General features: G+C 37.9%; 1 protein-coding gene and 1 long non-coding RNA gene across 7 annotated transcripts; both read right to left on the minus strand.

Moving 5' to 3' along the window:
* Positions 1–18,951: 18,951 nt before the first annotated feature.
* IL6ST (interleukin 6 cytokine family signal transducer) lies at positions 18,952–66,079 on the minus strand. Of its 6 annotated transcripts, none has more exons than XM_019743225.3 (18): positions 65,835–66,038; positions 54,469–54,556; positions 50,887–50,997; positions 47,663–47,741; positions 42,560–42,865; positions 41,549–41,669; positions 38,353–38,519; positions 37,688–37,842; positions 36,032–36,191; positions 33,859–33,941; positions 32,987–33,197; positions 32,029–32,211; positions 29,886–29,987; positions 29,572–29,718; positions 29,150–29,290; positions 25,399–25,495; positions 21,493–21,574; positions 18,952–20,675 (listed from the first exon to the last, which is right to left on the minus strand). In XM_019743225.3, exons 3-18 carry the CDS (start codon positions 50,905–50,907, stop codon positions 19,935–19,937), a joined length of 2,796 nt encoding a protein of 931 aa, XP_019598784.1. In that variant the 5' UTR covers positions 50,908–50,997; positions 54,469–54,556; positions 65,835–66,038; the 3' UTR covers positions 18,952–19,934. The 6 variants fall into 6 exon arrangements, with proteins under 6 accessions (XP_019598784.1, XP_074185038.1, XP_019598793.1 ...); XM_074328937.2 differs by having other exon boundaries at positions 42,770–42,865; positions 65,835–65,973; XM_019743234.3 differs by lacking the exon at positions 50,887–50,997 and having other exon boundaries at positions 65,835–66,062.
* Positions 66,080–80,698: 14,619 nt separating this feature from the next.
* On the minus strand, positions 80,699–107,923 carry LOC109453493 (uncharacterized). The gene is made up of 3 exons (XR_016020621.1): positions 107,188–107,923; positions 88,324–88,475; positions 80,699–82,653 (listed from the first exon to the last, which is right to left on the minus strand). It is a non-coding gene; the product is annotated as an uncharacterized LOC109453493 (long non-coding RNA).
* Positions 107,924–108,255: the final 332 nt, after the last annotated feature.

A 108,255-nucleotide genomic window follows, 5' to 3' on the forward strand; every position in this document is an offset into this window, starting at 1 on the left:
ATCTGTGATGCTTAAATCATTGCGAAGCTAATCATTGTGTATTTTTCTCTCTGAATGTCTGCCTGTTGACATTACAGAATCTTTTACCTCTAAGCTCCCGGGGGCATTAAGAGACCCCCTGCTAGAAGTTAGAGGCACTCAGCAGGGTTTTAGAACAATTGGTGAACTCATTTGGTTGACTGTTTAAAATATGTGGGTTTTGCAGGGCAGTTTAAAAGAAAAATATCACACGGATGTACTTTGTTAATTATTTTATGTAAATATTAATTAGCGACAAGACCTCTTTGTAATCAAAGTGTGTGGTGTTCTGGGTCTTGCACAGAACGGGGGCAGGAAGAACAGAGTATGACAAAGGTGTGACAAAAGGTCATCAGCAGTCCTTGCTCCCTCTGCAGCTTTTACCAGACACTGGGGTCAGGAGGGAGTTTTCTCAGAAGCACAAACAGCCCCTCATTATGTTTGCAAAAGCCTTGAGGCCACCTTTACCCTCAGCACTGAGCTCCGTCCTGTCCCAGATGCCTGCCTGTGCTGGTGAGAAGAGTGTGGGAGGCGAGGGGAGTAGCTGCATGAGAGCACAGAGCCAGCAGTCAGCAAGCCTCAGGTGGTTGATCCTGGGAGTGAACCTAGATGCATGTCCTGCTGACTGCACATGAAGGTATGGAATTCTCTGTCCTGCCCAACTTCACTCTATGTGTGAGGTGAAATGCCAGGAATGTATCCTGAGACCTGGACTTTGAAATACAAATCAAAATGTGCAAACCAGAGTGGACATGCAGGATATTCCGAATGGTTATCACAGTGAGGAGGAGAACCCAGGGAACCATCTCTGTAGGTCGAGCATGTTACCTTTTCCGTATATTGTTCAAACACATCATGCAATATGGAATGCCTGTGCATGAAAGTTCTGTACTCTAAAGTAGAATATGGAAATATAGTTATTGTAATGGGAATTGCCTTTAAAACACTTTATTATAAAGGCATTTGTATTTTGACCTTTTGAATAATAAAGCAATAATACCATTTTTATGTAATTCTGTGCTTCCCTTTTAAAGCTGTACCTGCTTAGATGTTAAAAATGAAACTTCGAAATGTAACTGTCCACTCTGTTAGAGATCAGGGAGTCTCGTGACTGTGGAAAACCCAGAAGAGCTGCGCATGACCAGGAACCAGATGTAGGGAATCCTGCCACACACCTCCCACCAAGGATGCACTTGGGACTCACCCCTGAGCTCTCACTGTCTTCCTATTTCATTCCTCAGGGCAGCATTTTCAAATTCCTTCCAGCTCTTCAAGTTCCTTTGGCGTACCCCCTGACTGGCTGTCAGCAGATGACGTGGTCCCCACTTCATGGAGGCTGTACCACCAGTTGGTCTCTCTTCTCGTGTTCCGGCCAGACTTCTACAGAGTCTCAGAGGTGGAGACAGCCCTGCTCGTGTCCATCCAGCTGCTGCCTCTCCTGTACTTTCAGCTTTTCCCTCTCGAGCGATTCCTTCCCCTCCGCTTCTAGACATGCTCAGGTCACTTTCATCTTAGAAGAGAACAAAAGGTGCTCCTCGATTTCCATCTCTGTCTGGCAGCCCGCTGACTCCACAGACCAGCCTGTGAGTGCTGAGTGTTACGCATTCTGTGTAGCAGCTTCTCCAGGGAGCTGAACTTTTCCTTCTTTCATTTTTACTTTTTTGGTAGTGAGACAGTTTCATTGCTAGCACTTTCTAGAGGTATAGAAAGCAAGCACTTCAGAGAAGACAGATTTGGGAGGAGGGCAAGGACACCAGACTAGCCTCTTAAGTACCCAACTATGTCTCCCTGCTCACTGGGGCGAAGCTCAGTCTGAAACCTGAAGCACATCATTAAGGCCTCAATCTAAGCCTTGCTCTCCATCTGTTAACTTTCTCCAGAGATGCCAGTGTTTGTCTACTTCTCACTGTTTCTGGACCATGGACTAGCCTCGTCTGAGACCAGAGTCCAGTGGGAGCCAGATAGTAACCAAGCCCACGCCGAGATCAAGCTGTCCTCTTATTGCTAACGAAGCTGCCTGGCAGTCCTGGTCCGATGTGTGGCCCAGTGGGCTTGCTAATGGTCACCCCAGAATTAGACACACTAGGTCATAGGCCCGGTTGGACTCCCACGGGCCTTGCTCTGCAGGGATAGGCCCCCTCTCCTATGGGGCAGAGAGCTGACCAGGGCACACCATCCTCCAGACAGGCTGGTTCCCAGACAGAAGCCTCAGAGAGCAGACATGGGGCCTGCCCTCCTGTGCCTGTGCCTGTGAGAGCGCTGGTCCATCAAAACCACAAAAGCAAGGCCCAGTGAAAGGAGCAAGGACATGTGGGGCCAGGTCCAAATGAACTTCCGTCTCAGTTCATAATTCCAAAGTGATAACATGACATTTAGGACAGTGCAGGCTCAGCATTCTATAAAAGCACACCCCGGTTTGTGGGTGCCAGGGTGCTGGGCGCTCAAAACCACGACTTAATACTTACACACCTCCGAGCTTCTTTGCTCCAAATCTTTTTTCCTAAGAAACAATCCAAAGGATGGAAAACACTTCCAGTGGTCTTTCCAAATAAATAAATATTTACTTAGATGTCGAGCTGAATGTTTTTTTCTGTAAAAGTCAGCATGTAAGTCCAGCCCCGCCCAATACATGACTTATTAGTCAGCCTTTCTTTTCTTCCAGGAAAAAAAGTATGAGTTCTAGGAAAAAGGGCAGGCTTGCTGGTATTGATTTCCTGATGATATGATAACAACAGCCTCCTAGGCTGACAATTCCAATCTCATGGGTTGGTTTCCAAGAACATTTTATACTTTTAACCAAAAGGAGGGTGCTTCATCCAAAGGCAGTGTCTCTTGAACTCAAAGAAATATTTTCCATTATAGTTCACACTTCTCTCTCTCCCCCAGATAGCAGTCCCTTTGCTATATGCCCCCTGCCAAAAAACAAAACACAAGGAAAAAAACACGCCCCTCCAAAAACAAAAATTTCTAAAGAGAGCAACTCCAAAACAACAAAACGAAAGGCTCCTACTGTCCAAATATCATCTTTGAGTCCCCCTGCCCCTTCTTGGTCCCCGAAAAACTCACTGGCTTGGATACTGTATCTCTTATGCCAGGTTATAGAATATCTCTGGCTGATTGCATAACTGAAAACCCCTGCTGGCATCTAATTGGGAACCATTGTGAAGGCCAATATCTTTAAAAGGGAACATGGAGCAAAATAAGGCAGTGCTGTTTTCTCAGAGGCAGGGTGGTTCCAGGTGGAAGGCTCAGGAGAGTCAGATCCCATTGAGGGCAGAGAAGCAGGGCAGTACTCGCAGGGCTGACAGGACCCAGCCCACAGTCCAGTGGAGCCTGGCTGTTAAGTGGGATACACAGACAGGGAATCTCCGTGGGTCTTTGCTGAGTTTGGTAAATGGGGTCCAGGGGAGTGAGTCTGACCCTTTAAGTGAGTCTGCCTCCGACATCACTTGGGCCCCTCCTTGCAGACCTCCCACTCTTACCACAGGCCCATAAGGTCAGAGTACTGAAGGCTGCGTCTGTGCAGGCGGTGGAGGGATGGTGTCTGAGGTTAGTTTCCCAAAACCTAAGACACAAATTCAGGCGTTAACTAATTTATTATGGACGTGTTCCCAGGAGAATCGGGTAAAGGAGTGAAGGAAGCAGAAGCCAAATCGGGTGGGATTTTAGACCAAGTCCTTGGAGAGCAGCCCAGCCTGATTCAGCCGGGGATGCTGAAGGTAAGTGACTGGGGCCCCAGAGTGTGTCCCAGCCAAGGTAAGGGGCCTGGGCCCTCAGTCATTGTTAAGTGCTTCCCTCCCAGGCATTTAACTTCCAGGCACTTTTGACTCTGTGTGTGGAGGCCTAGGAAACCTGCCACTCCCCCCCCCCCCCCCCCCCCCCCACCGCAGCAGGAAACAAAACTCCAGATGCTGGAAGGATGGGGAGGTACTCTGGGAGGGCTGCCAAATTTAGCAACTAAAAATGCAGAGCACGTGTTTATTTAACATGCACCAGGTACTATGCTTTGTGTGTTTTCAAACATTATGTTATTTAATATTCCCCTGGTGGCCCTCTGAGGGGCAGGCTCCCGTTTTTTAGGGTAGAGCTGGGTGGTTTGGAGCCTGAGCATTGCAGTGGGACCTGCTTCCAGTGCTAGCTTTGCTGCGTGCACACCTGTGGCCTTGCATGGGCTCCTCCGCCTCCCTAAGCTTCGGTTTCTTCGTCTATAAAAAGGGGAGAAATGGTACCGCGTTTCCCCGAAAATAAGACCTACCCTGAAAATAAGCCCAGTTAAGATTGTCAGCCAGATGGACTCATTTAGTACGTTATGACAATGTTCCAGAAGAAGATGACGTGACTGTATTTGAATAAATGTAGATTGTTGTACATGAAAAAATAAGACATCCCCTGAAAACACGCCCTAATGCATCTTTTGGAGCAAAAATTAATATGAGACCTGGTCTTATTTTCAGGGAAACACAGTAGAGTCACGGCACACGCTGAAGGGGAGAGTAAATGAAGTAATGACTGTTCTGAGCTGAACACAGTGCTTGGCACAGAGCCAGTGCCCAGGGAATAACAGATCTGCTTATTGTTTTTAAAAATTGTTATAGTATTTTGAATGGGAGGCAGGCTCATCCTACAAGGGAATAAATGGCAAAGGATGTTTTGAGAAGTGAAGGAAATTGAAACAACAGTTCTTGCAGTGATGAAAGAGTCGTTTTACATTCGAGGTTGATCAGCCACCAGGCGGGTCTGCCCGGAAACATTCGGTGTGGAGGAGAGGCAGGCGATGAGGTTTATCCAGGGTATGGACTTGCAGATGCTTATGACAGAGGGGAGGACGGCCACTTGCAGAGTTTTGGTGAGGGTGAAGGCAGACCACACTGAGAAGCGGGGAGGTGTTGGTTATTGAAATAGAGGCCTTAATGAAGGCAAGGTTTTCCAGTGAGACTATCAGAGAGAGTTGTGGGGAGGAGGCGTTTGGAGAGTGCGCTGCAGCCTCAGTGACTTGGAGGTGCTAGGGTGTGGAGAGTCAAATTCAGGGTGTGAGGAAGGCTTGTGGGGCTGAGGGGACTCAGAGGAGAGGAAGTTCTCTGGAAATTTTGAGGTCCGGGAACTCAGAGGCCACGTGGGTTGTTTGCTTCAGGCCTGAGGGCCCTGCCTCAGCATATCTTACGGTTTTTCCTCTCACTCGGTATTCTTCAGATCTTGGAAAACAATTACTGATACCTTCTTTGTAAGAAAACTGAAAAAAACGGTACCACCTGTACTTGTGATTCTGAAGCGTTTGCCTCTAGCCCAACTATCGTTTCAGTTCTGGACTCGTCTGTTCACGTGCGACACACACATTTCTGAAGCCAACATAACGTGGACGCCTGCAGTAGTCTCTTCCTGCTTCGGCTTCCTTTCCTCTTCCACTCGGTAAAGCAACTGGAATAGCTGCTTTCCTTTACCTACGATATCTAGTCAGTGGATCATGGACTGATGACCCTACCTCGTTACCACCCTTTGCTGTCCATTCCTTTCTCTTTGTCTTCCTGACATAGTTCCAGCCTTTATATCTCTCCCTGCCCTACAGCAACAGCCTCCCCACTGCTCTCCTGGCCTCTGCTTCACACCCAAGTATTTCTCCCCCTTGAAGACAAAGTGGTCTTTTAATGGTTTAAGGTATATTCCTGCTTAGTTGACTTAAGTGGCACTGACTTTCCGTTAGTGTCTCCAGCCCAGGTTTCTGCCGTGGCCCTCACTGCCTGGATGTACTGGAATTGCATTCTTAAGGCAACCTGGGGGAGCTTGTGCACAGGCAGGAGATACTCCCTTGTCCTTCTCTGCCTGTTGAACTCCTTTTAAGATAACATTTGGTACAACCATGGTGGAATCTTTCCTACCTCCCGATAATCAAAACTCCCATCTATTGTGTGTTCTTCAACTGGTGTTCAGTCTTCCTGAGATATATTAAGGAAAAAACTTAGAAATCCAGGTTCTGTGTTCTTTCTTCCTACTTTCCATATAATTTTATTAACATTAAATGACATTTACTGAGTACTTGACTATGGACCAGTCACTATGCTAAAAGTTTTATGCATCTTATTTCATTTAAGCCTCACAGCAACTCTGGGAGGTAGGTTCAACTATTACTCTCATTACAAAAAAAAAAAAAAAGTAGAATTAATAAGAAGACATTGCCCAACATCATAACATGTGAAAGTGATGGAACCCGGGTTCAATAAAATTCAGGGCTCTCTGAGAAAGCCGTGTTTTTAATAGACTTAATGCCTCTCTCTATCTTCACAATTAATTTCAGTGTTTTGCAGAGTGATCAGGAGCTTACATGAATTTAGTTTAGGAGTTTAATAGTTTCAGGTCTTATGTTCAGACTTTAATCCATTTTTGAGTTTATTTTTCTGTATGGTGTAAAATAATGGCCCAGTTTCATTCTTTTGCATTTGGCTGTCCAGTTTTGCCAAAACCATTTATTGAAGAAACTGGCATTTCCCCATTGCATATTCTTGGATTCTTTGTCATAAATTAATTGACCATATATGTGTGGGTTTATTTCTGGCCTCTCTATTCTGTTCCATCGATCTGTGTGTTTATCTTTATGCCAATAACATACAGTTTTGATCACCACAGCTTTGTAATAAATCAGGGGTTGATGCCTCTAGTTTTGTTCTTTCTAATGATTACTTTGGCTATTTGGGGTATTTTGTGGTTCTATAGAAATTTGTTCTATTTCTATGAAAAATGCCATTGGAATTTGACAGAGATTGCATTGAATATGTAGATTGCTTTGGGTAGTTATGGACATTTTAACAATGTGAATCCTATCTATTGATGAGCATGAAATATCTTTCCATTTATTTGTGTCTCCAACTTCTTTCATTAATGTCTTATAGTTTTTCAGTGTACAGGTCTTTCACCTCCTTAACTAAATTATTTCTAAGTATTTTATTCTTTTTTGATGCAATTGTAAATGAGATCGTTTTCTTCTCTTTCTGATAGTTTGTTGTTAGTGTATAGAAACACTACAGGTTTTGTAAATTGATTTTGAATCCAGCAACTTTACTGAATTCATTGATTAGTTCTAACAGTTTTGTGTGTGTGTGTGTGTGTGTGTGTGTGTGTGTGTGTGTGTGTGTAATCTTTAGGCTAGTCTATATATAATATCATGTCATCTGCAACTAGTGACAGTTTCATTTCTTGCTTTCTGATTTGATGACTTTTTCTTGTCAACTGCTCTGGCTGGAACTTCCAATGCTATGTTGAATAAAAGTGGCAAGAGGGGGCCTCCTTATTTTGTTTCTGATCTTGGAGAAAAAGCTTTTAGCTTTTCACCATTGAGTGTGATGTTTGCTGTGGGTTTGTCATATATGGCCTTTATTATCTTGAGGTATGATCCCTCTATACCCACTTTGAGAGTTTTTATCATAAAAGGATGTTGAATTTTGTCAAATAATTTTTCTGCATCTGTTGAGATGCTCATATGATTTTTATCTTTCATTTGTTAATGTGGTGTATCATATTGATTTGTATATGTTGAACCACACATGCATCTCTGGACTAAATCCCACTTCCCACTTGATCATGGTATATGATCCTTTTAATGTATTGTTGAAGTCAGTGAGCTAATAATTTGTTGAGAATTTTTGTATCTCTCTTCATCAGGGATAATGGCCTGTAATTTTCTTCTAGCGTCCTTGTCTGATTTTGGTTTCAGGGTTATGCTGGCCTCGTAAAATTAGTTTAGGGGTGTTCTAGCCTCTTTAATTTTGTGGAAGAGTTTGCAAAGAATTGGTATTAATTCTTTGAATGTTTGATAGAATTCCCTAGTGAAGCCATCTGGTTCTGGATTTTTGTTTGTTGAGAGGTTTTTGATTACTGGTTCCATCTCCATACTAGTAATTGTCCAGATTTTCTATTTCTTTATGATTCAGTCTTAGTAGGTTGTATGTTTTTAGGAATTTATCCTTTTCCTCTAGGTTGTCCAAGTTGTTGGTGTATGATTATTGTTGTTGTTGTTGTTATTACAGGTGAGGTAAATGAGAGTCCCAGAAGGTGGGCCAGGTTTGTCTGCCTCCGAAGCCCATACTTTTCCTAATGGGTAACCTTGCATTGTTTGTTAATTTCTGTGTGTGTCTATCTGTGTAATTGGGGAGGATTGAACTTATGTGGTGTGTGAACCGAGCTGTTACTGAGAACCTGGGGAGTGTCTGTGGCCGGAGTCCCACATTTTCCTACCTCCTCTCAGTGCCATCTTCCTTGATGCTGTCCACAAACAGAAGCTCAGATGAGGCCTGGTCGTGGGATGGCAGTGTTCTGGGGGGGTGCAAGCAGTTGACGCTGGAATACAGGAAGGAGGGATGAAGGCAGATATTGACTGGGCAGGGGTATTGACTTATTGTCTTAAAAGAGGAACAGCTATTTCTCAGCTCTTTGTCATCAGTGGTTGCCTGTAGACACCCTTGTGAAGTTCCCTTTATCGTCACACCCTGGAAACCCTCCCTTGATGTGGCCACATGCTCCCTAGCTTGTAGGCTCAGGCAGAGGCGTGGCATGGGCATGAGCCCCTGAAATCAATAAACTGACATCCCCAGGATTGAAACTTGCCAGTGCTAAAGAGGAGAGATGGGACCTGGTGTGATAGGCCAGGGACCTAGAGCCTCAGGCTTCCCTCATTGTCGGGAGTCTGTGCCTCCTTGGACATGTTATCCGTGCTAGCATCAAAAGTAGGGTCACCTCTCATTTGCGTCCCTGACTTATCTACCCAGATGCACCTCCTTTCCCTCTTTCCTGATTGGCAAGGTGGCTTGTGAAATATCTCATGAGCTGTCTTTACCTTCCTATTTTCCCTTGGTCTAAACTCCCTTCAGTTTTATCAGCATCAGAGACACTCTCCATATCAGTTTGCCATCCCAGGCTTTATTCTCTTTAATCCTCACTCAAGTGCTAGAATAATTTTCTCAGAGTCATCGCATTTGCCAAGCTGGAGAACCCACATGCTCCTAGTCTCATGTGATGACAGAAAGCCCAGGCCCGAGTCAGCCACTCCGTCGCCAAGCAGGGCAGGGACTAGGGAAGCAGCTGCTCACCCCAGGGTCACACGTGCACACTCAGTGCCTCCTTCAGTGCTGTGCTCTGTGCACCTTGCTGGCCTCATCCTCATCCCAGTCTTGTCACCAAGCTCCTGTCTGTCCTACCCGCTTCACTCTGTGCTATGGGAGGCCCTGGGGGAGCCCTGTGACATCATCAAATCAGGACACTTCAGTTATCATGGGATCAGGAGAGAATCTGATACCTGCAGAATTATTTGCACAAAGCCTGCTTGTCTGGAAATGGGACTGGCTTGCTTTTCATGATTCTATTGGAGACAAGAGAAACCTGCTCCCTGTTGCCTAAAATTGAGTAAAAATGTTGCTATTGCATGTGTGCATTGAACTTTCCTCAACTGAGGTCAGAGGACTAGGATTAGATGTCACCTCAGGCATTCCTGTTTCTGTCCTGAGAGTAAAAAAAAGTGCAGGACTATCTCCCTTCCTGCCCCTCCTTCTGCCCCTCAGCACTTGAATATGGATTGCAGATTAATCTGACTGTGGTCATGCAGAGAGTAATGGAAATATGACAGCTGGGGGATGGATCCGCGATTACTCAAGGAAATCACACTTTTGGGCAAGGCTAGAAGCAGGGCAGGTAATGTCTGGGTGTTGCTCAGAGAGGTCCACAAAAATTATTTTGCTCAATTCTGAAATTTAAATCTCATGACAAAAGTGTCTATAGTTTAATCTGATCCAGAAAACCGAGGCAACATTAATTTGAGAACAGTTATCACACACGGGTCCCTCTTCTTTTCACCAGATCATGCCCATCACTTCTTCAAAATTCCACAGAAAATTATTTTCTTCCAGGAAGGCATGCCTGATGAATATAAAATGAGTATTTTCCCCAAAATCATTTCCCTGAAAAGTCCCCTAATTGTAATTCCTTACAAAGTTTCTCATATTACATGTTCTCACTTGATTACTTTGAAAATAAAAAGAAAAATGTTTGGGAAGGACGCACTCGCCAAAAAGACCTCATTCATGCTAGTTTGGGAGGCATGTGGCAATCACCAGAAGAATTGCCGAAAAAGGAGCCAAGGCAAAAAACAAAGATTTAGTAATTCCTTCTCTGGTATCATCTCAATATTAAATATATTAGATTTCATAGTATACGACTTTTTAAAGACCCATTTAAAAAGGACAATGGTAAGAAATTACGTTACAAAGATGATACACACTTCTAAGATAATCGGGGAAAAACTGTTAATATTATACAAGTGGACACTTAGGGCTTGGAATACTGTTTCTAATGACAGCATCATCACTCTGTGTCTCAAACAACTAGATGGGAGTGACAGGGACGAGCTCTGGAAAACTGTGCCGATTCAAAATGGGGATCTGGTGATAACCAGGAGAAACCCTGTTGTCCAAGGGCATATGAAGATTTGAATAGAATTATTTCATAAGGTCAGAGTGAAAAAACATCAATATTCTATGTTCCTGGATTCTATATAGTCTGACTTAGAATATGTACTACAGGTAGACATCTGACTATTTAATCAATGTCTCTAAAGTTTATACACTCAAGTTGTCCAAAAATTTTTCTTTAGGGTTTTCTTGTTGAAAAATTGGGGGATCCGTATATTTGGGGCTGCCTTATATTTAAGCCCAGAAGTAACTCTGGTTTGCATGGCCTGCATCTATTTGCCTTTTCTGACGTGTTCTTTTTAAGGCTAAGCCTGATTCTAAGAGTTTATTTCATCTTCCTTTCCAGACAATAGCTTCTGAGGGCAGGACTGTCTCCTTTTTCTATTGTAACCTCCTCCTGCCCAATCGAGTTTTTTTCCTCTGGTGGTGTTGGAAAGTTCACTGTCTGCTCATTTTCTTGTCTGCAGCATGAGATTGAACAGAATGATCTTAGGGTCAATCCTGGCTTTAATTTTTTTTTGAATTATTGTTTCTTGACTCACTGAGTGTATATGTTGCTTTAAAAAAGCTTTTGCCCTTTGTGAGGGTGGATGTGGGGTGGGGATGGGAATCAGGAAATCCTTTCATGTTGGAAGTAGAGAAGAGGGCAAATTTCTGACTGTCCATGGTGCTATGTGACTCTGGGTAAAATGAAACCTGAGACACATGCTAAAAATCAAAGAATTTATTAAAAAATTAAAAAATCTGTTCTGTCTATGAGGTCTGATAATTAAGTTCAAGAACTCATCCTAGAAAAAGTGCTACACACCTCATTGCTGAATATCACTACAGTCACCTTTGAAATACTCCCCTTGGGAAGCTATGCACCGACCGACACCAGTGCCTAGTCCATCCTTCAAAGCCACTTTGGAACTCTTTTTCTGGAATGGCCATCAGAGCTGTCCTCATATTACCCTTGATGTCCTGAATGTCATCAAAATGTCTTCTTTTCAATATTTCCTTTATCTTCGGGTAAAGAAAGAAGTCACTGGGGGCCAGATCAGGTGAGTAGGGAGGGTGTTCCAATACAGTTATTTGTTTACTGGCTAAAAACTCCTTCACAGACAGTGCCTTGTGAGCTGGTGCATTGTCGTGATGCAAGAGGCATGAATGGTTGGGAAAAAGTTCAGGTCCTCTAACTTTTTCATACAGCCTTTACAGCGCTTCCAAATAGTAAATCTGGTTAACTGTTTGTCCAGTTGATACAAACTCATAATGAATAATCCCTCTGATATCAAAAAAGATTAGCAACATCGTCGCGACAAGTTCGTGAACTTAATTGGTAGACCTGATGTTCAGCCATACATCTCTTCCTATAAGATTTCACACACACACACACACACACACACACACACACACACACACACACACACACACGGGCATGCACACACCAAGCACTGTGCTAGGTGCCAGGGACTCGGAAATGAATAAGATGGGGAACCTGCTTCCAGGGGGTTCAGCTCCTAGGCAGCGAGAGACAGACACTGGCCATTTGTTTGGTTTCAGGATACAGAAGGCCCTTAACTCTTAATAAAGGGGGGTGGGGAGGGGAGGTGAATGGAAGGTGTCACCCAGGACGATCGGTTTGAATCTATTCTTGGTGAGTAGGTGAGAATTTTCCAGCTAAACAAGGAATTTTGCCAGGAGAATATTTTAGGAGAGGAAATAGTATGTGTAAGGCTGGGAGGTAAGAAGAAACATAGTAGGTTCCAGGGACTAAAGAGTCTATATCTGGAGAGGAGGCTATGAGGCTGGAAAGAGAGGCACAGCAGGGCCAGGAAAGAGGATGGAGCTGGAAAAAGTAATGTGGGCAGTACAGCCAGAGTAGCTGGACACCAGCAGGCCCTTTATGTTGCCAGTGCTGCCCCCTAGTGGATGGGCAGGAGCAGGGCCGGAGCTGCTGGAAGCCACATTGAGGGAGCAGCCCCTGGGGTAAACAGGCGGAGATGGGTACGTGCACTTGGCAGCCAACTGGGGACGTGTGGCAGAACCACCTGGGCAGGAGTGTGATGTGAGTACTTAGGAAAGGTGTCCTGCCCCTAGATCCTTTTGTCACCGGCTGCAATGGGCCAGATTCCACCACTAGTGGATCTTTTCTTTGGTCAAAGAATGAGACTGTAGGCGTTGTTTAAATGCATTCTGCTCAGGAAAGGACATATTTGCCTCCCTTTTAGGTGTTGCTATATTTGGTTAGAGCAAATGGATGTGCTGCGGGGGTGGGGGGTGGAGGGAAGGCTTCACAGCTAATTCAGATGAGGGCATAACCAGGGATCCAGATTAAGACACACTGATCTGGGCTCAAGGCTCAGGACACTTTGAAGGGTGTCGTTTGGGAAGGGAAGCTTGATGAGACTAGTGGTGGTGTGGAGGCAGGGACGATGAGGGGGAGAGAAACTTGGGACGTTAGCAAAGTCGGGGAAACAGAAGCGCATTCCTGTACAAGCTGGTCTCGGGAATGCCAATCATCCAGGTTTTTGTTACAAGTAGTTGGGTACAGTTGGTACACGCAGCATGGGCACACATGGGCTTTGGAGTCAGGTTCGAGTTGGAACCTCATTATGCTATTCGTCAACCATCATGATCCAGGTGGTTCAAGCTCTCTGAGCCTCAGTATGTAAATGGTTCTGGTATTGGCCACATAAGCGTTTTCAAGGATTTAATGACTCAAAGGAAGCATTTCGTAGATGGTCCTTGTTTACCCTTATACACCCAGCACCAACATGTGGCCCCCAGTAGGTGCTCAGAAACATCTTGGGCATGCAGGGAACAACCCCTCACCCCAGAAACATGAACATTTCTACTCACAATTTAAAAAATAGATTTCTCAGAGGTCCTTTCCTAGGCTCTGATGCCGGCTGGGTAACCCAGTATTCGTAAGTCTAGATTGAACAACAGGCAAAATCCACTTTGACCTGGAGCTATGAGTGGTTGCCCTTTCCTTCTTTGAATGCTTGTGCAGAATTGTTTTGTCAGAATCTCAGTGTCTTTGAGTATCTTTTTACCTATTCTCTCTTAGGCCATTCATTTAAAAGCATGATCCCTTTCCTGGAAGCATATAGAACCAATTCCAGAGAAATTTATAATTCACTTTAAAGCGATCACTAGTTAGTCCAGGCTTTTTCTGGCTATTGCCAAAACTGAAAACAACTTCCTGCAGGGACAGAACGCAGATGTGTACTTACGAGTTGTATCTCGGACCCATCATTAGTTGTTCTAGCAAAGGGGGCCTTCACTGAGTTAAAAGGTGTTTGAGCAAGTGTTGTGGGAGACAAAATATTTCTGACCGCTTGTTATTACTCGGGCTACTCTGGCTTGAAAGGACTGCCCATGGCCGTGATGATGAGGCAGCTGGAGTCAGAAACCTTTGATCTGAATTTGGTTTCCCCCTCACTTTTATTTCTGTGTGAGAATGCCCACTATATATCTCACCATGTTATCCCAGTAAGATTCCAATTTCATAAGATGCATAAATAAGAACCATGTAAGTGGGGTATAATTCTTACTAAAAAATGTTCAAGAATGATAAAAGACAGTTCTTCTTATACTTTCCTACATGCAAAATGACATACCATAGTCAAGGAAATGGAAAAGAATCAGGTTTTGAATATCCAGATTTCTAAAACTAAGCTATGCCTTCCCATCTCTTTAAAACCTTTAGCAGTTGGGAGATAAATTACTATAAAAATATATGAACATTGAATTTAAAGGTAGGTTTTTTCTTCCTCCTGGGAGATAGAAGTGTTCTAAGCCGTTGAGGAACCAAGTAGCCTAAGGTCTTTTTAGGTAAGCCTCTCGACCTAAGTGAGCGGCAACAGGAACGTGAGCTACTTACCTGGAACAGTGGTCTGCGCTTCCCTCTGCTTCTCTACACTTCTTTTTCTACCCCACTTCTCCTTTCCTCTTACTCTTCTATTTACTAGCCAAAGCATCAGACTTAAACACGTACATAAGAGCAGTTTGTTGTACTGTACTAAGTTTTATGTTTGTATTTTGAAAGGATGGAAGGAATCTTTTCTATTACTCTAAAAAGAAGTTTCAACTGAAAGTTAAAACTTTCTCTGCCTCTGGGCGAGGGAAACAGAATGTTCTGAGGGAGCTCTGTAATCTTTTCGGAAAAGGGATGGACTGAATCCATAATATAAATTTGGGTAAAACAAGAGGGACCACAAAGATGTCAGGCAGAGCCTAAGAGCCATAGCCAAATAGATTTCACAGGAACACATAGCCCAAAGCCAAGGTATTATTTCTATAACCTTTAGCTTATGTGAAGGGAAGGTTAACTTGTCTGGTTTGTGGATTCATTTTTGACTCCCTGCATATTTTTGATAAAATCACAATGTGAAGATGAGCAGATCTAGTAGTTCAGATTTCTTCCAGGTGGAATTGTTTAGTTTCATACACTCAGCAACCTCAGGGGTATAAGTGAGGTGCTGTGTATCAATGGGTTTCATGCCTCACTGTGACAAAGATGAGACTCTAGGGTGTGGGCACACACAGGCCACAAGATGGCATAGCACTTCTGTACTTGGTTGGTCCCTTGTCAACACAGTAGGAAAAAATCCATTGGGACGTACAACGCTAGGATTCCAGAACTCATCTTAGTAAATAAATCTGGAACACAAATACATGAATTTGCCATCTCCAAGTCCATTCTATGTTAAGGTGAAGACAGTGTTATCAATGTTCTTCTAAATCCTATTCCATTATGCTTGATGAGCATTTGAAAAGCCATGGAACCCTCATAATGTATGTAGTTTCAATAAAGGCCCAAGACCAGTAGCAATACTGTTACCTCAACTATTATATGTAATGAAAGCAAATAGTAATAACACAAAAAAAATCTGAACAAGAATTTATTTCTTAAACTTAAAGGATTAGAGCTGATATGTAGGAGAACATTTACGATAACATTTAGAGTTATGTCAACATAAAAACAATAGTTGTGGTTACAATTAGCACATGCAATTCACTACAAAGATAAAAATACGTACAATACTCTCTCTACACAAGTGAAGTCTTCTATATGAAGTTAGATTAGGTGGGGGTAAAACAGTAAGTGAACTTGAAAGGATTACACTTACAAGTAAATGGGACATAGCTGGGATACAAAGAGGAGACATACCTACTGCTAATTACTGTATTGCAGTACTAGCAAATTGCACACTTATTTTTAGAGTATATTATTCAACATATACATTAAGACTAAAGAATTTTCAAACATCTACCTTTTAAAATATCCCTTTACTTCTGACACATCACATTTTGATATTCATGTAACAGCATTTGAAACATGTAGTTACCATTCAGACAAAGCCTGTGTTTAAGGGATAAAAAGATCTGGAACATCTTACCACCACTGGCCTTAAATGCATTTTCATCATGACCTATCAACTTTAAACAACTGGTTAATGAAGTTAAACTAACCTGAAGGACCTAATGACTACAAAAAGCTCTTAGAAATTTAGGAACAAAAGGATAACAGAAGAGCTCACCCAGCACTGCCTTTTTATTTTTAATGCAATATATACTAGATTATCATTATGCTAATACACATACTAGTAGCATATGATGAAAAAATATATTAGTCCAAAAGATACTATATTTGGCTTTGAAAATTTTTATTTTGACCTATATCTGAATAGTTTATAATTAGTCTAAAAAGGAACTGCTGTCAAGGACCAGTCCAAAGAAGAATTAAGCTGTAAGTCTGCTAGTTTATACCTTCTTTGAAATAAATGACAATGCCCGATTTTAGGCTAAAACTAAATACCTTGCCATTTTATGGCTCCATATTCTCTTAATTTACAGAAAAGTGCAAAAAAAAAAAATTAAGTAATCTTACCTAGGCAATAGAATCAACATGACCTACAATAGAAAGCTACCCCAATAATTTTTAACAATTGAACTTTAAGTTTTATGTGGCTTATTATTTTAACATTTCAACATTATTGAAACAGAACTGTATGGTTTAGAAATTTCTTAAAAACCAGAGAATAATGTGGAATACAGACATACCTCGTTTTATTGCGCTTCACTTTACGGCGCCCCACAGATACTGCATCTCAATACCCAGGCAAGACCCTCCACTAGCACAAAGATTACAACTCACTACGGCTCAGATGACGGTTAGCATTGTTAAAATTAAGGTACATACATTTTTTTTTTTAGACATAATGCTACTGCAGTTAATGGACTACAGTATAGTGTAAACAAAAATTACATTGGGAAATCCAAGAATTCGTGTGATTTGCTTTATTGCGTTATTTGCTTTATTGCCATGGTCTAGAACCTAACCTGCAATATCTCTGAGGTACGCCAGTGTGACAATGAAAGAGCTCTCCTACTTGATTTATATTTGGTCAATATAAGCCAGTTAACAGAAATATTTTAGGGAATGCTATATAATTATTCTACCTCTACATTTATGTTATGATTTAACTAGTTAACTGTGTTGATTAAAAAAAAGACATCTTCCAAAATTTGTTTGCTTCTCTTTATAAAGCTATTTTAGATGTTCCACTTTAAATAGGACCTATCATAAATGAACATTTTAAAAGTATAATTCAACTTCATTGACCTTTAACTTCACTGAGCTAGGGTTACTGGTGAATTATTGTGTAAAATCTCTTACCAAGGAATATGGTTGAAATTAAATGAATCACTAGGTAGAGAACAGATAGGAAACCAGAACGTGTTAATGATTTTGCTTTTTCCCCTGCTTCTACTTACACACTGGTATGTTCCTGAGTGCTGACTGATCCACGTTTAAAACAAAAAACAAAAAACAAAGGACTTAATTTTGATTTTAATGGGTTTGAGGCTAGTTTTCCAATAGTTATTCAGAATCATGCTTTGATGAGGGATAGTAGGATACCAAAGACACTGGTGACTAATAGTCATATTACAATAGCAATCCATATCATTATATGCTTATCATTTTTTTAGTCCTACAAGAGGGCAACTGTACCAGAAGCTGTGAATTAGGTTTGTCCACAAAGAGGCTTTCTGATGTGCTAGCATTACTTTAAACTCCACTTTGGATACTAAAGATTTAATGAGTGATAAATTCACTAACTTTCAGGTGGACTAAATATCACATAAAAAACCAGGATTTGTTTCTCTGCCCACCTAAAATACAATTTAAATTTACATGCATCAAAACTGATTATTCAAGACATGCCTTAGCAAAGTTATTTTGTACTTAAAAACAAATTCATTTCTTTTCTTTTTTGGGGCAAAAATGTGTATTACATATTAGTGATGAAATTATGTTTATCTCCTGAATAGAGTTTTGCACAGTAACCATATTCATTTGTCTGAAGTGATCGTGTGGTAGGGAGGCATTCACTCACAGCACCGTGTTCTGTTCAAGTTTCAACAGAGAAATGTGCTTATACTATATCCTTTCTTACATGACTTTTCATTCTCATTCCCTTACAACACGAGTCCACATTTTCTAACTGACTCCCTCCATGTACAAACTTCACAATAGAATGTTCCTTTATCACTGCTGTTTGTTATGAGAAAGTTCTCAACTAAACATGATTGCAATAACGTGACTACTTATTTTGAGGAAATGAAACATAAATTTCTTGACAGACATTTAACAAGATAAATCTAATGCTGCTTTGGACCAGCCTTTGATGACTAACTTAAATGGTGGTGATGCCATTATTCTGTAGTGTGAGTCTGGGGTCTCTCTGTCCCTACTTGACTTTTCTGTGCCTAATTTTCCTCATATACTTCTAATTCTGTCATTTTATCAATCTCACGTTGGTCTCACCTAAAATACCACTGGATATATAAAAATAAAGCATCTGCTCTGTCTCACAAAGACCATACATGTGTAAGAACTCTGAAAAGTATTAGGCAAGAATACGAAGGATGAAGTGTAACAAAAAGTCTAATGTGAACAAAATTCTGATAATGAGTAGAATTCTATTTCAACTGTGAATGTAAACCAATTTTTCTTAGTCTTTTATTCTTCACTAACCTCTACAAACTATTGTAAGTTGGCCTGATTTCTGTAACCTAAATGACAGAAAAACAAAACCTGTTTCTCCAAACTTACTTGATAGCAGTACTCAGCAACTAATGATTTATGACAATTTTTTCTTACGTACTCAGCTCCTACCCTTAGCCCCTACCTCCTCATCAAATGTTGGGGCTGGGAGAAGGCATCAACGCAAAAGTGGGTTGAGCACTAAACACTGGAGGCCTGGCTCACTTATTCCCCGAAGAACAGAACATGTGGGAAGAGGTTTAGAATATTCCTAAATCACAATGCAGAACTAAGTTCCACCTACCTCAGACTGGCAAATATTAAAATAGTAACTGTGATATTTACTAAGATCAGTATGCAGATTTTTGAGATTGTGTGTTGTTTTGGTGAAAACTGCCCAAGTCCTCTAACTTAATTTGCTTCAAACATCTACTAGAAAAAAAGAATTTTCAATCTTGGCCTACATAAAAATAAAAATTAAACATATTAAAACACATTTCAAGCTGAAAACATTGTATAAAGTGCTTCATCAACTAAATTCTCTGAACTCTTAACAAGAAGGGTCAATGTTTATATAAAAAAATGTTAACAATTTAAGCCTTTATAAATGGCAAAGAATTTTTTAAATGTTTTAGTTTGGCTTTCATTCCTAGCTCTTATCTGGGAACTTGGCTGAATTTGTAAAATAGACCTTCAAAGAGATTGTTAATAATGATAGCAAATTATTGGAAATTTAGATTACTGATTATATTAAAAAATTTATTAATTTACCAAGTTAAAACTCCAGAGTTCCTCTTCTCCAGTAACTGGCAGCATCATTACCAATGAAAGAAAACTAATATTTTATGTGTTGGTATGAGTACAAATGAGCGTAATTTTTTTTTTTTTTTGGAGGGGGGTCAGGCAACAAAAGTTAGGCTCATACATAATAGTTAGGCTGCCTGGACCTCCTTTAAAATTGTTGTCAGCTGATATAGCATAAATTAGCAAGGTCTAGACCTTGCTCCTTTAATTCTTTATATTATCTCTCCCCAGGGCCACTTTATTTGATGACTATTTGCATTAAAATCAGTATAGCTGTGCTAAGTTTATCACTGCTTATTATTTAAATACACTTTGTTTTTTAGGTAACCGTTTCACTTTATAAATTTCAGAGAAGCTTTCTGTTTTTCTTCAGTGCAAACATCCTGAAACAGCACAAAGTCATTCAGCTATTCAGAGGAGGAAGTCAGTTTCTGTAGTGCTTAAAGTAGAATCCCACGTTTTCTGGGATAGAAATAGCCCATGTGGGAGGACAGTACATTCTTGTCCTTAAGGGCAAATGATCATCTTCAGTGAGTGAAGATTACTTTTATCTGAAATTACAGATAAAATATTTTTAGCTTTACTTTACAGGTACTGCTGAAATTGTAACAAGAACTAGTCTTTCACTGAGGCATGTAGCCACCTCGTCTTACAGTCTGTGGTAAGTAACTTTTTGGCATTCCTTCATCAATCACAGCCTCCATCCCAACTGTTTCAAATCTCTCGACTTGTCCCTCAGTACCTGGACCAAAAGCATCTGCTGCAGAAACTTCCTGAAACATTTTCATTTGCCCAGATCCATAGGACTGTGAAATATGATCTGAAATCTGCTGCTGTTTAAGTCTAACAAAATCTTCGTCATTGACTGATGAAACTTGCTTTGACCTTTCAAATTGTGAAACATCTGGACTGGTTTCATGCTGACTGCAGTTTTGTTTGAAATACTGTTGCCTGGGCAAAATGACGTCACTGCCATCTACATTATCTACCAGCTGTAGCTCTTCTGGCCGTTCTTCGGAATCCAACAAGGGTTGGGTAGATTCGGATCTTGAGAACACTTGGACTGATGGAACTTGGTGTCTGTAGCCACTATGAACCACAGTGGAGTACTGGACAGTGCTTGAAGTGTTTTGTGCAGATTCATTTTCATCACTGCTAGAAATGCTTGGCCTAGAAGATGACATGCATGAAGACCCTCCGATGCCACTGCTGTGTCCTTCAGTACTAATTTTCTCCTTCTTGAATAGGTCCAATGATTTCGGATCTTCTGGAAAAGGCTTTTTGTCATTAGCTTCTATTTCCACAACACTTACATCAGTGAAATTGCCATCTGAATATATTTGATCTTTTGAATTAAAATTATGCTAAGAAAGAAAGAAAATGGATTATTACCTATGGCATACGTTTATTTAGAAACTCTGAAATATATATGGCAAATGTTAAAGCCAACAGAGCTAATGCATCTCTGAAACTTCTCAATAACTTTTAATGGTGCAGAGATAATCTATATTACCAAATCAGTCAACTACTTGAATCATAGATATTGTGAAATGATTCTAAGTAGTATGAATGAATCAGGCTGTATTTCCTCAGAATTCTAAATCATACTCTTGATGTGCCATTTTGATAAGCTAATGGTCTATGAATAGTATTTCTTATTTCATGCTTAGACAAGGTAGCATAGAATTAACTGGACAGGAAAACTAGAAAACATTAAGAAAAAACAAACTCAAATGACTCAAGTTTCATAGAATATACAATATGTAACACATTTTAGTCTGTTAATATAAAATTCAAAGATTAGGAGATAATACATACAAATCATTTCATCAGTGTTAAAATGCAGTATGAGACTATGAATTTAATATATCCAATCCAAAATGCATGCCTTACAGAGTTATCACATAGCAGTATTAACACTTTTCTTTTTTTAACACTAAGTTTTCAATTATGTAGTATCAAGATACTAATAAATGATATTAGTAATATCAAAATAAATATGCTATAATGATGAGCTAGAAAATGTATAGGTATTATTTTAAATTTTGATTAAAATTCTCATTTATGTGCTATTTTGTTTTCATTTACTTTTCGACTCAGTCTGATTATCTTTTGGTTGAACGCTACAAATGTATACAAATAGGCATGTGTATTATAAACAAGTCAGAAACATTGTCTTACCCTAGGAGGTGTGTGAGGTGACCACTGGGCAATATGACTCTTTGAAGGATCTGGAACATTAGGCCAGATGTGTTTTTTAATTCTGGAGAGGAAAAGAAATATGGCATATGTAGAACTAACCACATGTAATAAACAATGAATAGTCCCTATTTCTAAACATGTTCATCTAAGAATCAAACCAATTAAGTAAAAACAAAAAACCAATTAAGTAAAAAAACAATACCTACTGTATCTCAAAGCCAATAAAAAATTACTTTCCTTGTAATCGGTAGAAAAATACTATTTAAAATGCTTAAGGATCTTAATCCTAGTCAAAATGAAAAATTGTTAACAAGGCTAAAACTAGTAATCAATGTTCAATTAGAAAAATAAATTAAATTCTGCAATAAAAACCACTTAAAAACTTTAGCTAGGTCACACCCCTAAATGTTGTGGCACACCCCTTTCCAACAAAAAAAGCAAAAATGTTCAATTTCCAACTAAAGGAGTCTAGATAACAAATAAAATTTCACAATGGTACCACATAAAATATGGTAAATTTGATTTTTCAAAACAAAGACTAACAATATTGAAAGCACCCAATTAATACAGAATATTCTCATCATAAAAAAAAAACTTATTTATGTATGTTTTACTTTACTATAATTTGTAGCCCAAAGTTAGAGAGGTATTAGTGTACTTAAGTATACAGGAAGTGAGTCATCTTGAGAATAAGTTCAAATATAAAAATGAAAATGAGTAATAAGATTCTACCAGACTGACTCTCCAGTGGGAACAAGTATAAAATCTGGACATAATATAAAAAGCAGTCAAGTTAACAACCTAGATGAACAGACCAACCAATCAATGGATGAATTCATTGAAAGACACACATTACCAAATCAGACTAAAATAACTTCAACATTATTTATAAAGAAATTAAACTTTATATTTATATAAAGTTTTTATAAAGAAATTAAACTTGTAATTAAAAATCTTCCCACCAAGAAAACCTCAGGCCCAGATGGCTTCATTTGTGAATTCTATTAAATATTAAGAGGAAGTAATACTAATCCTACACAAAAACTCTCAGAAAATTGAGGAGGTAACATGTCCCCATTAATTTCACAAAGCCATTTTATGGAGCTAATCAGTATTACCTTGATTAAAAACTAGACAAAAACATCACAGGAAAAGGACAGAGCTCATGATGTATCACCCATGAACACAGATGCAAAAATGATTAATGCAATGAATCCAGAAAACTCCAATGAATGCAAGGATGGTTTACCATCTGAAAAATCAATGAATAAAATCTACCATATTCATGGAAGAAAGAAAAAAAATCACATGATCACCTGAATAGATGCAGAAAAGGCATCTGACAATGTTCAACACCCATTCATGACAAAAACTTTCAGCAAAATAGAAATAAATATAACTTTTTCAACTTGCAACTAACATCACATGCAATGGTGAAAAACAATACTTTCTCCCCTAAAATCAGGAATAATGAAAAGATGTTGGCCCTCACCACTTCTATTCAACACTGCACTGGAGGTCTTAGACAGTACAGTAAGAAAAAAAAACTAAAGCACAAAGACTGAAACAACCATCTTTACATGCAGGCAGCATGATTATGTATCTAAAAAATCCTAAGGAATCCAAAAAGCTATTAGAGTAAATGAATTTATCAAGGTCTCAGTATACAAGATCAATATATTTTTAAAAAATCAATGGCCCTTCTACATATTAGCAATGAGCTAGAAAATAAAAAAAAATTACATCCATTTACAGTAGTATAAAAAATACTTAGAAATAAGTTTAACATTAAGATGTGCAAGACCTCTCCACTGAAAACTACAAAACATTGCAAAAGGAAATCAAAACCCAGATAAGTAAAGAGATTTACTATGTTCATGGCCAAAAGACTCATGAACATGTGAACTCTGTTTCAGATTGCATTTTCCCCTAAATTAATCTATAGATTCAATAGAGTCCCAATCAAAATTCTAGCAGGATTAAAAAAAAAAGATATTGGTAAACTGGTATTAAAATTTACACAAAAAGGCAAAGAACTTAGCCAAAATAATTTTGAAAAAGAACATACTGGAGGAATTCCACTACTTGCTCTCAAAACTTACTAGAGAGCCACAATAATCAAGAGTACTGTTGACATAAATAGACATATAGATCAACGGAACAAAATTGAGAGTCCATAAATAGATCCAAACCTATATGGACAATTGATTGTGACAAAGCACAATCAAGGCAATTCAGTGAAAAAAAGATAGTCTTCCCAATAAATGATGCTAGAGGGGCGGCCGGGTGGCTCAGGCTGTCAGAACTCTGTATGCCTAACGCCAAGGTTGCCGGTTCGATTCCCACACGGACCAGTGAGCTGTGCCCTCTATAGCTAAGATACTGAACAACGGCTCGACCTGGAGCTGGGCTGCCATGAGTGGCTGGCGGCCAACATGAGTAGACGGCAGCCTCTGAGAGCTGCCATGAGCGGCTGTAGTTGACCAACAGTCAGCGACCGACTGCCTCGGCTGGTGGGGGGGGGGGGGGGCTGTGGGGACGCACAATGCTCATACCAGTAATACCAACATGGGCCAGGGAGCTGTGTCCCCCACAACTAGACTGAGAACAACAGCTTGAATCGGAGTTGGGCGGGGGGGGGGGGGGGGGGATGGAGAAAGGGGGGAGGAGGAGGAAGGAAAATAAATAAATGATGCTTAATGACAAGACATCTATGGGAAAAAAATGAACTTTGCCCCTGACCTCATGCCATGCACAAAAATTAATTCTAAAGAGCTCATCGACATAGAGCTAAAATGATTAAACTTCTAGAGGAAAACGTAGAACCTATTTGTGACAAATGGGCTAGGCAAACATTTCTCAAACAGGACATAAACCACAAGAACTATTAAAAAAAACCTGATAAAATGAACTTCATCAAAATTAAAAACTTTTCCTTTTCTAAAGTCATAGTTAAGACAACAAAAAGGTAAGCCACAGACCAGAATTTGCAAAACATATACATGACAAAAATTTTGTAACCAGAATACATATATAAATAAGAACTCTTACAGCTCATTATTAACAAGACACACAATCCAATCTAAAAATCACTAGAAGATTTCAAAAGATACACCTCAGAAGAAGATATATAAGAGGGCCATGAAAAGATCCACTACTAGTTCTCAGGGAAATGGAAATTAAAACCACAATGAGAGCACTACACACCCATGAGAAACAATGGCTAAAATGAAAAACCTTGACAGTACCAAGGGCTGGCGGTGATATGGAACAACTGAGACGCTTACATTGCTGGCGGGAATACAAGGTAGTACAGCCACATTGGAAAACAGTTTAACCGGTTCTTATAAAGTTAAATATGTACTTACCATATGACCCAAGAATCCCACTAGTAGGTACTCAAAAAAAATGATAACATATGACCACACAAAGATTTGTATGTGAATGTTCATAACAATATCATTCATAATAGCCAAAATCAAACAAACAACATGAACTTCCATACACAGATGTATGGAGGAACAAATTTTGAAATATCTATACTAGAGAATACTATTCAGCAATAAAAAGAAAAAAATCAGTATATGCAACAACATGGATGAATCTCAAACATGCTAAGGGAAGGATGTCATACACAAAAGCACAGTCACAGAGCAGGTATGATTGCCAGGGGTTAAGGGAGAGGATAGACTACAAAACAGAAGTGAGGAAACTTTTTAGGGTGATAAAAATGTTCTCTATCTTGATTGTGATGGTAGTAATACATCTGTATAGAGTTACAAAATTCATCAAACTGTACACTTAAAATGTATGAATTTTACTGCATGTAAATTATAGCTCAATAAAGCTGGGTAAAAATGCAAAAATATGAATAAGGGTACTTACAGATCTCGTTTATTAAAGCAGAACAATACTCCCAAAAGGGTTGTCAGTAGGAATGCCAAGCAAACAGGCACAACTATGGCTTCAATCTCTCCTTGAGCTAAATTAAAAAACAAGATAGGGGTAAGTAGGCAAATAACTATTCACATATATGCTAAAGAAAAACAATGCAGCTTCCCAACCTGATTACAGGCATATCTCATTTTATTGTGCTTCACTTTATTGCTCTTTGCAGATACATTTTTTTTTGAAGACCCTCCACCAACAAAAAATTATGACTCACTGAAGGCTCAGATGATTGTTAGCATTTTTTAGCAATACATTTTTTTGATTAAGATATGTGCAGTTTTTTTAGGCCAAATGCGATTGTGCACTTAAAAGACTACAGGAGAAACATAACTTTCAATATACACTGGAAAACCAAACAAATAGTGGGACTTCCTTTATTGCGATATTCACTTTCCTGCGGTGGAACTGAACCTGTAATTTCTGAGGTATGCCTGTACTATTAAAAAAGATGAAATACCATCCTATTTCTTTTTACAGCCTTTTCAGACTTACAGGCTATTTTTCTTTGGTAAATCATATCCCAGCCACTTATGCCTTTACTCAGTAACCTGGCCACATAGTAAGCATAAAATACATATACGTATGTTGGTTGGGGGAATAAGATGATTAGTTCAGTTTATTGGATAATCTACCCAGTAAATTAGAGCTTTCATACTTAACCATTTATTACATTTATGATCTGCACTCAGCAGAATATTAGCAAAAAGTTATCTTTGAGTTTTATGAGTACTGGGTAGAACTGGAAAAGCGGTAAAATAATAATAATTGAACTTCAAATGTAACTTTCTACAGGGAATAAAAATGCAAACTTCAGATAATTTTCGAGAGTTATTTACTATTTTCAAGAAGATGATATCTCTCCTATACGGCTAAGAATTTTAAGAGAATCTTAATAGGCACAGGAATGGCAAAGGAGGAATATTATCATCTAAAAAACAATAAGCCTAAGATTCCTAAATACCACATGAATCCCCTATCTGCATTTAATGGAGGGCTTATTACTAATTGGCATAATTTATATTGGAGATATTTTTTAATAATTTGCCTTATGGTTGCTTCTGGTTAACTCCTCCAGTCCCCTTTTTAATTAGTATTTTACAGGAAAAATGTATGAAAGTAACATTGCAGTCACATGCTATTTACTTAATCTTTCCACCACACATATCTCTTTGTGAGTGACTTTCTATCCTATGAAACCTAACAGAAATCAAGAAATCAGATCAATGCTCAGGAATAAACTATAGGATGGCAAATATTAACTCTTGAATGCTAACGTTCTCACATATACGCCGAAATTCAGGCAGAACCTTCCCTTTATTCCTGCTAAACTTCTGCTTATTTTCATGCCTTGGACCTTTGTGCATGCTGCTCCAAGATGCCTTCTTCCTCCTCTTTCCACATCCTAACTTCAAGACTCAAGTACAGTCTCCTCCACAAAATCTTCTTTGAAAGTGAAACTCCACACCGTACTGATATCTTTAAACTCCCACTCTATTTACTGTCTATATGGCCCAAATGACTCTCCATTTTTTTGTTTACTTAAGTCATATTTTCAACTAAGCTGTCAGGTCCTTGGGAGCAAAGTCAATGCTATGTGAAGAAGCCATAATAGATCCATAAAACAATAGAGAAGTCAAGTGAAAAAAGCAGATAATGAAGTAATACTGATAATTATTATCTAATTTTGGAAAAAATGTATGCATAAAAAGACTAGGATATACAAATTATGTTAAGAGATGATTTGGATGAGGGATTTAGGAGTGACTTTTCTTCCTCTTTGTATTTTACTATATAGTCTAATTTCCCTATGTTGAACATTACTTTTATAAACAGGATAATATTTTAAAAGGTTATTATTTTTATTTTTCTGAAGATCATGGCACAAAGTTTTATTTCAAATATTTATTACATATATATTCTATTAACATGTCACTACAAATCTTATCCCAGAAACTATATTCATTATTGGCCATCACAGCAAAATTCTGGATCTTTTATTGTCTATTTCATGTAGTTGCTCATCCATTTACATATTCTCATTTAACAATCATTTAACCAACAAGTAATATAGAGCTATCACTGAGTGTGTTGGTATTTGGCACTGGGGGTTACAAATATAATTGTAATAAAATAAGGTAATTTCTATAATGATTCAAAATGTACTACGAACAAGAAAGAATGCTGCTTAAGTCTGCTTAAGGAGGGCCAAAGGAAAAGCTAAAACAAACGAAGCTGAGGACCTAACACAGGGCAAAGCACCGGGAAAGACAGAAAAAGATGAGAAGCTTAGGGTGAATGAAAGAGATTATGAAAGGGCATGCACAAGCAATAATTAGAATGTATGACCAACAGGACTTGATACTCAGCTTATGTGAGCCAAAAAAAAAAAGCTAAAAATCGACTAAAATTGCATCCAAATTTCTGGCTTTGGCCAGAGTTGGATAGTTGTGGCATGGAACAAAGAAAGATAAGTATATATGGGAAAGAACGAGAGGATGGCTCAAGTCGTGAACAGGGAGTAGACAGACTGAATTGGCAGATAAGAAAATAGAGTCAAGAACAGGGCTCTGGAGAATACAAACCATTAAAAACAGAACAGAAAAGCAGACCAAAAAGGAACTAGCCGAGAGGAAGAGACTCAAGAGAGTGCCATTTGAAATACAAAAAAAAAAAAAAAAAGGAAAAAAGGTTAGAAGAACCAAGGGAAAAGGCAGTTCCAAGGGTGGAGAGGCCAACAGAGTCAAATGCTAAGAAGTGCAGGAAAAAAAATATGAAGACTAAAAAGCATCCATTGGATATGACAACTAAGAGGTCTTCTATAAATGACATCAGAGAGGTTTCAGTGGAATGGTGGATTGGGAGCCTGGTTTCAGCAGGTTAAAGAGTGAGCTGGAGGGGGCGGCCAGATGGCTCAGTTGGTTAGAGCGCGAGCCCTGAATACCAGGGTTGCTGGTTCGATTTCCCCAGTGGGCCAGTGAGCTATGCCCTCCTCAACTAGATTGAAGACAATGAGCTGCCGCTGAGCTACTGGAGGGGTGGCCGGATGGCTCAGCGCAAGCTCTCAACAAGGTTGCCAGTTCAATTCCCTTATGGGATGGTGGGCTGTACCCCTTGCCACTGAAGACTGAAAACGGCAACAGGACTTGGAGCTGAGCTGCGCCCTCCACAACTAGACTGAAGGACAGCGACTTGGAGCTGATGGGCCCTGGAGAAACACACTGTTCCCCAATATTCCCCAATAAAAATTTATTAAAAAAAGAGACTGAGCTCGAGGTATGCAGGTAGGGAGTGCAAGGGTAGACTAGTCTTTCCAGTAACCTGCCTATAAAAGGAAGGAACAAGAAGGAAAGAGACCACACCCAAGTTTTGCCAGTGGAAAAAATGAACCCATATAGAAAGATACACAAATTCTTTTGGGATTTATTAGGGTATAGGTAGAATCATGACTGAAACAGTTAAAGAAACCAACAAAAAAGGTGAGGAAAACTATTTTCTATAGTTTAAAGAAAACAATTAAAACCAGATAAACAACACATAAATGTCATAATTTCTGAACACTTCATTTCTATTAATCCAAAGATGTACTTTTAACAAAATTTTAGCATATAAACTAAGTCCATTTTTAGTCTGATTAAATTTTAAGAAGAAAAAGAGAAAAGGAAGACTAACTGTCATTATTTCTTACCAAACTTTGGTGTAGTAAAAGTGAATTCTGGACCATCCATTCCACCTTCGTCTGTGTATGCTGCCATTCGTACCATATACAAAGTGTCACTAGTTAAAGAGGACAGTGTATATTCTGTGTGGGAAGAATCCACATTCACAGCTGGAAAAAATCAATAATTATGCTTTATTCGACTATTCAATGTTTTTGCTTCATATATTTGACATTGTGAAAGTACTAAAAAGAAATAAAAATATATTTTACCAGAAAACAACTTTCATAACTCTGACATAATATCCTTCTTTTATAAGCACAACATAATATTTAATAGAACCATAAATGCAACCATAAGGCATATTCTTAGGTATCTCTTTTCTGAGGTGAGACAATATTTGAAAGCTTAAGAAAAAAACAGTCTGATTCTTATTAACTGATAGTTTTACCGGTTTCATTTCCAATGTTGGTTTTATAAAATATTGTGTAATTTCTGATAAATCCATTTTGAACATCAACAGGAAGCTGGTCCCACTCTAAGACTGCTTCATTTTTCCCCACTTTTTTTGTCCGAACAGTAGGTCCTTTGGAAGGTGCTGGAATAGAATAAAGGTATTTGCTAACTGAAAATCATTAGAATTAAGTAAAATTTCATTATCATAAAGTTATTTGAACATAATGAGACATATCCTTATTTAAAAGGAATAACGTCTTTTTTAATACAAAGGTCAACATTTTTCAAAGAAAGTGAGTTTGGACTTACGAGCTTGTTTAAGGTACGCCTTTATAGACTGCGGGCTTCCTGGTCCACTGTCATACACTGGAGTAACTGTTATCAAATAACATTTGCTCTCTGCTAGGTTCCCTAAGGTAAGAATAGTAGATTAAGCATTGTTTTTTTCTATAACGAAAAAGCCTAATTCCATTATTTATTTTTACATTATAATTTCATGATCAATAAACTTTCTTTTAAAACTGCAGCTTTTTAAGTAAGCATTGCCTTTTGTGTACTGGATTTAAGCTTAGTAAAGTAAGACTGTTTGTGAAAGTAAAAGGTTACTCTTATTGCCAATACAGTGGATAAAAATTTATAGTCAGTAAAAGTAATGATTGCATTTATATTCAGGATTTATAAAACACTGATCTCAAATTATCCTGGGTCTTACTTCTAGTTTGACAATTTTTGTAAATCTTACCTAATTCTCTGGTATCTGCCTAATGATCAAGATTCCACTAAGTAAGAGCTAGAGAAAATACAAATGGCCCTGGTTTGTCAGGTAACTGGGAGAAAAAGAATTAGTGTTATTTCCCCAGAAAGTAACACAACTTTAAAAGAAAAAATAATCTTGAATACTTATTTATAATCTCTCCAAATTAACAAACTTTTCTATTCCTTTAGCATACAATAGTAAATGTTTTCTTTTTATAAAGCATTTTATCTGTCCACATCAGAAAATAAGGTGTTATACTGAAGTTTATACCTTCAACCGTAATTTGTATTTCCTTAAGTATTATTCATGAAGTAATATATGCTCTGTTGCTATCCTTTTTTTTTTTAATTAAAGTTTATTGGGGTGACAAGTGTTAGTAGTTACATAAGTTTCAGGTGTACAATTCTGTAATACATCATCTATATATCACATTGTGTGTTCACCACCCAGAGCCAGTTCTCCTTCCATCACCATATATTTGATCCCATTTTCCCTCATTTACCACCCTCCTCCCTTACCCTCTGGTAACCATTAAACTATTATTGTCTGTGTCTATGAGTTTTTGTTTCTTCATTTGTTTGTTTTGTTCCTTTGTTGTTTTCAGTTTTATATACCACATATCAGTGCAATCATAGGGTTCTCGACTTTTTCTCCATTGCCATCTTAAACAGAGTAATTTCACCTTTTCTTGATAACTCAATATTATTAATTAATGATTTTTTTATATTCTGCTGTAATACAGTGACGTTATCAGAGCTACTGATCCCTGTGCAACATGAAGGTCTCCAGAGCCTATGCTGGGTTTTGTTAAAAAGCTGCTACTGTCTAGTTATTACCAATCTGTCTCCTCTCTAGCTTCACCATGCTCTTAATTTGATAAGGCTGATAAACTAGACAGCTGAGTTTATTATTTAATTATAAAATTTATTATAAAATTGTAGTAAATAGTAGGTTAATGAGGGCCAAACACTCTATTTTATGAATAAAGCTTACAAACTTTACTTTGTTGGTATGGCATGTATGTCTGCTTAGAGCTTTTCTCTGATTAATCACATTATTCATAGCTGAATTCTATTTATCCTTCTTTACTGAAAAAACATATATAAGCTGAGTGTTTTTGTTTTCTCTTTAAAACTGTTATAACACTTTAAAGCCACCTAACAAGTAGTACCTTAAAACACAGAGCAATCCATTTTGGAGTTCTATGATATCATTACTTCCTGTCCTTAATTAGTATTTCCAGTGAAAATACACAAGGAAATCTGAGTTCTAGGTATGTTTCCCCCATTTGACAGCTGTAAGAAGTTAGCAAGTCATCCAGATGCTGTAGGAAAAATATTTTCTCACTGAAGGATAAGGCAGTTAAATCAGGTACAGAGACCATACAACTAGTTAGCAGGAAAGGTTATATTTCTCTCATAGTTTACAGTTTTGTGATCAAAACAATACTGGAGTATACAGAGAAGATAGTAATACCCTACTTTGTCCATAAACAGATCCTGCAGTTCATAGAGGTTAAGTGTGACTTGTTGAGAGTCACATATCTAGTAAACTAGATGTACTAGTAACTATGATAAACTGGAAGTCTTTTCAATGGACCATAATGCCTATAAAGCAGGAGAGAGTATATAAAAGAAGACTCTATCTAAAGAGTTAAAAAAAGTGTTTCAATTTAAATATTTAAGTTAGGTATACCTCTTAAATAGGTGCGATGTACATTACCATCTTCTTGTTGCCAGTCTGGGACGCAGGGTGATTTATCTGATAACACACACCACTCAAGTATGTATTTGTTTATGGATTCATTTGGAGCAGTCCATTCTACCCAAAGCATGTTATCTTTGGGAAATGCTTTAAGATCCGTTACGGGGCGAGCAGCTTTAAAACAAAGTTTGAATATCAATATGAAAAATATCATTTAAAAATTTGAAATTGTGGTATTTTAGATTCATTTTCATAACCAAGTGATCTATCTTGCTATCAGTTTTTGTAGCATATACCGGGGGAGCAAAAAAAATGTACACACATTTTAAGAGATGTTATCTATGCTCAAGCAGTAGTTCGCCATAATCAGAAGTGTCTGGATGCTGATGGTAACCACTTTGAGCACCTCTTGTAATTGCAGAAGTCAAACGTGACTTGTATTCATCTTTTGTTATCGGTATATATTGAGTATTGTAATTTTAATCCAGTTTTCCTTTCTAAAACGTGTATACCTTTTTTTGGCACCCTCTGTATTAACATGTATAAAAAAAAGCACTTTATTAAAATTTATAGGTAATCAATGTATTTAAAACTTAAATTCTTCCTTTTCCAAAATTCTTCAAATGCTCTGTGTATGTAAATTGCAATTGTTCTTCTTTGAAAGCGACAGATAATATATTTAAATCATAAAGTTCCCAAATCTTACAACAGTATTTTAAAGAAACAGATAAATAATCAGAAAATGCTTATTAAGGAGCTTATAACAAAGTTTAAGACAGCCATGTAAGGATGGAACAGATTATTTGGCTGCAGGCTGATTTGTAAAACTATGTTCATCACTGATACTGAGCAGACGGTCTTAGAATATTTATGTTTTTTACAGGTGCCCTGTCCATACCTAACTACCTTTTCCAACCCATCAATCAGCCCCCATCTCACAGACACAAACCTTGAAAGTCATAGGCAGGGATAGTTAAAACAGATGCATCTGATTTGCCAACCAGATTTCTTGCTGTCAGAGTTGCTATGTAGCGATCATTTGTGAGATTTACAGTCAGTTTTGTGTCATTAACTGTGTAATTTTGTAAAGGTGATTTCCATCTTTTGAGAGTCACTTCATAATCCAAAATTTTTCCATTGGCTTCAAAACGAGGCAATGTCTGTAATAAAATATTTTAAAAACGTATTTCATAAATCTTGAATAATCATTTCTTCATGTTCATGAATTCTATTAGGTCAAATCTCTAAATATTTATTGAAAGGGATTGGCAATCTCATTTTACTCACTACTAAAGTAAAACTATTACTGAATTAAGAGTAAAAGCATGACTTCAACTAAGAGGAAAAGTAGCATCATTTTGTTAGCTTTTAATTCTGTATACAATTCTGCACTGTAGCTATTTGGGCCTAAATTATTTTATGCCTGAGTATTTTTCTTTACCTGTTTTCAGAATGATTCAGTCATGGACATTTATGGAGGGCACAATAATTTTTATTTCCTGTTAACAGCATACATTTTGATTAACCCAAATTATTATTTCTTGAGGCACTCAGAAAAGTTCAACAGAAAACAAGGGCCGCTTCTTACAGAACTTTCACAGAACTGTGCTCAAGTATCTATGAGGTATTACCTGCAGTTTATGAACCTGACTTCTGGATAGTATATACAAAGTTTTGTATTTCTATTTATTAAAAATAGTTATCAAATGCTTTGCAGGTATTAATATGAATAAAAATTTAAGTTAAAAGAACTCCACTCATACCATATAAAATGTATTTACGTAAGAGATAAAAGAATCATACATTATGTGATTTTTTTACCTTCCATATGAGTTGTACAGGTCTACAGCCATGAGTATGGGATGGCTCCATCTTATACCAGAAACTTGGTGCCTTGGATGGTCCTAAAGAAATGACATAAACTCTTTAAAATAAAAGTGTTCATTATAACAGTAAAATAAAATTCTGGAAATTATTCTCTTACTTTGTTTTTAATATTCTTGCTCTCCAATCACATGGTGTCTTTCTTTATACCAGCATTTTTCCAACCCAGCATGATATGTCTGGGTCTTCCTTTAGCCGGGGTGATAGCGTGATGATTTAGATTGTATCAGACTCTTATGTAATCTTAAAATTGTAAAGCTACAAATATGTCCTAAGATGCTATCACTATTTTTTTAAATTAGTTTCAGGTATACAAAACAACCTAATGATTAGACATTTACACCCTTCACAAAGTGTTAACTCCCCCAATCTGCTACCCCTCTGACATGTATATAACTGTTACTATACCACTGACTATATTCCCTGTGCTGTACTTTACATCCCATGACTATATATGCATCACTATTTCTTATTGCTAAAAATAAAATTGAATAATCTTAAATATATGCTTAAAACCCCTATATGTATAAATATAAGAATATAAAACAAACTTAAACAAATGGAGTAAATATAGTATAAGTTTATTACCTTATGTTGGGATGATTCAGTATAACAAGATATAATACAAATTAATTCACAAGACTGTTGTGATAATCACCAACCATGTGAAAAAAAGCACTTTATAAACAAAGTATCAAATGCTAGTAATTAGGTTTTTAAAATTCCTGTAGGATCAACTGATTTAAAAAAAGTTATAAGTATAATTGCAAAATATGTTATTCAATAGAATTTAAAAAGGGATCTGAATAAAATCTAAGCAATGATGTGCTGATCATGAAGAGAAGAGGTAATTATAGCTGATAAAACAGAGGAAAGAGCAACAGCAAACTAGCAGGCGGGGATAAGGCTACCGATGCAGGGGGTTCAAATAGATAAATTCGTAAGTACAAAAATATCCGAGTAAAGAATATGAAATTATAAAGAAAATTTTATGGGCTAGAAATATTTCCTAACATCAAGTGAACCAACCTAGAGGCTTCATTCACTAAGTTAATGGTTCATAACTTTTTGGGATCCAGTCGCTCTCTTTCATTTGACAAAGGTTATGTACCATCTCCCCAGAAAATGCAGAGGCGCTAACCAGCATATTTTGTCTACATTTTAAAGCAATTCAGGAACTGGCCCAGACTGACCCAAATACTTTTAAAAAGGCCTCAAGAATCCAGTTTAAGTATTCCTGGCCAAGACAAAGGAATCCAGTTGAGGACCCCCAAACCAGCAACAGCAGGATTCCTTTCTTTCCTGGTATTTATGAGTATGAGAAAAAATTCCTAGTGGAGAAGAGTACTTTACTTTTCGCCTCTGACATTCTCAATTCACTACCTATTTAAACCTCTAGTAGAGCTGGAAGTGAAGGGATATAGTCAGTTAGGGGAAGTTTTAAAACCATGATTGCTGCCACTGACTCCTAAAGGGTGAAGATTATGACAGGAAAATGTTCAAAAAGAAAAATCTACATGCTATAGGACCACTAGTTCTTGATGGCTACAGAAGAAATTAGTAATGTTAGCTGCTTTGGAGAGGGAATCTTTCTTGAAACTGTACACCATTTTATCTATATGTTTTTAAATTGCATTATCATGGGGAAAAAATGAAAATGAAAATCAACCAACCAACCAAAACTTAAGGATCTTTTTCCAGGGGTTTATCAAGTGCTGTTAGAAAAAAATGAATAAAAAACATAGCACAAATGTCTTTTTTGATGTAAGGGTTTGAGGTGTATTTTGCTAGCTAGTGTGATTTTAATGATTCAGGATATGATTATCTAATTAGGAATAGCTATGGACCACTCTTCTTTAATAAAATGTCCTGGACCTATCAACTATTAAGTCATCATTCCAGGAAATTTTAATTAATTAGGTATCAAATACATTCATACCATCAACAATGCACACTAAATTTGGTATCTTAATGTTCTTAAAAATAAAAGTCCTAGTTTGAATAAAATTATCACAATATAAGCAATAAATAAGGTCTATATTATTAAAAGCAGACAGAATTTAAGCCAGAATTCCAATACCTTCATTTCTTTATATACTTATTTACTTACTATCTTCGTATGTAATCCCACTTTCTTCTGCACTCCAGTCACTCCAGAATCCTTTACCATCTTCCTTCATACAGCGAATCCTAAAGACATATTCTGTAAAAGGTTTAAGGTCCTGGACAGTGAATGAAGATCGGGTGGATGCTGTATCTTCAGGGGGAATCTGAAAACAAAGCAAATCAACCAATAAAAAAACCCAATGGTATTTATCATAGGTCTTCCAAATTACATAAGATTTAGAAATGAATTTAATGAAACAACACTAATAAATTAACTCAAGCTCTGGAGAGAAATAAATGCAAGTCAAAAATCAGTCAAAATCAAAGTTAATAGATTTGGGAAGTATGAAAACATCTTCTATTTAATTCTTTCTTCCTTTTCTTTATTTTCACTTCTTGCTTCCATCGGGCCTATAACACTAGGTCTCAGCAGGAAAAAAAAAAGGCACGTTCCAATTAGAACTTAATTCAAGGAGGGTTTACTAAAGGGAATATGGGTAGAGTATAGTGCAACCTTAGATAGTGCAGTCAGTACTCTGGAGTTTACAGCTGTTACCACCCCTCAGCCCAAAAGGATGAGGGAAGGTACCAGAACCTAGAAGAAAAGGGTTAGAGAGGGTTAACTTGAGAGGAGTAGTGACCTTAGGTTGAGAGACACTGGAAGCTCCAGGGAGGAAACAGGGAAAATAAATATGCTGATCTCACTTCTATCTTTCCGCTCTCTTGCCAGGCCCCTTCCTTACATTAACCAAACTCAATAGGAAACTCGAGAAAATGGGAAACTACAGATGAAATCCATACAGGTCAGTATACCAAGACAAGGAGTAGGGTGGAGAAGGATCTGGACAGGCAAACAGAAGACACACGCACCCAATCAAGAAAAAGAAAAGCTATCACTATAGATAAGCTTGGTTTTCAGGAAAAAAGAGACTACATATAGACAAATAACTACTTTCTTTCTACTACTCTGAGACTTTAATACTGGATACAAAATAGGTGTCAATCTTTTTTGTACCAATGAATTAAAACTCTGTCTCAAAAGATATTCTGAAGAATTTCAGGTATGTATCCTCTCTTTACAACATGAAGCATTAATCCATTTTGGTTTACTGCTTTTTTTAATTGTATTCTGAGCCCTTTAGATAAGTGGAATGGAGGACAGAAATAGTAAGGTCATGGGCTCAATTTCCTTATGAGCTCATTATTGCAAACAGAGAAACAAAACAAAAGCATACCATTAGTGATAAATAGAGTTATAACAAAGAATAGTATCAGGATCTCAAAGCTATGGTGAGAAGACTTTTTAAAAAAGCTCCAAGTATTTTTCCTGACAGCATTATCTTTGGGTCACTGTCCCTTTCCTTTTCAGTCTTACAAGATCCTTCACTTAATTTGCTTCTTATTGTGTTACTTTCACTTCCCATCAAAAATGCTATTCCCTATCACCCTGCATCACTTCCATATTTCACTTAAAAGCTACTATATTTAGCAAAACTTTTTTTTTCTACCTAGAAGTCTTCCTATTTGCCCTTGCTTGAAATTGATCGGGAAGAGGTATCAAGCAAAATATTTCACTTAAAACATTCAGGAAATGATTAAGACTTTTAGGTTAGAAGGTTACAAGAAAAACTATTTGAACAAACAGTAACTTTGAATTTACCTGGCTCCAAGTGGAAGCATCTTTGGTCCTATACTGAATGTCGTATTTCAGTTTCATAAAACTCTTAATACTTGAGTTGATCCACGTCAGTTTTAAGATACTAGACAGTTCCTCTGAGTTGCTGACTGATAAATTATGTGGTGGAAAGGGCTTCACTAAAGAATAAAATAAATCCTAATGTTTATCAACTTCTTACACAAACTCAAATATACTCTTTATATCTTCTTTCTTTCACAATGTTCATTTATTCTCACTAAATGAACTAATATCTCTGAAACCAATGCTATGCCATATTATTATAATGGAAAGAAAAAGCCAGTTTATTACATTTGTTAATCTTTTTAGGTTCAGATATCAAAACACAATTAAATATTTATAATATATAAAATTTTTAAAAAGCAATAAAAATGGAACTTGTATACTATGATTACAATCCTGTAAAATGTTTGATAACTGAACAAATACCTGAAGACAACATTCAAAGTAAAAATAGCTGTTACTACTGTGGTTGGATTATGGATATTTTTCTTTTTGCCAAATTTAATTTAATGTATTGATAAAATAAATTTGTAAAAGTCACTAAGATAATAAAAATGCTTATTTTTACATTAATTAAAATCTTAAAAACTACTTTAATAAATTCTCAAATTCAGGTTTATAACTACCTTTATCTATAGGATCAAAATTGATATGATCTGATGCAACTTTCCCAAGTGCATTTTCTGCTTCTACCCAGACTTCAATGTTGACAAAATATACAGGAGAATAATCAACAGTGCATGAGGTAGGGTTGTCACGTTTTGTTTTACAATCATCAAACTTCTCTGTTGCCCTAAATACAAAAATGGAAGAATCGGTCATTAAAAATAGATTTGAAAAAATTAAGAGTGAAAAAGGTTACCTGACAAGACTTTGATGAAACCCAGATTGTTACAATTTAGAATAAATAAGTTGATTCCCATAAGTTTGGAATAAACTGTTGATAACTAAAAACAAAATTCTTAAAAACCTGCTTTTCTGTAAAACTGAGTTTAATTTGTATATTAAACACAAAAGTATTTTCAAATTTTACTCCAAGAATATTACATTTAGAATGTTATGCTCTATCCCTGTTGACCCTTCTACAAAAATTATCTATTTCCTGTGGTCTGTATTTTGTCTATTTACTGTTTCTTTCCTTTTTTGAAACAGAATCCTTACTGCACCAGCAATGTTTTTAAGCACTATATGCTTTTCTAAGCACAATATGCTTGGAGAAGATAGGATGGGGATAAAAATTTCATCCCAGAAAGTTCTCTTAGCCTCTTTCCAGCTGAATCCAGGCAACCACTTTCTGATTTCTACCACTACAGAAAAGTTTCAAATGATGCTATTGCATTTACTTACATATGTTTTTTCCCCCCTCATTAGTTTGCTCATTTATTCTACTTTTTAAATTCCACATATAAATGAGATCATATGGCATTTGTCTTTCTCTGTCTGACTTAGTTCACTTAGCATAAAGTAAGTCTCTAGGACTTACATATGTTTAAATTATGTATTAATTAAGAATACCTATACATACACATTATTTTTTTAAATAGAAATGATAAATCAAAACCAAACCAAACCAAAATAGTTATAGAGGGAGGGAGGAAATAAGGTACAAGAGACAGGGAACTGAGACTTCTGTTAATATACCTTATTTTATAAATCTGACCTTTTGGATTAACTAGTTTATAATTTTAAGAAAATTCCTAAAAATAAGAGCAAAACGAAACATGAACTCTTGTACTGAGTTGGCGGGATAACACATAGAACTATTTCAAGTATCTTCAATATAGTAATTTAACTATATCTTTAGTGAAAGAAAAACAATCTTAAAATTATTTTTAGGATTTCACTGAAAAGGCCTATAAAACAATGACAAACCAGTAGCAACAAGTTTCCCTACCACCCAAACTGTAGTCTGTAAATAATATTTCACACTAAATGGAACCATGGCTAGCTACTAGGGAAGAGATTAGTTTTAGGTCTGGGGCAAGAAATATATCAAGATGAACCTGGAAAACCACGTCATATCAGAAACCAAGGAAGCTGATCATCAAAGACTAATGAAGCTGTGTCAAAAGGATGAGCCAATCTAAATAAGTTTCCACTAACCAAAGGTGGGACAATTTAAGTATCAAGAAGAATGATAACCATAATGTATTGAAACACATGAAATATTTTAAAATATGAATTCATAATGAGGGGAAAACCTCTTCATTATCTACCTTTGTAAGATACCAGGGAACCAATTCATTATAAAACTGGTTAAAAAAGGGGAATATTAACACCATTTTGTTTCTCTTATATGAACTGTACCTCAAAGTAACCAATAGTTGATAAAAGAAAGTTTTAAGTATTTCAGGTTAAAAACAAAAAGAATACCACTACTGTGCACCTCACATACAAATAGTGATCACTGATAACTGCTGAAACCTTTAAGTAAAAAAGCTATTTGGAAGTAACATGGTTAAATCTCTAAAACATTCAGCTGAGTCATAAAAACCTTTCACAAAAGAGCAAATACTGTCTGATTCCATTTATAGGACATTCTGGAACAGGCAAAAATCTATAGTGAAGAAAAGCAGACAAGGAATTGCCTGGAGGGACAGGGTGGTGGCTGGGATTGACTAGAAAGGGGCATGCGTGAACTTTCTGAGAGTGTTAGTAATGTCCTGTATCTTGACGGGTTTGTTACACAGGTGTATGCACTAGTCAAAACTCACTGAATGACACATTTAAGATATGTAAGTACATTTTAAGATATACATAAATTTTACCTAAAAACAAAAACATACCTAGTTAATTATATCTAATTAATGCTGTATATGCTAAAATTTTAAGGGTGAGATACAAATGTCTGCAACTCACTTTGGAATGCATAAAAGAGATGGATTGATGGATGGAGAGGACGCATAAACAGATACGTGATAAAGCAAATATAGTAAAATGTTAATTGTAGAATCTAGGTGATGGGTGTATATAAGCCTTCACTGTAAAATTCTTTCGCTGTTTATGTTTGAAAAAACTAATGGGGAATTTTATAATGAATGAATCAGGCTGACAACACCTGAAATCACTGCTCAATCTTGGTACTGGAAAAACAATCAAACATTATGTGGTGGCTCCAGATATAAGTACACATCACTCCTATTTACTATTTTTCAAAAAAATAAAATAAAAGTAAAAGCTGAATTTGATCTCAAGTGTCTAGATCTAATAGCAATTTTTAGAAAATAAAGGGACAGAGGAATATGTTAAACAGTAAATAACTTATTTTTAACAACTGTATTGCAAAGAGAGAAGTAGATGGAACCTATGGTTAAGATAGATTTACAAGACATATCAATCTGCAATGTATGGAGATAATTTAGATCTTGATTTGAACAAATGTAAAAAACACATATATATTCAAGAGACATCTGGGAAAATCTGACTACTAAGTGAAAATGTGACAATGTTAAAGTATTTTCAATTATATTTGGGTGTAATAGTGGTATGTAGCTACATTTCTTTTTTTAAAGTGTCCTTATCTTTTAGAGATATGTATTAAAATATTTATGGATGAGATGACTGAAGTTTTCTTTAAGACAATCTGGGGTGGAGTACATATAAAATAAGACTGGTCAAGAGCTGGTTATTATTGAAGCTGGAAGATGGGCACATGGGGATTTATTATACAATTCTTTCTATTTTTATGTTTCAGATGTTGTAAAATAAAAGATTAAATAAAACGTTTAACAATTTGCATTTAATATTATTGTATGACAAAATAAAAATTCCAGCACAAATGACTAACTTAATTGAATATATGACAAACTTGAAATAACTTGCCACTCAGATTTTAAAGTGAAGTTTGTTTCCAGGTATGTTTCCCTTCCAGGATCCCACTGACATGTCATTTTCTCTCCTTCCTTCACAATGCAACTCAAATTCTTGGGTTTTTCTGGAGGCACTAAAAAAGAACAATGAGCAATTTTCAAAAAGCTTTATATATCCACAAATAACATGCAACTTAATACCCCAAGACATTTACAACCTAAATTAGAAAAAAGAAACTCAAGCCAAAAGTATGGATATAATGAAAGAATGGTACCTAAAAAATTAATTTATTTAAACTCAAACTCCTTTTTAGACATTAATATACATTTTCTATCATAACTATCACTAACTAGTACGGTTCAAATTAATTTTCTACATAAAGTCAATTTTCATTTATAACTGGGTAACAATATTAACTGATTTCTCCATTAAGTGTATTTTAAAAAGTAACATTTGCATGTTAGTAAGAGGCAACTAAATATAAGCAAAAATGATTCATTTATATGTCTCTTTCTATTGCTTTCCCAAACTCTCCTAAAATAAAAGCAAATGGAAAAATTATAATTTTGGGTTATCCACAAATTTGGTAATCCACTCTCAGATCATATTAAATTCACTTATTTACTTTGACAAGAAGACTTTCTCCAGTACTTATTTGCCTTCTTCAGGTGGCTGCTTAATGTACATTCTCTCAGCAATTAAGGAGTATCCAAAGTTATTATGAATAAATGCACAGATTTCAATTCAACAATACTCTTTCAGGGGTTTGTCGAAAGATTTTTCTAGAAAACTGACAGATACTTGGCTTTCAGGAAGTATAAAACTTGCGTTACTCTTTATGTTTTTTTGTATATTAGTAATGAAACTGTAGTTCCACTTCTAAGCTTATTTTTTAAAAAATAAATATTTCCAAAAGTCACTGAGCCAACAAGTCACTGCATTTCATAAAGACCAACATACAACATTAAAAATGTAATTCAACAGTCATGACAAAGTCTGAAATAAGACAAAAACAAAACTTACGGCCTGAAATTATTCTGATTCCATAAACGTTCTGATCAATCTGTCCAAATGTACGAATGTTGCATGTGAGTTGAATATTTAATAAAGATATATCTCTAAAAGTGACACTAGATGCTGTTCTGTTTATGACAGTATATTGTTCATGAGGAATAGTAACATGGTTTGTTTTCCAGAAAATGTAATTAGCATTTACATGAAAATAATCCATACATTTTTCCTTTAGCACACAAACTGCAGTGAAATTAGAACCAAGTTGTACAACTGGAGATTCAGGGTTGATATAACCACATGGATCTAGAAGTTCACCTGAAAAGGAATAATAATAGAAAATATAAAAATGAACTGAATTTTTCTGGTACAAAATAATAGTTTGTATCAATGCAGTCCCTCAATCTTCTCTAAAATATCTCTAAAGACACAGAAAAAGAAAAGAAAATATGGTCAGAATTCAAAGCCAAAATTTGTAAAGAAATACTCAAATTATAAGGAAGATGGAGCTGGATTAAAAAGATAATAATAAAAGAAAAACCTATGCAAGCTTCAGCCCTTTTTATAATATTCTGCTTTAGGAAACACAGGCTGTCTGCAGCATGGTTCATTTGCTCCACCACCAATCCTGTTCCTCCATTCAGACCCAGGGTCTAAATAAACCCCCCAGAAAAGACATTGGTAGTCTCTACTCCTCTCCAGTCCTCAATGCTGCTGGGGGTGTGACTGGGGCCTGGAGGGAGAGTATACATTGTTCAAATATAAAAATTCAGACAAAAAAGGAAATAGCAAAGGAACAAAAACCAGAATGAATAGAACAAGATGACCAAATATATTAGTTTTAACAGTAAGTGTATAGAATAAAATCCCATATTAAAAAATAAAAAATCACACTGTATAAAAAAATTAAACACAACTATATGTTTTAACTGTCCCCTACTCCATATTATGGCATCTAAACCCCTATCCCTAGCTCTTTGTTTTCAACAGCTACAAGACATATCTACCTGAGATAGTCCAATAGGTATTTAAAATGAGCATTTCTAAAACGATATGCATCACAGCCCCTTTCAAACTTATTTTTATTTCTCTATCTCTGCTAGTAGCACCATTCCCATCCAGTCATCCAGGCCAGATACACTGCAGTCACTTTCAACATCTCTAATTAGGCTCCTCCAACTTAACGATATTGCACTGAATCTTGTTGGTTCTACACTCGTAATATGTATACCAACCCTATTTTGATTGCTAAAGCTCAGACCATCAGATTATATGACAGTCTGACTACCTTCCAGTTTATCCTACATACTTCTGCTAGAGTTACTATTCAAAAATTATTATGCCATTTCCCTATTGTAAATTATTTAATGGCTACCTATACTCATCAAGGTAAAATTCCCAACTAATTAACAAGATTCTATTCTCTTTCTCTAGCCTCACTGTCCAGAGTTTTAAGGTAGCTTTCCTTAGTGAATCCCATTTGCCAATGGGTTCTTGGGTAGTTGGTTACCCACCCTACTTAAGCTTGTTTTCTCACTTGGAAAATAAAGTTAATAATGGCTATCTTAAAGAGTTTTTTGAGATTAGAAATTACTTATGTAAAACACCTCCTGCAATGCCTGGTACTCAATAGGCCTCCAATAAATGGTAGTATTATTATCATTATTAGTCTCCAGACAAAAGTAATCTAGCCACACTGATAGGATTTGAAAGGTTCCCTTGCGGGGGGGGGGGGGGGGTTCTAGCAGTTAAGGTAAAACACACAGAACGACAAATTATGAATCTGAGAAGAAACTTGGAGATCATTTACTTCAACTCCTTAATTTATAAAGAAACCTGAGATATTTTCATAGTCAACCTAAATTATCAACCAAACTCTTCCAAATCCCAACTTGGTTTCAAGCTAGATCACACAGAGGATTAAAATACCTTAAAAAGCTAAACAGCTTTTCTTATTCTGTATCTCTCAAAGTAAGCAGGAAGAATTAAAAACAGATTTTGCAGCCAAAATTGTATTGCTAAATGGAATCCTGGCACCTCTCATAAAGGCTACAGGGCCCAGAGTCGGAATGTGTATTTCTTTATTTCAAAACTTATAATGTGGCCTGTTTACATGACCTTGCCTTTGTTTATACATGTCCCAGTGCACGTCTAACTCTAAATTTCCAAGTGCATAAAACTTCATCTTGTAGGGAACTAATAAGTTACTCTGTGATGCTGGGCCAGTTCTTCCAACTCCCTAGACCTCACTTTATTCCTTGGTAAAATCACTTCTGTTTCACTTTCTCTAAAGTAATTACTGGAAACAGTAAATATGAAATATAACTTAGAATATTATAAACAGAAGACATAACCAGAGACTCAATATTAATAATTTTTAATCACATAGTATAACAGAAATACTAGAAATGGGCAAGTGAAGTGAAACACAAGCTCATGTTAAAACCATCCCATGCCAAAGTAATCCCATTTTTATAGAGCTACCAGGCTACTGGAGATTAAATTATAGCTTTTTTTAATTTAAAAAAAGGTATTTGATAAAATTAGTTGGGGTATTCATATGTACAAGATGAAATGTGGATTAAAATATACTATAACAAATATTAGAATGAACACTGAAAACTGATATTTAGCTGTTGTTGACCTACAAAAACAGAAATTTCATAGGTTCAAACTAATAAATTTTTAATTGATGACATATATATGTATATATGTGTGTATATATACACAAAATATATATATAATATATAAAAATATAAAACATGTTTATAATATATATTTACATGTTTACATGTATAAAAATATATATAAAATACTAAGAAAAAAGTCAATGAGAAGGAGGTCTTGAGTAGAATATATAGAAGTGCCCTTAGTCCTTGGGGCAGATTGTATTTTCCAAAGATGGTCACCCTTATATACCTATTTATCCCATCCCACGTGCTCTTCTTACGATGTGACTGACATTCTGCCCACAAAGAAGTGGGGTCTGTATTCTCCTCCCGCCCTCAGATCTGTGTGGCTGCTTATGTCTGCCTCAGCCAACAGAGTAAGCAATGTGACTTCCAAGGCTAGACCATTAATAGGATACAACTTCCGACTAGCTCTCTGTTCTCTTGGGTCATTTGCCCTGGAAAGCCAGCCAGAAGTTGTAAGGAAGCCAAGACCACATGTGGTGTTCTGGCCAACAGTCCCAGCAAAGCCCTCAGCCTACAGCTGGGGTTAATACCAGACATGTAAAGGAATGAGCCTTTGGATGACTCCAGCCCCCAATCTGAATAGTCCAGCTGAGGTCCCAGAAATCATGGAGCAAAGATGAATCAGTCTGGCTGTGTCTATCTGTATTCCTGATCCACATAAACCATGAGAAATAATAATTACTGTCATTTTTAAGCCATGGAGTGTTGGAGTAATTTGAGGAAGCAATAGATAATGTAATCCTGTTATTTTCAACACTACTCAACAACTCAGGGGAAAACAGAGAGACAGTGAGACATAAACACTTAGCAAATTAGAAAAACAAGACTATGAAGGACTGCCAACACGTTGGATGATAATGTTAGGATTCAAAATTATGTTGAAAGATTAGACCAATAGGCTAAAACTAATATAACGTACTTTGCAAAAGAGGAAAATATCTCCTATTTAGGTTGGTAAGAAATAAATATAGGGTAAGGGAGAAATGGCTTAATTCATGTGAAAACAATCTAAGAATTTTCACTGCCAAGTTAAGTAGCCTGACATGAAACTATAGTGTATATTAGCTGGCAAAAAAAGCAACCAACCAAACAAACAAACAAACAAAACTATGTTGTTTTAATAAAAATGATGTTCAGATCCAAGTAATAAAGTCACCATATTCAGATCATGTCTAGCACTGTATTATATTTATTTTTCTTAAGTGCATTTTATTCAAATCTTAATAATATATAACTATCCTTTTTATAATGCTTATTATAAAGGTGTTGCCCAAATGCCTTCTGTATATTAACTCATTTAATCCTCCCAATAACCCTAGGAGGTAGGAACCATTATTAACTCCATCTTACAGACCAGGAAACTGAAGCACAGATTAAGTAACTGGCCAAAGGCTTAAAGCTGATACGTGGGAGAGATAAATGTGATATGGGCAACCAAGAGGAAAATCAGGAGGGTAATCAGCACACACAGTGTTGGAAGCCAAGTGCTATACAGAATGACTGTAAGTTTAGTTTGGGGAAGAGAAGGCTTATAGACACATGAAAGCAGTCCTTCAATACTTGAAGAGTTGAACAGTGGGAAGGGAAAGTGGTTCAACTCTAGAACTTGGATTAATAGAAAAAAGTTACAAGGAGGAGAATTGGGATTCAAGAATAAGGAAAGACTTTCTAAATAAGAAAGATTTTCAACATAAACTTTGTGTCGCTTGGTGTTCAAAAGGAAGCTGCATTCCTGGATTTGGAGAGGCGTTGATTCAGAGCAGTGCTTCTCAAACTACGTGTGAAGGACCCGTTTGGTTTCCCCCACCAATGTTTCACAAATTTATACTTTTGTTCTATACTAAGTTCCATGAGACAAGTCCACTGATTACATTCGTGGATGTCACAGCTATGTGAAATTGTTAAAAGAGTTTCTAAACATTTATTCTTCATTTCTGTACTTAGCTCCTTGTGGACCACTGACAACCAGTTCTCAGACAGGCACCAGGCTGTGAGCCAGCCTGAGCAGCACTGTGGTAGGTCAGTGACCTCTTTATTCTGATCACAATAACACTGCGGCTCAGCGACACCTTTGGCCATTAAGGAGTGAAGTGCTAAAAGTTAACAGATTTCCTCCTATTTCTTTATTTAAAAAAAAGAAAAAAAAAACAAAAAACAAAAAAACCAAACAGCATCTTTTCCTTCTCCACCTTAAAGTTATTGTTAGTACTGCTAAACAACATTTAGGATTACTGAGTGACTGTTTCAACTCAAATTACACAAATTATAATTTATCAAGAGTATTTTTACTTTTTAAAATCATAAGACAGTAGACTCTTAATAATGACCTTAGAAAGAATATGTAAGTTTAATTACATAATTATATAATTAATAAATCTAACTTGTGGGGTTGGAAGGTAGGGCATTTCATGAAGCTTACCTAAAGATTCAGTGCTGAGAAAAACAAACAAGGCTTGCACTGTCCAAGTTTGCAGTGTCAACATCTTGCATGGATACTTCTGTAAAACACACACATAATATTTTTCTCTTATTACACATATATTAGGGCACAATTTCTAAAGTTCTTTTGTTCTCATTGTAGAGCTGTTTTCTAAAAGTTGGTAAAATTCTTGTAAGAATGTAGAAAACAAATTCAAGTTTTCAGAACATTTTTCTTTATTCCCATTGAAGTTATGGCTATGTAAAATACTGCTGGAAAACAATTTATACTTTACGGCGAATTCAAAGAACAATTCTGCACTATTAGTAAATACTCTGAGATTGAGAACTTCAGAGAGACAAATTTCTGCATGGCAAAACCCACCATAAAAAACCTCAAAAGTTACTTGACAAAATGGAAAAAAAAAAGTTTGTAACTCATGGCATGACCAAAAATAATACCCTGATATATGAAGAATGCCTACAAATCACTAAAAAATTCCAACACCTTATTGAAAAACAGGCAAGATGAGTTGAATAGGCAATTTTTAGAAAAGGAAATACAAGTAACTCAAATGTATGAAATGATACTTTCAACTTCACTCATAATGAAAGATGAAAACTAAAACTACTCAGATAGGACAAAGAAATGGGAAGACAGTTCCAAGTTCATGGATTGGAAGACTCAACATAGTTAAAATGGCCATATTACCCAAAGCAATACACAGATTTAATGCAATCCCCATCAAAATCCAATGGCATTTTTAAAAGAAATAGAACAAACAATCATCAGATTTGTTTGGAACCACAAAAGACCCTGAATAGCCAAAGCAATCTTAAGAAAAAAGAACAATACTGGAGATATCACACTCCCTGACTTTAGCTTATATTACAGGGCAACAATAATCAAAACAGCATGGTACTGGCAGAAAAACAGACACAAAGACCAATGGAATAGAACTGAGAACCCAGAAATGAAACCACATAAATATGGACAGATAATTTTTGACACAGAAGCATAAAATATACAATGGAGAAAAGACAGCCTCTTCAATAAATGGTGTTGGGAGAATTGGAAAGCCACGTGCAAAAGAATAAAACTGGGTTGCTATCTGTCACCATGTACCAAAATTAATTCAAAATGGATCAAAGACCTAAGCATAAGACCTGAAACAATAAACTGCATAGAAGAAAACATAGGTTCTAAACTTATGGATGTTGGGTTCAAAGAGCATTTTATGAATTTGACTCCAAAGGCAAGGGAAGTAAAAGCTAAAATAAATGAGTGGGACTATATCAAACTGAAAAGCTTCTGCTTCAGCAAAAGAAACCATGGACAAAATAAAGAGGCCACCAACTGAATGAGAGATTTTTGCAAACAGCGCCTCCGATAAGGGGCTAATATCTAAAATATACAAGGAACTCATACAATTCAACAACAAAAGAACAAACAACCCAATTGAAAAATGGGCAGAGGACCTGAAGAGACATTTCTCCAAAGAGGACATACAAACGGCAAATAGACATATGAAAAAATGCTCAACATCACTAATCATCAGAGAAATGCAAATCAAAACCACAATGAGATATCACCTCACCCCAGTCAGAATGGCTATCATCAACAAGACAAATAGTAACAAGTGTTGGAGAGACTGTGGAGAAAAAGGAACCCTCATACACTGTTGGTGGGAATGCAGACTGGTGCAGCCATTATGGAAGGCAGTGTGGAGGTTCCTCAAAAAATAACGAATAGAATTAGCATATGACCCAGCAATCCCTCTCCTGGGTAATCTACCCAAAAAATCTGAAAACATTTATCCATAAAGACACGTGTGCTCCAATGTTCACTACAGCTTTGTTTACGGCGGCCAAGACATGGAAACAACCAAAATGTCCTTCGATAGATAACTGGATAAAGAAGTTGTGGTATATATACACAATGGAAAACTATTTGGCGGTAAGAAAAGATGAAATAGGACCATTTGTGACAACATGGATGGATCTTGAGATTATAATGCTAAGTGAAATAAGAGAGAAAAAGTCAAGAACCATATGATCTCACTGATATGTGGTATATAAAACTGAAAACAGCAAAAGAACAAGACAAACAAATGAAGGAACAAAAACTCATAGACATAGACAGACAATAGTTTAGGGGTTATCAGAGGGTAAGGAGGGAGGGGGTTATAGAAGAGGGTAAACGGGGTCTAATATATGGTGATGGAAAGAGAACTGACTCTGGGTGGTGAACACACAATGTCAGATACAGATAATGTATTACAGAATTGTACACCTGAAATCTTTGTAACTTTACTAACAATTGTCAACCCAATAAACTTTAATTAAAAAAACAAAAAACAAACGAAACTACTCAGATAGGAATGCAAGATGTTACACACTCTGGAAAATAATTTGGCAATTCTTTACCAAGTTAAAAGCACACCATAGGACTTCGCATTTCCACTCCTACGAATGTACCCAAGAGAAGTAAAAATATACAACCACACAAAGACTTATACTCAAATGCTCACAGCAGGTTTATTCATAACAGTCCCAAACTGGAAAGAACCCAAAAGTCCATCAACTGGTGAATGGATAAACAACTACCCAAGCAAAAGAATACCACTCCTCAATAAAAGGAAATGAGCTAGTGATAGATACAATAGTATGAATGAATCTCAGGAACACTATGCTGAATGAAAGGAGCCAGATGCAAGAGACCATATACTGTATAATTCTATTATAGGAAATTCAACAAATGGCAAAACTGGTGATAGAAAGCAGAACAGGGGTTGGATGAGGTGGGGAAATGGGATAAATGTAAAGGGGAACAAAGGAAGTTTTGAGGGAGATAGAAATGTTGTCTGACCTGATTGTGGTGTGACAATAAGTATCTACGTTTGTCAAAATACACTCAATTGTGTCAAGAATGGTGAAGGCTGCGATTTTTACCCCACTTACAGGCTAATGAGTTAGCCTGCCGGTGCCTTGGATACCAGCAGAAGACATGAGACTCTTGAGTCAGGGAGGAAGGACTTATTACTCATACCAGGAGCAGTAGTCAGAGTAGTATCAGCATCTTCTTGTGCCGATTGCCTGAGCCCCAATTCCCACATAGTGTTGTGAAGTCAGGTAACACCTGTACGCACAGTGGGTTGCATTACAGGAACAGAAGACCAAGCTTAGGAAACATGATTCTTTTAAAATGGCAGGAAGTATGCCTACCTTTTTCTCGGGAGGGGGCATTATCTCTGATTCCCAAGGCTGTGAGCAAACCTGTCCTTTGCTCTATGAAGAGACACTACTTCTATCTTCCAACATCCTTGAAAAGATTATCTAGAAAAAAGGCAATCAGGGCTGTACTCGTAAGATTTGCAGAAATGCAGGAGACCAATGGGGAATTGTTTCCTAACAAACTCTATACTAAAAACTGGTGAATTTTATTGTTTATAAATTAGACCTCAATTAAAAACAAACAACACGTACCCAAACAAGGTGTACATACAGCCAAAAGAAAGGAGTGCTTAATTTCCCCAAAAGATATATACAAGAGTGTTCACAAAAGTTTTATTCATAAAAGCTAAAAAGTAGAAGTAAGCAAAAATCCACAAACAGTAGAACAGATAAATTGTTGTACATTCAAATAACTGAACCACAGAAATGAAAAAGAATTACAGGTACTCACAACAACATGACTGAATCTCACATATAACAAAGAAGAAAGAAACCAGACCAAAAAAAAGTACACACTACATGATTTCCTTTACATGAAGTTCAAAATCAGGGCAAACACTCTGCGGTGATAGAGATAAAAAAAGTGGTTATCTTTTGGGAGTGCGTGGGGGGAAGAGGGCAGACGGGATGCTGCAAATGTCCTGTATCTTGACCTGGACGGTGGTTAAGAATTCATCGAACTGTACACTTAGGATTTGTGGACTTGTATGTAAGCTGTACTTAGTAAAAATAGTAAACAAACAAACAAAAACTATCCCGATATCATTCTCACCTCCAGTATTGGAAAAAACATAAAAACGAACGTTATCAACACAGTGCTGGGAGACTATAACTTAAAGGGATTCTCACACACTGCAGGTTCAAGTGTAACTAGCATAACCTTCCAAATAAGTTGTACAACTAAAACTGAATTTTATGGTTTGTGAATTACGCCTCAATTAAAAACAAATAAAACGTATCCAGACAAGTTGTATGGCCAGGTTAGCACTATTGACCAAAAATGAAATACAAATATGTTTAAATCTAATGATTCTACTTCTAGTATTTTAGCCTACAGATGTAAGCAAAACAACACATGTACAAGGTTACTCACTACAGCAGTTTTTAACTTGTAAAAGCTTGAAACCACCTAAATGTTCATGAATAGGGGACTAAATTATGGCCTATCCAAACATACATGTAACCATAAAAATAAGAAAGCTCTGTATGTACAAATGTGTAATATCTAAATTGTAAGGTACAGAACTGTATATTTGTGGGCAAAACCAACAAGATAAAACACACATTCATTTACTTATATATGCATAAAATATGTCTAGAAGAATAAAAATTCAAATCCTGGATCCCACTGGGTGTGAGACAGCAGGGCAGAAGGAAGACCATACTCTGCTGCATATGCTTTGCACCTTTCCAATGCTGTACCATGTGACTTTAGCACTTAGTCAAAAAATAAATACAATTTAAATTTAAAAATAGTTGTGTAAACTTTTTCTCCCAAATAAAACTATTAACTTCGTGATGAGGACTTCATAGTACTATATTTGGAAATCAGTGTTCTTTTATTAAATCTAAATACTAACTTGACTTTTTGTACTCTCTAACCATGTAACGGGCACTCTGTAACAAACTTATTTGATAATGAACTGTTAGACTATCTCAGGTAAAAGTATAAAAGAAGTTGCAGAAACCATTTTCTTCCACTTTGTTTCATTCCTTACTTCCCAACTTTAAATAGTCCCATATTAGAAAAGTCCACCACATCACATAACTTCGTAACTGTTCATGAAAACAACAAACAAAACAAAAATATCTGAGCACGTTGGTAGAGTAGCCTGTGGTCATGCCATCCTGACCATCCACCGTGTTAAATACCTTGTTCACACTGTAGAGCGGTTTTTCTATAGTTCCTGAAAACTGGCAATCTTTCTATTGATGTACTATATTCTTAAAACAAAACTCTGAAACAAGAGGTCCCACAAAGGTATTTATGATCACATCAAAGCAATCAGATTTATCTGAAACACAGATGCCATGAAACACAACTAAAAGGGAAACAGACAAGGGTAGATTTCGCATTTTAACAGCTAGAAAGTAATGTTTCCTAATTTTTAAAGGATTATCATTGAGATGTGACGAAGGAACATCTATTAACAAACTTGATTTCATATTTGAAACCTAAGAGTTGGAGATACAATTAGCACCTTCTAAAATATTATATTACATACAATATAGTCAACTTCATATGGGGGCTCATCTTGTTTCAAAATTGACAGTATTCTGCTTATTTTCCCCCTCCTATCATTCTGTTGACAGCAAATAGTCAATTTAAAAGTCTCTCCTCATCTCTTGCAGAATTTTCTATGTATACATTACAACCCCATATTGCATATACTGATTTTCCTTGAAATCTGCATGTTATCTTGGAAGCTTCTATGAAGCCAAAACATGGCACTAACTATAGATATAGGAAAAGTTTATTCCAAGAACTGAATGGTTCTTCTACAGCAACAATTCTTTAACTATGATAGTTCAACACAATGTGTTGAAACGAGCTATAAGATGCACCGTAAGTAATTCACTACCATTAATGTTAAAGTAACAAAGTTTATGAATGCTTTACTTAAAAAATTAGAACAAATTCAAGATCATACCTATAGTTGTTCATCCTCATTCACTTTCATTCCCATGGATTTTTCTCAAATGGGAGAAAAAGTAGTGGAGTTATAACTGATAAATATTTAACAGTATTGCCTTTTAAAAGTTATTTTTATTACCTACGGATTGTGATTTTTGAGTTTCATTTTTCTTTTTAATTTGCCCCGAGGACAAATAATACACTCAGATTTACACTGCATGTGAGGAAGAATGCCAATATAAACTTTACTGTAGTAACATTACTACTCTAATTGTAGAATAGTACCTAATAAATGAACTACAATTATAAAATAGAAGGCAAAGTAATGTTTACTGAATGAATAAGCTGAGCAGGGATCAGGATGGGAAAAATTTCAATACAGTATCTTTTATATCATGTCAGACACAGTACAGTGCTACTTTGAATAAATTTGCAAAAAATTGGTTGTGCCTACTATTACGTTATTTAAAAAAGTATGCAACTCTGCTCTATTCCACTAGTGTTAATTATGAATTAATAATATCTAACAAGCACCTGCGTATACTATTTTATATTAGTATATTAGAAGTGCTTTCATTTAAATTATTTCACTTGAGTCTCCTAAAATCCTAGGGAAGCATGTGGATAGGGCAGGGATTATTTTAAGACTTTGTTTTAGAGCAATTTTAGGTTTACAACAAAATTGAGAGGAAGGTACAGAGATTTCCCACATACTCTCTGACCCCACGAACGCATAGTCGGCCCCATTATCAACATCAAACACCAGAGTGGCACCTTTTACTGATGAACGTACACTGGCCTAATATAATCACCCCAAATCAGTAGTTCACCTTAGGGTTCACTCTTGATATTGTACATTCTATCAGATTGGAATGGCAGGGATTAATTATTGGAACTTTACAAAAAAAACCAAAAATCCAGATTGATAAGTTACTTACCCAAATCATAAAATTAGTAAGTGAAGAAGCAGGGGTTTGAAACTGAGCTTTTCGCCTCCAAATGTCATGCTCTTTTCATTGGGTTTCACTGTAAAAAGAGAGCCTTGTTCAGAAAACCAACTTTGGTAATATTTATTATATGTGTACTTCTTAAATTCCTGCCTGCTATTAGGTTTTCAGGTCTTCAGAACATATCCTATTTTAGATACCTTCTGAGCTTCAGCAGAAAACAATCCCATAAACACTTGTATGAGTATTCAAACATCCTACTGTCGTTTGCATACATACTTGGAACATTATCGGCTCCCGCATGCCTAATCCCAACTTCCTTGATGTCTGTATAATGTCACAGAGATGTGAAAGGGAAATTTTGTTGAATTTAACAAAACCAGTTAAAGCAAATCTTTAACAGGATCATACCTTTTGTCTTCCACTAGTATAAGATAAGGATACTGACTCTTCAACTGTCAAACTATTTATGCACAGAGGTGTAAAAATTAATTTTAAGATTTGCTCAGTATCAGTTAAATTCTAGCATTAAGTAGTGGTGGATCCTCTTTGAAATGTAACAAGGTAACTTCAAACTTAGGCAAGAAGTTGAATTCTTTATTACTGTGTCACACATATTAAGCCTCTGATATAATAACATACAAGAAATTAAATTTATAGCACTGATATTTTAAAATGCAAATAATTACTTTTAAATTTTCAAATAAGAATTGAATATATGTCATGTGCAAGTCCTCTATAATCTCACCAATAACAACTATTATTATTTTTTTTGTTTTTGTTTTAGTTCAGCATGGTTGTCATTATTTGAACCTTGAAAAACAACACAACTTTTTAAAAATTCCATCTCCCCACCCCCTCTGCTTTGGCAACCATCAGCTTTTTCTCTACCTCTGTGTGTCTGTTTGTTTATTTATTTATTATATATTCCACATAGTATTAGTGAGATCATATTACATTTCTCGTTCTCTGATTTATTTCACTTAGCATAATGCACTCAAGGTTCATCCATGTTGTAACAAATGGCAAGATTTCATTCTTTTTTACTGCTGAATATTCACCCTTTTCATCCAGCCCTCGAACCGCCCTTCCATTGTTTATATACACGTCTTCTTTATCCATTCATCTGTTGATGGACATCTAGGTTGCTTCCATATCTTGGCTATTACTAGTAATGCTGCAGTGAGCAGAGGGGTGCATATATCTTGCAAAATTTTCTCTGTGTGTATTATAACTATATTGTACCAATATATACTTTCTTATTTTATAAAAATGTGATCACAATAATGTTCTGTAACTTGCTTTTTCCACTTAACACTATATATTGGGCATCTTTTTAAGTCAGTATGTAAAGATTAATTCCTTGCAGCCTTGCTCAAATTTGCCTTCTCACACAGGTCTTCCCTGACCACCCTGAATTGCTTATCCTCTTTCCTGTTTTTCCCTCAATAGCACTTAGCACCTTCTAAAATAGGTTGGCAAACACTTCTCGTAAAGGGCCAGATAATAAAAATTAGGTGGGTACAAAAGTAACTGTGGTTTAAAAGGTTAAAAATAATTGCAAAAACCGCAATTACTTTTGCACTAACCTAATAATTTAGCCTTTGTCGGCCTTAAGGTCTCTTGCAACTAGTCAACTGTTATTGGAGTGCTAAAGCAGCCAAAGACAATATGTAAATTAACGGGCATAGCTGAGTTCCAATAAAACTTTATCTACAAAAATTAATTTGAAATAGTTCACAGACCCAAATGTAAAACCTAAAACTTGCAACTAGAAAACACAGGAGAAAACCTTTGAGAATTTGGATTAGGCAAAGACTTCTTAGATACAACACTGATTGGTAAACTAGACTTCATTAAAATGAAAGTTTCTGCTCTGTAAAAACCACTGTAAGAGAATAAAAAGACAAGCCAGACTGAGAGACAAATTATAGTTTAAAATTTTCAAAACATGAGAAAACAAACCCAATAAAAAAGTGAGCAAAATACCTGAATAGACACATCACCAAAGAAGACTATAGCTAAATATACAGCTACCATATACTTAGCTATTCCACCCCTACTTTCCCAAGGGGCATGAAAGCTTATGTCCATGCAAAAAGTTGGGACTGGTTAGATTACAGTATATTTATACACTACTATACACCTGCCCATAACAAGGAAGTCAATTCATTCGTCCAACAAATATATTAAGTGCTTTCCATGCTGGGTATGTTTCTAGATGCTAGGAACACAGCAGGGAACAAAAGAAACATCTTAACTAATTACATCCCAACAGCCCGATTTCCAAACAGGGTCACCTTTAGAGGTACTGGAGGCTTAGAACTTCAACATTTCAACCCATAACAGACAATAAGCAACATAAGCAAATTAAATAGTGTTTTAGAACAGAGGTTGGCAAACTATGGTCCACAGATTAAATCCAGCATGCATCCTAATTTTCTGATTCACGTTGGTTTAGTTTTCATCATAGTTCTTGGGCTTCAGAGTTTGTTGAGCTTCCTGAGTCTATTGGTTTATAGTGTTTATCAAATCTGGAAAAATTTCTGGCCATTATTTCTTTAACTATATTTCTGTCTCTGCCCCTCTTTGAGAACTCTAACAACATGTATCTCAGGATGCTTGAAGTAGTCCCATTGGTCACTAATGCTGTTCATTTTTTTCTTTTTTTTCTGTGTTTTATTTATGATAATTTCTACTGTTGTGTCTTTAAGTTTACTAATCTTTTCCTCTGCAATGTCTAATATATCATTAATCCTATCTAGTGCATTTTTTCATCTCACACATTGCATTTCTCATCTCTAGAAGTTCATTTTGGGTCTTTTTCATATCTTCTATAACTCAACTTCTTGAACATACAGAAGACAGATATAACACTTATTTTAATGTCTTTGTCTGGCAATCCTAACATCTGTGTCAGCTCTGGGTTAATTCTGATTGACTGTTCTCATAATACACTGTATCTTCATGCTTCTTTACATGCCTGATAATTTTCACTGGATGTCATACATTGTGAATTTTATGTTGTTGGGTGTCAGATCTTTTTTATATTGCCATAAATACTCTTAAACTTTGTTCCAAGACACCGTTAAAGTTACTTGGAAACGGTCTGACCCTTTCAGGTCTTGCTTTTAAGATACACTGGGTAGGACGTTGAGCAGTGCCTATTTAGGGCTAAGCATTCCCTACACTGAGGCAACACACTTCTGTGTACTCTATACAATGTCTCATGAATCAAGATGTTTTCCAATGTGGCTGGTGAGGACAGGTACCATTCCTGACCCTGAGGAAGCACCAAGCACTGCTACCTCTAATTCCTTCACGAGGTTCTCTCCCAGGCCTTCGGTAGTTTCTTCACATGCAGGCACTGGTCAGTACTCAGATGCGAGTTAAAGGGGACCTCTGCAGCTTTCAAGAATTCTTGTTTCAAGAGTTCTCCAGTACAGGTTTCCCCCGCTGTCTGAAAGTAGAGCATTCCTATAAAGTTTTTGTAAGCCCAAATGGTGTAAAGTGAAAAAGCAATTCCCATAGTACACATCTTGGTAGTGGGTGCACAAAACAGGGATAAAACACACACTCAAGACACAGTTCAAAGCTACGGTGCTTGATGCTGAGATGCTGAGTGTAGTTCCTGAGGAAGGAGCCTGGCAGTGCCACTGCTGCTGCCTCTAGAAGGGCTCCTTGCAAGACAAACCCTGAACACTAGTTTTGCTTTTTGCCTTTTTTTGAAAAGCAAAAATCCTCTTTGGATTTCTTTCAGAGAGCGAAAACATGTCCTAATGTAGGTCTTTCGTAAAAGTGAAGTGGCATAAAGCAAATTTTCGAAAAGCAGGGGATACCTGTATTCTCTTCTGTGAACTCAAGCCACTTTGGTGTCCCCGCCATCTCTTCTGCTCAGAGTGTCCCCTGGGCTTGGCATGGATTCCCCCTGCCTGGGCCATGGTCTGGAAACGTTCTCAAGGTAGTAGGCTGGTGCCATTACAGGGTTCACCTCATTTGTTTCCCATCTCTCAAGATCATTGCCTTTCATCATCTAGTGTCCAGTTTCTTGGTTATTGCTGTTTCACATATTTTTTTCTGTTTTATGGCTGTTTCAGGTAGGATGGTAAATCTTATCCCTGTTACCCCATTTTTGCCAGAAGTGCAAGTGCAAGTCCAAATCAAACAAGAATTACACAATAATACTGTTGTCAAACTATTATAAATACTGGTGTGGAAAAGCCTAATTAAAGTACTTGCAAATTTATGTTAGCAATGCATTTGAAAACAAAACAAACCCATAAATACCAACAAGTATTTAGCTAAAAATACAAGTATGGTTCAACATAAGAAAAGCTACCAATGTTACCCATTATATTTATTGATATATTAAAGAAGAAAACTATACAATCATAAAGTTCTTGAAAAGCATCTAATAATCAACTGTTCACTCAAAATTTAAAAATAACAACAAAATGTCAGAAAACTAAGACTGAAAGAGATCCTTCTTATCTTGATGAAGTATAACAAAGAAGGTAAGAGGATGGACTCTGGAATTAGACTGCCTGTGTTGAAATCCCAGCTTCTCTATTTTTTGTAAAACACCTTAGGCAAGTTATTTAATATCCCTTACTTTTAAAATTTAATTTAATTTTATTATTGGCTTCAGGAAATACCCTGTCATGCGGGATCTCTGGTCCCGCTCCCCACATAAGAATGCAGGACATGGTGAGGCCAAAAAGGAACACCCACGGAGCCATAGATATGGGAGTCATACCACTATAGTCTCGCTGGCGGCTGGGTTGGAGACACAGGAAGCAGGAACCACACGACCCGCAATCTGCTGTCCGTTTCTCTGCCAACCAACCAACCAACCAACATATCTACAGCAGTTACATCAGTGGCCAATGCCTGACCGGTAACAGCTGATGGCCATCCAATCACAGTTGATGACCATCTACTACCCGAGCCAGCACCTTTCCACGTGAGGCCGAGAGCCTGGAAACTGCTGTCTGGGACTGTCCCCACAATTCCTTACTTCCAATTTTCTTATGTGTAAAAATGAAGATAAGACCAACACCTACCCACATACCACCTACTAGCACTTTTGTGAAGATTAAATAAGTCAATACATAAAGTGCTTAGAATCTAACTGGCTCATAGTATAGACTCAAAAATTGGTAACAACTGTTCTCATCAGTGCAGCTCCTGCTGTTGCTGCCACAGTACTTTATCAGAAACCTCTAGTAAACATCTTATTTAAAGATAAAAATTATAAACATTCCTATTAAAGTTAGGATTCAAAAGAGATGTTTGGGAGTCATCATTTATTCAACACAGTTCTAGAGGGCTTAACTGAAAATATAATAAACAAATAGATAAGATATAAAAGTGGAAAAAGAAAAACCTGTACATAATATGATGATCTATCAAGAAAAAGAATGAGAATTAAGTGCCAAACTATTAGGTATATTGAAGAGTTTAACATAATAGTTGAACAAAAGATAAAAAAATATAGCTCTCCTATACACCAGTAATAAGCAATAAGCTATTCACAGTAGCATCAAAAACTATAATGTATCTAGGAAAAAAATCTAATCAGAACTATGCAAGAACTTGATGGAGAAAACTATAAAACCTTACATTAAAAGGTTCATTAGTAAAACCTGATTATCATGGAATGAAAACAAAAGAGACATCAGTTCTTCACAAGTTAATATATTAATTCAATATAACTTTAATCTAAATTACAAAGTGGTTTATTAAGGAATTTCACAAACCAACTTAAAATTTCATATAAAATAACAGAGAAAAATAGTCAAAAGCCAATTTTCAAAAAGAATAAACACAATACTTGCCATACCATCTGCTAAGACACACTATAAAGTTATAGTATTTAAAACATGGCATTGGCATAAGAACAATTAAATCAACAGTATAAAACAAAAAGTCCAGAAATAGATGTAGGGTTCAGAACAGGCCTCCCCAAAAATGTGCCACTGTGGCACGTGAATTATTTTGAGCTGAATGTAATCAAGACCGCGTGGGGTCATGAGAAACTTTCAGCTCTCTCTTAAAGAATTTAAATTTGGGGCTTTGCCCATAATAAGAGTTATCACCAGAAATAACTTTTTATGACGAGTTATAGGACAGGACAAACTTCTGATTACTCAACATCGCTCTTCGTATAGTCTTGCAATGGCCTTCCTCCTCTCTGAAACCCCAAGTGATCCTTAGCTTAGAATGGCACATATACCTCATTTTCCCTTTGTCTTTGAACCTCTCGTTTAGGTGGGGTTTCTGACTCTCTCAAGTATGTGGGTTCTTACATGCACGTATGTATTTAAATTTGGTTATTTTTCTCTTGTTAATTTTTCTCATGTAGATTTAATTACTAGACCAGATGAAAGAACCTTGTGGGTAGAGGAAAGTTTCTTCCTCCCCCACATAGATTCAAGTATATATAAGACTATATGATTTTAAAAAAAGCATTTGATATCACTGGGGAAACAAAGAACTATTCAATAAATAGTACTGGGACAACTGACTTCATAAGAAAGAAATAAAGAGCCCTACTTTATCACAGATACATACACACCTGATTAAGAATCAAAATGCAAAAGCAAAATTGTAAGAGCATTAGACAGAATATGTTTATGACCTTAAGAGTTAAGAGAAGAAGGCCTTTTACAAATTATCATTGACTGTTTTAGACTCATGAAAAGGTTTAAAGAGTAGTTTGATGACCATCTCTGTTCTCACCATAGCTTGACAAACAAAACATTACAAACACTACAGTTGATGCCAAATAAACAGTTCTTGCCCTTAAGAAGTTCAAAGTATAGAGGGGTACAATATGCAGAGTGCTACAGGAACACAGAGAATACCCAGTGCCAATAGGGCCCAGGAAAGCCCAGCTATGAAATAAGAGTAAAGGTTTTCTAGACAGAGAAAATAGCATACACATGAGCTATACATCATCATGGACTCTAATTGTCAAGTGAAGATTACCGGTGGCAAAATCCGAGAGCATGCCAGTGTATAATCCAGAGCTGTGTTAACTGAAGCAGTTCTGATGAGTTTACCTTGGGTGGGGGGTGGGCGTGGGGAATACACACAACAGTATATGCAAACACAACAGACTATGAAGAAAACCAATATGAAATGAACTCTTCAGAAGTCATGAGGAAACCCATCTACCTTAGAGCAAAGGATGAAACTCATTAGTTTGACTAAAGGGAAAATGATACTTTGGAGGCAGAATATTCAAATATTAACAGAGCAACAGGTTTATTGTGCTGAAAGGAATGAAGCTCTTGTTCTGGATATGTATACATGCAGCTTTAAAACAATAATTTATACTATAACCATATTTCATGATCAGTTAGCTAACTTAATTCTCATTAAATCTCACTAAAATATACTAGATAGACACAAAATTAAAAAAAAAAATGTAGCCAATGTGACACTATCACAAGAGTTTCTGAAGCATTTCACATTGTTGGCCATCTATGCTGCTTGAATTTCTCCCATCTCCTGGTTTCTATGTAACCATATCATGCAGCTGAATTCTTCCCTTTGTCTACTGTCTTCTTTACTGAATTCTCTGCTAGGTTTCATTTGCTGGCTATGATAAACAGAAAAGTATTTGGCATCTACTACTATTTTAAAATACCAACTTCTTTGAAGACTTAAGACTTCAACTATTACCTTCAAACAAAATAATTCCAAGAATTCTGGCTGGGACCTTACATTTATCATCGTCTTGAATATTCTGCCTCTGACACAAATAAATTTAACAGGTCTAAAAACAATATACACATGTATACACATGCTCACGCACACATATATACATAAAAATGACGCCACCCCCCCTTTTTTTTAAATCACAGTACTTATCTTTCCTCCATCTAAAAACACTCACCCTTCTTGAATTTCCTGTCAATTGGGGTCCATGTTGTCTCACCTATTCATTACATTCTAGCTTTTCTCAATTACAAATCATCCAGCCTTCTTTCAAATTGTATCTTTCCATTTGTCTCTTCTTTTTTACCCTCTATTATGACCAACCTAATTTAGGCACTAATCACCTTAATATTTATAACTACCTTCTTGCTTCATCTCTTTGCTCCCTCCAAATAATTCTGAACATTATTGGTGGGTGAATCTCTAAAACAAAACTTTAAACTTGTCACTTTTTTTCCTAAAAAGCTTTTTAAAGGGTGGATAACAATGCCAAATATTTCAGCTATTTAAGAACCCAAAAAATTGGCTTCAGCGCGCCTGTCCAATCTATCTTCTCCAAGGTTAAGGTCTATTCTAAAAAAAAAACTACCCTCTACTCAGACTTTTCCCTCAAGCTGCCCCACCACTAACTATACTTCTAGAGAATAGCAAGCAATCTCGTTTCTACTCGTCATGCTGAAATTATTTTTGTGTTTCCCAAATGCAAAGCAAACATTTAAGCTCCTCGTTTTACTTGACCTCACCACCGCCATTCACGCCTTGGTATTACCTTGTATCATTCCCTATGAGTCACTCCTAGAGTCTAAGCACAAGCCACAGCCAACTACTTTCTCTAATAACCTTTGTTATTTCAGAGTTTCTGCTTCTACAAAATGCTATTCCCTGTCTCTAGAATCTTTTACCTGGGCTATGCCTTGCACTGTTTGTAACTCAGATGAAACATCTTTTCTGTGAAATTTCCTCCCAGTCACAAACGTCTTTGCTCCCAATGTACTTGTATATAGTTCCCTAATAGGATTTATAATGCTGAACTGTGACTCGTTTCTATGTCTTGATATCCTTAGAATCTAACATACTTTGAGGCACATAATGGACAATTAAGAGTGGGTTTTTTAACAGACCTTCTGGTACAGCCATATCTAGTCACTGTCACTCAAGTTTACTATATGAAGAGGCAGTATATGTATCGTGGTTAGGAGCTGAGTCTGAAGCTAGGCTGTCTAGGTATGAATTTGGGATCTACCATCTATTAGTGGTGCAGCACGAGGCAAGCTATTTGTGCCTCAGTTTGCCTCTTTGTAAGAGGAGGATAAGCTCTACCTCATAAAGTTATAAGGATTAAATGAATTAATATGGGCAAAATGCTCAGAACAGTGATGCACAAAACAAGCACTGCGTATGCACTGGCTATTATAATTAATATACCATGGTTATTTCTGGCTCTCTCCACATAGACTTCTATTTGGAATGGGCTCCCTTCATTTTTCCCTTTATCCAAATCTTACCCACATTTTCAACACTGACCTTTGTCAGCGTAAATCCGTTGATCAATCCAAGGCTTAAATGATCACTCTGCATTTAATTAAAACTGCCCTGCATCCTTGTAATTTTTCACGTTTGTCAACTGAATTTCTGTAAACTCTTTGAAAATCCTGATGACATCTCTTGCACGTTTGTGAGTTCCTATAGCCAGTAGTAACTGCTTAGTATTTGCTGCGTAAATTAATAAAGGTCAGTAGAAACTTCAATTTTGATCATACTGCCTTTGCAATTAAAGAAATGGAGAAGGCAGTGAAAACATTCCATGCTTCTCTAGCCCAGATGCAAATGTATTAGGGCCAGGGAATACTGCCTCCCATTAAAATGGAAGCTCTGAAATAGCTTCTGGGGGAAAAAAAATCCTCACTGCAGAGGAGTTATGGGGAGTCAATGAGCTCCCAAACCAAACTGCAGCAGTACGTCCTCTATGAGAAATGTGTCTGTATGACAAAATGACAGAGTACAGGATTTGGAATTACGCAGATCTAGGTTTCACAGGGACACTGAGCCTCCTTTTCACAAGGACGCTGAGTTTCCTTTTTTTTTCTTTTTAAATAAGATAAGTATCTTAACTCGTACTTTCCAGGTATATAATAACTGACATTCACCTTAGCATGTAACTGAACAGCAATGCCCTTGGGAAAAAGTTTAAACAAACTGAAAACACTGCAATATGTAAGTAAAAAATGAGAACACTGAGCATTTTTCATTGCATAAGAAAATGTATTAAATTAGCTGGCAGCATTATTTATAATATTCTAAATTACTTATGAAAAAATTAAACATGTACAGTATTGTCAACACAGACTTGATGAAGGGAAAATTCCACTACAAACTTGACCCTACTTTTCTGATACTTTCTCCATCCTGTAATTTTCTTCCACTTGTGATTAAAAACAAGTGTTCAAAATTATCCCAAAAGAGAAAAACAGTTGGAAAGCACAGTTTAACTTAGTATCAAGTTGGTTCTATAAATGTAGTATTTCCCTTACAGTTCCAAAACACTTCCAAGTAGGAATTAACCTGAATTTAAGAAATCAAGATAATGGTAAACAGTTCAGATGATCCGAGTCAATAATTTCAAATTAAGAGTTGTCCCAACTCGAAGCTGGCAGTCACAGTCTAAAGGGTTTGTTTACTGCACTGACTAAATCAAACACTCCAATTTTTAGAAGATTCATCCTGACATTCTAATAATTACTTTACAGCAGTATAATTGCTGAAATGCCCAATACTACATACACTGAAATGGGTTTCCTTCCGAAGAAAAAAAGAACAAAAGTGGCATATCTTATTTTTAACCTGTGTTTTCTGTTGTTGTTGTTTAGATTTATAAATAAAATGCTGTTCATCTACCGCAAAACAGAACCTTGCTGCTTGGAACAACCTTTAAGCTTGGGGTGGGGGTGTGTGAAATTTTAAAGACAGACATTTGGTGACTTTAGGATACAGTGGTATATGGGATTGATTAGGACCCATACAAATAAGAAAGGAAAAAGAAAAAGAAAAAGAGAGAGAGAGAGAGAGAGAGAGAGAGATTAGTTAAGAATATAAGTATGGTGAACTTTCAGCAGTGTAGAAACGTTACAATTTAAGGATTAAAAGATAGCTTTGGGGAAGAGAAATAAACCTCCGGGTAGAAAACTGAAGAATCCAGTGCGTGGTTAATGTAATTTAAAGGGAGATGAAAAGAGAATTGGGAAGAAAAAAATGGGGATTTGATAACCAAAAAGCGGTATAATCCAGAGGGGAGTTGGGAGGAGAGAGCTTACGGAGAGAGGGAGGCAGGGGGGAGTGTGTGAGTGTGTGTGTGTGTGTGTGTGTGTGTGTGTGTTGTTTGTACTTTTTTGTGCGTTGAGAAATCTAGGTGACAACGTTGTAGGAATCAAATTCGGAGGTGTGGGACGAGGGAGAAGGAATGTGGGGATTTCCAGGCTGGGGCTAACAAGTTTGGGGCGTGCGCGCTATCGGGACGCCTCTCTCTCCCAGGGAAGGGTGGCTCCCACGAGTGCCAAGTCGCCTGGCCAACAGCCTCGAGTGAGCCCTCACCCTCCCGCAACACGGCCCTTCTCTTCGCTACGGCTCCTCCTCACCTCAGGCCGCGGCGCCTCGATCCTCCGCGTCTCCAGAGCGCACGTCCTTCTCCTTCTCCGCGCTAGGCCCTATCCGGGCTGTCCGCCCGGCGACCGCGGCTCCCGCTCAGTTGCGCCCGGGGGTTCCCCGCGCGACTCCGCGGGCCTCTGGGCCTCTTGCCCCAGCTCCCACTCGCTCCCTACTCCTTCCCGCAGACACCGCACGCTGCCCTCCTCCCGCAGCGGGGCAATGCGCCCTCTCGACTCCACCCCGAGACGCCCCCACCGCGCCCCGCCCCCGAACTTGGGGTCTGTAAGCTGATTGGCCCCCGAGAGACCCGGCGCGCCCGGGCATTGGCCCAGCGGCCTCCCGACAGCGAGGGGGCGGGACGCCAGGCGTGAGCGATTCCCGTAACGCGGCTCCCAGCGTCCCGGATTTCGGTGGCTGCATCCGCGTCGCCTCTCCCAGACTAGATCGAAGGGTTCCCCCACCTCCCCTCTGCGGGCGGAAGGAGCGGAATGTTCCATTTTTCCGTGGAATAATAGGGTCGTCAACGGAAGCCCGGGTGCTACTTGTGCCTGCCACTCTCCTTTCTCGCCGAGGCTCTTTCGGCCTCCTTTCGCATCCTTCCAGGAGGGAATCAGAGCCGCGAGAAACCACCGGGCTCCCTTGGGGACAGGAGAGGCGTGGGAAATCCTCAGGGAAAGTGAAGGGCTTGGTGACCGCGACTCCACACACAAGATTACCGCAGATTGGCCGCGGCGGCTTCGGTCCAAGTCTTATGTAAATGAACCTTAAGTTAGTAAATGAGTTTGGGTGTGATTGATCAGTGAACCCCAGATCTGGTGACGCGCCAAGAAACTAGTTTTTCTTTGCGGTTTGTACCTCCCAGTCAGTGATAAAAATACCGAGTGAAAACCAATTCCATTACACGCGTCCCCCAAGCCTGGTAAATGGCCCGTCAGACTCACGTTGATATGTTTTTTTCCAAAGCAAAATGAGAAGTTTGAAAAATAAAGCCGTGTGTGTGTGTGTGTGTGTGTGTGTGTGTGTGTGTGTGTGTGTGTGAGAGAGAGAGAGAGAGAGAGAGAGAGAGAGAGAGAGAGAGAGAGCGCCATAGGAGGGCAATATGGTTTGTTTAACGGAATTGAACAAATTATACCCATATAGTGACACAATTATATGGTTCTTCATTATATTGAGGATTCAGACGGAGTACAACAAATTATGACCTCTCAGTTGTGAGCATATAATTTTTAAACGACAGAAAAGTGGGTCTGCTATGTGTCTACTGCTAAAGGAGACCCAGGCAAGCATGCGGATGGTGCTGCAGGAGAGACAAAGCACCCCTGTGTTTAGCTGTTGCTACTGTTATCCTATATTTAACCTAGGGAGTGTGACTGGATTGTATTCTAGTTTTGCCATTTATAGGGGTGTTTGTTTTAAAACAAACTTCTATTAAAAACTTTTTTAAGCTAAAAAATTTATTTAGAGCTAGCAAACATTGATTTAGGGACAATGTATACTGGTTAAGTGTACCTTCTGGTTCCAAATTACCTGGGTTTAAATTCCAGTACTGCTACGTGCCATGACTATGACCTTGAGATCTTCTCAGTTTTTTCATCTACAAAATGAGAGTAACAGTACCGACCTAATAGGATTGTTGCAAGGGTTAAATTAGTTAAAATACGTGAAATGCTTGGCACATAGTAGATGCTCAATAAATGTCAGCTGTTTACAGTATTGAATGTCTACTATATCAATGCTTCTGAAACCTTTTTGCATCACAGCGCATATTGAAAATGGTGATATTCTCTGGCACAGGGAGTAGACAGAGGGATTCAATAACTTACAGCCTGCCTTGCACAATAGTCAGAAAAACAAAGGACTGAGTTAGTTCTTTTGTGGATATCCCTGTATTGGCTCAGCCCAACCCTAACCTCCAAGAAACTCACATTTTGTGGGAATGGATAAAATCTTAGGCTAAAAGAATGAATCGATATTGGAGAAAGATTTTCAGAGCAAGAGTACTTCTCCCTTCAGCTGGAATTTAAAAACTTTGCAGACACCTCTGTAGGTATTGGCCCTAAAGGACTACTTTCAGGGTAAGGATTTGCCATTAGAAAGCCCTGTCAAAATACAAAGATTAGTGGGGAGAAGTGTCATATAAATAAGTAACTTTCCATTTATACCTTACGACCATTTGGGATTTTAGATAGTCAAAAGCAGAGAGTGGGGAACAGATGCAGAGAGAGGGCTACAAGAGGACACTGAGGTCATTTGAGAGTAGGTGAACAAAGCTAGGAAAAGATGCTACAGAACAAAGGTGATAAATGTCGAAGATAAACTTTGCCTTGCTATTTGCTTAAACTGGGCCCTGACCAGGATATCATTTACTTCCTTGCCTGTGCCCAGTTGTGCTTCGGAAACTGTGTCCTCTTTGGAACTATCCCCATGTCCTGCCTACATCAACCTAATGATTTCAGTATCCATGACAATGATTCAGTTAGCACGCTGACCTCACAATTTCTCATCCTTCTCTCTTCCAATGATCTTCAACTTCACTCTATCAGAAACCCACAGATGTAGCCACACCTTGAATCCAGTCATCAAATGCCACCCGCAAAATTTTGACTTGTGAGTTACCCTTTCCACCCACAGCCACCTATCCTTCTATCTCTTACTCCCATTGAGCCTGCAATTTCTCCTCAATGACCTCTAGTCTTTGTTCTCATAGTTTACCAGTTATTTCTTACCTCCTCTTCCCAAGCTGTGAAAATTCTTACCAGCCATTTTAACTGCACTCTCATTAGTATCTTCAATTCCCTTCACCTTCAGCCATGTTTACCTTGTCAATGTTACTTCCTATCTCCCTTTTCCTTGAACAACCAGCCCCGCCCCAACATTTGTTCTTAGTACAGACCATTGTTTCATTACACCTTGGAAAAACAAAGACTATCATTTGTGAGCATCCTTACTTTTTCTCCATTTTAGCAGGAAACTATATATCCTTTCCTACTGCCTAAGAGGAAGGACCCTTATTCTTTTAAAATTTTTCCTTCTTCTGTGTTCTTGGTCCTACTCCTACCAAATTTAGTCCCCTAGTTTTATGTTTTTCATTATTAGCATAAAATACCTTAGAAACACTTTAAAAACTATCAACTCAATGGTGAGTTGGGGATAGCTTTTCTGTATGTGTTAAAAAAATCTTTCTAACCTAATGGCATCTAATTCAGCAAACAATTAAAAGTGTATAATTCAATATGTGTCTCACAATGAAGCAGTTTCATAATTCACTTAGTAAAATAAGTTTGAGATGAAATATGATCTTAAGTTGCAACTAAATTTCCAAGCTAGAAAACAGGAAAAATTAATTTCATAGCAACAAAACTAAGCAACATTTTGATTCCACTTCACAAATTTTACTAAAGAATAATATATATTCAGAAAAATGAGCAGACCATAAGAGTACAACTTGAAAAATATTCATAAACTGAACACAGCCATGCAACTTGCACCTACGCGTAGATCAAGAAACAGAACCGTGTAGATCATGATCAATGTCCCTGAAGGCGCCTCCTGCTCCCTTCTCATTATTGGAAGGCCACTGGTGACCACTATTATGACCTCTAACACCATAGTTTCACAGCTATCATTTTAAAATTGAGAAGTTAGCAGAAACTTCTTAATGTTATTAGTATTTGCTTATTTTATTTCATTTTAAAGACTAACTACGGTTGAGCAAGAGTTTGAAAGGAAGTAAGCAGCTCTGTATAAAGGTTAAACACAGATGCAAACTGAAGTGGATGGAGTCTAGCTTTCTCCTTCTTCCAGATCTCTGGGAAATCCTGTCAAATGGCTGTGGACTGGTGAGCTTGCATTACCCTCTTTGACAGGGAACCTGGCTTCAGAGAAGGAAGGCCAGTGCAGAAGTGAGAGCAGGAGATAGGTGCATCCTGTTCCCAGATACATATATAGGAGGAGGAAGTCAGGTATTAGGGCTGCAGCTTTGAAATGGCCCAGATTAGCTCCAGAATATCATCATCCCAAGGAGTCTGAACATAATTAGCTTTTGTTACTTCTTACACAACTAGTGAAGAAGCAAGAGCTTTCCTTTGTTGACCCTCATTTGAAAGAACACTCTTCAGTTATGAAGTAGATTCCTTGGCTCCTACTAAAACCAGAAGGTGAGAAAGTACCAACATGAATTTTTTAAAAAAAATATTCATCTTGTGGGCTTGTATGGCCCCTTGCCTAGGATTTGGATAAAGATACGGTATTTATTAATTGTATTAAATAATGGCTTAGACAAATGTGTGTCTGTCTCCTCAAAGGAAGACGGCAGTGCCTACTAAAAAGGCAATCCTAGGGCTAAGAATGCAGGACTGATAATTCTCAAGAATATATGTTTACTATAAGAATTTTTCACCTTTCCTTCTTCTTTGTAACACTTCTGGGTTTTTGCCTACCTGAGTTCCCAGTTTGCAAACTCCAAATCTTAGAATAAATCTTTTATCATTTATTTCTAGCCGAAGCCTCCAGACTCCTTTTGAGTTCATTCAACAAGTCAAATATGGAAACTTTGGTTTGAAGGAACATAAGAAGTTAGAGAATTGGGCAAACACTCAAGTTAAATAGGATTTTTTATTGCTTAGGGTTAAGGCATGACGATAAACACTTTTTGGGTAACTAACTGAAAGACTGACATGTCCCCTCTTTTTCTTGGGAACCGTATATATAGTCGAACATTAGCAAAGGATCCTGGAAAGGGAGGTGAGAAGTCTTTTACTATCCTACATTTGGCTGAAATAATCTGACATGTAGAACATACACATTATGCTTTTCTTTGGAAAACCTCATTCCATGGGCAGGGCATATGATCTGTGAAGGGGGTGGGCAGATGACTAAATTGGAGTCGAAACTTCTCTGAGCCCTGGCTCTGCAACTTCCTGACTCTGAAACCTTTGGCAAGTTACATAATCGCTCTGACTTTCACTTTCCCAAAGGGTAAAATGGGATGAGAAAGGCTGTCCCAGGCTACTGCACGAGGATGGTATGAGGGCCAAATGAGAGAACAGATGAGCAAGGGCTTTCTAAACCATAAAGCGCTGGCAAATGTAAGTTGCTAATATCAACCATAGAACTTTCTAGCTGAGTGTGTGACTATCCCTGATAGGGTGGTGGGTTAGGGAGGTAGTGTAAGGAGTGTTGTGCTAAGAAGAACATTGGCAGTTTTTACATTCAGATGCTAAACCACAGCTGCTGGGCAGGCAGAAAGCCAAGGCAAAGCCTGCTCTCTCTAATTGCACTTGAGACTCCAGTTTACTCTCTTTACTATTCATTCACTGCCCTGTCCATGAAGAGGGAAGCATAAAGCACTTCACTTCACACAGCCACAGGGAGGAAGGAAGCTGGCATTGAGTGACAGAGAGATTGGGTCATTAACAATGACTACTATTTATTGAGTGCTTACTATGTGCCACACAGCATGCTAAGTGTTTTACGTACAAGATCTTATTTATTATATTTCTCACATCAGAAAATGAAGTAGGTATGATTTTTACCCCCATTTTACAGATGAGGAAACTGATAGTTAGAGAAGTCAAATAACTTGCTCTGCTCCACCCCAGATTGTCTCCTCCTCTATAAGTAGACAGCAGTCTCCACCAAGAGTCAAATCCCAGTGGTCTGATTCTAAAACCCACATCCTCAGACACTAAGCTATACTGTCTTCTTAGAAGCCAGAGTAACCACTAGCTTATGTACACTCTTAGCTTCCTGCCACCAAATGCAACTCCACTGGTGGTATTGTTTCCGGAGAACAAATGCAGAGAAGTGGGTTGGGAGCTAATGATGGTCTGGCAAGTCCATTTCCTATCACCACATAGACACCCTCTCCCCAACCCCCACGCCCTGCCACCTCAGTACAGTAATGTCCTGTTCTCTGCAGGTTGCCAAGCGTTTATCTAGTAACCGGTATCTTTTTGCTCCAGGAGATTATGGCTAATAGATGTCATAAAGTTATCTAAGTCTCGTTAGAGGCCACAGTAGGATTAGAGTTGTAATTAAGTCAGGGTTTGGTGTGATGGTCCTACACAAGGAACAACTGTGACGTGGGGTTAGAATGCATTTGTTAACCCAATACTTTATCTCCATAGACCAGTGGAACCACCATTTACAGCAAATATTTCCTGAGCATTCTTGGAATGCCACACTCCATACCAGGTACCAAGTACTTACACATGATAAAACATGTGAGAAAGCCGAAGTCAGCATGGAATGAAAACAGACCAGGGGCTCAGAAAATATGGGAAACTGAATTCTGAAGAGGAGGAGACAATTTGGGGTGGAGCAGTCAGGGTGACCTTTATGAAGGAGGGAGTGAATTGGACTTTGAAGGAGGGGTAGGTTATGACTATGTGAAAAGTAGGGATATTGAAGGGAGAAATGTGTGAGAGGATGGCATTGTGGGAGAAGACATAGTGCAAAGGTAGGTTCAAGACAAGTGGAATGAGCATTGATGTGTAAGGATGCTTTCACCTAGTTCAAACAGAAATGACTTCCACAAACTAATTTTCATGTAGTCCAAAGGTTGGATGGGCTGCTTGATCCAGCAGCCAAATAGTGCCAAGTTTTTCTCACGTCTCTGCTCTAACAGTTCACGGTCACCTTCCACAGTCAGGTAATATGTTTCCTTGTTCACATCCAACAAGAGAGAGTTTGATTTATCTTGCCCAGAAATCCCAAACTAGCCTCTTTTTATGTCTCATTGGCTCAAACTGGCTTTATACCTGCCTGTTCCTAAACCCATCACTGATGAAGGAAATGGAATATTATGATTGGCTTACACGAGTGGATCTCAAACTGTAGCCTGCATTAGAGTAACCTGGAGGACATGTAAAAACACATATTGCTGCCCTCTCCTACCTCAGAGTTTCTATTCAGTAGGTGTACGGTCAGAATTTATATTTCTAACAAGTTGCCACATGATGCTAGTACTTCTGGTGGGGGACCACTACCTTGGAATAATCACTTGGAGCAGAATGGAGGTTGGGGCAACAACCATAATGTCTCCTATGGATAAGGCCACCAGATGTCCTGGTTTGTCTGGCATTGTTCCTGTTTATTCCTGTTAAGCCAGTGTAATTACATCTCCTTCACTCTCAAAGTACCCTGGTCAATTTCAATATAAATCACATGGTCTCCTTACTATAGGGTGCTTGAGCTCAAGTCAAAGACCCTTCTCTAACTGAGCACAGGATAGTGAACTAGGATGCATCGGTAATATTTGTGTTCCAGTTGGGAGATCTCTTCTTTGTCCTGTGTCCAAGGATCCGAGAGAGAGAGAGAGAGAGAGAGAGAGAGGAGAAAATCATCAGTAACAACCGTATTTTACACTGTTGGATCCTGACTGATGTGTGTTAGGAGAATTGCTCTTAATTTACATGGAAACTATTCTTTTACTCATACAATTTTGATATTTGTTTTTGTTTAACATTCTTAACAGAATAATTTATTTTATGAAATACTGAGGCATCAATTGCAACTAACTCATTTTATGTCTTATGTTTATTGACTTACAATTTTTAGAAAATGTGAAACATGTTTTGTATTAAGCTGAAATATCATATTTTAAAAACGGACCATAATGCAGCTTGCAGTAAAACAGGATTCAGAATTAATAGTGTTGGTTGCCAAGTATTTCTGGTTCACCTAGAACTAAAAGTTTTTATTGAAAATTTACTACATCTGGCAGTCATAGCAGGAGGCCATGTAATTTCTGGAAGAAAAGTAGTGAAAGAATATTTTTGTTTTTCTTTCTTAATCTAGTTTCTTTTTCTTGGCTTTTTCTACCTAAAGGTTACCAAAAACTAGGTTTGAAATGATCTTATATATTAGACACCTTTAGTCTTATTCATGGGATCAGATTTAACCTTTTTGAATTTCTTTAAAAAAAACAAAAACTGATAACAAGCAGTGTTTGGGATGCAGTTTAAGAGTTTACTTAAACCACTTCCTCCCAACCCCACACAAAAATCATAAACTTTAGCAAAATCCCGATGAAAATCGTAGACATCTCATTGCTCTTTGCAAAACCAAAAATTATGAAATTTTACTTAATCCAAAATTGTTTAAATTTTGTTGGTTTAAGCCTTTTACTAGACTTTTCTTCTCATGCCAAAATAACCACATATGGTTTCAGTACTTTGGGAGAAGGATAATTTGGGTTGAATCTCGTAGAATAACAACATTTAAAACGTTTAAATATGGTAGAATTGGAGAGCAGTCTTCTGTTCTCAACTTCCATTCATTGTAAGAATCTTCCTCCCAACATCATGGAGAGATGGTTCTTTAAACTGAGTTACTACTTTCAGAGATAGGAAGGCCATAGCTTCAGAGCGTGGGCAATAGTTTTCATTGTTGAGCAGCTTTCGCTAGAAAGTTTTCTTACTATGAGTTATAGCATGTCTTTCAATATGTTTACTTTAGAGGACTATACACTATGCTATGGACTGAATTGTGACCTCCCCAAATTCATATGTTCAAGCCCTAACTACCAATGTGACTGTGTTTGGAGATAAGGAGTTCAGGAGGTAATAAAGATTAAATGAAGTTATAAGGATGGGGTCCTAATCTGACAGATTAATGGCCTTGTAAGAAGAAGAAGAGGAAGAAATCTTTCTCTCCCCACTGCATGCATGGAAGAAAGGCCACATGGGGACAGATGAGAAGACACCAATCTGCAAGCCAGGAAGAGAGCTCTCACCAGAAACTGAATAGGCAGGCACCTCGATCTTGGACTTCTAGCTCCCAGAATTGTGAGAAACAAATTTCTGTTATTTAAGCTGTCCAGTCTATGATATTTTGTTATAGCAGCCTGAGCGAAGACAAACTATATGTACTGCCTTTTCTTTACCGGAAATCCCAGCTATCATGACCATCCTAATACTTACATTTTTAAAAATGACAATTCACAATGCGTTCCATTTTTCTTTATCTGATACAATTTCCAGATTGCTCTCTAGACTCACTGCCCATTTTGAGATCCCTCTAGCTTGTGTCTGTCTCATCAAAATAATGCTGTTTTATAACTGAACAAAATACTGTAAGTGTGTTCAGACCAATGCAAAAATACATTAAGACATTACTTCTATGAGCTAGATTCCGTATCTTCTTGTGGGCCATACGTAATATAATGCTGGTTTGGGTTTTTTCAGAAAACATATTATATGTCGGTTAAACTTGGGTTCACCTAAAATCTGCATATTTTTTAGATGAGCTTCATCCTGGGCCCTGTAATCAACTAGGCTTTTGGATTACCAAGAATGAGACCACCTGAAGAAACGTAGATGTTTAAAGAAAAAAAAAAAAAACACCTGACACTGCCACACAGATGTGAACTCTAAGCGCTAGGTGGTTTACATAATATGTAACTCAATTACATACTCTGTAGGGAGGTACTAAATGTTATAGAAACAGGAAAAGTAGAGCAGGGTAGGGGTTTTGAGAGTACATTCTTCTGGTCACAGCATAGCAAAATGCACTGGATCTCATTAACATGATTGTCACTTTTTTTGCTTCTGTTACCTCAAACCCAGCTATGAATAAATCGATTGATTTAGAAATTTATTACATATTTCACATATTTAATATCTCTAATGCAGGATTATAATAGACTATGGTAATTAATTTAGCTTAGGAAATGGTCACTGAGTTACTCATTTAGAATAACAGCTTGTGATTCTATTTATTTAGTGGTATATCTAATTTTGAAAGCCTTCATTTAATCAATTGATTAATCATCTATCATTTAGTCAACAAATATTTATGGACTGCTTGCTATGAAGAAGGCTGAATTATGTGTGCATGTAAGAAAGTTACAGTTACAGAATTTTGAACTCTAGAATGCCTGGTATTTATAAAAGTAGAACTAGGTGCTTAGATATTTTATGAAGCTACAAATGGCAGCATTTTCTAATTCGAAGACTACAGCTGTGGTATGAGCACTTTCTGCCCCTTTGTGATTATGTAAGAAAATGTTATTTGTTCTCACAATACCTCTCTAGATAGATTAGTGTATTTTCCTCATTGTATATGTAAGGAACTTGAGATTCCAGGAAGATAGGTGTCTTGCCCTTAGTCACTTAGGGAGTATTAATATTGGAATGGAATCCTTAGGTTTTGAGGTCATTGTCTACCAACATCTGATCTTGAGCTGAGTAGTAGAAGTGGCCACACAGCTTTGGCGCCAGGTCTGTGGGAAGCCACACGGTAATGCTCACCCAAACCTCTACTGTTTCTATGGTCCACAGCCTTGGTGGCAAAAGGACTTGGTACGAAAGTTCTTAGGGTGCTATAGGTCTTCTGTCTCAGCCAGTGCCCCTCTGGTTCAGGTATCAGCAAATACACAAGAGGGTGTAGAGGTGAATGTGGGAGCAGGAGCAAAGGTCAAAAGAAGGAACTAACCAGGTTTATTCCAGCTCCTTTATCTCATTGCTGATCCCAGCTTGCCATTTATCCTTGTCCTATAAAATTACAGAAAAAAGGAAAATGATGCTAACCATAAAAGAATTTTAGACATGTGACCCTGACCATTTAGCATTTGGGAATGTCATGTGAGGCCTTAACTTTTTGACATTGTTATCTGGTGATCTCCAACCTGGTTACAAAACGGGCAGAAGGAGTATTAGTCCATGGAGATGTATTGAAAATTCCTGGGGGAAAGAATTTTCCTGGAGATCCAAGAGGATCTCATGCTAGCAAATTTTCTCAACCCTGGCTACACGTTAAAATTACCTGGGAAATTAAAAAAAAAAAAATACCCAGGCCTGGGGCCCACATCCCGGCACTCTGAGTCCTTTGGTCTGAGATACAGTCCTGACTGATATATTTTTAAAGCTCCATGTGCTTTTAATGTGCTCTAGGATCACTGCCCTGGTGATCCCTATTACTGACAGGAGAGTGTCCTATCCCCAATGTAGCCCAAGTGTGTATGTATGGAGAAAAAAGCTTGATCACTGATGAGCCCAGTGATTCTCAAGGTATGGTTCACGCACCGTCAGCATGAGTAGCACATGAAAACTTATTAGAAATGCAAATTCTCAGGCCTAACACCGGATCTACTAAATCAGAAAGTCTCAGGGTGTGTGTCCAGGAATCAATGTTTTAAACAGCCATTTAGGTGATTCTGATGCATAGTAAGATCTGAGATCCACTGTCCCAACTTAACCTATGACTATTCTGAACTTGTAAATTTGAATATAATTGAGATAGATAACTGTCCTTCTATAAAGAGAATATTCTAGTTATAAATAAGAGCATAGATGGGGTTCTGTTAAGATAAAGAAATTAGAGTGTGGTGATAGAAATGTCAGATGTGAACTAGAGCAGAGGTTGTATTTTTTAATTTGTGTTTTTTTATTTTGAGATACAGGCTCCTTCCCAGGAAGGAGGCAGCCATCTTCTTTCCTTGAACTAAAGCTCTGTTTGCATTGACTATGAGTTTATACTTTAACCTACACTAGGCAGGCTCTTCCCCATAATCAAACAGGATTTTCAAAGACAGCGAAGATCAGCACACAAAGCCCTGCACCAGACAAAGGGTTGGAACACACTCAAAGACACCTTGAGCCAAGACATCGCTGTGACAATCTGCTGGATTCTTGATTAAAACAATAACACCGATGGTGTCATGGCAGACTACTGGGGTCATCAGAGCTGAGGCTGAAGAGTGAAGTTTTCTGATTCATTTTGTTTCTCAGTGACCCCTTGTCACAGAGAGAACCTTTAGATATGAATGTTGGGAGGTGGGATAACGTGTTTTCAGACGTTTTTCATATCATCATATTTCCAGCTTTTAATCATATCGATGAGGATTTGAACAATGTCCTAAAGCAGGAGAAATGTGGAATCATAGGAAAAGTCTCCTAGTTGACAAACTTTCATGCAGAGTCAAACTTCATTCTCGTGGGGGAATTTATTATATTATCAGACACCTCAGATCATGTTGGATTACATTGAAGCAGATTCAAGGGTTACGTTCAGAGTTTACCTGCTTCAAACAGCTCATCAATTCCTGAGGAATACATCCCTCTCACTGGGACTGAAGACATGCCTAAAGTCAGAGTGTGATGGTAATGATTCACTCTGAGATTTCAGATCAAGCCACAGGCACTAAAAATGTAACTCTATTTCCCAATGTGAAACACGACCTGTAATCTTAATCCATTTAACTTCCTCAAATTGCTATCTTCCTCAAAACAGCCTATTTCTTCATTGAGCATAGATGAGTTTTCTCTGTGGTAACTATCACAATCAGACCCAATGACATGGTCAGGCTTTCCTCATCACCTGCGTGTTCTCCTTCAAGGAAAATTCATTCAGCAACCAGAAATGTCTAGTTAAGAGTGTGGATTTACAATCAGATTACTCGTGTTGAAATCTATGAACATGACTCGTTAGGGGTGTACTTTTGAATGGATGTTTTAATCTTCCTAAGGTACAGTTTCCCCACCTGTAAAATGGGGAAATAATAGTACTGATCTCATAGTATTAGCCATGACATGGGGTCTGGTATAGTGGTTGTGCTCAATAAATAGTAGCTTTTATTTGAGAGAGCTATAGCAGAATGGTTAAGAGCAGGATTTTAAGGCCAAACTGTCTGGTTCAAATCACGCTCTGCCATTTATTAACTGGGTGCCCATGGACAAGTTTCCTAATCTCTGTTTATATTTCCTTGATTATAAAATGAGGATAGTAAAAATATTATTTCATAGGCTACTGGAAGGATCAAATAAGTTAATACATGTAAAGTGCTAGAATAGTAATTGGCACATAGAAACCCTGGATTAAATATTAGTTAACACTATGTCATAGAGTTTCTGTAGTGATGAGTCAAGAACCTGATCTCAGGTAGATTCAGACTAATATTACTCTCCTTCATTATCTGATTAACACTGACTAATTCATCAGAGATGGAGTTGAAAATGGAGTTCAGGGAGAACTGGGACAATATGCAACCAGGTTTGTTCTTCACATTTGTTGGACACCAGGAAAGAGTATAAATGAGGCCCACCATATTTTTAAATAGTGTTAAGTATTTTCTATCCTCCTAGCTTGACAAATATACTTCATAATAACATACAAGTTCAGGTTAGAATGTAGACTTCTCAGAGTTCCATGCCAGAAGTTGGAGAAACAGAGAGAGCAAGTGCCTAGCCTCCCACCTCCAGCTTCTTCCTGTATCTAACCTTAGTGTCCAAAATGTACCCTCCAGCCCTGCCTCATGTACATTCCAGTGGTAGCAATGAGCCACCTGGCAATTTCCAGGGTAGTCTCAGGGAGATGTTCTGTAAGTTGGCCTGGGCTCTTTGGGCAGAAAATTTCAGTCTTGGGTACCAGGAACTCATTCTGGAAGGGGCACGTTATGAACCGAATGTTTGTGTCCTCCCAAAATTCATATATTGAAGTCCTAACCCCTTGTATGGCTGTATTTGGAGATAGGGCCTCTCAGACAGCAATCAAGGTTAAATGAGGCCAAAAGGGTGGGGCCTAGATCTGATAGGATTCATGTCCTTATGAGCAGAGACACCAGAGAGCTTGCTTTCTCTCTCAATGTGAACCCACCAAGAAAAGGACATGTGAAAACAGAGAAGAGGTGGCCATCTGCAAGCCAGAAAAAGAGTTCTCACCAGAAACTGTCCATGCTGGCACCTGATCTCAGACGTCTGGCCTCCAGAATCATGAGAAAATAAATTTTTGTTGTTTAAACCCTTCAGTCTGTGGTATTTTGTTATAACACAGGAAATGTGGGGCAGGCTCCTGGTGTGCCTATCCCTTGGCCTCGCAGATTCCCTGATCTGTGCGGAGGAAAGCCAATCAGAGAAAAGCCAAGTCCCTCTAAAGAGTGGGAAGGGACCCCTCTGAACTCCAGGGATGGTACCTCTTCATGGCACTCAGGGAAAAGTGGAGAAACTTTGAATTTCTTTTGTATTTGGTCTAAGCAGAGAGACTCAGCATGGAAATTTAGGCCAAGAACTAAGAGGACCTTGACAGTTATGGTCATGGAGGCTTTAGCTAGAAATTACCTTAAGAGTCATCAAAATTACCTTCATTTTAGTTGGAGATACTGAGGTCTACAGACTTCCCACAGGTAGCGTGGAAACTTGTAGCATGGAAGTTTCCCACAGGTAGCATGGAAACTTGCTGATATCTTGGATCTCTGAAATCTTATGCATATACCCTTTTATTTGTTAGGTTAAGTTTGCCAGCTTTTAGATTAACTATCAGAGGCCTACTGAATTTGCTAGGAGAAGAACTTTGGAGATTGCTTTAGAATTCTTGCCTCCTGAAGGCCAAAGCTACTTACATCTGTTTTACACAGAGTTGATGAGACAAAAGCATTTGGCTAAAAAACATGCATAACTGCCATGAAATTATTTGTGCTTCTCTTTATACTTATTAACTAAAGAAAAAGTACATTAATAACATTTTTGGAGTAAGGCTTTGTGTATTTACACACTGTTATCATAAGGAGACAAACATATGACTAACAGCAAACATAGTCCTAGGAGGTTCAAACATAATGTTCGCTTACATTAAAAGTCTATTCAGATTACATAAAGGGAACACTTTTGGAATCAGGCAGAGGTGGCCAAGATGGAGTTCATATCTTCTCATATTCCTGAGGGCCTTGGGGGTTGGGAACGGGGACAGTCGGGACTTCAGAAGATCGCAGTGTAAAGAAATAGGGTTAGCATCCAGCATACTTAGTTCTATGAAGCTTCTCTCCTTCCTTCGACACTAGGCAACCTATTCCACCAGTGACAATGACAGTCCTTTCAGGCAGGGAGAAAGGACTCTTACACATTTGAACACATTTGAGTTGACTGGCCATGGATTTTTATTACTCGTATTTGAGAAGTGACACTATTAAGATTCAGAGAGATTAATTAAAGGATTGGCCCCAAGTCATACAGCTGATAAATTAAGAGTTGAGTTCATGTCCTCTGGCTTCAATTCCTCTGCTAATATACTGTAAAAATAAAATGGCCAGAGAGTATTAACATATCTTATTCAGGCCTTCACTATGCTTATCACATGAAATTGTTTTAGGAGTGAAAGCTGATGTATTTTGTTTTGTTCTAATAGGGCTCTAAGTCTGTGACTGTTCTTTACTCACAGACTGGGCAGTCCAGGTGGTTCCCAGACTGCTCTCCTGTTTCCAGGAGGACAGAGCTGTTGGCCGCTTTCCATCTGCAGTTCTGCTTTTGACAGAAATGAGGAAGGGCCACAGCCACTGCTGTTAGGGTTAAATGGATAAGATTGGGGGTTTCTCAAACCATATCTGGTTTATCTCCTGAAAGGAGTAAAAGTCACTCAAAAGAATGTTCCAGATAATTCTGTTTAAACATAATCTCATGTGCATTGGCTTTTTCCTGATTATAACAAATACCTTATCGATTTCTTCAGTGAAAAATTTAGAAAGTACAAAAAAGTAAAAAGAGTAAATCAGATACACCTGTAATTCCACCTCTCCAGAATAATCACTGTGAACATCTTGATGTTTCCTCAAGCCTTTTTCTCATCTATCTTTAGAATGCTTAGAACATACGATACACATAGTATTTCATCTTGCTTCTTTGCATTTAGCATTACACATTATTGCCTTTTCCTATGCCATTGAACATTTTTAAAAATATGTCTATTTGTTTTATGGATGCATTACCATTTATTTAAATACTTTTCTTTTGTTGAACACTTAGGTTTGCATCTAATTTTTCAGTTTTATACATAATTCTATAATAAGTATTCTTAACGTGATTCTCTATTTCTATCTTTAAGATCATCAGAATTGAATCTTGGAAGTGGAATTATTAGATCAAAGACTACAAATATTTTACTTTACATCATGCAACAGTGTTTTAATTAATTCTAGTTTTAAAACATCTTAATACCTGATAGGTTCGCTCTTTCAAAAATTGCTTAGAAATTCTTGAATGCTTATCATATTGTCAAGTTCCCACACATGAAAACTCATTTTAATTAGATTCAGATTAAACCCACAAATTCGGTTTTATGAACATGGACTATTTCTTCATTTATTTCAATATTATTTTTAAAGTTTTGCAGGTTTGCTATTTTTGTTTTTATGGTTGTTTTCATATGGCATCATGTGATTGTTCCTCTCTATCTCTAATAGCATCTTGTACCATCCCACTGTTCCTTGTCCTCTGGCCTCCTACCCCTCTGCCTTCTTTTCTGTCCCTCGAACACCCCAAGAACATTTTCACCACAGGGCCTTTGGACTTCCTACTCCTTCTGCCTGGAACGTTCTTTCTCCAGCCTTTGGTATGTCGTCGTCTCCTTATTACTCATGTTCAACATCCACATCCTCATCCTTCCTGCTCTCAGAGCAGGACAAGAAGTTCCATTTCCCTGTCTTATACCCAAAGTGACATGGTTAATTGAACACAGCATCTTATCCGCCTTTGAGCTCACAGTAGCTTAATCTTTCCCACGGTTAGGCTCTGGAAAGTCGCTACCCACGGAGAGGAGTTAACCATAAGCTAATACTTCAGGCTAACTATGTGCTGAGCATTTTATCAAGGGTTACCTCCAATTAAGTCCTCGTCACTCCAACCACATAGATCTGCATCTTCTTCTTTGTGTCCCACCGTGACTGGACACCAACCTGCTCAGCCAGCTCTACTGAACAGTCCAGTCCATCACTTGAAGGACAAAGGAGCTCATTTCTCTCCTCACAATATTTAACAAAACTTCAAATATTGATCTTCTGATCTCCATTCCACCACGATAATTGTATGTACATAATTGAGGCTGGACATGGAGAAAGAAAAACAAAAGAGCATTTACTAAGTGTCTGTGTCAGGGCTGTGCAGGATGCTACAGATATTTTATGTCATTTAGCAGCCAAAAGAACCACACTGACTATACAGAATATATAAAGCATCTTTAATTTCCCCTCTTCTCTGCTGTACCTCCCGAGAAGTAATCAATTTTGGGCAGAGGATATTTAATTCAGTTTACTTATTAATTCATTGACTTATTCCTTCAATTAATATTACTTAAGTATATATTAAGTACAAAAATCAATGCTGGGTGCTGGGAGAGGCATGTAAACATCAAGGTCCTGGCCTCAAGGCTTTCAGCTTTATGGAATATAAACTTAGAATAAAGAGCCATGGCAATACAGAGAAGAGAAAGTTTGAGGAGACAAGAAAGGCTGCAAAGAGAAGGTGATCTTTGAAGTGGGTATTGATGGATGAGAAGGGTTCCCCAGGTAGGAAAGGAGGTTCCAGACTGAGGTAAAATAGTGCATAATAGCAAGGAGATTTAACAAAGTCATGTGGCATATCTGAGACATTGAAAGAGATTTAACATAATCATTACTAAAAGTTGTACGCTGGGAATAATATGTATCTGTTAATAAGGGTAACTTGTAAAACACTCTGCAATTTCATGGTGAGCTCAAAGTAATCATTTGGTATGTAAATGAGACTGTTGTGTTTCAGAAAATGTTATGTGAAATGTCACCATATTAAAATATTGAAGTGAAATCGCAGGGAAAGTGAACTGCTACTAACGAGCTATCTGGTGTCAGGCAAGTAAACTTGGTTACTTTAGATTTTAGTTGCGTCATCTATAAAATGGAGAAGTTGGTGTAGAACTTACTCTTTTTTTTTTTCTACTATCCTAAGGAACACTAATTATCCTGAAGACTCATTCACGGAATGAAGGAACAAAGAAAATCAATAGGTATTTATTGAATCAGCCCCAATAAACTTACAAGCAAACACAAGAAAAGGGATAAATACATATTCAACATAAATTTGTATAACTGCTTTAGGTATGAAGGTGCAAGCTTGGACTTCTGGATTCCAGTGGTTGGGGGAGGGTGGGATATGGTGAGGAAAAGCATAATTATGAGTCTAAGCTATACCATTGGAGGAACAACTGCCAAAATCGTACAACACACTCAGAAAAAAGGATACCACTATGCTCTTTCAATACCTTGTTCCTAAAAAACAAAAGTAGTCATTCCTGGAACTCTGATAAGAAAGGTTCCTGTAGGCAGTCAGCTGAAGTTCAGCCAGGAAGACTATTTAGTTAACACTGCTGCTGCCTGGATTGAAGGAAAAGAGACACTCAGTTTCAAATTCAGCCTAGGCTGTAACACACCAAAAAAGGATTCCTATGTTTTCTGGGAAGCAGCAGATGTTATCAATAATAATGCTACCTAGCTGTTGCTATTGTAAAATTAATGTATGAGACATCATATCATATTTATATATGTTAAATGCCATTTGTTCTTTACATAGAGAAAGGTAATAAAATATTTTCAAATTATCAGACAGTTACTATAAAACATATTTGATTTGTCAAAACAAAATTAGCAGTCGAATTCTTCAGGCCAACAGGTGACTATCAGAGGCTCCCACACTCACAGGTTTCATTTCATACCAAGAAATATTCATGAACTGTGTGCCAGGCACTGTACTAGGTGCCAGATATATGCACGGTCTGACAATTAAGTTCACAAACCTGTTGCAACACTGTTGCTAAACTTTTTTGATATCAGAGGGATTATTCATTACAAATTCGTACCAACTGGACAAACAGTTAATCAAGTTTACTATTTGGAAGTGCTGAAAACGCTGTGTGAAAAAGTTAGATGACCTGAACTTTTGGCCAACAATTCATGACTCTTGCTTTGCATTACAACAATGCACCAGCTCACACGGCACTGTCTGTGAGGGAGTTTTTAGCCAGTAAACAAATAACTGTATTGGAACACCCTCCCTACTCACCTGATCTGGCCCCCAATGACTTCTTTATCTGAAGATAAAGGAAATATTGAAAGGAAGACATTTTGATGACATTCAGGACACCAAGGGTAATACAACGATAGCTCTGATGACCATTCTAGAAAAAGAGTTCCAAAAATTCTTTGAAGGGTGGACTAGGTGCTGGCATTGGTGCATAGCTTCCCAAGGGGAGTACTTCGAAAATGACCCTAGTAATATTCAGCAATGAGGTATATAGCACTTTTGCTAGGATGAATTCATGAACTTAATTGTCAGACCTCGTATATTGTGGCATGAAACAGACACAGCCCTTGTCCTCATTGAGCTTAGAGTCTAATGGGAGAAATACACCTAAAAAATAAATGCCGTAATAAATACCTCATCAGTGCCTTAAAGGAAAACAACAGCACGCTATAAGAGACCAAAATGGGAAGAATCTAATAGGTTGGGCACCCAGGGAAGTGTAGATCGTATCTGCTGTTTTCACTGCAAGTTAAATACACCCCATTCAGCTGTCTATCAGTGATTTCTCAGAGTAAATAATTCTGTAAGCATCCAAGTGATTTAAGTATTATTTTGGATTTTTTTTATCATAAAAGTTATTAAATCTCCATCTTTGACATGTGAGTCAATTTGTTTTTTTAGTCATAGCATCCCCAACCACATAAAAACAATGTAATTCAAATGTCACTCCCTTCAGATCCAGATAAGATACAGTTTCTTAAAATCTCTCTCATTCCATGTTCTGTACACGTCAAGCCAACTTTAATACTTCAGCAAATTCCTTCAGAGTTTACGGTCTTGTGGTCACCTGTGGCCCTGAACTCCTGCTTTTGCAAATGGGTTTAGATTATGGAACATATTGCCTTTCTATAAATGTGGTTTCTGTTCCATGCTATGTTAACCCAGATGTGAAACTCAGCCTCTTATGATTGCCATTGTCATAGGACTTTTTTGAAGATTTGAGAGGGGACGGGGTGAAAAAGTTTGTATGAGTCAGGTAAGATATAACAAACAAGCTCCTATTGCCATAATTTAACAACAAAAAGATAATGCTTTCTCACTCATATCACAGTCCAATTTAGGTTGAAAGTGGTCCTATCCCTACGATCCTTCACAGACTGAGGGTCCTTTTATCTAGTGGCTTCACCATCTTCTGGGGTCATGGAGCCCTCTACCTGATCCTGTGCAAGCAGCCTATTGGAAGAGTGTAGAGGATAATGTGGGAGTTATTATACATTAGCCAGGCCTGGAGGTGGCACATGTCACTTCTGCCTACACTCTATTGACTTGAACTAGTCACATGGCTATAGCTAACTCCAAGGAAGGCTGGGAAATATAATTTAGTTTTAAGCCCAGGAAGAAAAGAAAATGGGTTTTGTAAAATACCTAATCTGTCTTTGTCATAGAATTTATATTGTAACAACACAAAGAACTTTAAATTTAATGTTACATCTCCTAAGTTTTAGTAATTCCTTGGCCTGAGGTTCATGCCAAATTTCTTCTCTCTCCACTTTATTCCTCCCATCCTTTATTCTCTTCCTATTACTAAACATTCCTATTAATTCTTTCTAAAAAGTCTTTTTAACTCTAATTGTCTTGTCTCCCACAGATTCCTGGAGCTCTCATCATCCATCCAATGTCCTATCAGAGAATAAAGACAATTCTTCCCTATAGAGAATTCTTCCCATGACATCGAATTTGAGGCCCTTTCAGAAGCCATATGACATATGTCTGTGCTTCTCAAACTGACGTAAATACATGAAACCTTGAGATAAAAATAATCTGTTTCTGACTCAGAACAATTCTCCCTGGAGCCATGTCTGTGCTTTCCCCCTTCTTTGGGAGAATTGTTCCTTTGCACTCCATTGCTCTAATACGTAGTCTAAATTTTCTAAATATGATTGGGTGGGTGTGTAAACACATGTGTTACAATCTTTCTTCTCCCTCTTATTGTTAAACTAAAATATGGGTCCCCAAATCCTGCCATCTCCTCCACTGGTAGAGAAAGACAGAAGTAAGAGGCAGAGAGGAAAAGTATATTGGTGGTTTCAAGTCCAAATCAGTCTTTGCCTTTTCTGATTATATGAGCCAATAGGTACCCTTCTCTCTTTGAGCTAGTTCATATATGGCCTATCATTTACATTCCAATTTATATAATAAACATGGAAGTTTTCTTGAAGTTACTTAGTTACTTTTTACCACCAAATTTGTGCAGCTCCCCAACATTATTTTTATTTTAGACTATGCACACAAATTATTGCATAGAATGCTTGCCTACACCCTGGAGTTGTACATACTCCTCCCCACACAGAGGTGGTTAGGTGGGAAGGGCAGAGGAACACTATTCCCCAAATGAGGCCTGGTCAAATTACTCCTCCACAGAGGAACTTTTGCCTAGGGACCTGTGAAATCATAAGCTTTTTAATGCACTTTCTAGTTGGATCTATTTTAGGGGTGTGGGCAATAGAAATAGGGATGTGCAATAGAAGAGCAACATCCAAAAAGTCTGCTGAGCCATCTGGCATCAGGAGAATTTGCCCATCTTGCTTCCTGGTGGTTGTGATAAAATTTAAACTAAATAATTTATAACACGAGGACTTCAAGAGAGGCTTATAGGAAAACTCAGGCTATCTCAAGCTGTTGGGAGCAAGCTGCAAGTCCTCAGCTACCTCCCCCCACTACAAAAGAAAAAAAAAGTGCCAGTTTTGAATGGAAAGGAAACACTTGTAGCTCCATTTCCTCTTGGGCACAAGCAGCTCTAAAAAAAGAAGCAATGTGAACAGAATGCCTCAGAAAGAGTTGTAGTTATCTTTTGCAAAGTGACGAGGAAGCAAAACAATAGTGTTGACAGAAATAATTTGAGACAAGGGCACGCAGAGAATTGCAAATTAGAAAATGTACCCTAGTGGGATAGAAACGAGATAGGCTCTACCTTACTGCACAGAGACATGTTTTGTCTTGTTCTTTTCCTTTTATCCTGCAGTTGAAATTAGCATTGTCTTCCAATCTAAACATTGCCTACTTCTTTTCTTCTTAGAACTTTCTATGTGAATTTTAGCCTCCTTTTATGAGTAGATGATCAACCACAGCAGGATATGGCTTTTTTTTTCTTTTAAAGTGAGATTGAGCACAAGGTTAGCCCCACAATTAGTGACGCTGGTTACCCACACAAACATCTGCCCATGATTGTCATTCGTTTTCCATAGTTGTAAAATTTCACAAATAAAGGACTCTATGAGGCATCTATAGTCAAGCATATCATTAACTCACTTTGGCTTTTAGCCAAGTAAGTAAGCAAATGGATGTTGTTTTCCCTTTTGTAAAATAGGGATCGAATGTTATGCAAATAACCAAAATGATTTACACTGATTAAGATCATTGGATTTATCACATAAAAACTGCAGCTTTTGGTTTCTGATTTGGGGTTGCTTTTAAACATAAATTGTTGAACATGATGTTTTGTTAAATATGGTGCTTCAATTGTTAAACAGGATATTTTGTGGTAAGTTCATTGGTTGTATTCTAATCACCACGAACAGAAATGACTTCCATATTAATCTGATTAAAATTAACCTGCTTAAGAGATAAAGTATAACTCATATTCTTAAAGAAGGGTCTAAAGTCACATTTAACATGCTGATTTCAGTTTGACAAGTACTGGAACAAAACCACTGCCTACCCCATGTCCTATGACCTGGCTATATACCACTCCAGGGCATGACAGCTTGCTCTCGTGCTTCCAGTCTGTGGCAATGTCCAGTTTGATCATCACAGTACCGCAAAACAGGAATTTGGGTGGCTCAGGCTTCTCGTTTTTGGAAATGTTCAACGCTGTGATGATAACCAGAGAAATAGTAATGGTAAGTTAGAAGGTCCCAGGTGTCCAAAGTGTAAATTGACTGGGTTATAGAATAATTAGGTTGTCCAACATTAGCTATGCACTGTTTGGTTCCCCAAACAGGTTGCACTTCCTAAACATCCAGAGAGGTTTAAAATGTTTTCCAATTTATTTTTAACTACAGTAGAATTTTAAATACAGTAAAATTCACTGTTCTATGAGTTCTGTGAGTTTTGACAAATACTTATTACCACCACCACCACAATCAAGACACAAAACCATTTTATCACCCCTCCAAAAATTCCCTTGTGCTGTGTCTCTGAACCCCAAACCTGCTCCCACCCTTAAAGTCTGGAAGCCACTAATATGTTTTTTATCATTATCATTCTCCAGAAGTCATATAAATGGAATACAGTGTGGAAAGTAGATTCCTTCCCCTTGTACAATGCACTAGAGATTTATCCTTGTTGTTGTATCAAAGGTTTATTCCTTCTAATTGCTATGTGTAATTCAATTCCATTATATGGAAGTATCACAGTTTGTTTATACATGTATATTCCCAGTTGAGAGACATTTAGGTAATTCCCAAGTTTGGATGATTATGAATAAAACTGCTATAACCATTCATATATACCTGTTTGTGTGGACATATGTTTTCAGTTTTTTCTTGGGTAAATTCCTAGGAGGGAGATACCTGGAAAGTTTTGAAAATATTCCTATATCCCCTTAGGTATGGGGCTTTGGAATATGTGCTTTTAAAACACTCTGCAAATATGACTTACGAGGGGGTAAGGAATGTCCTTTTGGGATGATGAAATGTATTTCACAAATAGATACAGGTAATGGTTGTACAACATTGTGAATGTACTAAATGCCATTGAACTGTACACTTTAAAATAGCTAATGATAAATTTCATGTTATATGAATTTTACCTCAATTTCAAAAAAAAAAAAAAAAAAAAATTGCTCCCCAGATGGTCTGATGGTTAGAAGCCCTGATTTGGAGAGGTTGATTCTGGGTGCGTTCCATGTTGAAGATGTCCGTACTTGTTCAAGGCTAGTCTCAGGAGATGCACTGGGTCTTGGGCCCAATTTTGAACTTGGGAATCTGTAACACACTAAATGTTCTTTAGAAAGTCTGGGGACTTTTAACAGTTTGTGGTGATTAGAAGGTAAGCCTATAGCTTTTGTGTCTTCTTTGAGATTGCTCCTGGTTTAGATGGACCCAGAGGTCATCAGAATGCTGCCCTGGTCTCGGCAGAGCTCCATGGGATCAGCATGGCGCTGGCACAGCTCCCCCTGCAGTGGAGAAGTGTGGCTAAGATCCTTTGTACCACAGCAGCACTGAGGACATCCCCTTCTTAGAGAGTGTTGAGACAGTCTACAGAATAATTTTGGATGCTTGCGAGGGGCTGGCTATCAATTCCCATCCCTCTGGGGATTTTACTTTCTACCACTAGAGATACAATTGCTTATTGCAACACTTGAATAAATCAAATCTGCAGTGGCACATGACATACCATAGAAGACCTAAAACTCATAACCCTGACTACACCAGAGTATGGCTAGGCATACAGATATGAGAAAATCTAGCCAGACAGGATTGTGAGGTTCAAAGGAGCATAGGACAATGAGATGAGAGACCATAGTTCTGGACTAATCTTTATCTTCAAAGACTGAAGTTGAGGCACAGAGAGAAGAGAGGCGAGAGTCTCTTGGGTCTCTATGGTCATCCACTCCCCTTTCAAATCTTCCTTCAGGCTCTGCTTCCCTAGACAACCCTGTATTGTTATGCTTCCTGTTTTCGCCTTTTCTGTATCATTTGAACTTCTGGCCACCTCTTAAGCCAGAGGATCCTCCTACGTGAACACCTTCTTCTTCTGGGGTTCTTGTGTTCCTAGCCGCTTTAAGGATGAGAAAGTAGCTGAAAGAAGAAAAGAATTGGGAGTTGAATTTCAGAGTTGAGTTGTGTACCTCTGAGTGTTCCTAAGCTGCCATGGTGGGTTGTGGGAAATCCTTCTGAAAGGCAGGCATCATGCCAAGCCCCATGCATCTCAGGGAGGACTGAAAAACCATAGTTTGGACTTCTTGTTACCAGCTCCAGAGGACCCTACCCTAGTGTCCCAGGGGAGTCTATTCTCTCCCTTTCACTTGCTCCCAGGAATGAAGCCTCTTCATATAGATTAGTCTCCATTTCATAGAATTTTTGATGTTTGTCTTCTCCACTTGCATGACTATGTTTGTCTTTTCCCCTTTAGGTTTCATGAGTTTATTGGTGAAAAGGAAGAAAGACAGACAGGATTGCATTTAAAACAGAAATGGAGGGATGCCCCATAGGAAGGGTATTGTGTATGATATGGGGGAGGGGAACGGAAAGATAAGGGAAGCAGGGGTGGAGTCACATGGAGGATGCAGTTTTGACCGGAAGCAGTGAAGAAGAGATCACTGATTGAACGTCCCACCATCCATCTAGACTGCATCTGAACACAAACAAAAAGAGGAAGCTAACAGCCCTACCACACATACCTCACGTTTCCCACCTTCCTTCCCCTGCTTTCTCAGACTGAGAGCATTTACTACAGACTTAGCCATGGGGATAAAAGACAAACAAGCAAACAAGTCTCTTCCTGGACTTCTTCTCCCAGAACTTGGTGCTGTTGCAGACTCTCAGGGTAGAGTGCTCTGTGGCTGTCTCCCAGCAAGACTTTATGTACAAGGCCACTTTGTTTTCCTCAACCTTACTTTTCCTGTATCCTCTCCTCCCTTTAGAGCTAGTGTGCAATTGGACTTAAGATGTAGTGAATGGTAGCGCTTAACATGTTCGCCCTCTCTCTGCTTCCAGGTGAAGTTTTATTCTCTCCTACTACTACCTGAGGAAATGTGAGCGGCAGGAGTATGAGGAAACATAATAAAGCTCTTGGTAGAAATGTGGTTTTGGTGGGGGGAACATTTAGATGTTCCATCCATTTATCCATCCAATAGGTAATTATGGAACCCTTCCATGTACATGCTTCTTGCCATATGATCTACTGTTCTATGTGCTGGGAAAGAGAGGGGAAGAGACAAAGATAAAGAAATTAACTGCTTAAAGCCAGTTATTGTCTGGGATTTATCATCTGAGAGAGAATTTGAAAATCTTGGCTGCCATACACAATGATGATCCCTAAAGAAAACAATATAACTGCTTCACAGACTATAAGGGAGACCAAGAAAGCACATAATGACATCTTGGCAAACTGTATCTCAGGGCACATTTCCCACAAGGCTGTGGTTCTCTAGTCTGCATCCCCCTTGGTTGTAATAGTGGCTAGCAGGCATGTTCTGTCATTAGTAACAACTCTCTTCGTGGGATAGTGGTGTAATTGTGGACAGAAGTTCATGCTGAGTTCTATTTATAGTTCTGATGACTCATTACCATGTTACCTTAGCAAAGCCTAGCCCCAGAGCCAGCCTTCTATTAACTTAGTGAAAAACATTCTTACTGGAGTATTCTAATAAAATTAAAAGCAACTTGTCTGTAAAATACTCCTAGCAATTTGCACGTCAGCCTTTTAATTGGGGTGATATTAAACACACTCAGTATTGCATCCTACAATTATCAAAGGTACATGCATGTCCCAGTGCTTTCCAACATGTAGATTTTCTGTTTAGGAAAAAAAGAATTTACTGCTAGTCTTCCGACGAGCTTAACCAGAAGTCAATCTGGAAAATATATCAACCAGCCTTCAAAAGTATTTCCGTTCCCGGAAGTCTTCACACCCTCCGTGACTATGCCCTTTGTGACATTTCCACACATGTGACCTTCACAGTCACTACTTTGATTCCAATAGAGAAGTTGTGGTCGGGTAAGTCTGAGTTTTGTAGAGATGTTAAGGTAAGACTTTGAAGCCATTGTATTTTGATCACCTCAGTCTGAAAAACAATCTCTGTGGTTAAGCACGTTAAATCCCCCCTGTGCTGTCACAGCAGCCTTACTATGAAGGCTAGAGGGTGAATGGAAGATAACTTAGACCAGCGAGCTCTCACTGAAATGAGTTCAAAGGAGTTACTCATCTTCTATGCACTTTGGCAGAACCTCATAATCAGATATTATTCTATGCTTTGTTAAAAACGCGGCGTGTAACAGACTACGAAAACCAAGTGCTAGGAAGGATTTGAAGCAACAGGAACTCTCATACATTGCAAAGTGGAGCAGCCACTTTAAAAAAGAATTTGGCAGTTTCTTATCAAGTTAAGCATACACTTAACGTATAACACAACATCTCACTCCTAGGAATTTACCCAAGAGAAATGAAAACACACATCCCTGGCAGGGAACGTTGCATGTACTGGAAACAGAACATTCAGGCAGAGGAAACAGTATTATAGAGTACTGAGGGCTGGGGGGATGCAAACATGAGGCTGGAGGCAGCTGGTGCTGGGCTTTGTGGGCCATGGTAGCCATTTTGGTCTTTATTCTGACACTGATGAGGCTATTAAAATGTGCTAAGCAAGAGGGTGACATAATCTACTTATTTATTTATAGATATGTCTTTTTAAAATATCAGTCAACGGGAGAAAGACAGTTATGACTTTGGGGGAGGCTGTTGAATTGTCTGGGAGAATTCATACTGGGCCTTGGGTTGGGATTATGGCCTGGAGACGTTCTCTTTATCCCCCAAAACCCCCGAAATGGTTTTCACTGATGCCTTTTATATAATCATATTTCTAATAGAAACAAGAATGACAGATTGCTTCTTTTAAAATGTATTACAAGTACTCAATATGTAAAAGAATTTATGTAACATTAAGGTAAATTAGACAACATAAGTAAAAGTATGCAAAGTCATCTCCTTATTTCAGAACTAGAACATAATCATTATGCAAACCTTCTTTAAACAAGACTCTGGGTTCACTTTTAAAAGGGATTGAAAATTCTCCTTGGATTACAATGATATCAGGACTTTCTAACAATTAGAGCTTTTAAGCAATAGAAGAGGCTACCTCAGGAGGCCACGGGAGGCCCAGCTGCAGTCCATAAGAGGGGAGGGGAACAATTCCCAGGAGGCGAAGAAGATTGGATAGATGACTGCAAAGGTGCCAGTCCTTCAGTCCTCTGCCATAATGCAACAAAGAGAATAAACCACAGGTTTCCCCACTATCTGAAAGCAGACAATTCCCATGAAACCTTTCCTAAGTTGAAGTGGTACAAAGCCAACTTCTGAAAAGCAGGAGATATCTGCTAAGAGCAAACTTTAAAGGGGTATTTAAAAACCTGGAGTGTTCATGAGACCATGTCAAAGATGGTAATACTGTAATTTGAAAACAAGATAAACTAAGAAGGGTATATTAAATTATTACTGATAAGTTAATGTCTTTAGGGCCAGAAAAGTTAAAGGATAGTAAATTCTGCTTGGGGTATAAAAAAATATTGAAATTAAAATAATGCTGTGATACAGAAAAAAAGGAGATCCGGAGTGTTGGTTTCTTAAAATTAAATGTGGAATTGTAGCTACTTTTTTTGTTAAGTCCTTTAATTTTTGGAACAAATAAGTTGGAGCCATGTGCATACATATATATTTACATATAAAGCAATATAAGTAGCCGAAGTCTTTTTAAGTTCTTGAGCCCCAGAAGAAGTGGGTTAGGAGCAGGATGAGAGATTAGATAGAGTTTTTGAATACAAGGAAACAATTGCAACAACTCTATTTTCTATTCTATAGCAAGGGTTGGCAGAGTGCTGCATTTTTTTTTTTTTTTATGACCCATGCGCTAAGAATGGTTTTTGCATTTTGTCTGATTGGTTGAACTTTTAAATTTGAGAAAAGTGCAGATTCACATGCAGTTATAAGAATACAGGAAAAATAATTAGATCAACTGAATTCATTAAAATTAAAAATGTTTGTGTATCAAAGGACTCTATCAAGAGAGAGAAAAGGCAACCCACAGAATTGGAGAAAATATTTGCAAATTATGTATATGATAAGGGAACAATATCCAGAATATATAAAAAAATTCTTACAATTTAACAACCAAAAAAACCCAAGTGACCCTATTTAAACATGGGCAAAGGACTTGAACAGACATTTCTCCAAAGAAGATATAAAAAATGGCCAATAAGCATTTGAAAAGATGATCAATATCAATAATCATTAGAGAAATGCAAATCAAAACAATGAGATACCATTTCACATTTGTTAGGATGGCTACTAAAACTAAGGAAAATTTAAGGAAAAAATCAGAAAATAATAAATATTGTTAAGGATGTGGAGAAATTGGAACTGTTGTACACTACTGGTAGAAATGTAGAAATGTAGAATAGTATAGCTGCTATGGAAAACATTATGGTGGCTCTTCAAAAAATTAACAATAGAATTACTCTATGATCTAGTGTCACTTCTAGGTATATATACAAAATAATTAAGAGCATGAACTTGAACATATATTTGTACTCTTATGTTCATAGTAGCATTATTCACAATAGCCAAAACAACTCAAACATCCATCAATGGATAAAAAGATAAACAAAATGTGGTATATGCATATAATGAAATATTATTCAGCCTTAAAAAGGAATGGAATTCTGATATATGCTACATCATGGATGAACCACACTATGCTAAGTGAAATAAACCAGACACAAAATAACAAATATTGTATGATTCCACTTATATGAGTACTCAGAATAGTCAAATTCATAGATACTGAAAATGGCTATGGAAAGTGGGGAATGAGTCATTTTTCAATGGATACAGAGTTTCATTTTTGAATGATGGAGTTCTGGACACGGATAATGGTGAAGGTTGTACAACACTGTAATGTACTTAACGCTACTAAATTGTAACTTAAAAATGGTTAAAGTGATACATTTTTTAATGTATACTTTAACACAATAAAAAAAAGGAATACAGAGAAATCTCATGTACTCTGACTTTCTCCCAATGGTAACATCTTACAAAACAATGCACAACCAGGAAATTGACATTGATATAATCCACTGGTCTTGTTCAGATTTCCCCAATTTTACATGTACCTATTTTGAGTTTTTTATATTTTTAAATGATTGAAAACAATCAAAAGAATAATATTTATGACACATGAAAATTATATAAAATTCAGATATCAGCATCCGTAAATAAAGTTTCATTGGGACATAGCCACACTCATTCATTTATGTGATATCTATGTCTACTTTTATGCTATCATGGCAGAGTTAGAAGTTGAGATAGGGACATATGACCTAAAAAATATAAAATATTTACTACCTGGTCCTTTAGTGAAAAAGTTTACTGACCTCTTATTCTAGAGTACAGTCAGCTGCCCCATGCCCCCAAAGATAGTGAGTATAAAATAATTTAGGGGAAACTACTGTATAATATGCATAATTTTAGGCAAATGAATCATAATGGAAATGGTAAATTGTCAAGGGTGGTATTTATAAAGCTTAAAACTTAAGTTGGTGCTACTTGGCCAAGCTGAGAACCTTAATTGACATAGTTTTGATACAAGTAACAGAAAACACAACTGACTGTAGTTTAAATAATAGGGAAATTGTATTGCCTTTCACTACAATTTTAGAAGTAAGAGGGTTTCAGTGTTGATTAATTCAGTGGCTCAAAGATGTAATCAAGCACCCTGGTTCTTTCCACTTTTCTGCTCTGCCATCCTCAGCTTGTTCACAGGCTCACCTCTTCATATCCTCAACATGGCTGCCATAGTTTATCCTGCACTAAGTTTGGAAGAAGGGAAGAAGCATATCCCTTCCTTGTGTTTCATTGTAAGAATGATAAAGACTCTTCCAGAAGTCCCCTACCAGGCTTTCTTCCTGAGTTGCTTCAAAAGCCTATGCTAGCCTTGGTGAAAGGAATAGAATACCATGGTCAGACTCATCAGGATTCATCACTGGAATAGGGAAGAACCCAATGTTTCTGAAACACATGATCACTTAAAACTTGAACAAAACTGGGATTTTGTTAGCAAAGAAAAATGTGGGCCAATGAACATTGGGAGGCAACAGATAGTGTCTGCCATGTTTGCAATTTGGATGTCTGCAACCTCAGTTGTGGAGTGTTTGAACCAGGAAGTGGGCTTTCACCAGACACTGAATCTGCCAGAATTCTGAGCTTGGACTTTCCAGGCTCCAGAACTGTGAGAAACAAATTTCTGTTGTTTATGAGCTGCCCAGTCTATGGGCCTCTGTTATGGCAATCTGAGCTGACTCAGAAACCATTCAATATCTCCTCCCATCTGAGTCTTTTGAATGTTGATCTTCCTGTCTTAGGTGACATAACTCAGTGGTAGTCATCTCAATTTGTAGGTGGAAATTAGACTCGTAGCTCAATCTGGTTCATACAGAAACTCAAATTTACCCACAGCCAACCCATCCCCTCTTTTTAGGAATAGGAAAAAAAGTCTGAGAAAAGTGTCTCTGATTGAAATAGAGAAAAAAACATCAGTGATATCAATGAGAGGGATTCTAGGAGACTAAAGTTAGAGGGGTGGGGAATTCTACAGGAGGGCAGTCTGGGGATTGAAAACTTACATGATAGAGGCATTTGGAGCAAAAGGACATTAGAATTAGAGATTTGGGGTAATGGTGAGTACCTCCTCTTTACATTCTGTTCTCTCTCTGACCTGAATCTGAAATCCTGAGTGATTAAAAGTTTGAGATGGGGGCTATTAAATTCAGACTAGGCCAAAGGAAGACTGTCCTGACCAGAGTTAACCACCTCTCCCTGCTAAGCAACAGCTTTCCCCACCTTCAAGCCACCCTGGCACATCAGTCCTTACCTGCTTCTTCTAGGAGGCCTAGCCTGCCCCCAGTGATAGCTCAAGGTCCAGGGAGATTGGGCCTCTCCCCTCGATGGTCAGGAGGCTAAATTATTTGTAATACCATTTTTAGGGCCAGAGTGCGTCACACTCTCAGACTCTTGAGAACCTTTTCTGAGTGCATTTCATCAATATCCTGAGTACAATCCGTATCTTCGTAAGTACTCTCAGAGCATCAGGACCTTATCAGGAATAGGGGTGGGGAGAAATAGAGGGTGGGGTAAATTCTGAGTGTGGGCAAAGATGGATTAGAAGTAGGTACCACCATTAGTGTTCCCTGAGGTTACGTGACAAATGCTGGGGTGATGTGAAAGGCACATTGACACTCTTGGTGAGCAAGCAGAAGTATGAGTACAAAGGAGGAAATGGAAAGGAACAAGAAGGATGCTTAATATCTTAATTCTCTTCCTTCAAAAAATCCATACACCAATGATAAAACTATAACCAGAATGCTTTGGAAAGAATGTTGAATTACTTTATATCCCTACTCTCTTGAGAAAGGATATATAAAATGCAACAGTATAACATGAATAATAATTTGAGGGGCGGACGGGTGGCTCAGTGGGTTAGAGAGTGAGTTCTGGGCAACAGGGTTGCCAGTTCGATTCCCACATGGGCCAGCGAGCTCCGCCCTCCACAACGAGATTGAAGACAATGAGCTGCCACTGAGCTGCCACTGAGCTCCTAGGTGGCCAGATGGCTCAGTTGGTTGGAGCGCGTCCTCTCAACCACAAGGTTGCTGGTTCGACTCCCCCAAGGAATGGTGGGCTGCGCCCCCTGCAACAAAGATTGAACAATGGCAACTGGACTTGGAGCTGAGCTGCGCCCTCCACAACTAAGATTGAAAGGACAACAACTTGATTTGGAGCTGATGGGTCCTGGGAAAAACACACTGTTCCCCAATAAAGTCCTCTTCCCCTTCCCCAATAAAATCTTTAAAAATAATAATTTGAAATAAAGGAAGAAATACAACACAAAACAGAACCAAGAAGGTGACTACAAAAGCACACCATAATTACTAGGAATGACCCTGCTGCAAATTTAACTTTAGGCTTACCAGCAACCAACTCAAAATGGAGAGTGGCGCTGATTATACAAGTCACATAGTTGACAAGATAAAAAGGCCAGTGGCCCATAATAAATCAATCATTCTTGGTACTAAGACCAGAAAAATTCCTTAGAGCGTCTCCTGGAATAGGATGGTGTGAAATCCTAAACAATGTGCTCAGCTCAATCCTTATAGGAGAGCCAATGATAAGTCCTTTCTAACAGCATCCTTCAGTACAACAAATCTTGCTCAGGTTAATGTGCTGGTTTCTTTGAAATATCAGTGTGTGTACATAATTTTGAAGAGTCACAAACATATTGTCAGTTTAGGACATTTTAATGTTTCAGTGAGGAAAAACCATAATAGTCCATTTTCTAGAAGGAGAAAGTCCTGCCAGAGCCTATTCCCTTTCTCTCTCTGTCTCTCTGTCTCTCTGTCTCTCTGTCTCTCTGTCTCTCTGTCCCTCCCTCCCTCCCTCCCTCCCTCCCTCCCTCCCTCCCTGCCTCATTTCTTTAAATTCTCAGTCTATTCTATGGCTTGGCTAAATAAAAAAAAGGTTATGCTATAATAACTGTTTTTAAAGTTAAAAAGGAGCAATCAATTAAGGAAACTAGGCAATAAATTATAATGAAAAATGATTCATTTTTATACAGTAGTGGAGCCAGATTGAGCGGGTCCTGAAACTTATACAATTTGAGGCTGTAGGGGTTCAGAACGAGTCACCCCAAGATGTGCCTCTGGTATGTGGATTATTTTGAGCTAAAGGCAACTGAGACCCTGTGGGTTCAAGTGAAACTTCTGTCCCACTTAACTACCTAGAAGAATTTAAACTAGGGGCTTTGCCCATAATAAGAGTTATCACAGAAATAACTTTTTTTGACTTATCTATATGGCAGGGCAAACTACTAATTACTGATGTGTTCTTCTTATGGTCTTGCAATGACTCTTTGAAACCCCAAGGCACCTTGCCTCATCCTTACCTCAGAATGCCATGTATACCTCATTTTAACTTTCTGTCCCTGAATTTCTCATGCATTTGGGGTCTCTGACTCTCTCATGTATGTGGGGTTCCCATGTGTATGTATGTATGCAATTTAATTTGGTTATTTTCTCTTGTTAATCTGTCTCATGTAGACTTAATTATTAAATCAGCTGAAAGAACCTAGGAGGGTAAAGTTTCTTCCTCTCCCACAGGCACTCTTTTTAAGGAAAATAATACGAAATTATGAATATCAAAATTGTATGAAAATATATGGAAAGAGAAAATAAATCACAGCAAATTACTGTATCCATGGAGGTTTGAGTCTTTTTCCTTTGAGATTAGTGAGTTCAGCAGAAATGCTTACACAGAAACGTTTTCTGATTACATCCTGCCCTCCTTCCTTTTCCTAACAGCAACTAACCGCCAGCACTCACAGGGACCTGGGCAACTGAAGGGCCCTGCAGTTTAATCTTCATTAATTCATGGCTTTACAGAAAATCTTCTCAGTTCCCATCACTAAGTCCATCATCTTTTCCTAGAAGATGAAGCTTTTCCTTTCTTCTGGTAATGCAAATTTTGAACTGTTATTGATAAGACCCCCCCAAAAAATCAATGCTTTTATTTCTTTGAAAAAAAAAAAAAACATGCCATATCCACTTGGAAGAAATAATAGCTCCTAGTATTGTTCTTTTTAAAGCAATCATTTGCCCTCACTCACATGTTGGGCTCTAAATATGGGTATCCTTGGCTGTTACACAAGAGGATTTCCAAAGAAGTGACTTGGAGCCAAATAAAAATGTGAAATCTGTTGTGCTCTTTGGGCAAACAGCAGGAAGTTGAGAAAGTCAGATACCTCAATGTATTTTTTGTACATTTTGTCCTCTATTCAAATCAATTTTAATTTTATGTTTTCAAGTTGCCACTGATGAGGTGTGAGAATTTTGACCTCAACTTCGTCACTAATGAATTTGAAAGTGGAAAAACCAGATGGAAAAACAATCTCCAATATGAAAAGTGAAAAGTAAAATCTACTTCTATAAAAATGTTGCTTATAACTCAGGGCAAAATTAGAATTATTTAAAAATGAAACCTCAAGCACACAGGTTTTGTGGAGTATTTCCTCTTTGCTTCTTGTAATTTTACTCCGGGTTTTAAGCAGTGTTAGCATATTTGCCACACAATAGATTTCCTGTAGTAGGAGGAAAGAGTCTTAGGTTGAATTTATCTGAAAGAAGGCAAAGCTCTCTGATGACTAACAGAAAATGTGAAGTGGTCAGATTTCTAAAAAGTCAACAATTGGTTTAACACAGGAAGATTCCCCTGCACACCATGGTGCCTTGGGGTAACTGAGCTCCTGGCAGGCAGCTCTTCATGGCAGTGATTCCCTCCAAGTCCCTGGAAGATGGTGTGTGTGATGGGAAACTAGGGGAGTGTGAGTGCCCAGGGGGACGCAGGGCTCTGAGCCAAGACTAGAAAGCAAAGTCTGGGATTCTCAGGGCTGATTAGTTAACTTCCTGGCCCATGGGTCTCTGGAGAAATTGGGGAAGCCTTTTAGAATTGACATTTTGCTTAGGAAGCCGTGTTGCTGTCCATGAGAACACATCAAGCTGATACACAAATGTGTTTTATAGGAAACTGCGTGGTGGAAAGGAATAGAAAAGGATGCATAAGAAAAAAAGAAAGGAAAGAAAGCAAATACAAGCTCAAGCCCAAATTATGGAGAAGAAACACTGACAGATTGTTTTGAAGCATTCAACTACAATAAACTCTCAGTAACTCAGAATAGTGTTGAAGAGGTCTGATCTGGATAAAAAACTATACATTAATTTTTTTTAAAGTAAATAAATTTATTATTTTAAGGCATGTTCCTTAATAGTTAAATAGTCGAGGAAAGAAGTATAAATCCTCCTGGGATTGTTTAAATAGCTAATGGGAAGAAAATTGTAATTGAGTCAATTATTGTTCTTATAATAGATGCTGCTAAAATTAAATACCTACAAACAGTTTGCTTCCTTCCGAAGGCTAACCATGATTTCGGCATGGTTTACAAATCTTATTTTTTAAAATATTGCTTTGACAGATTTTGACTATTTATTGAAGTTATTCTGTACTCTTTCTTTTTAGCAAGGTGAGAAAAAAATGTGGTCATATTCTATGTGGAATACATTAGTTTATTGTAGCAATAATATAACAACGGTTCCCATTTATTTGGTATTTACTATGTATCAGGCTTCATACTGATCTCTTTTTATATATGCCTCTTGAGAGTACATGTGTTTTGAATTGGTAATCACTACCCACACATACACACACACACAAAAAAAAAAAAAATTAAAAGAAATAAAAGGGCATAGAGGTGTACATAAAGTACGTCTTCCTTCCATTCTCGTTCCCTCATCTTTTCCCCCAGAATCCATAACAGCTCACCAATCCCTTAATGTTTGCCTGCCAAGATATTGTGTTGAGCATTTAAAGTACATTATCTCGTTTAATCCTCACTATAACCCTATGTGGTGTGTATGTGTGTTGGGGAGAAACTTTCCTCTACCTTTCTAGGTTCTGCCAGCTGGTTTAATAATCAAATTGATATGAGATAGATTAACAAGAGAAAATTTCCAAATTTAATTATATATGTACATACAGGAACCCCAAATACACAAGAGGCTCAGAGACAGAAAGTTAAAATGAGGTTGTCGTGCAGGGAGGCCTGCGGGGTCTCTGCTCCCGCTCCCCACATAACGCAGGATATGGTGAGGCCAAAAAGGAACACCCATGGAGCCATAGATGGGGGAGTCATACCACTATATTCTCTCTGGCGGCATCCGCCTCTCTGCAATCCGCTCTTGTTAGCTCAGCCACCATCTTCTTGCTAGCCCCCATTTTTCTTCTCTGCTAGCCTAGCCACAGCAGTTATATTAGTGGCCAATGGCTCACTGGTTACAGCTGACGGCCAACTAGCCACAGCTGATGGCCATCCAATCACAGTTGATGGCCATTTACTACCTGAGCCAGCACCTGTCTATGTGAGGCCGAGAGCCTGGAAACTGCTTTCTGGGGCTCAGTCCCCACAGAGGTATATATGGCATGCTGAGCTATGGATGAGGTAAGATGCATTAGGGCTTTGGAGAGGAGGAAGGTCATTAGCAGGATGATAAGAAGAATAGATGTTTAGAAATATGATGTTTGTCCTGCCTTATGCATAGGTCATAAAAAAATTACCTCTGGTAATAAATTTCATTATGAGAAAGGTCTTTAATTTGTATTCTTTAAAGGAGAGGTAAAAGTTTCTTATGAGCCCACAGGGTCTTGATTGCTTCAGCTCAAAATAATTCATGTACCAAAGTGGTACATCTTAGGGAGGCCTGCTCAGAACACTTTCATAATACTTACTACAACCCTTTGTGGTAACCACTATTATTGTCTTTATTAATAGATAAGGGAACTGCAGCACAAAGCATACTTGCCAAAATCACAAGAAATAGGAGAACCTGGATCACAATTCACATCTGTTTCATCATTGGTGTACTTCCTTCCCATTCTCTTCATTTAGTTTAGATGGACTCAAAGACTGGATGCTACTCTCTTTTCCCCCCCATCTGCTTGTCTAAATCTTACCCACCCTTCAGGGCCCTGCTCAGTATAATAATAATAAATAGCATTTATTGAGTGCTTGCTATATGCCAGGCACTTACATACACCTTCTTATTTAATCCTCACAGCAGCCCTAGGAAGTATGTGCTATTATTATCCTCATTTAACAGAAGTGAAACAAAGACTTAGAAAGTCACACAGCTAGTAAGTGGCAGAGGCAAAACTCAGACCGGATGGTCTGATCTGAGGTCCTTGCCTCCCAGCTCAGACCTGCCCACCCCAATAGTGATTTCATTCTTCTCAGGAGAGCCTTAACACTTTTCATCACAAACCAAGATGATACCTGCTTGCAAATTGTCCTGCATTGTTTGTTCTTTGGTAATTCAGCATCCTAGATTCTTCTTTTTCAACTTTGCTGTCTGCTCCTGGAGAGCAAAGACTGTTTGTAAGTCTTGGTCATAATGCTTAGCAAATGTCTGGCCAACAGGAAGTATTCAATAAATAATTGGCTTATTATAAAAAAACAAAACAAAACAAACAAAACATTTTAGCTCCAGGTGAGCAGTTGTAGAAATCCTAATGAGACCTTACAATATAAAACAAGAAAATGGACTAATGAAAATTGAACTCTTTAAACTTCTGTCTGGAATGATGTATTCAGGATATTTAACTTTTGAAAAATCAAATATATGTGCGCTAGAAAAAGTGAGAGAGGAAAAAGGGCAATTTAGATATCCTGTTTCCCTGAAAATAAGACCTAGCTAGGCAATCAGCTCTAATGTGTATTTTGGAGCAAAAATTAATATAAGACCCGGTATTATATTATATATTGTACTATATTATATTATATTACATTACATTACATTGCGTTATATTAATATTATATATTATATTATATTATAGTAAAATAAGACTGGGTCTTATATTAATTTTTGCTCCAAAAGATGCATTAGAGCTGATTGTCCAGCTAGGCCTTATTTTCGGGGATACATGGTAGTGCTGCAATTCTGTCTGCCATAGCTCTCCCAGTTTGTGCCTTTGTGGGCATGCACTGGGAGGCTGGGACCTACCTTCCCTGGATGGGTCTCTATTCCAAAGGCTTCTCAGACTGCTATGTACTTTCTCTCTGAATGTGGCTCAACTGCTTCAATATGCTGGCTATTTCTTTTTATTTTTTTTAACACAATTCAGGCTCTAAATTCAAGCAAACTATATATTACCTGGTGTTCAACTAAGGACATTGAACTAGGTTCAAATGCTCGAAGATAATTTGACTAGGTATCTTAGTTTAAAGGAAATTAAAGGTATTTTAACTGAAGCATAAACAGTTTTTACTTTTGGAGCCTAACCCCAATCTAAGAATTGATTACAAGGTACCTAAGGATAAAGGATGGTCCCTAAACCAGAAATGCTTCAGATCCTTTTGGTTCACATTCTAACATCAGACAAATAAACTTGAAAACTACTTTCACAGTGAAAAAAGATCGGTGTATGAAATGAAGTTGTTTTGTTTATTCTCGCTCCAGAAACAGTCTCAACTTGCAAACCCCTAATCACAGGTGGGCCTCTGTTTAAGAGAAAGACAGAGGCAACACACTCTTCAGTGGGTCACCAACTTGAAAGTAAAAGGGACTCCTGCGGGGTGGAAGATTGGGTTAGCAGTTCTCCAAATTTCTTCCCAAACCTCACACTCTGTGATAGCATTCCAACAGCCCTAAGGCTCTTGTGAAAAAGGTCTTCTGAATAATTTATGACCTCTTATTTCCTTTAACCAAACACATTGGATGCTCTCCAGAAGGCTGACTTCTATTCCTTTTGGAAACAATAGGCTGCTAGATCATCAACGCCACCACAGGTCCTTTTGCTGGGCTGTGGGGACCACTGCCTGGACCTGCAAGGACATATTTAGCTGATTCTGGAGTCGCCCCAATTACTTACTGCTCATGTCTGCCTCTTGTTTAGGTCAGTGTACAACAAGGAGTAGGTTAGTTAAACTTAATAAGGATTACGTTAACTGAGAGTCCCAGAAAAACAACTTGTTTTCTAAGTGATGTAAGGTCCAGCAGCACCACCCCCACCCACCCTCTTGCCCCAGACTGATGGTCTATCTCTGGGCAGAAAATCATTCACATTGGCTGCTCCTGCTGGAAAGAAAGAAAAAAGACGTTTCCATTGATTTGACTGAGAAATGTGAGGGATTTGGTCAATAATCTCTGCCATAAGGTCAATAGGAAATCGTCTTGGCCTTGGCGAGATGCTGCAGCAAACCGGCCAGCAAGAGCAGGAACTACTTTTCATTTCAGAGGGAGGGGAAGAGTGGGCGGTCAGGCCGGGAGAAAGTGGGGTTGGTAGGGAGCTTTGGAACAGCTGTGTGTTTAGATCAGCGGCCCTGGGCCAAGGGCAGAGAATATGAAAATTCCAGGCACAGGGAGGATTCTTAAAAGTGTAAATTCCTCTTTAAGCCAAGAGAGGAGTGGAGGAGTGAAGTCATGGCAAAGGGGTGCAGGCGGCTAGGAACCCCGAGGGACAGTTTCCTGCAGCCTGATATGAAAATCTAATTGTTGACCTTGGCTCATTGGATTTCTACTTGTGGTTATTTTTTTAATGAAGAAAAAACTTTCCAGCAGCTACATTTCTAGTGGTGGAGTAAGTCCCATTTTATTGTTCCTGAGCATGGTAAAATGCTTGATCGGTAATGAAGGGGAGAAAAGAGAGGACTTTATACTTTTACACAAAATTCTCAATATAAGGGGTCAGCTGGAACGTTTTCATTTTCTGGCTCTTCCTCTTAGTAATTGTTTTCTTTTTCATTTTTGCCTTGATGCTCCCCTCCACACCCCTGCCTACCTGCCCCGCTTCCCTACTTTCATTTCAAGTGGCTGGCAAAATCAGAATGTTATTTGGTTTTGAAATAGTCACTGTGGAAGTTTATGAAAACTAACTTTTTCTCCAGAGGTTTTACTAAAGCATCCTTGAAGCCTCTCTTTTTGCAACAGCTTGGGGGGGGGGGGGGGAAGAGAGAGAGAGAGAGTTGGGGAGAGGGGTGCTGGTGGCAGGTGGGGTGACCTCTCAAGGACACTCCTCTTTGTCACCAAAACCTCTATCCCTAGAATTGGGGCAGAGGTCAAGGAATGGGAGAGGCTTCTCTGTTTTCTCCTCAAGACCCAGTGGGAGGCCTGGCCACTTGGGCAAATAACTTGGCCACTGCTTTGCTTTGTGGTTGATTTGGAAAGCAGATTGCTAAGAACAGCAAGGAAAGCCAGAAGCTTGGAAACTTCTTTTAAGTGAGGACCGTCCTAATAATGCACACTCCGGGCTGGGGTCTGGATCCCCTGGCACGCAGAGGTGCCTGCAACCTTTTGGTTTCAGCTGTGTGAGGTGGCATTCCGCTTTCTGTGTATAGCCCCAGTGGGAAGTGGGGCCTGGGAGTCTGAAACAGCTTCAGCTTTCTGGGAGTGTATTAGGAAGCCAGCTCGCTAAATAACAGGAAACAATCTCTTGGGTTTTGAAGCAGATTAGTGCTTTATTGAAGCTAGTGAATACAGAAACGGGTCTAAAGAATCATAAAAGTGAGAGGGAGAAGGGGAGGGGGAGTGAAGGGGGAAAAGAGACTCTGCAAGTTCTGGAAAACCTGCAGTGTGGATTTTCGGCAGTTGCTTGTGTCCGTGTAGGAGTGGATTGCAATGGCCCTTTCTGGACTTCTCCCTTTAGGTTCTTTTTTCCTTCACCTTAACCGCTGCTTCTCTGAGATCAGCCCCTACTTCTTCAATAAGCCTTCCCCAGGGTTACCAGATCCTCTTGGGCTCCAGAAAACCCTCCCTTCTCTGTCCTTCCCCAACATTCTAGTGACTGAGGACACACTAGGCAGGTAACAATCACACTTATGATCTGAGATGGCACCCAGGATTTCTCAGCGGCTGTGGTGGTCCCCACCCTGCTCACTGGAGCTTGGCTAAGGTGTCTCCTGGATACAGGTGGTGTCTGGGAAGGAAACAGAATGATTGAATAAGCTTTGTTTTGTCTTGTTTTCTACTTGTAAGTGAAACAACAGGAAGAGAAAAATTTGTGAGCATTAAAGTTGGCATCTAGCTATCTATATTGACCTATCTACCTATGGATAAATCTATCTATGGATAGATATATTTTTTACTCTTATAAAATAGAAGAAAAATTCCAGTCTTAATCAGTCTTCTGTTGGGGAATTTTTTTTCTATTTTATAAAAGAAAGTAAAAACTACCAGAGAGAAACACCCCCAAATTCTTCCCACACACTTACCTGCAGACATGCTCATTCTTTCCTCCTTTGCTCTCCATCACAATTAAAGACATTGCTCATTGCCAAGGTCAGTTCTAAGGCTCTCTATTTCTCTTGCAGTCTGATAGACTGCTCTGTTGTAGGTCTCTTCTGTCTCCTGCTGCCCCACTTGCTACTGATTCCTTTCATCAGCCTTTAAACAAGCCCAAGTTTCCTCCACCCTAAAAAATAATACCCTCCCTTGCCTTCACATTCTTTTCCAATGTATTAACTATATTTTCATAATTCTGTACTCTTGGTGCTCTGGCATTTGAGGTCTTGTTGGCCAGAGAGGGACTGCTCCTCCCAGGGTTAGCTAATTCCTGGAGATATAAAACAACTCACCTAAGAGTATGTGTTTTTTTAAAATATGCAAACAATTCAGACACTATACCCCAGCCATGTCCTTTATGGGGCTCTCACAGGGCTCTTTTAGCTTCCTGCCTTACTCACCCCAGGGCCAGATAACACACAATTTGCGACAGCCCTTGTGTTCCAGAGCCGGCTGAAATTATTTTAACTAAATCCTAAACCGGGTTACCCTGCCTTGTTTTGCCTTCTTGTGAAAATTACAATAAAGTCTCCTGCCTTTTTTAGTCCCCCTTTCCCTCTGCTTCCCACCAGGCCCTGTGTGGCCTGGTGTGGCCTCCTCCTCTTGGGAGCTGTGACAAAAAGATAGTGACAAACTATCTTTTCAACGGCATTAGTCTCCTGATCTGTTGGCCTCACATTACTGGAATAATTATGAAACATACATTTTAAAACATCCACCCACTTTCTTATCTGGTTCCCTTTGGCTTCGGTCAAGTGTATTGAAACAGGTGTCTATACCCAATATCACCACTTCCTTAGCCTCCACTCTGAAATTTGCCTTGAAGTCTGGCTTCTGTCCCAGCATTCCTCTGATACTGCTCCTGCCAAAATCACTAACAACCTTGCTGCTAAATTTTAAGGCTGCTTTTCAGCATTCTCTGATTTGAGTTCAAAGTAGCACCTAATACTGCTGACCATTGTCTTTTTGAAACTGTCTTCCCTTGGCTTTAGTGGTAT

The sequence above is a fragment of the Rhinolophus sinicus genome, chromosome 3, assembly GCF_057876585.1.
Source record: "Rhinolophus sinicus isolate RSI-liver-muscle chromosome 3, RSI-T2T, whole genome shotgun sequence".
In the NCBI taxonomy this organism is placed as follows: Eukaryota; Metazoa; Chordata; class Mammalia; order Chiroptera; family Rhinolophidae; genus Rhinolophus; species Rhinolophus sinicus.

Excerpts from the sequence above, each read along its gene's own strand:
- IL6ST (XM_019743225.3), bottom strand. The coding sequence starts at position 50,907 with ATGCCCCCTCCCGAGAAAAAG. Across the intron at positions 47,742-50,886 it reads TGCCCCCTCCCGAGAAAAAG|AAGTATCCATGCAAGATGTT; the intron begins GTAGGCATACTT and ends TGTGTTTTACAG. Across the intron at positions 33,198-33,858 it reads CTGTACAACTCATATGGAAG|ACATTGCCTCGTTTTGAAGC; the intron begins GTAAAAAAATCA and ends ATTTTATTACAG.